At 38.3% G+C, this 143159-nt stretch overlaps 11 protein-coding genes, 2 long non-coding RNA genes and 4 pseudogenes across 22 annotated transcripts in view; 9 read left to right on the top strand and 8 right to left on the bottom strand.

Moving 5' to 3' along the window:
• The window catches only part of LOC118490274, an 11457-nt gene extending 2160 nt beyond the window's left edge, over positions 1-9297 (bottom strand). Inside the window, exon 1 of the long non-coding RNA XR_004888966.1 lies at positions 9106-9297. This is a non-coding gene — a long non-coding RNA (uncharacterized LOC118490274). The remainder of the gene's footprint in view (positions 1-9105) is intronic.
• A 17991-nt stretch (positions 9298-27288) lies between these two features.
• On the bottom strand, positions 27289-29128 carry LOC110930945 (annotated as a pseudogene).
• An 851-nt stretch (positions 29129-29979) lies between these two features.
• LOC110930948 lies at positions 29980-32215 on the top strand. Its single transcript, XR_002588129.2, has 4 exons — positions 29980-30255; positions 30442-30477; positions 30952-31003; positions 31855-32215. It is a non-coding gene; the product is annotated as an uncharacterized LOC110930948 (long non-coding RNA).
• A 4651-nt stretch (positions 32216-36866) lies between these two features.
• LOC110930946 (1-aminocyclopropane-1-carboxylate oxidase homolog 1) lies at positions 36867-39201 on the bottom strand. Its single transcript, XM_022174334.2, has 3 exons — positions 38229-39201; positions 37777-38098; positions 36867-37224 (listed from the first exon to the last, which is right to left on the bottom strand). Exons 1-3 carry the CDS (start codon positions 38753-38755, stop codon positions 36973-36975), a joined length of 1101 nt encoding a protein of 366 aa, XP_022030026.1. The 5' UTR covers positions 38756-39201; the 3' UTR covers positions 36867-36972.
• Positions 39202-41687: 2486 nt separating this feature from the next.
• Positions 41688-43438, bottom strand: LOC110930947 (1-aminocyclopropane-1-carboxylate oxidase homolog 1). Its single transcript, XM_022174335.2, has 2 exons — positions 42808-43438; positions 41688-42685 (listed from the first exon to the last, which is right to left on the bottom strand). The coding sequence occupies exons 1-2, from the start codon at positions 43332-43334 to the stop codon at positions 42364-42366; spliced, it is 849 nt and encodes a 282-aa protein (XP_022030027.1). The 5' UTR covers positions 43335-43438; the 3' UTR covers positions 41688-42363.
• A 1768-nt stretch (positions 43439-45206) lies between these two features.
• On the bottom strand, positions 45207-45810 carry LOC110932636 (1-aminocyclopropane-1-carboxylate oxidase homolog 1). The gene is made up of 2 exons (XM_022175958.1): positions 45764-45810; positions 45207-45702 (listed from the first exon to the last, which is right to left on the bottom strand). The coding sequence occupies exons 1-2, from the start codon at positions 45808-45810 to the stop codon at positions 45207-45209; spliced, it is 543 nt and encodes a 180-aa protein (XP_022031650.1).
• A 27601-nt stretch (positions 45811-73411) lies between these two features.
• Positions 73412-75948, top strand: LOC118490571 (1-aminocyclopropane-1-carboxylate oxidase homolog). Its single transcript, XM_035988281.1, has 3 exons — positions 73412-73733; positions 73893-73947; positions 75396-75948. The coding sequence occupies exons 1-3, from the start codon at positions 73412-73414 to the stop codon at positions 75946-75948; spliced, it is 930 nt and encodes a 309-aa protein (XP_035844174.1).
• LOC110930941 (1-aminocyclopropane-1-carboxylate oxidase homolog 1) lies at positions 75576-78955 on the top strand. 2 transcript variants are annotated; one of them, XM_035987783.1, is made up of 5 exons: positions 75576-75717; positions 76024-76192; positions 76757-77313; positions 77416-77737; positions 78556-78955. In XM_035987783.1, the coding sequence occupies exons 2-5, from the start codon at positions 76142-76144 to the stop codon at positions 78805-78807; spliced, it is 1182 nt and encodes a 393-aa protein (XP_035843676.1). In that variant the 5' UTR covers positions 75576-75717; positions 76024-76141; the 3' UTR covers positions 78808-78955. The 2 variants fall into 2 exon arrangements, with proteins under 2 accessions (XP_035843676.1, XP_022030023.1); XM_022174331.2 differs by lacking the exons at positions 75576-75717; positions 76024-76192 and having other exon boundaries at positions 76620-77313.
• Positions 78956-79846: 891 nt separating this feature from the next.
• LOC110932635 (1-aminocyclopropane-1-carboxylate oxidase homolog 1) lies at positions 79847-84551 on the top strand. Of its 3 annotated transcripts, none has more exons than XM_035987784.1 (3): positions 79847-80569; positions 80688-81009; positions 81470-81897. In XM_035987784.1, exons 1-3 carry the CDS (start codon positions 80043-80045, stop codon positions 81719-81721), a joined length of 1101 nt encoding a protein of 366 aa, XP_035843677.1. In that variant the 5' UTR covers positions 79847-80042; the 3' UTR covers positions 81722-81897. The 3 variants fall into 3 exon arrangements, with proteins under 3 accessions (XP_035843677.1, XP_035843678.1, XP_035843679.1); XM_035987785.1 differs by lacking the exon at positions 81470-81897 and adding an exon at positions 84029-84551 and having other exon boundaries at positions 79970-80569; XM_035987786.1 differs by lacking the exons at positions 79847-80569; positions 80688-81009; positions 81470-81897 and adding exons at positions 82621-83214; positions 83476-83797; positions 84029-84551.
• Positions 84552-90397: 5846 nt separating this feature from the next.
• Positions 90398-92455, top strand: LOC110930940 (1-aminocyclopropane-1-carboxylate oxidase homolog 1-like). 2 transcript variants are annotated; one of them, XM_022174330.2, is made up of 3 exons: positions 90398-91024; positions 91539-91860; positions 92060-92455. In XM_022174330.2, exons 1-3 carry the CDS (start codon positions 90516-90518, stop codon positions 92309-92311), a joined length of 1083 nt encoding a protein of 360 aa, XP_022030022.1. In that variant the 5' UTR covers positions 90398-90515; the 3' UTR covers positions 92312-92455. The 2 variants fall into 2 exon arrangements, with proteins under 2 accessions (XP_022030022.1, XP_035843680.1); XM_035987787.1 differs by lacking the exon at positions 92060-92455 and adding an exon at positions 91968-92029.
• Positions 92456-93879: 1424 nt separating this feature from the next.
• LOC118490273 lies at positions 93880-102557 on the top strand (annotated as a pseudogene).
• Positions 102558-104836: 2279 nt separating this feature from the next.
• On the top strand, positions 104837-116728 carry LOC110930938 (1-aminocyclopropane-1-carboxylate oxidase homolog 1-like). Its single transcript, XM_022174329.2, has 3 exons — positions 104837-105498; positions 115315-115636; positions 116272-116728. The coding sequence occupies exons 1-3, from the start codon at positions 104966-104968 to the stop codon at positions 116521-116523; spliced, it is 1107 nt and encodes a 368-aa protein (XP_022030021.1). The 5' UTR covers positions 104837-104965; the 3' UTR covers positions 116524-116728.
• Positions 116729-119642: 2914 nt separating this feature from the next.
• LOC110930939 lies at positions 119643-121395 on the top strand (annotated as a pseudogene).
• Positions 121396-121920: 525 nt separating this feature from the next.
• Positions 121921-124301, bottom strand: LOC110930937 (pre-mRNA-splicing factor ISY1 homolog). Its single transcript, XM_022174328.2, has 2 exons — positions 123287-124301; positions 121921-122264 (listed from the first exon to the last, which is right to left on the bottom strand). The coding sequence occupies exon 1, from the start codon at positions 124188-124190 to the stop codon at positions 123291-123293; it is 900 nt and encodes a 299-aa protein (XP_022030020.1). The 5' UTR covers positions 124191-124301; the 3' UTR covers positions 121921-122264; positions 123287-123290.
• Positions 124302-125938: 1637 nt separating this feature from the next.
• On the bottom strand, positions 125939-129486 carry LOC110930936 (transcription factor bHLH104). The gene is made up of 5 exons (XM_022174327.2): positions 129263-129486; positions 128450-128533; positions 127261-127338; positions 126951-127113; positions 125939-126431 (listed from the first exon to the last, which is right to left on the bottom strand). Exons 1-5 carry the CDS (start codon positions 129355-129357, stop codon positions 126177-126179), a joined length of 675 nt encoding a protein of 224 aa, XP_022030019.1. The 5' UTR covers positions 129358-129486; the 3' UTR covers positions 125939-126176.
• Positions 129487-132949: 3463 nt separating this feature from the next.
• On the bottom strand, positions 132950-136133 carry LOC110930935 (annotated as a pseudogene).
• Positions 136134-137447: 1314 nt separating this feature from the next.
• On the top strand, positions 137448-141860 carry LOC110930934 (folate synthesis bifunctional protein, mitochondrial). Of its 6 annotated transcripts, XR_002588124.2 has the most exons (5): positions 137448-137607; positions 137876-137962; positions 138133-139580; positions 139721-139906; positions 141283-141860. XR_002588124.2 is itself a non-coding variant. In XM_022174323.2 (4 exons), the coding sequence occupies exons 2-4, from the start codon at positions 137905-137907 to the stop codon at positions 139748-139750; spliced, it is 1536 nt and encodes a 511-aa protein (XP_022030015.1). In that variant the 5' UTR covers positions 137448-137607; positions 137903-137904; the 3' UTR covers positions 139751-140958. The 6 variants fall into 6 exon arrangements, 5 of the variants coding, with proteins under 5 accessions (XP_022030015.1, XP_022030014.1, XP_022030017.1 ...); XM_022174323.2 differs by lacking the exon at positions 141283-141860 and having other exon boundaries at positions 137903-137962; positions 139721-140958; XM_022174322.2 differs by lacking the exon at positions 141283-141860 and having other exon boundaries at positions 139721-140958.
• Positions 141861-143159: the final 1299 nt, after the last annotated feature.

The raw sequence follows: 143159 nt of genomic DNA, 5'->3' as shown, positions 1-143159 counted from the left end.
GTCCCCGGCGACAAGTATTCCAACCCCAACAACAACTTCATGGGAACAAGCCCTGTCGGTACTCCCCTTGGCACGAAGTGCCGTTATGAGCACCCCTTTGGGAGTTAACTGCTCTGTTGCACCCGGAAGCCTTCAAGGCTTCAACTTTATGCCCCAGATGATGACTCAGATGATGGCCAGTTTCCCGTGGCAGCACTTCATCAATCAAGTGCTGGCCACCCAAGGAAACAACAACAACGTGGGTGCAAGGGTTGAAGAAGATTTGGCCAAACCTTACAAGCCAAGTAACCTTTCATGCTTTTCGCAGCAAATAGCCGATTATGATTTTCAAACAAAGATCAAGATACCGTCCCACATCAAAACATATGATGGGACCGAAGATCCTGAGGACCATCTTCAGATCTTCACCGGTGCAACAAGGATTGAGAAATGGTCAAACGCTGAATGTTGTCTAATGTTCATGCAAACTCTTGTCGGATCAGCCAGGATTTGGTTCAATGATTTACCTGCTCGAAGCGTTCGAAGCTTCGACGACCTCAGAAAGGGTTTTCTTGCCAATTTCTCCCAACAAAGGCGATATGTCAAAGATGTAACGGTGATCTTTCAGATAAAACAACGTAATGATGAAAGTCATCGAGAGTTTATCGAACAATACAAGAAGGAAGGTCTCACATATGTAGGGGCAGATGAGAAAATGAGGGTAGCTGGTTTTATGAATGCTATCACCTCAAAATATCTCACAAGAGATTTCAACAAATCCCTGCCCAAGACCTTAGAAGAAGCTCTCGAAAGAGCAGAAGCCCATATTCGGGGAGAGGAGGCGGTAGATATTAAAGAGCAAAGGAAAAGAGGTTCCAGTTGGCGAAGCAACAGCCTGACTAGAAAAAGGGGAAACTTTAACTCCTATGACAGACGCCAAAAGGGTTCAGACCATCGAAGGTCTGAAGGTCGCAACCCTTCCGGCAGGGAGAAAGGCATAAGTTTCACACCCCTCACAAAGTCTCCTCAAGAAATCCTCGCAACGGAAGAAGTCAAGCAAAACTTTCGGCCTCCTAGGCCTCTCCCCAAAAGCAGAAAAAATGAGAACTTCACACAATATTGTGAGTTTCATGAAGAAAAGGGTCACCACACCAATGATTGCTTCCAGCTCAAGAAAAAAATTGAGGAAGCCGTTAAGTCCGGAGAACTTGCTCATTTGGTGAAAGGGGTAAGGGACAAAATGGCTGAAGGAAAGGGAAAGGAAGTCAATATGGTGGATTTTGTTGGGAGGGTTCCGCACAAGAGGCAACGGTTGGAGGCTTGGGAGCTTCAATGTGTTTGCTTTCCTCCAACAGAGAGAGACCCCCTATCAAGTCCTCTTGTGGTGGAAGCAACTGTAGGTACGTTACAAACAAACAAAGCCTACATAGACACTGGTGCTGCCACTGAAATCATGTTCGAAAAGTTCTTTAACCGTTTGAGCAATGAAGAACGCTCAAGGCTTCAACCCTATGGGACCTCCATAAAAGGTATTGCCGACATACCCCTTAAGCCTTTAGGGCAACTGCCTCTTAATGTTCGTTTCCGCGAAGGTCAGAAGGAAAGAATCCAACCACTCACCTTTGTGGTTATCAATATACCTTCAAACTATGATGTGATCATTGGGAGGCCGGGGCAGTGTGCATTTTATATGGCCGTGTCTGTTGGCCATGGCACTGTCAAATTTCCCACCGAGAGGGGAATAGCAACCCTTCAACCTTCTCAGGAGGCCTACCTGGCCGAAGAAGAAAGTTCCAAAAGTGAAGAAGATAAACAAAGGCTAATCATAAACCCCAAGTACCCTGAACAAAGAATAAGGGTAAACCCAAGCCTTTCACAAGAAACCCTCTCATATCTTGTAAAGTTGTTAACACACTACAACGATGTCTTCGCTTGGTGTCCAGAAGATATGACAGGAATCCCTCGAAACATTGCTGAACATGAGTTAAGGATACCACCAGACGTTAAGCCTGTGGTCCAAAAGAAAAGAAGTCTAGCACCTGAGAGAAGCCTGGCTGCTTGCCAAGAGGTTGAAAAGCTTGTGTCAGCCGACATTCTCCGAGAAGTCAAGTACCAATCATGGGTTGCAAACCCAGTTATGGTTAGGAAGCCAGACAACTCCTGGAGGATGTGCATAGACTTCAAGGATCTCAACTAGGCTTGTCCAAAAGATTGCTACCCATTACCAGAAATCGATCTCAAAGTTGACTCCCTCACCGGTTACCCTTTCAACTGTTTTCTTTATGCTTACAAAGGGTACCATCAAATACTCATGAAAGAAGAAGATGAGGAAAAGACAGCGTTCCACACTGAAAAAGGAATCTTTTGTTATCAGAAGATGCCTTTTGGCCTCAAAAACGCTAGAGCAACCTACCAACGACTAGTTGACAAAGCCTTTTCAAGTCAAATTGGTCGAAACATGGAGGCATATGTCGATGACCTGGTGATTAAAAGCAAGACGGAATATCAAATGCTCGATGACATCCAAGAAACCTTCAAGAACCTAAGAAAGGTCAACATGAAACTCAACCCCGAAAAGTGTTCCTTTGGGTTTGAGGAAGGTAAATTCCTCGGGCATATTGTGGGGAAACAAAGCATTAAAGCCAATCCGAGCAAGGTAAAAGCTGTTCTAGAAACCAAACCACCAAGAAGCAAGAAAGAGGTTGAAAGCTTAAATGGGAAGCTTACAGCCTTGAAGCGTTTTACCTCCAAGTTGGCTGAAAGGTCTTTACCCTTTTTCAAAACGCTCAAGGGCTGCTCTGATAAGAAGAACTTCAAATGGACTAAGGACGCTGAAGAAGCTTTCAACCAGATGAAACAACATCTAGCTTCCTTGCCAGACATTGCAGCCCCCGAAACGGGAGAGTTAATCTCGGTATACCTTTCAGTTGCTGAAGAGGCCATAAGCGCGGTCCTCACCATTGAGCGAGACAAGGTTCAGGTACCAGTTTATTTTTCAGCAAAACTCTAAAATTGGCTGAAACCAAATATCCTCCCCTTGAAAAACTTGCCCTAGCCCTAGTTCAAACAACTAGAAGGCTTCGGAGGTATTTCCAAGCACACCCTATACAAGTGGTCACCGACCAACCCATTAGGAGTGTGCTTGAAAAACCAGAAAACTTGGGACGACTAGCCAAATGGGCAGTGGAACTAGGTGAACATAACATCACCTATGTCCCAAGAAAAGCTATAAAAGCCCAAGTCTTGGCCGATTTAATTGTAGAAGTCCCAAAGCCAACAATCACTGAAGTGAACACCGCTGCCACTGAACCTTCAAACCTTGAAGCCTGGAAGCTTTTCACTGATGGGGCTTCAAGTGTTGAAGGGTCAGGGGCTGGGCTCATTTTGATCAACCCAGAAGGGATGGAATTCATGTATGCTCTCCGTTTTGATTTTCAGACCACCAACAATGAAGCTGAATACGAGGCACTGATCGCCGGCTTAAAACTAGCCAAAGAAATGAAAGTCCAAAAGCTTGAAGTGTTCACAAATTCATTGCTGGTCTCAAGCCAAGTAAACGATAGCTATGTTGCAAAAGAGCCCAACATGAAAAGATACAAAGAGAAATCCAAAGAGCTGATGAAAACCTTCCAAGAATGCAACATCAAGCAAATTCCCAGGTCCCAAAACAAAAAAGCGGATGCCTTGAGTAAGCTTGCATCTCTCACTTTTGCCCACCTTACCAAGAAGGTGTTGGTAGAAGTGCTAAAGGCCCCATCAATCGATGAATTGGAAGTTCAAGACGTAGTCACCGAGGAAGAACCAAATTGGATGACTCCAATCAAGAAATTCCTTAAAAATGGTGAATTGCCAAGAGATCAAATAGAAGCCGAAAGGGTCAAGATCAAAGCAAGGCAATATGTGCTACAAGGTGAAACCCTTTACAAAAAGGGTTATCTTGCACCCCTGCTAAGATGTCCTGAGTAAAGTCAGTATTTGATCAAAGAAATTCACGAAGGTATATGCGGAGCTCATTTTGGTGCCAGGTCGGTGGTTGCAAAACTCATGAACCTTGGGTATTTTTGGCACTCGATGCATCGGGATACCAGTGAGCAGTTGAGAAAATGTGATGCCTGCCAGATTCATGCACCAATCCCAAAAAGTCCCAAGCATGACCTTGTCCCAATAACCTCAGCATGGCCATTCTATAAATGGGGGATGGACATTGTCGATCCATTTCCCCCAAGCAAAGGCGGAGTAAAGTTCTTACTGGTGGCCATAGATTATTTCACCAAGTGGCCGGAGGTTAAACCACTTGCAAAGATCACGGGCAAGCAGGTCATCGACTTTGTTTGGGAGAACATTATTTGCCGTTATGGATTGCCGGGAGTACTTGTCACTGACAATGGAAAGCAATTTGCTGAGAAGCCTTTCAGCGTTTGGTGCAAAGAATACAAGATCAACCGGGTCTTCAGCTCAGTGGCTTACCCGCAATCAAACGGTCAGGTTGAAAGGACGAATCGAAGCATAGTAGAAGGTATCAAAACAAGATTGGGAAGGTATGAAAGCAACTGGCTCGAAGAATTGCCAAGTGTTTTATGGGCAATCCGGACAACCGAATAAACAAGCCATAAAAGAACACCTTATAGCCTAGTATTTGGGTCTGAGGCTGTAATTCCTGCTGAAATAGGAGTTGTAACACAACGAATCGTCAACATAGATCCCGAAACAAACCAAAAAGAGACTATGTTGAACTTACAACTCCTAGAGGAAGCACGAGACCAAGCTGCAATCCAAGAAGCCAAATACAAGCAACAAATGGAAGCCTACTACAACAAGAGAGTTAAGAACGAACACTTCAAGCCTGGAGATCTGGTCGTTAGAAACAACGAAGCTAGCAAAAGAGAGAATCTAGGAAAACTTGGCCCAAAATGGGAAGGCCCGTATACCGTCCTTGAAGCACATAAGGGTGGATCTTACAAGCTAGTAGACTCAGAAGACAAAAGGCTTCCAAGGCATTGGAATGGAAAGACCTTGAAAAGGTTCCATGTCTAAACAGGAAAGATTGGTTTGTATTTCACAAGTTGTATTTCGAGAATGACACTACGAAAACCTTTTATAAGAACAAGTACCTATTGAATGAATGAAGTTGTTTTATCAAACTTGTCTTTCTATCCTAAAATCAGGTTGAGAAGCTAGCAAAAAACTCCATGGCAAGGGCCATGTAAGGGGATGAGCTCCCAGGCCATATCGCTCAATAGGTTCAAGGGTTGAATGAACCTATATAAGGGGTGAGTTCCTAAATCAATACAACTCCATGAGACTTATTATAAAAAACAAAATTGTCTCATAGACGGGTTTGAACAACCTACACCAAATGTTCTTAAGCCTTAGAAGAATAATCAACGAACAGGCTTACGAAATCAAACAAAAACAAGAAAATAAATAGGATAGGTGCTATGTCTTCTTGTTAAAAATACCAAGGCTAAGTGACTGCAGCACTGAACCCTTTAAAGTATAAAAAGCATAAAGGCAACACAAACTCGACAAAGAAAAAGTTACAAGAAAAAGATAACTCGAAGAGTAGTAAAACAACTTGAGCAAAGAGTTATAAAAACTTAAAATACAAACCAAGTCAGGTTACAAAACTAAGAAGCCTTCAAGGCTTCAAGCCACATATATGACAACTCGAAACCTTAAAGGCTTCAACCTACCTACATATAGCCAAAAAGCTTAAAAGCTTAAAACCAACCAAGCTGCCTTAACAAAATAGGCACAAGTATAAAAACACAACACAAAGAAAATAGCTAAACATAATATGATAACAAAGAAAGCCCTGAAAGACTTTCAACCATTCAAACACAAGTTAAAACAAGTCCTAGTGACTTGCAAGCTTAGACATTGTTCAAACGGCCATACAGGCCTAAAAGCACAACCACATAACAGGAACCTTAAGGGTTCCTGCAAACCTAATATTGTTCGAAGTTAAGGTTACAAACCACAAATTGTTTTAAAGCGCTAAGAAAGCTACGAATATCATGCATCAGTAGAAGGCTTAGAAGCACCAGAACTGTTACCTTTGGCCTTCTTAGTCTTCTTAACCTTCTTAGCCTTTGAGCCTTCACCACCAACAGCCGAACCATCCAGGCTTGCATCCTTAGGAGCATCAAGTTCTCCAGAAAAGGTATCTTCACTATCCCCCAAATAAGAACGTTTCCTTGAAAGAGAGTTGAGTACTTCGACACACACCTTTTCATTGAGACCATCAGGCTTTAATCCCTTCAAGACAGAAAGGGGCTTACCATAGCAAGAAGCAACCTGGCTTACATATGGGTATGTTAGCCTTTCCATCTGCTCTACGGAACCCTTGAAGATATCGGAAGCCTCGGGACGGTACAAAGGAGATTTTTCCAAAGGATGGCCAGATTCATGAAGCTTATAACCTGTAATAAGACCCTGATGTTTACCCAAATTGAGCAGTTTAGTGTAAACCTCACCTGGAGCAGAATTGAACTCTTTGGAGTGAAGAAGATAGGTCACAACTTGGTGAAAGCCCTGCTCAATAAGCCACTGGTTGTCTCTAGTAGCTTGGGCAACCGAAGCCTTTAAGCTCTCTTTTTCCTCATCAAAGGCCTTTTGTTGAACAACTAAGGCCTCCCTGTCAGATTTTAGCTTCAATCTATCGGCTTCAAAACTCTTTTTGAGATCACTCATCTCAATTTCATGTCTTCTTATCAGCTCACCCTCCTTCTTAACCCAAGCAAGCTCTTTTTCAGAAAAGCTATCAATCTCCTTCTTCATGGCAGCTATCGAAGCTTTCATCCTTTCCTTCTTCTTGGAGGCTTCCTCATATTCCTGCATACCTTTGGCAAAACGAGTAACACCTTCAGCCAACAGGGCCGAAAGGTTGCAGGAACTCAACATCATCCTAGAAATAAGATGATCAGCCTCCATCTCAGATATGGCGCTTCAAACACCGGGAGGAGCAAAATGTGCTAAGGCCTCAGCACAAACAGCCGGGTCTTTGAAAGTATCACCAACCTTAACCCCCCAGTTAGGAACATAAACCTCCTGACCCTCCAAACCTTCGAAGCTCTCAACACTCTTGACTGATGAACCTTGAATAACAGGAGTATTACCTTTCTTAATTAACTTTCATTCTTCTTTGAAACAATTAGCTCTTTCTCCTTACCCTTGCTGACATCCATAGCTTGATCTGCTGATGCTTCAATATCATCACTAACATCAATAGGCTCTGAACCAGAGGGCTGATCAACACCCTTCAGATGGCGTTGTGAACGACGAGTGGAACCCTTGGAAGCAGTAGCCTTGGTAAAACCTTTAACATTCGGGACATTCACATACCTAGAACCCTCGAACCTATAATCAGAACCCCTAACAACTGCATCCTCACCAGGGGTAGCACCAACATCATCAAAAGCAACATCGGAAGTGTCATCGCTTTTTATAAAGTCAAGGGCAGACATAACTGCAAAATAAACAAAAAACATATAAGCAAGCAAAGAAATAAGAACACAAGCACATGAGAAAAATAAATGCATACCCTTCCCATCTCTCATGAGCACCGGGTCTCGATCACGTTTTTCCCACAATTTACTAAGACCCAATAATACCAACAAATGCTCAGGAAAGGGACGAAGCCTTGAAGAACACTCCCTAAGAATTTCTAAAAATCGAGTATTTATTTCAGACTCAGAAGGCTCAGGTTCGTTCAAAACGGCATCCGGGTGTCTCCAAACAAGTTTGAAGGGAACAATCTCCTCAGACACCCAGAAAAACCGATCTTTCCAGATCCCAAGTGTAGAAACCATGGACGAAATCAAACAGGTATCAATTTGAGTGGTCTCGAAAGTAAACCAGTCACCATTCTTGGCAAGCCGGAAGAAACGACGGAACGACAACAGAGTCGGATCATACCCGGAAGCCCGACACAAAATTTCAAAATGCAAAACCCTAGCCATTCCAAGGGGGTGAACTTGACCAAAAGATATGTGATAATATTCCAAAATATTTAAGACAAAGTTTGAAAACGGATGACGAAGATTCGAGAACTCAAAATGTCGACAATATAAAGCGATCGATCTAGGAGGACACTGATCGATAGACTTATCACAAGCCGGTGCAACCGGTTTAAACTTTGTCCCTATTCCCTACTCCGTACAAAACAAATCGACTTCCTCTTGAGTCATTCGGGAAAACGATTTTGCCAAATCCTTACGAGCACCCATGATATAAACAATTAAAAGCAAAATAAGCAAAGCGAAACTGACCTGATTAAATATCAGTTAATGAGATAAGAAGAAAATATAATTTGGAGGGGGAAATTAAAACCACCGCCTGACAGACTACCACAAGTCTTGTCAAACTGTCTTGTCAAAATTCAAAAATCACAAAACCGTTTCCAACCCTTCAAGTCTTGAAGCCTCTAGGCAGTAAAACACATGTATAAAAGTTAGAAGTCTTTGAGCTCATTCCCCAAAAACGTCTGACTTGGGGGGCTGATGACGGGGGTAGCCCAAAACCAAAATAAATGACTTCAATACATGAATGACCAAAAGGCAAAATGGTTCAAAGGTTAAAAACCTGGGGAACTGAAATAAAGTAACACGGAACAGTAAGCAGTCATGTCTCTGGATTACTTCACCAACTCACCAGCCGCAAAAGTAACGCAGGTCCTCAGAGCACACTCTTTTATCCGCGGGGCAAAAGGCTTCAGCCCCCGAAAGGGTAAGTCCCTCACTGCAAGCATGGTCACTAGTCAAATGCATTCCTCTTTGGGAGATATGTCTTCTCCTATAAATTAAGCACTTCATTTACTAAGCAGACATTCCTGACCAGCCCTGATTACTAAGATCTCTGGTCATTCACATCGAGTCCTTGCTTCATGCAAGTCACTCCCTTTCACGTCTAACACACACATTCCTTTTGCTAGTTCATCCGAATCTGAACACACTTCAGAGGATGATCTTTAGCAAACAACAAAAATAAACTAGTGAACCTCTCTCCACGTCTTGCAAACGTGGGGGGACCCCACGACCTGCGTTACGCAAAGTTGAACCCTTCAACCCTTTTGCCTAAGCAGCCTAGCTACTATCCTCAGTCTATTATTTGTTGCATCAACAGTACCCCAGAGCACACCGACAATAGTTTCATCACAATTCTTCTACAACATTATATTGGTGGCCTTAAGATCTTTTATAAGAATCAGTGGACTGATGTTCCTCCTATACCGGGAGCTCTTGTATTGAACGCTGGAGATTTTATACAGGTTTCTCTTCACTCTCTTATGATCAGTGGCAGATCTAGAAGAAACGTTAAGGGGTATCTCAAAAACATCAGTGTATACTGTGGTGGATTTAGGAAAAAAATCACGGAGAAATTTTTTTATTTGCACTTCGCCAAGAAACTTGAGGGGTATCCCGAGCACCCCGTCAACCCCCTAGATCCGTCCCTGCTTATAATTGTTGTAAAAATTTATCATGAGTAAAATATATTCGGATCTAAGGTTTACTATTAGAATTTATATGCATAGCGTATAAAATAAATTCGTTTGAATTTTGCAGCTAATTACAAACGATAAGTTTGTGAGTTCGCAACACAAGGTGGTGGCAAACAAGGTTGGGCCAAGAGTATCAGTGGCGTCATTCTTTACCACGGGTGTGATTGAGACATCGAAGGTGTATGGACCGATCAACGAGCTGCTTTCAGAAGAGAAGATGATCCAGCCAAGTATAGAGGTACAACGCTAAAAGAATATGTGGATTATTGGAGGGCAAAGGGAATTGATGGCAATTCTGCTCTTTTGCATTTTAAGATCTAAGTCAGATTGAAGATATTTGCTATAAGTTAAAGCTATTATTACATTTATGTTATCTTGACATGTTTTTATCCTTTTGGTGTAATATTTATAAGAATTTGTTAAATTGTTTGGTTGGTATCTTGATTTTCTTTTTTTCTTTTTTTTTTTGGTTTGGAAATTATTCAACATTTGTTGAGTTGGTTTGGAAATTATTTAAGTAACAACACCAAAGGAGATTCAATTTTAAACACACATGTTGTAACTCTTTTGGGTCACATCTTGGAGTTAGAAATGAAAGAAGATAATGGTATTTATGTAAATTCGTGGATTATTGATGTTGGTTCAGGCCCTGGTTAACACACACAAACACACACTAGAACCCAAACTGGTTCGACTCTCTTGTATTAAATGAAAACTGAATACAAGAGTTGGAGTTCTAAACTAAGCTACTTGACCCTATTTTAACTAGTTTAATACCCGTCCGGTGGACGGGTTACGTTTATATACTATATATGGCAAAAGATTAGCCTCTGGTGTAAAAACAATCATGTCGATGATCAAACAAAAAGAATGATTCAGTCGGCTATCATATTGTCTTGTTGGTGTATTTGGAAGGCCTCGTCTTTTCAAATAAGGACGTTTCTGTAACAATAATAAGACTTATTGAGGAGAACAAGTCTATCGGGTACTTACGGGTGAAAAACAGGTCTAAGTGGGCGCGTTTGGAGTGGTCCAGGTCCAACTGGAGCAATTTTATTTTTTCGAATGTATATTTCAGTTTATTTGGGTCGTTCTTTGATGCTAGCTCCTGGCTAGTGTTGTACATGTTCTAGTTTAAAAATAAAAAAATAAAAAAACTGGTCACCTTTCAGAGAAAAAAAGGTTGAGTCCAGATATATATGTAATGCAACCTGTCATATTGTTATGAACAACAAAGACACGTTACGGTTATGAATATCTTACACTCAAATTTGAAACTGATTATTATTATTATTTATCACTTCAAAGTTTTTGTTTTCTAGAAGACAAAGAAGATGGCACTCAATGGTACCTCTGCATCAATCCAACCGGACTATGACCGAAAAGCGGAGCTCAGGGCGTTCGACGAAGCCAAAACCGGGGTCAAAGGACTTGTCGAATCCGGAGTAACCGAGGTCCCTCCAATATTCCATCTATCTTCACCTGAAAACCTCAACTCCCAACAACCCGAGCTAACTCTTCCAACCATCGACCTCCAAGGAATCGATAACAATACGATATGACGAAAGGAGGTGATTGAGCAAGTGAAGGATGCGTTAGAGAGCTGGGGATTCTTTCAGTTGGTGAATCACGGAATCCCGAATAATATATTGGAGGAGATGATAAAAGGAGTAATGGATTTTTATGAGCAAGAGAGTGAGGTGAAGAAGCAGTGGTACACAAGGGATATGAGTGGTACACAAGGGATATGAGTGGGAAGACCAGGCTGATCTACAACAGCAACTTTGACTTGTATGCTGCACCGGTGACTAACTGGCGAGACACCTTTGTAGGTCCGGCTAGGGGAGGATCTAGTCGCCTAATCCTTGTGTACAAACCAACCCGGTTGTGCGGAATCCAACCGAGATAGCAAACCGAGATTGAACACGTAAATGATAGACACGAGATTCAACGATTAACACCAATGTATTAATGCTTGAAAACAGTTACAATACAATGTTTACAAACACGCTCTGTAAACTCTCTCTCTCGTGTGTGTGTTCTCTCACACTTGTGTTCTCTATCTATCTTCTCTTCTGTCTGATATGGTCTATTTATAGCACCAGCATTGACGAAACAGAAGATCAACGACGAAATGGAACATCTTCGACGAAACCACATGGCCAAAACGACGAAACAGGAAAGGATATGAAACATGGTCGACGAAACAGACTTGTTTCGTCGACATCACACATGTTTCGTCGATCTGGGCTTTGGCCCAAAACAGTTGAGGCCCATGCTGTGTTTCGTCTACTTGGTTTCAGCCCAAGGCTACTAATCTGGCCTGGTGCTCAAGGTTTGGCTCTCTAGCTTTGTGTATGGAACTTTGGAACGCACGAGGGAGGAATGTCGTGACGTTAGACTTGAGCCGAACCATAGCCGAACCGAACTGAGTCGCGTCCACATATCGTGTACTAACAAACTCCCCCTTGGACGCAACTCATGAGGTTCATCTTTCATGTCTTCTATGTCGGAGGATCTTCAAAGTCTTCACGTCTTATAAGCAGAAAGTGTATCAACAAACTCCCCTTTTTATGTAGGAAGTGTGTTAACAAACTCCCCCTTAACATAAGCTCTCCCTTGAGTTATGCTTGTGAATCTTTTGATCTTCAATACTTGAGATCCTTGTGGTGTTGATGATTGATCAGCGGCAACTCAATCATCTTTATCCTTTGAGGGCCTTCACGTAGTGTCTTCATTCCGAAGCTTGTCATCGAACATGTTCTCCTTGCCTTTAGCATCTGCACATGCAAGAAAGCTAAACGCGTAATGAGAACAAATGCTTGGAATATAGTTAACATAAACAAACGACACACATGTGACCATTATTCAATCAACTACCGTCTGACAGTTTGAAAGTTTAACAAATTTATCAATTTTAGTTTTAACTTTCAAAACTTGCAAATTTTGACCGTTTATGAAGATTTAGTCGATTTGGTTTTCAATCAGGTTTCAGGTAACGAAGACTCGAGCTCCAACATCGTACAATCGAAAATAAGATAGAAATAAAATCTTTTTGGTTTTTAGAAAGTTTATATTAAAACACACCTAAAATCTTTTTGGTATTTTTAAATATTTCAAATGTAAAGACTGAAAGCAGTAAATAAATATATACAGAGACGCAGAAACTGAAAGCATTAAATAAATATTTACAGACATTCTTTTTGCGAGTTTCGAGGGTAAGAGAATCATATCAGTGTACGGTCACACCAAAACGCTCTTGTTGTTCAATTAGTTCACATTAAGATAAGCATCCTATAACGATTATCGGTATTGTTGTCCACATAAGCTCAACTTATCAGATGTAATTATGGTGAGGGGATACGTTATGGTATGATTTATACTTACCGACAGGTGTTCATCCCACATGACGCATTCCTGTATCAAGGTATGCACGAGAGTTCATCTTACCGGTGAGTATACCATTTATCATCTGTTTTGACGTATATGAAAAATGTGAGAAACTCACTTATTTTGATTGAAAACAAGCCCTATGTGATAGAATCACTTATTGATGAGGAACTTGATTTTCATATGCATGAGGGCACAGGAGCAAGTCCGTGAACAGGTCAGTACTTTCGTACAGCAGAGAGACGAACTTGACTCCCGGATAAATGTGATATATTATCACTTATTTGGATGGACATGTGATTGTTGATCACTTATTGAGGTCGTATGCAGTATGTACACGTATGTATAGTATCATGGAAGATCTAGACTTGCGTCCCCGTTATTTTCCGGTAAAAGATACAACCATGATACCCAGATGATAAGCAACATAAAGACCGAATATCTCAGAACCTCGGCAATCTCTCAAACGAAATTTCTGTACTAAGACCATATGCCAATGAGTGGTTCCCACCCGATCTTCACTCGATTTAAGATTTATATCACCCTGCACACTTTAAAATGATTGTGAGCCTACCGATACATCTTATATAGAGCTGCTTATCGTTTTTCAGTTTAGGTTTAAAGAGGTTTAGACAGACCACTGATGTACTATCATTTTCTCTTTTTTTTGCCAGGAAACTCATTTTTGTTTTTCTATTGTTTTTGTGTTTTTAAATTTTTCGATGTTTTTGGATTTTCAAATTTGGATTTACTCCCCCTAAAATCAACAAACTAAGATAAATTTAAAACACAAAGGTATTTACAAAAATGATTTTCCGATGTTGGTTTTACTCTTGCTTGACCTTAATGCCGTTTACCAATAATAAAAAGTCAAATCTTGATTTGTCAAATGCTTTGGTAAAAAGGTCGGCACGTTGGTCATCGGTGTGGACCTTAACAACATCGATTAGCCTTTTATCAAAGCAATCACGTATGAAGTGATATTTGATTTCGATGTGTTTGGTCTTTGAATGCTGCACAGGATTTCTAGAGATCTGTAAGGCAGCAGAATTATCAACGTAAATAGGAGTAGTTAGGAATTCAAAACCGTAGTCACGCAATTGTTGTTGGATCCACAGGACTTGGGAGCAACAACTTGATGCAGCAATGTATTCAGCTTCGCATGTTGATGTAGCTACACACGTCTGCTTCTTGCACTGCCATGTGACTATGCGATTTCCCAAAAACTGACATCCAGCCGTTGTGGATTTGCCGTCGATTTTTGGTCTTTGAATGCTGCACAGGATTTCTAGAGATCTGTAAGGCAGCAGAATTATCAACGTAAATAGGAGTAGTTAGGAATTCAAAACCGTAGTCACGCAATTGTTGTTGGATCCACAGGACTTGGGAGCAACAACTTGAGGCAGCAATGTATTCAGCTTCGCATGTTGATGTAGCTACACACGTCTGCTTCTTGCACTGCCATGTGACTATGCGATTTCCCAAAAACTGACATCCAGCCGTTGTGGATTTGCCGTCGATTTTGCATCCACCAAAATCAGAATCACTGAAAGCGATCAAATCAAAGTTATTATCCCTAGGGTACCATAGACCGGTGTCAGGGCAACCCTTCAAATAACAAAAAATCCTTTTTACAGCTACAAGATGTGAGGCCTTCGGGTTGACTTGATATCTGGCAAGCAGGCACGTTGGGTACATTATATCTGGTCTTGATGCTGTGAGGTACATAAGAGATCCGATCATCGCGCGGTAGTATGCGGGGCTAACAGCTTCACCCTTCAAGTCTCGATTAATTCCGGGATTTTGCTGCAATGGAGGTACCGATGGGCGTTGCATCAGACATCTGGAACCAGCTCAAGATGTCACCAACATATTTAGTCTGATGGATGAATATCCCAGACTCAGTTTGTTGCACTTGTAGGCCCAAAAAGAAAGTCATTTCCCCCATAGCACTCATCTCGAATTTATCCTGCATAATACGCTCGAAATTCCTACACAAAACATCACTAGTAGAACCAAATATAATATCATCAACGTATACCTGTACCAGTAGAAGATCTCCATCTTGTTCTTTGATGAAAAGAGTACAATCGATAAGACCTCTGCGAAATCCATTCTCCAGCAGATAATTAGATAAGGTTGCATACCAAGCTCGTGGTGCTTGATGTAGACCATAGAGACCTTTGTTCTCGGAATGCCCCCCACTTGTAGGTCCGGCTAGGGGAGGATCTAGTCGCATAATCCTTGTGTACAAACCAACCCGGTTGTGCGGAATCCAACCGAGATAGCAAACCGAGATTGAACACGTAAATGATAGACACGAGATTCAACGATTAACACCAATGTATTAATGCTTGAAAACAGTTACAATACAATGCTTACAAATACACTCTGTAAACTCTCTCTCTCTCTCGTGTGTGTGTTCTCTCACACTTGTGTTCTCTATCTATCTTCTCTTCTGTCTGATATGGTCTATTTATAGCACCAACATTGACGAAACAGAAGATCGACGATGAAATGGAACATCTTCGACGAAACACATGGCCAAAATGACGAAACAGGAAAGGATATGAAATATGGTCGACGAAACAGACTTGTTTTGTCGACATCACACATGTTTCGTCGATCTGGGCTTTGGCCCAAAACAGTTGAGGCCCATGCTGTGTTTCGTCTACTTGGTTTCAGCCCAATGGTACTAATCTGGCCTGGTGCTCAAGGTTTGGCTCTCTAGCTTTGTGTATGGAACTTTGGAACCCACGACGGAGGAATGTCGTGACGTTAGACTTGAGCCGAACCTTAGCCGAACCGAACTGAGTCGCGTCCACATATCGTGTACTAACAAACTCCCCCTTGGACGCTACTCATGAGGTTCATCTTTCATGTCTTCTATGTCGGAGGATCTTCAAAGTCTTCACGTCTTATAAGCAGAAAGTGTATCGACAAACTCCCTCTTTTTATGTAGGATGTGTGTTAACAAACTCCCCCTTAACATAAGCTCTCCCTTGAGTTATGCTAGTGAATCTTTTGATCTTCAATACTTGAGATCCTTGTGGTGTTGATGATTGATCAGCGGCAACTCGATCATCTTTATCCTTTGAGGGCCTTCACGTAGTGTCTTCATTCCAAAGCTTGTCATCGAACATGTTCTCCTTGCCTTTAGCATCTGCACATGCAAGAAACCTAAACGCGTAATGAGAACAAATGCTTGGAATATAGTTAACATAAACAAACGACACACATGTGACCATTATTCAATCAACTACCGTCCGACAGTTTGAAAGTTTAACAAATTTATCAATTTTAGTTTTAACTTTCAAAACTTGCAAATTTTGACCGTTTATGAAGATTTAGTCGATTTGGTTTTCAATCAGGTTTCAGGTAACGAAGACTCGAGCTCCAACATCGTACAATCGAAAATAAGATAGAAATAAAATTTTTTGGTTTTTAGAAAGTTTATATTAAAACACACCTAAAATCTTTTTGGTATTTTTGAATATTTCAAATGTAAAGACTGAAAGCAGTAAATAAATATATACAGAGACGCAGAAACTGAAAGCATTAAATAAATATTTACAGACATTCTTTTTGCGAGTTTCGAGGGTAAGAGAATCATATCAGTGTACGGTCACGCCAAAACGCTCTTGTTGTTCAATTAGTTCACATTAAGATAAGCATCCTATAACGATTATCGGTATTGTTGTCCACATAAGCTCAACTTATCAGATGTAATCATGGCGAGGGGATACGTTAAGGTATGATTTATACTTACCGACCGGTGTTCATCCACACACGACACATTCCCGTATCAAGGTATGCACGAGAGTTCATCTTACCGGTGAGTATTCTGATTATCATCTGTTTGACCGTATAAAAGAATGTGACAAACTCACTTATTTTGATTGAAAACAAGCCCTATGTGATAGAATCACTTATTGATGAGGAACTTGATTTTCATATGCATGAGGGCACAGGAGCAAGTCCGTGAACAGGTCAGTACTTTCGTACAGCAGAGAGACGAACTTGACTCCCGGATAAATGTGATATATTATCACTTATTTGGATGGACATGTGACTGTTGATCACTTATTGAGATCGTATGCAGTATGTACACGTATGTATAGTATCATGGAAGATCTAGACTTGCGTCCCCGTTATTTTCCGGTAAAAGATACAACCATGATACCCAGATGATAAGCAGCATAAAGACCGATACCCAACGTGCTGCACATGATTTCTAGTGATCTGCACATGATTTCGATGTGTTTGGTCTTTGAACGCAATTGTTGTTGGATCCACAGGACTTGGGAGCAACAACTTGAGGCAGCAATATATTCAGCTTCGCATGTTGATGTAGCTACACACGTCTGCTTCTTGCACTGCCATGTGACTAGGCGATTTCCCAAAAACTGACATCTAGCCGTTGTGGATTTGCCGTCGATTTTGCATCCACCAAAATCAGAATCACTGAAAGCGATCAAATCAAAGTTATTATCCCTAGGGTACCATAGACCGGTGTCACGACAACCCTTCAAATAACAAAAAATCCTTTTTACAGCTACAAGATGTGAGGCCTTCGGGTTGACTTGATATCTGGCAAGCAGGCACGTTGGGTACATTATATCTGGTCTTGATGCTGTGAGGTACATAAGAGATCCGATCATCGCGCGGTAGTATGAGGGGCTAACAGCTTCACCCTTCAAGTCTGGATTAATTCCGTGATTTTGCTGCAATGGGGTACCGATGGGCGTTGCATCAGACATCTGGAACCGGCTCAAGATGTCACCAACATATTTAGTCTGATGGATGAATATCCCAGACTCAGTTTGTTGCACTTGTAGGCCCAAAAAGAAAGTCATTTTCCCCCATAGCACTCATCTCGAATTTATCCTGCATAATACGCTCGAAATTCCTACACAAAACATCATTAGTAGAACCAAATATAATATCATCAAAGTATACTTGTACCAGTAGAAGATCTCCATCTTGTTCTTTGATGAAAAGAGTACAATCGATAAGACCTCTGCGAAATCCATTCTCCAGCAGATAATTAGATAAGGTTGCATACCAAGCTCGTGGTGCTTGATGTAGACCATAGAGAGCTTTGTTCAGCAACCAAACCCGATCGGGATGGATAGGATCTTCAAAACCTGGAGGCTGTTCGACGTACACCTCTTCTTCAACCACACCATGTAAGAATGCACTTTTGACGTCCATCTGGTAAACCTTGAATCCTTTGAATGAGGCATAAGCCAGAAAGATCTGAATTGCTTCCAGACGTGCAACAGGTGCATAAACTTCGTTGTAGTCGATCCCTTCTATCTGACGAAAACCTTGAACGACTAATCTTGCTTTGTTTCGGATAACGACTCCACGGTCATCCTTTTTGCATTTATACACCCAACGGGTACCAATATTCTTGTAGTTCTCAGGTTTCTCAACTAGCTTCCAGACACCTAGCTTCTGGAATTGTTGCAGTTCTTCCTGCATTGCTTCAACCCAAGAATTATCTTTCAAAGCTTCTTTAATAGATTTTGGTTCTTCTTGTGAAACGTAACACGCAAAGGACCAATCGTTTTGTTGACCAGATTCTCGAATAGCTGCATACAAGCCTGCATTGTTGTTGTTTCGCAACATGTTTCTTGTTTGAATGCCACTCTGTACATTTCCGATGATGTTTTGTTGAGGATGGGTATTGTGAATCCTTGTTTCTGGATTATCTTGAACTGGAATATTTGTACCTAGATTGTTAAGATTGAGATCAACAACCAATTCAATACCCGGAATTGACGAAGAGGATGATGCAGTAGCTTCAGCTGTTCTAGGGGCGTCCACTGGAGGCGTACCCTCTGAAGTACCATGAACTGCTGTTGTTGGAGCCTCTTGATCTGCATCGAGAAATTCATCATCCTCTGAAGATTCGTTCAATTCGGTAGCATCGTGAAAATCCTCATTGTCGAGAGCATTATTGTTCACTGAAGATGGTTCTTGATTGACAATAATTGGGCGAACCAACGGTGAATCTGTTGCGTTGTCACTCTCGAAAAACATCCTTGCCGCAACATTTTCTTCAACTGCTTCAACATTGATCGAATTGAAAAAGTCATCGTACTCAAACATCCAAGGCTGACCAGGACATTTGACTGGCAATGTGTGCCTTTGTACTCTGACTTCAGACCATTCCTCGACCCTTTTAGTCTCTAGATTCCAGACTCTTAAGTTCAGGGTGTCATACCCAAGAAAGTATCCTTCAATTACTTTTGCCCCAAACTTTCCATTAGGATCGATTATTGTGCACGGAGCTCCAAACGGTTCAAGATATGACAAATCTGGTTTCCATTTGTTAAGAAGCTCAAAGCAGGTCTTGTTGTGCCTTTTGACTGTAAGGACTCGGTTCAACGTGTAACATGCAGAGGCCACAGCTTCAGTCCAGAAGGGAATCGACAACTGTGACTCTACTAACATTGTCCTAGCAGTCTCGATCAATGTACGGTTCTTACGTTCAGCGACGCCATTCTGTTGAGGAGTGTAAGCCGCACTAAATTCGTGAAGAATACCTTTTGAAGTGCAAAACTCCGCCATGGCATGATTTTTAAATTCTGTACCATTGTCGCTGCGTATCCGTCTAACTTTCAACTTATACAAATTCTCAATCTGAATGATCAAGTTTTTTATAATACCGAAAGTTTCACTCTTGTGTGCCATGAACGCCACCCAAGAAAATCTTGAATAATCATCAGTTATCACGAGGCAATATTGATCATTCCGGATGCTTTTATGCTTGACAGGACCGAACAAATCCATGTGCAAACGTTCGAGCGGAACGGCCACCGTGTTGATCTTCTTAGTCGGGTGTCGCTTCTTCGTTTGTTTTCCTTTCTGGCACGAAACACAGATGTCTTGAAGATGGAAGTTTTTAAGAGGAACACCATTCACCAATTCATTTGACACCAAATGATTCATTTTGCGTAAGTGAATGTGACCCATTCGTCTGTGCCAAGAGATTGAGTCTTTTTCTGTGGCTTTGGAAACGAAACAGGTTGCTTGTGCAGACGTTGTAATAGATTGGCTCATATCAAGGACATACAAATCATTTATCCTTGGAGCAGATAAGAGAATCCATTCTTTTGGAATTTTGAAGCTTGGTTTCAGCACATAACATCCATTTGCATCAAAGTGTACTGAAAACTGTTTATCACAAATTTGTGAAACGCTGAGAAGATTGTGATCAAGTTGTTGCACAAAGTTGATCTTATCAAAGCTTACAACCCCGTTGGATATCATTCCTTCACTAGTAATATATCCGCCTTTATCTCCAGCAAAAGCAACATAACCTCCTCTAATAGATTTAACGTCGTAGAGAAGCTTCATGTCGCCTGTCATGTGCCTGGATGCCCCACTATCAACAATCCAATGACTACTGATAGTTCCTCCTGGAACACCCTGCACATGAACTCACTTGATTAGTTGGAGATGGGGACCCAAGCCATTGCGGTCTTGGGTCTTCCATTTTCATCAAAAACAATTACTTCCACTTTTTGATGGTTAGGAAATTGTGATGGCCCCCCTGAATTTGTGGTCATTTTAGGTTTCCATGTCTGTTGAGTTTTACCAGTTTGACTGTTTGAAAATTTAACTTTGTGATTGTTTGAAGTTTTTGAAAACTTTGAACTTTTTGGTTTAACTGAAATAGATTGTTTTTGAACCACATCAGTTTTAAGTGCTTTCTCAATTACCTTGACTTGTTGGCGTTTCTGTTTCTTTTCCCTTTCTCTTACAAGGCGGGGATCTTGTTTTGCAGAAACAGATCGCTTTTGGTAATTTCGTTCACGGGGATCATCAACTTTGGCTTTTAACTTATGAAGATACGGAAAATTTCGAATTATATGCCCAATTTCACCACATTCAAAACATGATCTTCGTTCAATAAACCCCGAAGTAACATGTGATTGTCTTGTCGATGATGAACTTTGTGATCCGGAGGTACTTGGTTTAGAACTGTTTGGTTCATTTCTTTTCAACACTTTTGCTTGCTTAACAAAATCTAAGTTAGATTTGTTTTCAAAAGTTTCAATTTTGTCCGTTCCCTTTGATTTCACAAAGTTCACCTTCTTGTCCTTTTTCTGAGTATGTTTCCTTTGACCTTGAGTCGGTAATTTGCCTTTTGGTTTGGTATGATTTTGCTGCTTTTTCACTGTCGGTAATTTCTGATTGCCATATTGTTTTCGAACTTCGGCCTTTGGAATCGGAGGGCATTGTGTTACCACAACATGTGAACCCGACTTTCCCAAAAACTTACTTGTCGAATTTTCAAAAACTTTACTGATTAAAGATTGATTTACATTCTTAATCGGAAAATCTTTGTCAGAGTAAATTTTATCATCATCAACAAGAGTGTACAGCAAATTCACACTCTCAGACTCTTTTGCAGACGTGGACTCGATTGGAACAATCTTAGCGGGTTTTGCGGGAGGATCACATAGAATATGATTTTCAAGAGGTATGTCCTCTTCTTTGATTACCGCATCAGACTTTGCTGAGTCAGTATCATCGGGTTCATCATCAGAAGAATCAGCATCCTCAACAACAACTGGAGGATGCTGATTCTGTTCAGCAGAAGACACACATGTATCTGCTGACACATCCGAATCTGATGATACTTCCTTCTTGTATCCAAGTCCGGTTGCAAATTCCTCAATATCCAAAGGAACAGATGGTTCACAGTAAGTTCTATCCTCCTCATCAGGCATGGCATCATAATTGTGTCTCACAGGTGGTGGACATTTCTTATATCCAATGCATGTGACATCCTTTTTCTCTTTATGAACATCTATGATGTGATCCAACACATAGCTAGAGCTTAAATAACTGTCTAACTTGAGCTGGATCGCCTCACTTTCAGTTTTAACACAAGCCATCTCTTTTTGCATTATCTCAAGGCGATTGATATACAAATTTATGTCAGTTTGTTTTCTTGAAACCATTTTTGTCAGCTCAGTTTTATCTTTCTTTAATATTTCAATCACCGATTTAAATTCCTTTTCATGGTTTTCATAATACATGTTGGCTTCTGTGCATTTAGAAAGATCTACTGTAAACTTTTGGTTGTGGATGAATGTCACATCATACTTGTTTTGCAAAGCCTCATGTTTGCTTTGGAAATCACACCACTTAGCATTCAAAGAAACATGTTTGTTTTGCAAGTCAAACAAGTTAGCTTTTAAAGCATCATGTTTGCCTTGCAACTCAGACATATTTGCATCCAAATCAGCACATTTAACACTTAAGCTAACACAATTATCACAATCAACAACAGTAGGTTCATCGACACATACCTGACTTGATGAACTGCCAACATTAGCCATAAAGGCTGAATGTAGAGAAGAAGAAGAATAAGCAGTTGATCCACCAATATAGATCTCCTATGATTTCCTGCTGCAGCTTCTTCCAATAGCTCATCAACATCTGCATCGACTGACACACTTGATGTGTCATCCAAATGACCATCACCTGAGTTTGAGGATTCTTCATCCGAGCTTCTATTGTAACCGGAACTGTCTTCGTCTTCAGAAGATTCATCACAATTGGTGGAAGATTCTCCACCATTGGCGTGCTTAAGATCTTTGACAACCTCAGCAAAACAAGCTGTTCCATCCGGAGTATCATTTCCCAACTGAATTGACCAATCACAACCTTCATCTACTTGTACCACAAGAGCCTGGTTGGCATTTGATGGTCCTGCCTGACTTGGGTTGTTAACAGGTATCAACGTACACTCGTTATTCCTGTTCTGATTCTGTTGGTTGCCTTGATTGCCTTGATTCCTGAACGGATTCTGGTTCCCATGCTGAGCTGGCTTTGTACATTCTCTCTTGAAGTGACCTCACTCACCATAGTTGAAGCACTTAACAGACTGCTTATCGAACCCATACTTGGTCTCTTTCTTGCTTTCCAAGCTGGTTCTGCCAGTCCTTTCCATAAAATCCTTTGCTCGCCTTACAGCACTTGCGAAAGCCCATTTGATATCCATCAAATCCATTTCCTCCTTATCGATCTGCTGATAATCTTCTTGTGTCAGATTGATGTTTCCGACCTGACCTTCTACTAACCCACAATACGCGCTCACCAAGTTGTTCAGTAGCTCCATATGTTCTTTTGCTACTTCAATACTTACTTTCGAGAAGCTTGACGTGTCAAGCCGTACTGTATTTGGCTTAGATGGCTGACCAGCAGATGATGTGCTTCCATAACAAGCTTGTTGTTGAACAGGAAGTGGATTCCCATATAAATCAGTTGCTACGGTAGACCTTTGGGTTTGCTGCTGGGGAACTGGTTGTAGTGGATTTCCATACAAGTCTGTGGTTGGAGCTGGCTTAACAGGAACTTGTATCGAATTGCCATACAAATCTGTGCTTGTGACAAACGCCGTTTGAAGTGGAGCATGTGAAACTGGTCTTGCAGAAGTGCTAGAAGTTCCATAATACATATCAGGATTTTGTGGCACTGGAACCCTTTTCGCCTTTAGGGTTTCTTCCTGATCTTTGTTTTCCAAGAGCTGAACGAAGTCATTGATGTTTGTCGTAGCCAATACTCCGTTGTATTTCAGGATTTCCAAGAAACTATTCCATTGAGGTGGCAACGCATCGGCAAACTTTGTGACTACCTCTGCTGGAGTTGTTACTACCCCATAATTACCCAATTCAGTAAGCAAGTGATAAAACCGACTAGTCAAATCTCCCAAGGATTCCTTTTCCATACACGTGAAGCCATCAAACTCTTTCTTGAGTAAGTCATGTCGCAATTGGCGTGTCGCTTCATTTCCTACCCCTCTCGTCTCCAACGCACCCCATAATCGCTTTGTCGTTTTGAAGCTGACAAATTGATGATAGATCTCCTTGCTCAACGCCTGAGTTAGAATAGCATATGCCTTCTTTTCTAAATCATATGCCTTTTTCTGATCTTCCGAAAGATCGGCAAATGTCGCGGCGGTTGAAGCGGCAACCTCAAGAGTTTGATCAAAATCTGTGGTAAAACGTAACCACAATTCCGTGTTTTGCCCAAGGACGTATGTATGGAATCTATCTACCCATCCAGGATATTCGTTTATGTGCATCAATTTCGGTGGGCGATTTAGACTTTCGGTCTCGCTTTCGCTTAAGAGAATGCTTTGAATACTTGGAGTTTGATTTGAAACAAACGCCCACTGACCGGTTGAAATTGGATTTGCTTGCGAGGATATCGGTGCGGGAGACTCGGCCCATGATGGCGACAAACCCGTACTTCTATACTTGCTTTCTGCCGTAGACGGATTACCCCACCAATCCGGATTCATTTTGAATACTTAAAACTGATTATCTGATAAAATCACTTGAAACAGGCAGTTAAAACACTTTTACAACTCCTCTGTTAAAAATTTACAACAATCACGACGAAACACATTCCAGGAAACACACTCTTGTTTAAAATCGACGAAACTGGATTTGTTTTGATAATCGACAAAAACAAACTGTGAACTTAGCGACGAAACTGATTCCTTTGTGATGTCGACGAAACTGGATTTAAATTCTTGGCGACGAAACTGAATTTCTGATCGACGAAACACACTTGTGTTTTTTAACCCGACGAAACTAATAAATAGACGACGAAACAGGATTGTTTGTGACAAACGATGAAACCCAGCTTGTGTTTCGTCGAAGGCGTTTTTGGCGAAATGCTTTGTTTCGTCTGTTGTGCGTTTCGTCGAAAAAGTAACAGAGAGAGTTGGTGAAAAGTTGGTGAGACTTTTCGGCTCAACCTTATCCTAACTGACACTTGACACAACTTTTCAAACTTACACCATGCTCAATTTACCAACCAAAGCATGGCTATCAATATTTTAATCAAATTACAATTTTCAAAACACAAACAACTTGACAGTTACTTTCCAAAGGATCAAAAGGTTGAAAATATCAAGAACACTTTGAAGATGCTTATGAACATATGAAGAACAACCCAAAAATTTATGAATTTTCCGGTAAACTTATGAGTTTCCCGGTGAACGGAAATTTCCGAACACAAGTTTTTGCTTGAAGCTTCACTAAAAACCTTAATAAACAAGGTTTTCTTTGAACTAACAACAAAAACACCAGAAATTTCGAAGTTATAAGCTGATTTTTCAAGAAAAATACAAACTTCAAAAATCCGGAAAACACCCAAAACCACTCGGTTTTAACAAGGAGAAGAGCCAAGGCTCTGATACCACTTGTAGGTCCGGCTAGAGGAGGATCTAGTCGCCTAATCCTTGTGTACAAACCAACCCGGTTGTGCGGAATCCAACCGAGATAGCAAACCGAGATTGAACACGTAAATGATAGACACGAGATTCAACGATTAACACCAATGTATTAATGCTTGAAAACAGTTACAATACAATGTTTACAAATACGCTCTGTAAACTCTCTCTCTCGTGTGTGTGTTCTCTCACACTTGTGTTCTCTATCTATCTTCTCTTCTGTCTGATATGGTCTATTTATAGCACCAGCATTGACGAAACAGAAGATCAACGACGAAATGGAACATCTTCGACGAAACACATGGCCAAAACGACGAAACAGGAAAGGATATGAAACATGGTCGACGAAACAGACTTGTTTCATCGACATCACACATGTTTCGTCGATCTGGGCTTTGGCCCAAAACAGTTGAGGCCCATGCTGTGTTTCGTCTACTTGGTTTCAGCCCAAGGCTACTAATCTGGCCTGGTGCTCAAGGTTTGGCTCTCTAGCTTTGTGTATGGAACTTTGGAACGCACGACGGAGGAATGTCGTGACGTTAGACTTGAGCCGAACCTTAGCCGAACCGAACTGAGTCGCGTCCACATATCGTGTACTAACAAAAGACAAGGATAATAAGACTCACTAAAGACCCAATATACAAATAAGAAGGGGGGGGGGACTTTTTTGACATGAAATTTATATATCCATATATCTCTATCTCTGACTCAATGAGATGATACAAAGAAAAGCTATACCAAAAAAGGGTTCAAATAGACGTATTGGTTGGTTCACGTAACAGTATACGTAAAATACCAAAGGGGGTTATTCATATTCAAGCAAGTTTCAATAATACCATTGTGACTGTTATAGATGTATGAGGGCGAGTGGTTACTTGGTCCTCTGGCGGTACTTGTGGCTTTTGAGGTACAAGAAGAGGGACGCCATTTGCTGCTCAAAGCGCAGCGGCAAATGCTATTCATGCAGTAGTAGATCAAGGTATGCAACGCGCATAAGTCATGATTAAAGGTCCCGGTCTCGGAAGAGACGCATCATTACGTGCTATTCGCAGAAGTGGTATACTATTAACTTTCGTACGGGATGTAACCCATAGTGGTTGTAACCCTTTTTCTTTGTTTTGTTGCGTCTGGAATAAACCCTCATGGGTGTCGGATCTGTATCATTTTTCTTTTATCACCACACAATCTGAGTTTGTTCATGTGTTATAAACTTAATTATAATCATCTATTTGTTTAGAAAGTGGGTTGCAAATATTATGTGTAGTTTCTATTCCAATTGAATTCCAACAATTACATTAAGCTACTTACATTAGAGATAGAAGTTCCCAGTTAAAAAGAAAATAAAGTTGATCAATAAAATATCAGATTTAACATATTTAACCTAAGTATGAGACTCAATATAGCGGCATTAGATTGATTGAATCTTTAACTTTTAACTTAACCATAAAAAAATACACGGGTATGGCATTAATGGTTATGTCCTTTATCAATAGGTTTCATTTGTTTGCAAAATTGTGCATGTATCCAACCAATTGGTAGGATTATGCATAATCTTTAGAAACATATCAAATCAAACAATTTGAACAAAAATTTATGAAAATGGCACCAAAACAATAAAAAAGCGTGACTCAAGATTGTAGGTCCTTATAAAGATCTTATAATTAAATACCTATTCTTTGTTGTTTAATGCATAAACAAGTGCAGAATCCAAGTTATACAACCGAAGCAAGCACACAATCAATAACACAAAGATATCACTTCAAAAGCTGAATGTATTGATTTCAGCAGAGTAACAGTACATGAACACACAATAGTATGCACCCACTCTCTGAAAATGTGCTCTCTACTGAATGAAACAAAGACTGCAGTATATATACACATTTTGCAGGTCTAATCAACAAAGGTGTCTTTGTGATATGCGAAGGTGACCTGTCAAGGGAGAAGGTCCACCTTCGCAAACAACATCCAGCAAAGGTGACCAAAGGTCCACCTTCGCATCAAAACACACAAGAAAGACCACCTTCCTGATTACGAAGGTCACAACCACCTTCGGCTGTTTCATATTAACACAGAAACATAAACACTAACTATTGCCCAAGTCAAGACTGGAGGATGTCTTGACTTGGTCAACTTACATCAAAACACAAATTACTATTTAAGTAAAGACCATATCATTACAAAACATTAACATTACAAGCTACAGACATAAACGTATCAACAAAGATATATTACATTCACCATATGATGAACATGAAATTCATAGCTTTAACTCATAGTGATGATTCCCATATTGACTTCTAAACGAGTTAGATCTTGAAATATAAAAGGGCAGAAGTGCCATCAAGTCCCTTTGCCCTATAATAATCTACGTATTCTTTTATTGTTGTGCCTCTATACTTGGCTGGATTGTCTTCTGAAAGCAACTCAGTGATTGGTGCATACACCTTCGATGTCTGAATTGAACCCGTGGTAAAAAATGATGCCACCGATACTCTTGGCCCAACCTTGTTTGCCACCACTTTGTGTTGCGCACTCACAAACTTGTCGTTTGTAATCAACTGCAAAATTCCAATGGATTTATTTTAATACACTATGCTTTTAACGTCTAAGTCTAAATTTCAGTTTCAAATATATTTGACTCTTGTTAATAACTTTACGACAATCATATCAAGTTGGAAATATCAAGTATTAAATAATAGACCAATAAAACGACATTGAAGCTTGTTACTCCGTGTGTGAGACGAAGAGAGAAAGAGAGAGGGTAGAGGGTGAGAGAGATGCCTGCAACAAATCTCCAGCGTTCACTACAAGAGCTCCCGGCATAGGAGGAACATCAGTCCATTGATCCTCATAAAAAACCTTAAGGCCACCAATATGATCTTGTAGAAGAATCGTGATGAAATCACTGTCAGTGTGGTCTCGAGTCCCTATCGTTAATTCAGGTTGTGGGCAAGAAGGATAGTAATGTCCAAGAACAGCAAGTCCGTCAGCACATCCTATGTCCACAAAGTGATTGCGGTCGAGCCCAAGAGCCTCGGACATCAACTCAAACAAACAAACCCCAAGTTTCATCACTTGTTTCGAATACTCCAACAAAATATCCCTACAACAATATCCAGTCAAACAATAGTGATTAAAACTTACCGATGCAAATAATTCAAGGTTTAATGCAACTAACCTATTTCAGTGTAGTCAGTAAAAAAAAACTTAATGATTACTAATTCATTTTATCGAAAAAGATTTTTTATTTTTTTTTGTTAAGTGAAGTCAACTAAATATAAGCATATAACTCAATCTCAATCACATTCCGGAAACAAACAATAATCTCACCATCTTCTCCTATAGATTATATATAATATTTTGGACTTTCACCCACCTAACCAGCTAATCAATCACAAAGTAAATTATTGGATGCATTAAAAAAATAAAAAGCAAAACCTGCAAGGCGATGGCAACTCTTGTGGTTCGGGAGGGTTAGGAACCATGGTGCAGTAAAAGGAGTCTCGCCAGTTAGTCACTGGTGCAGCATACAAGTCAAAGTTGCTGTTATACACCACCCTACTCTTCCCACTAGGATCTCTTGTGTACCACTGCTTCTTCACCTCAGTGTCTTGCTCATGAAAATCCACCACTCCTTTTATCATCTGATCATCTCCTCCAATATATTAATCGGGATTCCATGATTCACCATCTGAAAGAATCCCCAGCTCTCCAATGCACCCTTCACTTGCTCGATTACCTCTTTTCGTTGTATCGGATTGTTATCGATTCCTTGAAGGTCGATGGTAGGAAGAGTTAGCTCGGGTTGTTGGGAGTTGAGGTTTTCGGGTGAAGGTAGATGAAATATTCTCGGGACTTTTGTTATACCGGCGTCAACAAGTCCTTTGACGCCGGTTTTGGTTTCGTCGAACGCCCTGAGCTCCGCTTTCCGGTCCGGTTGACATGTAGACGTGTCATTGAGGACCATTTTGTTTGTCATCTAGAAAACAAAAACCTTGAAGTGATATATAATAGATATGAATATAATGTATGATATTCGTATTTATAACATCACAATACGACAGATATTTCATTAAATATATCGGGACTAATTAACCTTTTAAAAGTGGAGTATATAGAAAGATAACGGACTTATCTCTAATTAGTGGTATGGTGACTTCTTTCTTCTTCTTCTTTTTTATTCATTTCTTGTTTGTTTTACTTTCCGTTTTTTGATCATAAATCATTTCAAATTTTATATATGTTAATAAGTTGGTTTTGTTTAAGTTATAAGCAATTAGTTAATAAACCGAACTACTTAGAAGCATGAAAAGTGTTCGTTTGTGGGGAGTCCACAAACGGCCACTAAGACTCACGGATTTAAAATTGTAGTCACATTGCACAACTACGTTTGTGGGCTATTAGGGCTTTCGCATTTATAGAGACGAAAGCCACAAACAAGGCATTGTGTGCCACCCTGATTTTTTTTGTTATAAATGATAATTATCTAAATATTTATATATTTTTATTTTTACAAAATTTATCTATAATTTTTAACCTTATTTATCTAAGAGTACTAAAATATTAAAAAATTTATAATATAAGTTATTGAAGTATAACTTTTATTAATATTTAGAAATTTATGTAAGTTATAAATTATTAAAGTTTTATAAAATAAACTTATTAAATTAACCAACTATATAAAATAAATATAAGGATGATGATCTATTATCTATATTAAAACAATACATTTTGGTGCCACTTGGCATTTTCTTAAACCACTTATTGCCACCTGGCATCTTATCGCTCCTTCTTGAATCAATATGAGCGGCAAAACCACACACCTCCGCTCTTTTTCCTTCTCCGTTCCAAACCCTAAATGCCACACATTCTTTCTTCCTCTCCTCTTTACACCGTTGCTGCTTCTTCTACATTCCTTTTTTTCGCCAATGTCTTTCATCGGTCTCACACTCAGAATGAAATTCCTTCTCCTTCGATCTCCTTTCCTATTTCACTATAAACTAACCCTATAAATCTTTCAAGCAACACAACATTCTCCGCCTTCGATCTCTAATCACATCGATGGAAATTTTTATCCTCAGGTAACCTTACATGGCGAGTTGAATCAAGTAAGCAACAGGTATTCAAGAACCCTTGATCTTTAGTACTCTAAATGTAACTTTCTTTGATTAAGGTTTTTTTTGTTTAAATCTCCAGGTATCAAAGAACCTTTGACCTCTCATCCAATTTCTCCTCTCACCCAATTTCTAAAGTCGATCTCTATATGTAACTTTCTTTGATTAGGGTTTTTTTCGTTTCCTTTCAGAAACCCTAAATTGGAACCAGGTGAACTCTCATCCAGGTATGCATCTTTGCTGATTTTAGGGGCTCTTTGTATGATAGGCTTTGTTCAAATGGTTATGTAATTCTTCGGAGATTTTGACTGATTCTTACTAATTATCCTTGAAAAAAAAATATTAGATATTTATTATGTTTGCACATGTAAAAGATGGCATTTTAGCATTGTTCGTTGTGGATTTAGGTTAATTCACATGATTTACGTTTATCTCCATTTCAAGTTGTAAAGTTATTTAGCAAATCAAATTGATCTTTCCCTTCAGGTAGTATTTTTCATTATAACATGGGACATATAATTTTCTCAACTTAGTTTATAACCATTCGGTTACCTCATATTACAGATTTTGGTTGTTAGGGTTTAAATATCTTTTCAACTTAGTATGATTTACAATCTATTTGCTAACAAATTAGGTGATATTTGGGATTCGCTGGAGTTTTCTACTTCTTCCAGTTTAATGTTTGTTGTTATAATTTTCAGTCAACCTTCATTGATGAACTGCCGAAGTAGAGAGACTGCATTTCGTCTTGGGGTATATTTCTTTCGATATGTGTTTTAAAGTGGCAAACAAACAGGTTCTGTCAGCTGGAATTGGGTCAAAAAACTGAGTTTTATAGATGTATAGTAATATATAATTTGATATTGATTAACTTATTGTTATTTCATGAGAAGTGAGGGTTTTAGAGCATGTTAAATATGTTGATAAGCAGTCGATTTTCGCTTGGGCCCAAGGCACATTCACATTTGTGATTAGCTTTATGTCTTCACGATTCATGAATCATGTCGTTTAGCTGTAGTTTTTATCTTATGACATCTGACTAAAGTTTGATTTAATACTTTTAAGTTTAATATAGGATTGCTCTAACTAACCAGAATACTATAATTGATTCACATTATTATTTTCTCAGGTTTACCAAGCATAATGTTAGGGGCATTCAAATTACCCTAGCAAGATCAGCTACATGCAATGTAGAAAATGTGTATTTTTTTTTTCTTATTTGGCTTAATAATACTTAATTAACATGTAGATTTTTTTTAAATCATGATTGTATACTACAATTTCTTTGAGATTTAAAATGTCATTTTTGAAAATATGTGATTCCGCCTTCATGATAGTGCGTTATTGGATGCTTATGATAAATATCATGCTAAATCTTTGAGTCATGTACAAATGCTCTTAGGCTAATATAGTTTAAGATCCTACGGAATTATCAAGTAAAATGACTGAGCTCGGTCCACGTAGCAATCTAGGATCAAGCTTATAAAGACCAGTCATTTTTGGGCCAGACTAGCCAAATCCAATTACTGTTTTTCGGTTTTACTATAATCGTATTGATAATTATATCACTAGCGGAATTTATATTTATTTTAATTTATTTTCAGGTGCACACAAATGGGGTAAATGTATAATTTTTATGCCAAGAAAGCACGATATCGATCGGTTGGCATAACGCGATATATGTCAAGACCAGCGGGAGAAAATGCTATTGGGCTTTAGAGACTGTCGTTTCAATGTTTTAGTAGCCACGGATATTTCTACTCACCGGACTTGATGTTCCAAATGTTGATATGGTCTGTCTTCTTCTTTTATTAGGTATAAATTATTTTCCAATTTGGATATTGTGTTTTATAATCAAGTAATTCATTTTGTACTTCCACGGCCTTCATAAGTTTTTGTTCACAGGTGTGGTCGTACAAGCCAGGCTAGGCTGGAAAGAAAGGAAGACCGTTTTAATTCATTCATCTCACCAATCTTCTGAAGTGAAGGGATCCAAGCGCAAAGTAGGATGCAAATTTTTGAAGGTAGCATGAGAAACTTATTAATGTCACATGTTCTGTGGTGTATATTCACTATTAAGCTCCCTAATATCATTGTTAATGCTGATTAAAGAATTAACCTTTGTGGTTACCTGAAGACGTATAAATGGTTATACCTGGAGACAATGTGACTGCTGATTTGTTACTTATTACCCCAGTTGTTCATGAACGAGGTGCATTTTCAGAAAAAAAAAACTAAATTCTCATTTTATAAATGCACAAGGAAGACCGATACAATTATAATTCATACTAGAGGTGTAAATATGGGTGGTCTAGGCGGTTAAGTTATTTACAGAAGCTATCAAATATATTTACATAAGTTGTGTTACGTCAAATAAGTTCACTCTCTGGTGTGGTTTATTGTAATAATGAGTGTCACTTGACTCACTTCATTTGGTGTGGTAATACTGACCCATGTCCCAAGGAATGGATTGAGTTATATTCATCTATTTTGCGAAAGCAACGGAAGATGGGCCACATAACTGTTGTCGAGCCTTCATTGGGAATTGTTGAAGTGCAGGTTAAATCATTTCTCGAAGAAGAAAGTTCAGAGGAGACTCCAGGTTTATTTTCTTAAAAATAGTTTGTATTGCCATCTTTTCTTTGGTAAGAATAGTGTCAGCACACCAGACACCTGAGCTGATGTTTTTTTATGCAACATCTGCTCGAGAACGAGGTGTTCAGGTTATTATTGTTGGTGCTGGGGTGCAGCCCATTTGCCAGGTTTATCCTCTCCTTCCATTATTCATATCTAAATCTATAGATATTTATAGATATTAACACTCAAGTATGCTATAAAGACGGTAATGTTAATATTTTAATGTGTGGTTAGGTATGGTAGCTGCCCTAACACCATTACCCGTGATTGGAGTTCCTGTACGCGCTTCAACATTGGATGGCCTTGACTCCCTTCTCTCCATTGTGCAGGTATGTATATAAATTATGTCAAATTTTCTTAAGCAGGCCATTTATCTAATAATGACCGTGTTGGGTATAGAGTCAAAACTGTTAATGTTATGGTACATGTAGTCACAGGTTGGGTAAATGCCAAACGGGTCGGGTTGGTGGGTCCAACTCGACCCGAACCCGTAATTTTAGACGAACCCGAAAATCGTATCATACATATGAACCCGAACACAACATGTTCAACCCGAGTTTTTTTTAACTTTTTTCGCAAATTAGTATATTAAAATTAAAATTTTACTAAAAAAACACAAATATATAATACAACTAGCCTAAGATCCCGCGAGTTTCGCGGGTGGCTTAACACGAACATATAATATCTACCGACATTGAAGCCCATGTAGATCATCATTTTTGTTCTATTTGTCCTATCAAATACATATATGATTACAATATAAATACCATGAAATTGGAGCATATTTTTTAAGTTTCTAAATTAATTTAGCAATATCATCATTACATACAATTTTACAGCATTCATTTGAGGTCACAAAAAAAACATGTATGTAATGATGATGTTGCTAAATTAATTTAGAAACTTAAAAAAATATGCTCCAATTTCATGGTATTTATATTGTAATCATATATGTATTTGATAGGACAAATAGAACAAAAATGATGATCTTACATGGGCTTCAATGTCGGTAGATATTATATGTTCGTGTTAAGCCACCCGCGAAACTCGCGGGATCTTAGGCTAGTTATATATAAAACGTAACAATGCCTATAGAATAGATAGATTTAAAACGTAACAATGTCTATAAATAGATAGATTTTTAAGAAAAGTTGGTGAATCTTGGGTATGAGTGAGCCTGAGTTTTTAAAACCATACGCTATATATGATTGTGAGTTAATTACACAAATAGGTCATGTGGTTTATACCTAATTTCGCCTTTGGGTACTAACTTTTTATTTTAACAGATTTAGGTTCTATTGTTTCAATTTTGTAACACCTTTGGGTACTAACACCAAAATTAGTTAATTAATGACTAAAATACCCTTGCATTTTTTTAAGTTTATCAATGTAACACATTTGGGTACTAACACCTAATTTTATTTAAGTTAAATCAATTTTACAAAATCTATTTATTTTTTTATTTTCATCTTTTTATTACATCTCTTAATTAACATAAAGTCCATTTATTTTTTTATTTTCATATTTTTATTAAATTTCTTATTTAACGTAATTTAAACTAATCTACTTGTTACACCAGTATTTTTTTAAATAGATTTTTTAAATAAAATCTACTAGCTATATAGTTTTATGTAAATTAAATTTCTTACTAGTTTTAAATAATGTAAACCTTACTCGTTTTGCATTTTGGATATATATATGATTAATAATAATAATAATAATAATAATAATAATAATAATAATAATAATAATAATAATAATAATAATAATAATAATAATAATAATAATAATAATAATAATAAATATCTTTCATGTAAAAAAAATTAAGCCATTTTTAACTCGTTTTTTGTTCATTTACATTTTACTATTTTAGAAAGATATTTAATTTACATAAAATCTACTAGTTGTACCAGTAAAATCTACTAGCTATATAGTGTTATATAAATTAAATATCTATTTTACAAAAAAAAAAACGAGTTAAAAGAAGGTTTAAATTTTTTTAGTTTTATCTAAAATACCTAGCTATATAGTTTTATCTAAATACATAGCTATATAGTTTTATGTAAATTAAATATCTTTTTAAAATAGTAAAATGTAAATGAACAAAAAAATGAGTTAAAAAAGGCTTAAATTTTTTTACATGAAAGATATTTATTATTATCAATCATTTCAATCCAAAATGGAAAACGAAAATTTAATTTACATAAAACTATATAGCTAGTAGATTTCATTTAAAAAATCTATTTAAAAAAATACTGGTGTAACAAGTAGATTTTATGTTAAATAAGAAATTTAATAAAAATATGAAAATAAAAAAAAATAGAGTTTATGTTAATTAAGTGATATAATAAAATAATGAAAATAAAAAAATAAATAGATTTTGTAAAATTGATTTAAACTTAAATAAAATTAGGTGTTAGTACCCAATTGTGTTATATTGATAAACTTAAAAAAATTCAAGGGTATTTTAGTCATTAATTAACTAATTTTGGTGTTAGTACCCAAAGGTGTTACAAAATTGAAACCATAGAACCTAAACCTGTTAAAAAAAGAAGTTAGTACCCAAAGGCGAAATTATGTATAAACCACAGGACTCATTTGTGTAATTAACTCTATGATTGTAGTTCAAAGGTGTATCAATTAACAAGCTGTTTGAAGAGATCAAGTCCCTTAGTTTCTTTTGGGTTAAGCATCGATCAAATTTGGGAAACTTGGGTTGGGTAGATTAGCGCAGTTCCGGGCTCTCGCCACATATGCCACTGGAGAGGCTCTTAAAAGTTTAAACTAGTTTAAACTTTAAACACATGAGAAACTTACAAATGCAATGCATTTAGTTTACACTTCAGATTAGATGTAAAGAGAGTTTGCTAACTAAAGAGAGTTTATGAAAGTCATGTTTATCCATAATAGTACAATGAGAGTAATAGTGTCTTTAAGTTTGCATTGACTGAAGAACAAGGTTGTGTTAGATCAGTAATAAAATGACCATACGTTTATTACTGTTATCTAACACCCTAGCTAATTAAGGATTTCCACAATATCGAACAGAGGTTATGATTTACAAGTGTCGAACCTATAATTATAATCTATGATTGTTAGCAATCGATTTTCATCGGCCTAAAAACTCATGTTACATAAGCTTCGAGCCTCCAACTAACCCAAGTTAGCTTAAAAGAAATGTCTATAGGTGACTGGTGCTTAAAGTTGATCAATCAAATGTCAGCTTTAGCTCAACTATGAGACTAAATACAACCACATAAAATTAAGGCAAATTGGAAAATAATAATCCCATCTGTCTGAAATTGGCCAATAATAATCTCAAGTCAGTTATTAACCAATAATAATCCGACCTTGTCCAATTTTTTTGTAAAATAGTCTGCCGCTAAAATAACTTAACGGAGTTAAGTGTTTTTCCGAATTACAAACCGATGTTTTAGGGCTTTTGATCAGAACGAGGATACGAGTCGATTGATGTAAAACTTACCTCGAAATACTGCTCCCAACCCACGAAAACGGTGCTTCAATTCTGGTGTTTAACTTCCAACTAACAAAATTCAAGCCATTTAGAACACACTTTCGAGGTAAGTTTTACATCAATCGACTCGTATCCTCGTTCTGATCAAAAGCCCTAAAACATCGGTTTGTAATTCAGAAAAACACTTAACTCCGTTAAGCTTATTTTAACGGCAGACTATTTTACAAAAAAATTGCACGAGGTCAGATTATTATTGGCTAATAACTGACTTGGGATTATTATCGGTCAATTTCAGAAAGATGGGATTATTATTTTCCAATTTACCTAAAATTAATTGAACCTTTAACTTTTAACTTAACCATAAAAAATATATGCATATGCCAATAGTTGTTATTTCCTTTATCAATAGATTTCATTTGTTTGTTATTGTTTAAGCATCCAACCAATTAATTAAACAATTTGAACAAACATTTATGAAAAATGGCACCAAAACGAAAAAAAAAAAAAAAGAAAAACCGTGAGTCAAGATATATTACATTTACCATATGATGAACATGAAATTAATAGCTTTAACTCGTAGTGATGATTCCCATATTGACTTCTAAATGAGTTAGATCTTGAAATGCAAAAGGGCAGAAGTGCCATCAAGTCCCTTTGCGTTAAAGTAATCTAAGTATTCTTTTATTGCTGTGCCTCTATACTTGGCTGGATTGTCTTCTGAAAGCAACTCAGTGATCGGTCTATACACCTTCGAATTCTGGATATGACCTGTAGTAAAGAATGACGCCACTGATACTCTTGGCCCAACCTTGTTTGCCACCACTTTGTGTTGCGAACTCACAAACTTGTCGTTTGTAATCAACTGGAACATTCCAATGATTTATGTTAATACACTATGATTTTAACGTCTAAGTCTAAATTTTAGTTTCAAATGTATTTGAATAATAATAACTTTACGACAATCATATCAAGTATAGGATTAGGATCAAATACAAATGCTCCTAATTGTAAGAAGGGTACAAAGGCTTCTAAAAAAACCATCTACAAAAAAAAAAAAAAACCCTTAAACATCCAGCACCACCCAAAAACCTAAACCCCCACCCCCACCCACCCCCCCCCCAATTTGTTTTTCTTTGTCGAGGGGGTGGGGGTTTAGGTTTTTGGGTGGTGGTGGGGTGGGGGTGGGTGTTTAGGTTTTTGGTGGTGATGTAGTGGGTTTAATTTTAGTTTATTGGACACTTGTCACTCTATAAATCCTTCTTACATTTCTTACAATTAGGAGTCTTTGTAGAATAACTTGACCCATCAAGTATATTATAATAGACCAATAAAACGATATTGAAGCATGTAACTCTATGTGTGTTTGAGACAGAGAGAAAGAGAGAGGGTGGAGGGTGGAGGGTGAGAGAGATGCCTGCAAAAGATCTCCAGCATTCACTACAAGAACTCCCGGTATAGGAGGAACATCAATCCATCGATCCTGATAAAAGACCCTGAGGCCACCAATATGATCTTGCAGAAGAATCGTGATAAAATCATTATCAGTGTGATCTCGGGTGCCTATTGTTAATTCAGGTTGTGGACAAGAAGGATAGTAATGTCCAAGAACAGCAAGCCCATCGGCACATCCTATGTCCAAAAGGTGGTTTCGGTCAAGCCCAAGACCCTCGGACATCAACTCAAACAAACAAACCCCAAGTTTCATCACTTGTTTCGAATACTCCAACAAAATATCCCTACAACAATATCCAATCAAACAATATATTCAGTGATTACGCTTTACGTTACATAACACCTAACCCAACCCAACTAATCAATCACAAAGAAAAGTATGGATGCATTAAAAAATAAAAATAATAATAAAACCTGCAAGGGGGTGGCAGCTCGTGTGGTTGAGGAGGGTTAGGAGCCATGGTGCAGTAGAAGGTGTCTCGCCAGTTGGTCACCGGTGCAGCATACAAGTCAAAGTTGCTGTTATACACCACCCTAGTCTTCCCACTCATATCCCTTGTGTACCACTGCTTCTTCACCTCACTCTCTTGCTCATAAAAATCCATCACTCCTTTCATCATCTCCTCCAATATATTATTCGGGATTCCGTGATTCACCAACTGAAAGAATCCCCAGCTCTCTAACGCATCCTTCATTTTCACGATAACATCCTTTCGTCGTATTGGATCTTCGTCGATTCCTTGAAGGTCGATGGTTGGAAGAGTTAGCTCGGGTTGTTGGGAGTTGAGGTTTTCGGGTGAAGGTAGATGGAATATTCTAGGGACTTCTGTTATTCCGGCATCAACAAGTCCTTTGACGCCGGTTTTGGTTTCGTCGAACGCCCTCAGCTCCGCTTTCCGGTCATAGTCCGGTTGACATGTAGACGTGTCATTGAGGACCATTTTGTTTGTGATCTAGAATACAAAAACGTTGAAGTAATAAATAATAATGTATGATATTCATAACCATAACGTGTCCATATTGTTCATCACAATATATTTCATTAAATATATGTGGACGCAACCTTTTAAAACTGACTTATCTCTAATTATCATATGGTGACTTCTTTCTTCTTATTTTTTCTTCATTTCTTGTTTGTTTTAGTTAGTATTCTTTTTATGTCAGTTGAGTTGGTTAGTTAAAGTTGAAAACGATTATGATAATAAATCATTGTAAATTTTAAATATGTCAATAAGTTGGTTTTGTTTTAAATAAACTGAACTAGTTAGAGCATGAACAATGTTGTCTTTGAAGATCTTCTTTAGATGGAATTCTTCGTCTAGATGAAGAACAATGATCTCCACACCCCCCCCCCCCCCAAAAAAAAAAAATAAATAAAAAAAAAAAAATAACACTGCTATTTGCAAATGATAAACAATATACCAACCAAATAATTTAACCAAACTCTTATAAACATTGCATCAAAACGTTAAAAACGTGTCTAAGATATATTACAGTACTATATATATGATGAACATAAACACAATAGCTTTTACACACAGTGATGAGTCACAAATTGACTTCTAAACGAATTAGATCTTGAAATGCAAAAGAGCAGAAGTGCCATCAAGTCCCTTTGCCCTATAATAATCTACATATTCTTTCACTGTTATATTTCTATATTTGGCTGGATTATCTTCTGATAGCAACTCAGTGATCGGTCCATACACCTTCGAAGTCTGGATATGACCCGTAGTAAAGAATGACGCAACTGACACTCTTGCCCCAACCTTGTTTGTCACCACTTTGTGTTGCGAACTCACAAACTTGTCATTTGTAATCAACCGCAAATTCCAATGGATTTGTTTTAGTACACTATGTTAGAATTATATATATTTTTTATTAGATATTAAACTTTAGTTATGTTATTTAGTTATGATTCGGACATGTATGTATGTATAACTTATAATTAGGATGATCTCTTATTTAGATTAGATAATAAGCGGTTTAGGATGATAAGCGGGTTAGGTAATCAAGTTAAACTGCAATGGCAGTTACCCGCCCAAATTAACCGCCATTTATGTACATTTAAATATTGCCGGGAACCATCATTCCGGTTATCAAGACATTTTCGATTACTGAATTTGTCCATTCATTTCGTTTTGGTTTCCCTGCATACTGTTGCATTTGATTCCTTGTATCACTAGTAAACATCACAATGCCTGCATATCATTCTTCCGCTGCAAATGTTATGGGTGATGTTTCGGATTTCCAACATAGTGGTATCAGAGCCACTACAAGGAATCAATCTGAAATCGAACCAAATTCTACCACTCTTCCCTGTCAACATTGCACTGATGAACAAGACGAGAGGAACAGGAGAAACACTCGCATAAGGTTATGCTATTATTGTCACTTACCGGGTCATCAAATCTACAATTGTAAAGCCAAAGAAAACGATGAAGTAACACAACTGTTAAGGCAAGCGATCAACGCCGGAATTAAACAACAAGAAGAAGACGTACACTGCCGGAATGAAATGATTGTCACTGGTACCGACGGTGGACAATGGGCAGAAATATGGTACGTTAATCCATCGTTTAATCATCATTTTTCAGGCAATATCAATGTTTTCAAAAGGGTAAAGCATATGATGGGAGTAGAAACAAAGTCCGGTATGAACAATTTTCTGTTCATAAGAGGGGTTGGGTCGGTAGAAATGAAAACTGGAAATGAAACTTTAAATATCCAAAGCGTTTTTTATTCACCAGAGATTGATCGGAATGTTCTTAGTCTCGATCAATTAACGTTACAAGGATATACGGTCAAGAAATCTGGTGATAAATGCAAGATATATCCCATGTTTTCAACACCGACTGTAAATTCAAGAAATGAAACCAATGGATTAACAAAAGAAGAGGAATTGGGTTTACACGAAAAACAGAGACTACTAGATCTGAAAGGTGTGGATGATGAATTTAAAGAATCATATCTGAATTCTTATTTCGAAACTTTAAATGTTTCGAATGAAGATGATTATGACTGGAATAGATTGATTCTAAAATCATTAAAATTCCGAGAATTTGCTGATTGCAAGGCTTTGATTGACATGCTCGATGACCGAGAGTATGTTTTCAAATACAAAGTTGAACTTCAAAACAAATTTGAAGAAATGGTTCAGTGGTTTCTGAATGGTTATATGGGAATCAACTCAAGACCAGTTCCACCCTATTCTACCGATCAAAAGAAAATAGACTTGTTAGGTCTATACATTTTGGTAGCAAGTGAAGGAGGATACCGGGAAGTCACAACCGAGAATACATGGCCGATCGTTGCAAAGGATCTGGGATTTGGATATGAAGATGGTGATTATATAAGACTGATATATGCAATGTATCTTGATGTTTTAGAATATTATTATAAATTCAAAACAGTTCAAGGCGGGGTGCATGAGAAGGAAATGATCAATGAGAATGCTGGATCAAAGCAAGGCTGTCATCGGAGGACTGGAAGCGCAGAGAACGTTCAAGAAAACACTACAAGAAGTGATCAGAATGACATCGGACCCTCTCAAAGCTGTTTCAGAAGGACCGGAAGTGCAGGAGACGTACGGGAAGGCAACACAAGAAATGATCAAGCCAACACTAGTTCAATGCATTATGCATTGTTTAGTGAAAATGGATGGACAGACAGTTGGAACATGCACAAGAGGAGGAGGAAATTCAATTTCAGTCACATAAAGAAGGTAATGGATGATGCCAACAAGAGCGTGATGCAGCAGAGTTCAAGTTCAAACATAACCAAAGTTTAAGGGGGTTATGTTAGAATTATATATATTTTTTATTAGATATTAAACTTTAGTTATGTTATTTAGTTATGATTCGGACATGTATGTATGTATAACTTATAATTAGGATGATCTCTTATTTAGATTAGATAATAAGCGGTTTAGGATGATAAGCGGGTTAGGTAATCAAGTTAAACTGCAATGGCAGTTACCCGCCCAAATTAACCGCCATTTATGTACATTTAAATATTGCCGGGAACCATCATTCCGGTTATCAAGACATTTTCGATTACTGAATTTGTCCATTCATTTCGTTTTGGTTTCCCTGCATACTGTTGCATTTGATTCCTTGTATCACTAGTAAACATCACAATGCCTGCATATCATTCTTCCGCTGCAAATGTTATGGGTGATGTTTCGGATTTCCAACACACTATGCTTTTAACTTTTAAGAAGAAATCCCGGTTTCAAATATAAACATACTTGACCTGTGTTAAAAACTTTATGACAGTCATAGCAAATTTGAGATACCAAGTTTATACATTAATCTATTATATATTGTATTAATCCTCAAACACTTCAATACTTTTAAAATGTTAGTTTTAGCCACCTTTTTATAATATATTAGTTTTAGGTGCCATTGCACCAACATTTCCATTTAAATTTTTGGTAAAAACGGCCCACACTCGCCGCAGAGGGCGGGTGTACTCGCTATTTAGACCAATAAAATGATTTTGAAGGTTGACATGCTAAAAGAGAGAGAGGGTGGGGTGAGAGAGATGCCTATAGAAGATCTCCAGCGTTCACTACAAGAGCTCCTGGTATAGGAGGAACATCAGTCCACTGATACTGATAAAAGATCTTGAGGCCACCAATATGATCTTGCAGAAGAATAGTGATGAAATCGCTGTCAGCATGCTCCGGGGTTCCTATTGTTAGTTCAGGTTGTGGACAAGAAGGATAGTAATGGCCAAGAACACCAAGCCCATCAGCACATCCTATCTCCACAAGATGATTCGGATCAAGACCAAGTGCCTCAGATATTAACCCGAATAAACAAACCCCAAGTTTCATCACATGTCTTGAGTACTCCAACAAAATTTGTCTACAACAGTATCCCAATCAAACAAATTAATATCCAATGATTAAACCTTTGCAACCATTCAAGTTTTGATGGTTCAGTTTTTAGTTTAAAATAAACTTGTTCAGTCCCTTGACCAAGAATACCTGCAAGGCGGTGGCAACTCGTGTGGTTCGGGTGGGTTAGGAGCCATGGTGCAGTAGAAGGTGTCTCGCCAGTTAGTCACCGGTGCAGCATACAAGTCAAAGTTGCTGTTGTAGATCACCCTGGTCTTCCCACTCATATCCCTTGTGTACCACTGCTTCTTCACCTCAGTGTCTTGCTCATGAAAATCCATCACTCCTTTTTTCATGTCCTCCAATATATTAATCGGGATTCCATGATTCACCAACTGAAAGAATCCCCAGCTCTCCAATGCATCCTTCACTTTCTCGACCACCTCTTTTCGTTGTATCGGATTGTTATTGATTCCTTGGAGGTCAATGGTTGGAAGAGTCAGCTCGTGTTGTTCGGAGTTGAGGTTTTCGGGTGAAGGTAGATGAAATATTCTAGGGACTTCTGTTATTCCGGCATCAACAAGTCCTTTGACGCCGGTTTTGGCTTCGTCGAACGCCCTTAGCTCCGCTTTCCTGTCATAGTCCGGTTGTGCTAATGCTAATGCAGACGTGACCATTTTCTTTAGTTGTCTTCTGAAAGACAAAGGTACCTCTTGGAGTGATAAATAGTCAGTTTAAGTTTCGATGTATGATGTTTATAACCATATCGTGTCCGTGTTATCCATCATGGATAATCATCGGAATTTTCTTTAAAAGGAAAAAAATATATATATGTGTGGACTCAACCTTTTAAGACTGAATTATATGTAAAGATAACGGGCTTATCTCTACTTATCAGTCGAGATGGTGACTTCTTTCTTCTTTTGTCTTCATTTCTTGTTTGATTTTTTTTTTTTTTTTTTTTTTTTTTTTTTTTTTTTTTTTTTTTTAGAACATGTGTAGTGGGGCTTGAAGATTAAGCCCCTCTCTTAAGCATTATGTGACACATGACACTAAGCTTCTCCTTCAAGATTAAGCCCCTCTACGAATGTTTTCACAATCACGTCAATACCAATTTTGATCAAATCACCACGGGGGAGGGGGGTGTATAGGGCATGCATGATATGATCTTTGCCACTTCACACCCAATCAGATTACCACTCCGGGTGGTCATAGTTAAAGTTAAAACAGTTATGAAGATAGTCTAAATTTTAGGCTGTCTCCGTTGCTAGGGTGTCCTTAGGCATTCTTAGTTGTCACGTCATCTGTCACATCATATCCTTATAAGACTATGAGATATGGGTCGGGGGTTGGGGCGTGGGTTGGGTGAAAACGCCCAAGTCACCACCCCGGGTGGGCTTGGGTTTGGGCGTGGCCCCTTGGGCGGGAGTTTAAGGCCGGGCGTGGGGCATAGCGATCCTATGTGGCCGGCTCTTATTAGCTTGTTGGCTAGGGCTTGTTAGACTTTTTTATTTTTTATTTTAATACACATGGCCAAGCCACGCCCGCCATACCCCATGGACACGTCACTCACCAGCCGGGGGGGGGGGGGTTCGAACTCCACATGTCAACCCATGCCCCAAACCCCCGCCCCACTATACCCCACGGTCTAAGGGGGAGGGGGTGGTGATCACTCATCACTCACAACATCCAATCAAGTTCTGCCATGTCATCAACCATTATTCCATCACTCACAACCTTTTTTAGTGGCAATGGTCATCACTCACCACCACACCCAACAATTTCCCCCAACCAACAATTACCCTCACAACATAAAAACTATCACGCGTTAAAAAAAATCACGGGTTAAAAAATTATCACGCGTTTGATGATGGTGGCGATGGTCTTGTATAGTTCTCCACGCCTTGAAAATGGTTTATCACGGAACAAAAGGGCATTGCCCCGGGTCCCCTAAATCCTTAAAACCTTCATTTTATCTCCAATCCTACAAATATATTTACTTTTCAAAATTTTTACCTCATTACCTACTCACTCCTCACAATACTCAAATAAAAGCTTTTTTTTTAGTTTGGTCCACCTTATCACCAAAACCAATACAAACATGCATCAACACATCCCAATTCCCATGTCCAAAAGGTGATTCGGATCAAGCCCAAGAGCCTCAGAAATTAATTCAAATAAACAAACCCCAAGTTCCATTACTTGTTTTGAGTACTCCAACAAAATATCTCTTCAATAATATACCAACTCGCTTTTAAACTAACTGTTGATCTGTGGATTAGGCTTGAAGCCCCAAATGGTGTACTGTTTAGCAGGTGAACAAAGAACCTTTAACTTTCAACTTAACCTTAAAAAATACAGGCATATGGCATTAGTGGTTATGTCCTTTATCAATAGGTTTCATTTGTTTGTTAATTTGTATAAGTTTCCAACCATTTGGTAGGATTATGCATAACCTTGTTTGCCACCACTTTGTGTTGCGAACTCACAAACTTGTCGTTCGTTATCAACTGAAATATCCAAATGGATTTATTTTAATTCATTATGCTTTAATGACCGTAAGGTGTAGCTTTATTGGGGCCTGATTTTTCGCTCGTAGTGTTAATTTTACCGAAATTTCCACAAAAACAATTATGGAGCAAGTTTGAGATACAAGTTAATATACTATTAAGAGACCAAATAAACGACACTGAAACTTGATACTCTAAGAGAGAGATAGATTCCTGTAATATATCTCCAGCGTTCACTACAAGAGCTCCCAGTATAGGAGGAACATCAGTCCATTGATCCTGATAAAAGACCTTGAGGCCACCAATATGATCTTGCAAAAGAATCGTGATGAAATCGTTATCGGTGTGATCTTGAATTTCTATTGTTAGTTCAGGTTGCGGGCAAGAAGGATAGTAATGTCCAAGAACAGCAAGCCCATCGGCACATCCTATGTCCACAAGGTGATTTCGGTCAAGCCTAATAGCCTCAGACATCAACCCGAATACACAAACCTCGAGTTTCATCACTTGTTTCGAATACTCCAACAATATATCCCTACAACAATATCCAATCAAACAATATACATCCAGTGATTAAACAATATAAAAAGTAAAACCTGCATGGTGGTGGCAACTCGTGTGGTTCGGGTGGGATTGGAGCCATGGTGCAGTAGAAGGTTGTTAGTACACGATATGTGGACGCGACTCAGTTCGGTTCGGCTAAGGTTCGGCTCAAGTCTAACGTCACGACATTCCTCCATCGTGCATTCCAAAGTTCCATACACAAAGCTAGAGAGCCAAACCTTGAGCACCAGGCCAGATTAGTAGCCTTGGGCTGAAACCAAGTAGACGAAACACAGCATGGGCCTCAACTGTTTTGGGCCAAAGCCCAGATCGACGAAACATGTGTGATGTCGACGAAACAAGTCTGTTTCGTCGACCATGTTTCATATCCTTTCCTGTTTCGTCGTTTTGGCCATGTGTTTCGTCGAAGATGTTCCATTTCGTCGTTGATCTTCTGTTTCGTCAATGTTGGTGCAATAAATAGACCATGTCAGACAGAAGAGAAGATAGATAGAGAACACAAGTGTGAGAGAACACACACACACACGAGAGAGATATGTGAGTGATTCATACACAGCATCTCTTTCCTTTATCAGGGGTTCTACCAATTGATATCTTTCCAAAAAGAATTCAAAGTCAATTTCTTGATTTGTATCTTCAATTTTTGGAAACTTAGAAAGCTCTTCTGCCAAACCCTGATCAATGAACCTACAAAATCCTTCAAACTGTATCTGATTAAATCCAGGTATTATGGACATTGCGTCTATCCCGGATTATTTTGAAATTGTATTTATATTCATCCATATCGAATTCTAAAAAAAAAAAGGAAATACCATTTTGGCTGGCTCATTATCCATCAAAGAAAATCCTATAGGTCTAGCAATGATGGAATTTCGATTCTATGAATCTTTGACTGGAATCTATGAGATAGGTGAAATAAAAATGAGAGAGTTTACAGAGCGTATTTGTAAACATTGTATTGTAACTGTTTTCAAGCATTAATACATTGGTGTTAATCGTTGAATCTCGTGTCTATCATTTACGTGTTCAATCTCGGTTTGCTATCTCGGTTGGATTCCGCACAACCGGGTTGGTTTGTACACAAGGATTAGGCGACTAGATCCTCCCCTAGCCGGACCTACATCTTTGTTTATATTTTGGGTCGGAACAAAATACTATAATTCATCCCCGACGACGGGTTAGTCAACATTTTTCACAAATTTTAAGAACGCAAGCTCTTATTTTAAGTTCTTACTTTAATTTTGAATCCATTTCTTTGAAGAAAATAAGTTTATTTAAATTTTTTATTTTGAATTGTACTCCTGCGAAAGAAATAGTGAAATTGAAAAAACACCTAATCTTTCGAACAGTGGCGGAACTAGCCCACAAAGTTAGGGGTATCCTAATTTTTTTTTGTTTTAGGATCGGAGATATCCTTTATATAATGGAAACGGAGTTGAGAGGTATTTTTACACTACGAAAATGGAGTTAAAGGGTATTTTTACACTACGGAGACGGGGTTGAGGGGTAGCCCGTGCTACCCCTACTAACCTTCTAAGTCTGCCCCTGCTTTCGAATCTTTGTTACGGAGTCGATAAATTATATCATAAATTATTTGACCTCTAGAGTAAAGAATCATAATGTCCTTGGTTTTGACTCTATCTCCTAGCAATATTCGTATAAACTACACCGGATCTTTCCTGAAACATAACCAAGAATCATATATTCATTTATCAAAACGAACCCGAAACATGTCATTGGTTAGAAGCGATTTAGTAATTAAACCTTCGTGAATCCATTTTTATTCTTTCATTCCAGGTAAAGCCTCCTTGAAGTATCAACTACTCGAGGAAAAACCCTATTAGACAACCCACCTCTTCTCTTTTCTCTTTCACAAAAAAGAAGTTTCCTACTCAATTTGGATATTAGAAATATTACTGTATATAACACAAAATTTCGCCGCCTATTTTTTCTAATCGAGTCTCTCGGTCTACCATTATACCTTGAGAGATAGAAAGAATTGCAACTCCCATTTCTCCTAAAATTCTACGAATTATTTGATAGTTAGAATAGATTCGTACACCATATTTGTGTTGCCGTTAAAAAGAGCTACTCATAAGTCTTTATCAATGTCTTCACATTTTCACACATCTTTTAATTTTACATTTATGTAAAAATAAAATTTGGTTTAATAAATTGTGAGTTATGAATGCATCCATAATTAGTGACTATCCACATTTCTAACCCCCATGTCATATTTATGTTTGTATTAATGTTATAGCCTATATATATAGTGGCTCATGTATTTTGTATGCGATATAAATAAGAAATTCATCTCTTGTACTCTCATTCTCTTCTATACATTGCTAATAGGTTCTAGTTATTACACAACACGTTATCAGCACGAATTGCTTTTGAAGTTGGATTGTATCAACACAAGACACCATGTCGTATCAACGTTGGCGAAAGAGATAAAAGACAAAATTGTTGATCTGGGACCATTGTTGGACACAATGTGAAATATAATGAGAGGCATACGTAGTCGAGACGGAATTCGTCGATTGATTATATCAATTCAAAACCAACTGCTTATCACAAATACTCCCCATTACAACTGGTCTCCTGAAGAGAACCAAGTTTCCATTTTTTTTATATTTTGTTGTGCAACCTATGTACCAATAGCACCACCATAACATATAAATGGGATATGTACATCGTATTCCCAGTCTTAGGGGGAGACAAGAAAATGAAAGACTGGTAACATAAAAAAAGCATCATATTATATATCGACCCCTGAAGTGGTCAATACAAATCTGAAGTCCAAAAGAAAGAGCGTGTATTTGCAAATAATAACAAATGAAATACAAGATGCATTCACTAACACAAATAAGGTGACAAAGTCACATATACCAGCTTAAACTTATCTGCTCGAATGGAAGTACTCACAAAATGATTATCATATTAATAAATTGTGAGAGATAAATCGGTTCCAAAAAGATAAAACCCACAAACACAAAAAGAGCAGAGTAACGCAGTTGGTGTAACCCCAAAAGAGGTGGCACACAAAACACCATAAGTGGTTGCATACAAAACCCCAGAAGTGGTTGCATACTAAACCTTAAAGAAGGTTGTTGTCAAAACCCCAAAAGAGGCTAATGGAGTTCTAAAAGAAACTCTAGTACCAAACAAATATGAGATCGCGATGAATTATGTACAAAATAAGTACACTATGGAACCGTAACGAAACACGTGTAAAATGATATATTTGATTATGCTATAGCAATAGATGTAATCAATGAAGAAAAGGATTACATATATAGAAAGTGTGCAAGAGTGTACGCACACAAATAGTCAAAATGGCTACATGACTTAAGGTTGAACTAAATTTGCTCGACAAACTAAACGTTTTCGAACCAGCAGTTCGAACACCCATAGACGTCAAACCAGTAGGTTATAAATGGGTGTCTTTAAATAAAAGGAAACGTAAATAATGAGTTTTTGCGATGTAAGGCACGCATTTTAACATAAAGATTTTTTCCCAAATCCCAGCAGTTGATTATGAGGAAACGTATACCCCTGTAGTGGATGCGATAATCTTTAGATGTTTAAGCAGCCTCACAATCTCAGAATGACTTCAGATAAAACAACTTATGGATGTCATCACCGTATACATGTTCGAGACAATTGCAAATGGCATCTGTATGAAAACCCTTCAAGGATTAAAAATGCTCAAAGCATTATGAAACAATAACCCCATATGTGTTATATATATGAATCTTAAAGGAAAATACTCGTATGTGGTACATTCGACTAAACTCTGAAAAGAGAGGTATAATTTTGATAAAATGAGCTAGCTCTATTTAACAAGATTTCACTCTTACAGTGATAATGTAAACATTATCGAGAAGGAACTCTCAAACTAAAGAGGAAAATTTTGAATGACCTTTACACAGTGTAGTTATCCTCGACCTGTAGTTTCGAGTATATATGTACTATTTTTGCTCATCAATCTGACTACATCTAGAAGATATTATATAGAAAAAGCTCATTCGTTGAGAACATGAACGATTGTCTGATCGATTGACATAGAAAAATTATTCTTATCAACCCCAAGAAAAGGATGTTGAACTACTTAGTCAAGAAGTACCATACTTAATTCCGATCAGAGCATTGACGTATCTTGCAAACAAGACGACATCTGATATTACGTTGTATTGGTAAGATTACAGTTCTAATCTCAAATGTTGCACTCTTTTTCCCTTCACTAAGTTTTTCCCATTGGGTTTTTCTTGGTAAGGTTTTTAACGAGACAACATAACCGATCCAGTAGTATCAGTTTATCTTATAGGTCCCGAAGTACTAATTTAACATCATCATAAATCATGTTGTTAATTATGTATAATGCGTAGTGCACTCTTTTCCCTTAGCTACGGTTTTGTCCCATTGGGTTTTCCTGGCATGGTTTTTAACGAGGCAGAATTATAAAGCGCATTAAATAATTATTTGACATATTTACAATCTCGAGACACGGGATAGTTCCACAAGAACAATATGGCGTCCTGGGTTATGATTGATATATATTAGACTTGCATAGAGTTCGATCTCAATCCAGATACAAGTTATGAAGGTCGAAGATTTCAGCATATTTAAGAAGTTTGTAGATTAGAGTTGATCAAGAGAAGCTCAAGCCATACTGTATGAAGACAATGTAGACAACAACACTTAAATCAAAGAACACTACGCCAAATATCAAGTCAAGCAATTGTCACAGAAGATTGCATTCAACATCATCAAGATATACAAGTAAAATTGAGGGGGAGTAATGTACCCATAATATACACAGTGTATGTACTCTTTTTCCTTAATGAGGCAACATACCTGATCCAGAAGTATCAGGGGGAGACAATACACGCTGCACTCTTTTTCTCTTAGCTAAGGTTTTGTCCCACTGGGTTTTCCTAGCAAGGTTTTTAACGAGGCAGCATCACCAAGCGTATTAAAAAATAGTATATCATCATGTCGATAGTCAAGGGGGAGTGTTATGAATGCATCCATTATTAGTGACTATCCACATTTCTAACCCCCATGTCATATTTATGTTTGTATTAATGTTATAGCCTATATATATATATAGTGGCTCATGTATTTTGTATGCGATATAAATAAGAAATTCATCTCTTGTACTCCCATTCTCTTCTATACATTGCTAATAGGTTCTAGTTATTACACAACAGTGAGAGCAATATTAGAAATGTATTTATACAGAAATAAAGCAGCCGTTAGATGATCTCTGACACCTATAGGGCTTGCACATACACATCTACAAGTCTTATACGTGAGCGTTTTATGAATATATGGGCGGCAATCATGACACGATCTGTCAACCCGACACAAAAAAATAGGTTTGTGTCGACTAAAACGACCCGAATAAAAAAAAACAAGTCGGGTTCGGGTTGACCCGTATAAAAAACGGGTTGACACATGGTTAGTTATAATAATGTTAATTTTGATACATTATATTATTTAGAGTTAATTGCCCGGATGGTCCCTATGGTTTCTCATTTTTTCACCTTTAGTCCCCAACTTTTTAAAATTACACGTATGCTCCCTGTGGTTTGATCTTTTGTTACTCGGATAGTCCCCAAAGTGGATGTCTGTTAGTTAGTTGGTGTAAAATGACTTAACTACCCTTATATTTAAAATACTAATTAAATTAAAACATTAAAAATATCAAGTGGGACCTACCCACCACTCACCCCAACTTCAACATATTAAGTAAAATATAAACTGTGGGACCCATACATATATAAAAGACATAACCATCACCCCACCCCCCATACGCTCATCTTCAAGTTTCAACCTCTTCCGCCTTCCACCCTCCGCGAAGAATCCCGGTCACCACCACCAGCCACCGCTTCCGACCACCAACCCATGGGCTCTAATACGTAACTACTGATCTAGGACCTGCAAATTTGGTAAGTCACAAATTTCCATTTATAGTGAATGCAATCCTCACTGGTTATAGGAGTTGTAGTTTCTCCCAGATTATAGGTGAAGAGCCAAAGAATCGAGTTTAGGCCGGGGCCTGTGATCGAGGGTTTGGTTCTCGTTAAAACGAGCTGGAGAATTGTCCTGCAAAACAAAAAACCGTTAGGCTCGCCGCATAGATGGGAGGGCCCCTCTGCGACCACCCTCCGGCGTGAGGATAAGTATTGGTAGAGAGAGAAAATAAGGACTAAGGTTCAGAAAATTGTACTTGGCTTTGTACTTGATGAGGTATTTATAATGGTCAACTGAGATAACGTCATTCGGCCAGACGCATTTGGAGGGAGGTTCGTCCTCGGAGGTCGGGGGAATGGACATATCTGAGACGTCCGTTCAAGTGGAGTCCGGTTCGTCCCAAGGGATCATGTCCGGCCTCGGATATGTATCTTCAAGTCCCCCAGTTTGTTAAGTTCCGTAAGGGACTTAGCAAAATGTTTGTGCAAGTTGATTTGTTCAAATGACGTGTCACTGTAGGAGTGGTTCTGGTCGTATGACGTGGCACAATTTGAATCGTGCCAACATGGCGTGGGTGACATAGGTGGTTTGACCGTCAGTCACCTACGTGTGACGATTACGAAACCCGGTGTTGGGAATCGTGGGTGTCAACTGAAGCGACGGCTTGATTTGACTGCCCCTAAACCGACTTACTTTTCTATAAAAACCAGTTTTACTTTTTCATTTTCACCTTTCTTCTTTCTTTTTCTTCTCTCAATCTGTTATCCCCTTTTGCTTCCTTATCTTCTTCTACTTTTTTTTTAAAAAAGATGCGTTCCTCTTCTATTATGGCTCCGGGTAAAGATAATATGTCAGCGAATGTGAGCATTCTTACCCAACGTCAGTTGGATAAGTTTGTTCGAGAATACAGGATCCCTCTGGATCTTCACCCGGTTCTTCCTTCAAAGGATGAAACCATTTACCCCTTTCGTCAAGGGAAGTTTCCCTTTTACACTCGCGTCTGTAAGTTTGCGAACTACAGGGTTCCATTTTCGCGTTTTTTGATTAGGGTTCTTCAATTTTTTAGGGTCCATATTAGTCAAGTTAACCCGTTCGGTCTGAGTCGTATTAGTCACTTTGAAATTTCCTATCGGGCCCAAGATCGGAGACCGGACCTAGACGTCTTCCGGTACTTTTATGAGTTCATTACTGCCGGGGACTGGTATACTTTCGCGCATCGAAAGGGTATACCTCCCCCTTCCTCCGATGAACGATCTAGCTTAAAAAACTAGAAGGATAATTTCTTCTGGTTAGACGATCGTTGTCTTCCTGTGGATATGAGGTAATGCTTTAAGGACCAGGCAATGTCCTTCGATCTGGGCGAAGACTTTGTTTTTGACCAAGAACTGGCCCGTGCCTTGATTGAGCACAAGTCCCCAATTCGTCCCCTTCATGAGCACTTTCTTTTATTGAGTCGACTATGTTTCTCTTGGAGCCAAGGGGATAGGGACTGGCTGGTTATTCGCAGAAAGCGATGTAACACCTTGAAAATTCATGTCCAATAATGTACGACACGTGTCATAAGTTCTGAACGTGTGAAAGAATACTTTAGAGGGACTAAAGTTGACAAACAGGGAAACTATGTGAATATAAGGATCCAAAGTGTCAACAATGGATAATTATATTTAAAAATAGCCCTACAAGATGTTTATACCTTCAAACGAATAAATCATGGATCATATGAAGCCAAATATGAAAGAAAGTGAGAAATTACAAACCATAAGGGCTAAATGTGTCAACATGTGTAAAGTATACCTCTGAGTGACCTTTTAGCAGATCCGAAGTTTGTAACGATAAATTATGCTCACTAGAATATGTGATAAAAATTCCATAAAGTTTTGTTATCGTATGAGAAAGTTATGATCAAATTCGTGTACGAGGGGTTAAAAGCGTCAACGTTGGAATTCATGGCCTTATGGGTAACCAAAAAGTTAACAAAGGACTTAACTAAGTTGGTAAAGGTCCTTAAGCCCTTAAAAATAAGGTTAGAGGGCTGAAATAGCAAAAATAGGACACGTGTTCGTACAAAGGACTAGGGGCTGAAATGCAATTCTTTAAACTTGTTTGGCTGGTTCTGACAAGCCAGGCGGCCCGCGTAAGAGTCCCTTATGGACTTACGCGGCCCGCGAGAACAGACCAGTGACAGAAAACGTGGACAGGTGCCTGTTAAGGCTGTTAACCGACTTAAAAAGCTTGTTTCTTATACCAGGACTGCCCCAATGGTATTTCATGCATAGGGGGCACCTGTAATGATCTCATATCTTCATTAGGATGGCTTGGCATGATCTTGTTGAATCAAGTTTACTATATAAGAGCTTCTAGTTGTGACAATGTTAGACATTCACTTGCAAAAGTTCACAACTTCATCTCTGGAGCTCTCTGGACATCAAGCCAACTTCCTAGTGATCCCTAATTATAATTAGGACTCTTATAAGTACCCTTAACCCTTCTAAATTCGTTTTAGCTTAGTTAATTAGCTAAAAGTCAAACCGTCATAATTAAGGTTTGACTTCGTGATTAATTAAAATTATCCAGTCAAATCACGAATTAAAAAATACCTTTGAGTAGGTAATTATGTGGGTAATAAACCCTTAAAAGGGTATTCTCAGATTCCCACCCTAACTATGTTAATTGTCGAGTCAAAGCTTACCTTAAAAAGTCAACAGAATGTTTATTTTCAAATTAATGCATAATTAGCAATGTAGGATACATGCAACCTGTTTGATCATTAATATAACTTGGTAATTAATGTAAGAACATGTCTAAACATGTTCAACTCGACAATTTTCAGTATAGGCTCGGTTTGGAGCCGAAAGTCGCATAGTTTGACTTATGCTTTGACTTTCAGTTCTGACCCGTTTAAGCCAGGTTTAGGATTGCCTTAGAGCTTCTTTTGGACCTGTTTACATGTTAGTATAACCCCCTGTGATTATACAACTTGGTCCATTAGATATCCTATTCACATGCATGTTTCCGTTAAATGCTTATATGTTGACCATTATGCCCAAATAACCTTAAAATATGATTTTTGAAAATGTAAAAGGGTAGACACCTTAGCTACTGATTTATAAGCTTACACCTAAAATTTGAGATCAGTTGGAGGTATAGATTAAGAGTTATGCTCATTAGCGTAATTAGAAGCTTCTTTAGTAACTAAATGGCATAAATTGCATATAGCCTATCTAAACCCAAATTTTTATACAAAACTTTGTACCTACTGATATAAAATAATATTTTGGGATTTTTAAAGATTTTTATTCAATTTTAGGCTGAGCATAACTTAGTGTTCTAAGCTTAATTCGGCTAATGCCGGTTTTGCCCTTTTGGGCTATGAAATGAGTTTTATAAATCCTATTGACCCCAAACTTTTTTCTACTGATCTAAAATGTTAAATAAAGTATTTTGAGCCTTCTAGAATTTTAAAAATATCAGCTTTCCATACCAAACCCGGAAATGGCTCCAAATCGCCTTTTTAAGCGTTTTTATGTATAGTTTGTAATAAAACCTTTTTAAACATATGGGAATGATACCTACTGATGTATTCAGTAAAATTTTATATTTTAACAGTAGGTGAATATTTTAAACTCAGAATTCCAGTTTTGACCTTTTAGGCCTATGTGAAATTATCAAAATGCCCCTACGGAGCATAGTATGGTTATAAGTAATAAATTTCACATATATATGATACCTTACTGTTATAACTTATTAAATTAAGTATATTTACTGATTTAATCAGACCTGTAACCCAGGTTATTATTTAAACTCTTTTACACCCTTTAAAATGACCAAAATGCCCTTATGAGGCATAGTTTGGGTTTAAAACCATTTGGGGCATAATGGAAGGTATCTTACTGATATCACAACATGTTTAAGGTATATTAACTTAGGAAACTTGTATATGACTCTTATGGTTACCCGTTACGCACTTTACGCGTTCGGATCGGCTTATGTAACTAGTTTACCCATTCTAGCCGAAACGGGTCAAACCATATAATTTTTGTCTCAAAATCCAGAATGTGATTAAGTTACCCATATTAAACAAGTATGCAAAACCACATTCTAAAACGGTCTTCGCCTTATCGTGCGTTTAAACCGTAATCTTCATTTAAAACTAACCGGTCTAAGCTTAGGCTGAATTAAAAGACCCGTTAGGATTCTAATAGGTTATTAAAAACCTTCATTCCAGATATAGGAGCCCAGTAAAAGCTATCTGTACTTGCTGATTTGATACGGCTGGGATTAAATTTATATTTAGCTCAGCTAAATACATTTAACTTATTTTCCCTTATACAGGTTTGGGGTACGGTATATAAAATACCGCTTGGTCGGGTAATTGACCTTAACCGGTCGGTGGTTAAGTGTGGTCAAAATGACCCGTTTAAAAATGTTGTTTTGTTTGTTTAACGCCTTTAAGGGTTTAATGACCATGTCCCGGATATCCTTGGCATCATTCAAAGAATGGCCACGACTTTAGCACACGGGTGTAGGCGTACACCCGTAGTGCATTCAAATCAATAAAGTATAATCGTCGGTATGAGAGAAGTCTCGTGGCAGAACTATACTAAGTGGTGTGTCTGTTAATCTTTGTCCTGGCACGACCCGGACAACTGAACGCATAACAAACATGTAATTCTTTTACAAGATTATAAGCAAATAATTATCCCAAGTTATAAAAAGTTTTGTGCCACGGGCATTCAAATCAATTTTAAACCTTTTCAAAATGAGTCAGTTAAATTGTATTTACCAGTGTAAACTGACGTATTTTCCAAAAAGACTAAGTGCAGGTACTACGCGTAATAGGCTGGCCACTCCTTAGCATCAATAAAAGTCTCGCAAGCTTAGGATGCATGGAGTCTGTTGAATAAAAGTTTCCTCTTTGTTTTGATCCGCCTGTGGATCTATTTCAACTGTTGTGATACTTGATATTACAATTCCATTTGGTTGAAATAAATCTATCTTTTGCTTGCACTGTGCATTTATATTTTGTATTGTTTGACTATGACGATATCAACTACGTCACGGAACCCCCACCGGGCCCACCGGTGACGTGTGGAAAATAGGGGTGTGACAGGTTGGTATCAGAGCCAACGCTGAGTGAATTAAACACTAGCCTTTTGTGTTTAATCTCAGTTAAATAAATGCACATTCCTCGAGTTCCGAGTCTAGACAAAGAACATAGGACAAACTCTGTTTTGTTTGTTTTAGTTGGTCTTTATTTTATTATATATTTGTTGTTGTTATCTCAATCATGTTTGCAGGTTAAGAATGCCGCCAAGGTTTTTGAGAGGAAGAGGCAAGGGCCCAGTTACGGGCCATGACCATGAAGTCGGGCCTTTACACCGGCGTACCCCATCTATCACAATGAGCGCTAGCCCACAGGAGCCGTGGAGGGTCTATGTTGAACCCGGGAGGCGATCAGTCTCCTTAAGTTCCTCACCGTCTTATTTGCATTCTTTCGGGCCGCAATCCGAAAACGAGCCCGACAACTGTCACACCCCCATTTCCACGTGTCACCGGTGGGCCCGGTGTGGGGTACAGTGACGTAGTTGGCATCGTCATAGACAATCAACACAATATAATAATGCACAGCGGAAGCAGAATAGAAACATTTCAACTTTTAAATAAAGTGTAATAATAAATATCACAGTAGTTGAAATGGATCCACAGGCGGATCAAATAAAAATAGAAATAAATAGTTCAACAGATAAATGTCGTCCGAGTTTGCGAGACTATTGTGGACGCTCTCTAGGAAACAGCCAGCCTATTTCCGTATAGTACCTGCACTTAATCTTTTGGGAAAAATACGTCAGTTTACACTGGTAAATACAAATCAACCGACTCATTTTGAAAATGATTTAAAATTTATTTAAATGCACAAGGCATAAATATTTTATTAACTTGGGATAATTATATAATATAAACTTGTGAACGAATTACATGCACTTATATCTCTGGTGGCCCGGGATCTACTGTCCGGGCTAGAGATTTAATTGACACACCACATTAAAGAGTTATACACGACGAGTGTACGCCTACACCCCGTGCTCTGGTCGTGGCCATCTCGTAAGAAAATGCCAAGGATATCCGGGACACGGTCAACAACCCCCCAAAGCCTTTTAAGTAAGACAAAACTGTTTAAACGAAGTCGCACAAGCTATTCAAGACTGAACACCTATAAGGAGCAGGACTTGTGCGCCCGATCAAGCGGTATTTTAAATACCGTACCCCAAGCCCGTATAGGGAAAATAAGTCAAAATGTATTTACCTGAGCAAGTATAAGTCACAAACGATAAGTGGTGGTAGCTTTTACCGGGCTTCCTAATCTGGAACAAAGGTTTATAATTAACCTATTAGATTCCTAACGGCCTTTTATTTAAGCTTAAGCTTTGACCGGTTAGTTTTAGGAATGATACGGTTTACGCACGATTAAGCGAAAGACCGGATAGAATGTGATTTAGACCCGACAAGTTTGAATACTTGTTTAATATGGGTATACTAAATACATTCTGGATTTTGAGATAAAAATGATGACGTTTGACCCGGCTCGGTCAATTTACGCAAACTAGTTACGTAACCCGAACCGAACGCGAAAAGGGCGATACGGGTAGCCAAAAGATTCAAATGCAAGTTCCCTGAGATAATATGCTTAAAATATGATATTATATCAGTAAGTTATGTTCTATATTGCCCGGGATAATTTTTAAACCCAATTCATGCCTTAGAAGGGCATTTTGGTCATTTAAAGACAATAAAAGGGTAAAATTAGAAATCTGAGTTTCGGGTCTGGTTCATACAGTAAATATACTTAATATATCATATTATATCAGTAGGGTATGACCCATATATCAAATATATCATTTAAAACCAAACTATGCACCGTAGGGGTAATTTAGTAATTTCACAAGGGCTAAAAATGCCAAAACTGGAAATCTGAGTTCATATACTTATACTTACTGTTTTTATATGAAAATATGCTAAACACATCAGTAGGTATAAGTCTTGTAGGTTTAAAACAAGTATAACGCTTTACTATGCGTTAAAACGCAAAAATACGATTTAAGGGCGTTTTCGGGTTTTCACAGTAAATCTGAGATTTTTATATTTCCAGAATACTTAAAATAATTTATTCATCATATAAAATCAGTAGAAAAAGGTTTCGGGTCAAAAGGATGTGTAAAACTCATTTTATGACTAAAACGGTCAAAACCGACATAAGCCGACATGACTAGGCGACCTAGGATCCGTTCAGCCAAAAATTAATTAAAAATCATCAAAATTCCCAGAATATTATATATAATCAGTTGGTAAAAAGTTTTGTACCAAAACGTGGCCAGAAACGGGTTCTACGCAAAAAGGGCCGTTTATGTAAATTTTTAACATAGTTTACGCTAATGGCCATAACTCACAATCTGGACCACCAACTGATCCGAAACTTTCGGTGCAAGTTTATATAATAAAAATAAAGATTTCTATCCTTTCACTTTTCCAAAAATCCCGTTTTAAATCAAAAAGGGCAAAATAGTCAACTTTATGCATAAACCGGAAACATGCATTCGAATAGGCTAAGCATAGACTCAATCAAAGAAAATTCCAGAAAGTTTAACTAAAATAAAAATAGTCAAAAATACTTTCCAATACAGATCTCGAACATGCATGTATGAATCCGAATCGATAGTCTACGAAATAATCGTTTTACAAGACTTTCGGTTCCGATTCGTGGCTATACTATAGATTGTCGAGTTGATGATGATTAAAACACATTTATATATATATTACAAGTTATTTTCAATGATCAATCAGGTTGCATGTCATCTATATCATTAATCATGTCATTTTTCACAAAAATCACTTCTGTTGACTTTTTAGAAATAGGTTTGACTCGACATTAAGCATGCATGTAGTGGGAATCAGTTAGTAACCTTTAGAGGGTTTGTTTCCCACATAAATACCAATCTATAACAAGTTTCAATTCGAGAAATTACTGAAAGAAATCCGTTTAATCAGAAAGTCAAAGGTTATGAACACCCAGTTTGACTTTTAGCAATAATCACTATAAAAACGGATTAAAGAACGAATTGAAGGCTTACAATAGTCCTAAAGATGTTTAGTGAACACTAGGATCGGCCTTGTTGCTCAGATTAGCTCCAGAAGTCTTGCCTTGAAGGTTCTTGATAGAGAGCTCCTTGTTTACTATGAAAATGCTCAAGAAATGGATGCAAATTCGGATTTAAAGCAGGTAATTGAGGTTTACTGTTGTAGTAGGCTTGCATGAAATGTTATTGGTGCAAGAGGAGGTGCAAACAACTGTATCCAACTCGAATTCGGACTCAAATCAGCCCCAAATACGTTTTCTGTCGCTGGGCAACCCACGCGGCCCGCTTGGGCTTTCCCAGGCGGGTCGCCTGACCCCTGTTTCAGCCAAACAACTTTCGTGTATTGACAGCTTTGACCCCTGAACTTGTACGCGATGTTTCGGCTATTTTTCTCGACCCGTAAACCCCCAAACTTGGTTTTTAAGAACCTTAGGACTTTTACCAACATGGTAATGCCCTCGGATAACTTTGCGCTCAACCGAAAAGCCCTGAATTCGACGTTGACGCTTTTAGTCCCTTAAGTACGGTTTTGGCCATAACTTTCTCATACGTTGACGAAACTTCATGAAATTTTTACCACATATTCTAGTGAGTATATTTTAGCTATACAAAGCTTCGGGTCTGCCAAAAGTTCACTCAGAGGTATAAATTAAACATGTTGACACTTTTGGCCCCTATAGTTTACTATACTTCACTTTTGTGCAATTTCCGCGTCGTATGATCCATGAACCATCCGTTAAAGGTTATAAACATTATGTGGGGTTATCATAGAGCCTATTTATCCATTGTTGACACTTTGGACCCTTACGTTCCATAGTTTTCACTGTTTGTCACTTTTAGTCCCTCTAAAGTATGTTTTCACATAGCGGAACCTTATGACACGTGTCAAGACATTATTGGACGAAATTTTTCGAGGTGTTACATCCTCACCCCCTTAAAAGAAATCTCGACCCCGAGATTTATTCAAACAAATGGGGATATTTCTCTTGCATCGTGGATTCCACTTCCCACGTGTATTCGGGACCTCTACGGGCATCCCACTTGACCTTTACAATAGGCACATGCTTCCTTCGAAGTTTCTTTACCTGTCGATCCTCAATCGACAAAGGTTTTTCAACAAACTTTAGACTTTCGTCTATGTGTATATCTGTATGCGGTATAACCAGTGAATCGTCAGCGAAACACTTCTTCAAATTACAGATATGGAACACATTATGAATAGCACTAAGCTCTTCAGGCAAGTTTAACTTGTAAGCGACTGCCCCGACACGTTCGATTATCTCGAAAGGTCCTATATATCTCGGGCTTAGCTTGCCTTTCTTTCCAAATCGCATTACACCTTTCCAAGGTGATACTTTAAGCAACACTTTTTCACCCACTTCGAAGTGAAAATCTTTGCGCTTAGGATCCGCATAACTTTTCTGCCTATCCCTGGCAGCTTTCAAACGATCACGGATCTGAACGATCTTGTCTGTCGTCTCAAAGACGATATCTGGTCCAGACAACTGGACATCTCCAACTTCTGCCCAACAAATGGGCGATCTACACTTTCTACCGTATAGGGCCTCAAAAGGCGCAGCTTTTATGCTGGAATGGTAGCTATTGTTGTAGGAGAATTCAATTAGTGGTAGGTTCTTATCCCAACTACCACCTAAGTCGATCGCACATGCACGAAGCATGTCTTCCAAAGTTTGAATAGTACGCTCACTCTGACCATCAGTCTGAGGATGATAAGCCGTACTAAAATTCAAACGAGTGCCCAACGATTGTTGGAAACTCTTCCAAAAATGTGACGTATATCTAGTATCTCTATCAGAGATAATAGATATAGGTATACCATGTAGCGCTACTATCTTATCGACGTATAATTGAGCTAACATGTCTGAGCTATACGTCTCTTTGATGGGTAGAAAATGAGCTGACTTAGTCAGTCTGTCAACTATGACCCATATGGTATCATTTCCCTTTTTCGTCTTTGGCAACTTGGTGATAAAATCCATTGTCACCATTTCCCATTTCCACTTGGGAATCTCAGGTTGTTGAAGCAAACCTGACGGCTTCTGATGCTCGGCCTTGACTTGCGCACAAGTCAAGCATTTGGCCACATACTCGGCCACGGACTTTTTCAAACCAATCCACCAGTAGTTTGATTTCAAATCCTGGTACATCTTATCAGCTCCAGGATGAACTGAGTATTTAGAGCTGTGGGCTTCCTGGAGGATAACATCCCGAAGTCCTCCATATACTGGAACCCATATTCGTCCGTTTAGGCGTAGCATTCCATCTTTGTCGTGGGATAACTGCTCCTCAGTTACTCCCAACTTTTCTGCAGGATAGTTAGCTTCCAGCACAGCTTCCTTCTGTGCAGCTAACACCCTTTCATTCAAGTTATTTCTTATCTCAATGCGCTTGGCATTGATTCTGATCGGTTTAACCCTTTCCTTTCTACTTAAGGCGTCGGCAACCACATTTGCCTTGCCTGGATGGTATCGTATCTCGCAATCATAATCATTTAGAGTTTCCATCCATCGCCTTTGACGCATGTTCAATTCCTTCTGATTGAACAGATGCTGAAGACTCTTGTGATCCGAATAAATTATGCACTTGGTTCCATACAAGTAATGTCTCCATAGCTTCAATGCAAATACAACCGCACCCAATTCCAAATCGTGGGTGGTGTAGTTCTTCTCGTGCACCTTTAGCTGGCGAGAAGCGTAGGCAATGACTTTGCCTTTCTGCATGAGTACGCAACCCATGCCCGTATGTGATGCGTCACAATACACCACAAATTCATCTATACCATCGGGCAATGTCAATACTGGCGCATTGCTCAGCTTCTGCTTCAGAATGTCAAAGGATTCCTGCTGCTTAGGGCCCCAATCAAACTTAATCTTCTTACGGGTTAATGAAGTTAGGGGCGCAGCAATCCTTGAAAAGTTCTCGATAAATCTCCTATAATATCCTGCCAATCCGAGGAAACTGCGAATCTCAGTAGGAGTCTTCGGCTCCTGCCAGTTCATGACTGCTTCGACTTTAGCGGGATCTACTTGGATACCACGCTCGCTTACTACATGTCCAAGGAATTGGACTTCTCGAAGCCAAAATTCACACTTCGAAAATTTGGCATAAAGCTTCTCTTGATGCAAGAGTTTGAGAATACAACGAAGGTGTTTCTCATGGTCAGCTTGGCTCTTCGAGTAGATAAGGATGTCGTCAATAAAGACAATGACGAATTTATCTAGATAAGGCTTGCAGACACGATTCATGAGATCCATGAACGCGGCTGGTGCGTTAGTGAGCCCAAACGGCATCACTAGGAACTCGTAATGTCCATAACGAGTCCTAAACGCGGTCTTGTGTACGTCTTCCTCCTTGACCTTCAACTGATGATAACCTGACCTCAGGTCAATCTTGGAGAAATAACTTGCTCCTTGCAACTGATCGAACAGATCGTCGATCCTGGGTAACGGATACCTATTCTTGATAGTGACCTTGTTAAGCTCACGGTAATCGATGCACAGACGCATCGAACCATCCTTCTTCTTGACGAACAAGATTGGCGCTCCCCAAGGAGACGAGCTAGGTCTAATAAAACCTTTGGCTAAAAGCTCATCCAACTGCGTCCTTAACTCCTTCATCTCCGTTGGTGCCAATCTGTATGGTGCTCTTGCTACAGGTGCTGCACCTGGTATGATATCTATCCGAAACTCTACTTGCCTATCCGGTGGCAAACCAGGTAGCTCTTCAGGAAATACTTCAGGATATTCCGAGATAACAGGAATATCTTCAATCTTCGGCTTCGGCTCATCAATGGTAACTTGTGCCATATAAATGACACATCCCTTCTGCATGCATCTGGATGCCTTGAGCATGGACACTTGCTCAGGCAATCCATGCTGGGTATCTCCTTGAATAGTAAGTGACTCACCAGACGGAGTCTTAACTATTACTTGCTTTCTATTGCACAGAATCTGGGCTTGGTTACTCGACAACCAATCCATGCCTATCACTATGTCGAATCCAGCTAGCTTAAAGGGAAGCAAGGATAACGGGAAGGAATGATTCCTAATGGATATAACACATCCATCTAGAACAGTCGAGGCGGTTTCTATGGTTCCATCGGCTAACTCCACCTCATATTTCACGCTTAACGTTTTAACAGGAAGGTTCAACAGTTTACAAAACTTATTATCTACAAATGACTTATCAGCCCCCGAATCAAACAAAACTCTAGCAAATATATCGTTTACAAGAAACGTACCGGTAATGACGTTATCGTCAAGGACTGCTTCCTTTGCGTCCATTTTGAAGACTCTCGCATTAGTCTTCTTCCCTTCCTCGGCCTTCTTCGCAAACTTTGGACAGTTGGGCCGAATATGACCTTTTTCGTTGCAACCAAAACAGGTTGCATCCTTCATCTTCTTGCAATCCACAGCTTTATGATCTGTGGACTTGCAGATCCCACAACGTTTCTCGAAAGACTGGGATTTTGTTTCCAACCGACACCTCCCAAAGTGGTGCCTCCTGCAGATCTTGCATCTGGGTTTCTCACCCGACTGATGATCATTTTTCCTAGACCCCGACCCTTTCCGGTGGTCGTTGTTCCCTCTATGTCGCTTTTCAGATCTTCGTGAGGTGTCATCCTCACGTTTCCGCTTGTTCTCCTCAGAGCTCCTTATGGCTCTCAATCTCACCACGTCTTGAGTGAGGGAGAGGGATAGATCCGCTACGGATCTAAATGTAGTAGGTCTTGAAGCTTTGACGCTGGCTTTAATCTCCGGTGCCAGACCCCCAATGAATCGAGCAATCCTACGCGGCTCCGGGGTCACCAAGTAAGGCACTAAACGAGACAGCGTGTTGAACGTAGTAAGATACGCTTGACAATCGAGGTTCTTCATGACTAAGGATACAAAATCCGATTCAATTCGCTCGACCTCGTGCTGCGGACAGAAGTTCTCTTTAATCAGGGCCACAAACTGTTCCCATGACAAACCGTACAGTGTGGCCTTACCGGCAGCTTGTAGGAGTGACTTCCACCATGCTAACGCATCTCCTTTGAATGACTGGGACACGTACTTCACGACGTCCCTATCAGCACATCCGCTGATATCAACTACAGTGTCCATCTCGTCAATCCACGTCATGCAGTCGACGGCTCCTTTTTCCCCAGTGAAATCCCTGGGCTTGCAAGACACAAAATACTTGTACGTACAGGACCTGCCGTACGTGTCACGTTTCAGCTCAATCTCCTGCTTTGGGATGCTGCTGTGGTTGGAGGAGTGATTATCATCCTCAACTTTCTTGGGCTCACTCTTTTTAGACGGCGGCTTACTATGAGCCCCAGAATGAGTCTTAGCCTTGACATGCGTCAGTGAGCGGGTTCTACTCTGAGTACCACTAGATTCTTTGAACTGCCTATCCATAGCCTTGGCGACAGCATTATCTATCAGTGCTTGCAATTCTGCACCGGTAACGTGAATCTTTGCATTATCTGAGCGTTCCCCAGAATGACTGTTGGTTTCTTCCGATTTGGCCATTGTAGCTTTAAACTACAATAAAGGACAAGGTCTTATTTAGAACCTAACAGTATTATCGTCCTAGACGATTTATTAACCATGGTATCAAAAACCTTAGCAGTTAATTTAATAAATTTCATTCAGGCTCTTATTAGCAATCAAGGAATGAAAATATATATATTGGCACCATAGGCCTAGTCACAAGGACAATCACTAAATTATAAATTTAGATTTTTATAGGACTATAAATTGTATAATTAAACAAATAATCCTTTACTAGACAGAGAGTCATAAACCACAACTGTCTTTATATAACATAGTTATAACCCGTAGGTATCAAGCCATTAATAGACTTGTGTACAGATATAATCTGTAGATAATTCTTTACTAGGCAGGGAGTCATAGACCACAACTGCCACTGTATGACATAGTCATAACCCGTAGGTATCAAGTCATTAATAGACTTGTATACAGATAAAATCTGTAGATAATTTATTTAAAAGGGTGGCTCGTGTGATTCTACAGATCACGCTTAGCCAGGATGTTAACATGTTCTCAGATGTTAACAGGGAGTTGAATCTTTTCAACCAGGTTTTACCATCAGAGCCAGGCCTGTTAACAAGGCATTCAGGCTAGGTTATACCTTACTAAGATTCTTATAAAATGGCAAATCAAATAAAAATTGATATTTTCCATTATTCTAATATTATATTCATGCATATAAATAAAATGATAGATTCAAATTAACCATTTAAATTTCCAATAAAATACCAGTACATAATTGCCCTAAACGGGACTTTGAGATAACATAGCTAGCATGAATAACATGCCCGCGCAGGGGCTAAACAAGTACATCAATAACAAAATAAAATAAAACAAACCCACGCAGGGGTTAACAGAATAACATACCCACACAGGGGTAGAGAAAGATAGATATACCCACGCAGGGGTAGAGTACTGGAATAAATGTCCGCGCAGGGACATGAGTACATGAAATAATAATCGAAGGATTCAACGATCCTTCTTGCTCTTACCCTTGAGCAAATCAAATACCTTCTTAAACATGCCACTGGTGCGTCGGCGATCCTCTCGCATATTGTGCTGAAACTCGCGTCGCATGCTATCAATCCCCTGCAGGATCTCCTGAACCTGCGGCGGCGACATCATAGGCGCCGGTGGTGGTGGCTGGTAGTGCTGCGGCTGCGGCGGCTGGTAAGGCTGCGGCTGCGGTGGCTGTTGGTAACCCGGAGGGTAACCAAAAGTAGATGGGCCAGCAGCCCAAGGGTCTCCAAGTGGACCACTATGTGGGAGTGAGCTGTAGTTCACAGCTTGCCAATAAGGGTCTCCCGTGTAATCATAACCCTGAGGGAATACCTGCTCGAACGGGTTGAACTGAGCGGCACTAGCATAAGCCGGAATCGGCTCTCCAAAATTCTGCGGCGGCAGAGGCGGAATCGGAACAGAAGTAACCTCCGATACGGGATGCTGAGACTCCCCTGTCTCAGACTCCCCGGGTAGAGACGTGTAGCGGCTGCTACTAACACGTGGAGGGGTGCCTATGCGAATCCCTCCGCGCGTAGACATGCGCGCATTCCTCCTAGGCCTCTGGGGCGGAGGAGGTAAGACTGGTGGCGGCGGTGGCGACGGAGTGATCACGTCGCGCCACAGGGCCTCAGATAGGTCCTGCGGTAGAGGCGGCTGCTGCTGGAGCTGCTGCTGCTGCGAGTGGTGCTGCGAGTGCACCGGCGAAACCTGGTGAGACTGAAGCATCGGAGAGTTGTGGCTGGGGGTGAAGTACCAATCATGCTGCTTAAATCTCTCCTGAAAGCTGTCCCCACCATTGTAGGGTGATCCCCTAAATGGCGACCCATCCGATATCTCAATCGGATGGTTAGGCGTACCAGATGGCGGTAGCGAGGGGTCCGTATCCTCGTCGACGTCCATCTCGTGACCACCAGAAAAGTGGTCCTCCGGTCCAAGTGGGTTATGACCCACTGGCTCATCCACAAAAGCATCAGGGTTATACAAACCCTGGTAGACTGGCGCTGGATACTGGTGCGGTGACTGCTGCAATGGTATGTAGGATCCATGCGAACCATGGGGCCCATTCTCCGAGTGGGGCCCAAACGAGTGGGGTAATGATGGTGAAGTACTCGCGGATACCGAGTGTCTAGCAGGCTCGGCGAAAGACCTCCAAAGGTCGTTGGCGGCTGTGTTGTGCGTGGCGGATGGTGCTCGCCTATGCGAGGGCCCTGCCTCATGGTCGTGGGTAGTAGCAAATCCTCCTCGACCTCTCATTCGTGGCGGCATAGTGATCCTGTCAAAAGTCAAACAAGTTGCGCAACAAAATATATAAGACAATGCATTAATAAATAAAAATAAATTAAACGAAATGTCGAACATTTCCTAAGTTCTTTGTCTAGACTCGAAAATCGAGGAATGTGCAATTGTGTAACTGAGATTAAACACATTAGGATAGTGTTTAATTCACTCAGCGTTGGCTCTGATACCAACCTGTCACACCCCCATTTCCACGTGTCACCGGTGGGCCCGGTGTGGGGTACAGTGACGTAGTTGGCATCGTCATAGACAATCAACACAATATAATAATGCACAGCGGAAGCAGAATAGAAACATTTCAACTTTTAAATAAAGTGTAATAATAAATATCACAGTAGTTGAAATGGATCCACAGGCGGATCAAATAAAAATAGAAATAAATAGTTCAACAGATAAATGTCGTCCGAGTTTGCGAGACTATTGTGGACGCTCTCTAGGAAACAGCCAGCCTATTTCCGTATAGTACCTGCACTTAATCTTTTGGGAAAAATACGTCAGTTTACACTGGTAAATACAAATCAACCGACTCATTTTGAAAATGATTTAAAATTTATTTAAATGCACAAGGCATAAATATTTTATTAACTTGGGATAATTATATAATATAAACTTGTGAACGAATTACATGCACTTATATCTCTGGTGGCCCGGGATCTACTGTCCGGGCTAGAGATTTAATTGACACACCACATTAAAGAGTTATACACGACGAGTGTACGCCTACACCCCGTGCTCTGGTCGTGGCCATCTCGTAAGAAAATGCCAAGGATATCCGGGACACGGTCAACAACCCCCCAAAGCCTTTTAAGTAAGACAAAACTGTTTAAACGAAGTCGCACAAGCTATTCAAGACTGAACACCTATAAGGAGCAGGACTTGTGCGCCCGATCAAGCGGTATTTTAAATACCGTACCCCAAGCCCGTATAGGGAAAATAAGTCAAAATGTATTTACCTGAGCAAGTATAAGTCACAAACGATAAGTGGTGGTAGCTTTTACCGGGCTTCCTAATCTGGAACAAAGGTTTATAATTAACCTATTAGATTCCTAACGGCCTTTTATTTAAGCTTAAGCTTTGACCGGTTAGTTTTAGGAATGATACGGTTTACGCACGATTAAGCGAAAGACCGGATAGAATGTGATTTAGACCCGACAAGTTTGAATACTTGTTTAATATGGGTATACTAAATACATTCTGGATTTTGAGATAAAAATGATGACGTTTGACCCGGCTCGGTCAATTTACGCAAACTAGTTACGTAACCCGAACCGAACGCGAAAAGGGCGATACGGGTAGCCAAAAGATTCAAATGCAAGTTCCCTGAGATAATATGCTTAAAATATGATATTATATCAGTAAGTTATGTTCTATATTGCCCGGGATAATTTTTAAACCCAATTCATGCCTTAGAAGGGCATTTTGGTCATTTAAAGACAATAAAAGGGTAAAATTAGAAATCTGAGTTTCGGGTCTGGTTCATACAGTAAATATACTTAATATATCATATTATATCAGTAGGGTATGACCCATATATCAAATATATCATTTAAAACCAAACTATGCACCGTAGGGGTAATTTAGTAATTTCACAAGGGCTAAAAATGCCAAAACTGGAAATCTGAGTTCATATACTTATACTTACTGTTTTTATATGAAAATATGCTAAACACATCAGTAGGTATAAGTCTTGTAGGTTTAAAACAAGTATAACGCTTTACTATGCGTTAAAACGCAAAAATACGATTTAAGGGCGTTTTCGGGTTTTCACAGTAAATCTGAGATTTTTATATTTCCAGAATACTTAAAATAATTTATTCATCATATAAAATCAGTAGAAAAAGGTTTCGGGTCAAAAGGATGTGTAAAACTCATTTTATGACTAAAACGGTCAAAACCGACATAAGCCGACATGACTAGGCGACCTAGGATCCGTTCAGCCAAAAATTAATTAAAAATCATCAAAATTCCCAGAATATTATATATAATCAGTTGGTAAAAAGTTTTGTACCAAAACGTGGCCAGAAACGGGTTCTACGCAAAAAGGGCCGTTTATGTAAATTTTTAACATAGTTTACGCTAATGGCCATAACTCACAATCTGGACCACCAACTGATCCGAAACTTTCGGTGCAAGTTTATATAATAAAAATAAAGATTTCTATCCTTTCACTTTTCCAAAAATCCCGTTTTAAATCAAAAAGGGCAAAATAGTCAACTTTATGCATAAACCGGAAACATGCATTCGAATAGGCTAAGCATAGACTCAATCAAAGAAAATTCCAGAAAGTTTAACTAAAATAAAAATAGTCAAAAATACTTTCCAATACAGATCTCGAACATGCATGTATGAATCCGAATCGATAGTCTACGAAATAATCGTTTTACAAGACTTTCGGTTCCGATTCGTGGCTATACTATAGATTGTCGAGTTGATGATGATTAAAACACATTTATATATATATTACAAGTTATTTTCAATGATCAATCAGGTTGCATGTCATCTATATCATTAATCATGTCATTTTTCACAAAAATCACTTCTGTTGACTTTTTAGAAATAGGTTTGACTCGACATTAAGCATGCATGTAGTGGGAATCAGTTAGTAACCTTTAGAGGGTTTGTTTCCCACATAAATACCAATCTATAACAAGTTTCAATTCGAGAAATTACTGAAAGAAATCCGTTTAATCAGAAAGTCAAAGGTTATGAACACCCAGTTTGACTTTTAGCAATAATCACTATAAAAACGGATTAAAGAACGAATTGAAGGCTTACAATAGTCCTAAAGATGTTTAGTGAACACTAGGATCGGCCTTGTTGCTCAGATTAGCTCCAGAAGTCTTGCCTTGAAGGTTCTTGATAGAGAGCTCCTTGTTTACTATGAAAATGCTCAAGAAATGGATGCAAATTCGGATTTAAAGCAGGTAATTGAGGTTTACTGTTGTAGTAGGCTTGCATGAAATGTTATTGGTGCAAGAGGAGGTGCAAACAACTGTATCCAACTCGAATTCGGACTCAAATCAGCCCCAAATACGTTTTCTGTCGCTGGGCAACCCACGCGGCCCGCTTGGGCTTTCCCAGGCGGGTCGCCTGACCCCTGTTTCAGCCAAACAACTTTCGTGTATTGACAGCTTTGACCCCTGAACTTGTACGCGATGTTTCGGCTATTTTTCTCGACCCGTAAACCCCCAAACTTGGTTTTTAAGAACCTTAGGACTTTTACCAACATGGTAATGCCCTCGGATAACTTTGCGCTCAACCGAAAAGCCCTGAATTCGACGTTGACGCTTTTAGTCCCTTAAGTACGGTTTTGGCCATAACTTTCTCATACGTTGACGAAACTTCATGAAATTTTTACCACATATTCTAGTGAGTATATTTTAGCTATACAAAGCTTCGGGTCTGCCAAAAGTTCACTCAGAGGTATAAATTAAACATGTTGACACTTTTGGCCCCTATAGTTTACTATACTTCACTTTTGTGCAATTTCCGCGTCGTATGATCCATGAACCATCCGTTAAAGGTTATAAACATTATGTGGGGTTATCATAGAGCCTATTTATCCATTGTTGACACTTTGGACCCTTACGTTCCATAGTTTTCACTGTTTGTCACTTTTAGTCCCTCTAAAGTATGTTTTCACATAGCGGAACCTTATGACACGTGTCAAGACATTATTGGACGAAATTTTTCGAGGTGTTACAACAACCCTCCGTCTTCCTTCATACCGTTGCAGCGGTCAAACTCGCACCATTCTTTTGGTGACCCTACCCCTGCTTTCCAGAGCCGGTTCAACCCGGCTAATTTCATTCAAGAACTCGTGGGTTTTAACCCACTAGGACCCGAGGATCACTTCTCGGGTGAAAATGACATGGAAGAAGATACAGACCACATGGAGCCTGCCACTGGACCCCGAACCACCCCATCAAAATCTCCGATGGGTCATCCTTTCATGGATCACCTTACCGTGGTCCTAACAGCTACCAGGCGAGGTTCAACCAGTGGGACTGGTATTTTACCCCATCTGAACACTCGTCTCCTTAACAGCAGCAGCAGCAGTAGCAACAGCAGCAGGATCCTTCCGAGGATTCTCGATTTGTGACAGTCACTCCGCCACCACCACCACCAGTGGTACAGCAACCGCCTCCGGAGCCACCGAGGCGGAGAAGGTCAAACGCACGGATGTCCGTGCGAGGAGGAGTCCGCATCAGCACTCCTCAGCCCTCGAGTGGCAGTCATTATCCGCCACTCCAAGAAGAAGAAGACCCACAGATGGGGGGTCCATCAAACCCCATCCCAGAGATCAACTCTGCGCTATGGCGCCACCATTGGGTTTTGATAACCCAATTCCTGCCTACGCCGGTTCAGCGGCCTATAACCCTTTTGAGCAGCCGGCTCATACCCAGTACGACTATGCCAATGTGGACCCATACCAGGAGGCATGGGACTACAATGCTCGTCACCCAGAGGGACCCTATGGTGGTCTTTGGACCACTGGTTACCCAACTTATAGGTACCAGCGTCCGCCACCTCCTCAACCTTTGTACCAGCCGCCACAGCCGCAGGTAATCCCGCCGGAGCGTCAATAAGAGGTCCTTGATAGATTGGACCGATGTGAATGGGAGATTCAAACCGAGCGCAGTAACACTCGAGGCTTCTTCAAGGGGTTGTCAGACCTGATCAAAGGGAAGTCCAAGAGAAGGGGTCATTGAAGACCTTTGTTGTTTATTTTATTTAGTTGTAATCAAGTCCCTGCGCGGACTTTTTGTTTCTGTACTCAGCCCCTGCGTGGGCTTGTCTTTTAGTATTCTGCCCCTGCGTGGGCATGTCTTTTAGTTAACCCCTGCGTGGGTTTGTTTGTTTGTTTGTATTTCGCCCCTGCGCGGGCATGTTGTTCTTAGAAAGTCCCGTTTAGGGCAAATGTTGTACTTGTTACATTTTAATAATGGAATGGTTGAATTTAAATTTTCATGTTGGTTTATTATTAAGTATATGCATAAGCTTAAAACACAAAGTAAAATGAAAATAACCTCTCTATAAAAGATCTACCATTATATTAAAATGGCGAAATCTAAAAAGGACAAGACCTAGCCATGTGTCATTTTAAGACAAGGCCAAGATGGTATCTCCATAATTAGATTTAGATCTATAATTAACATCTCAACTTAGGATTGTTCTGTGTTTAATATCAAAAGAGAATCTTGGGGGTAAAACCTAGCCATGTGTCGTTGTAGACATGGCCAAGATGGTAGAACCTGTCCAAAGGATTCCAAATTTTTGTTAACATCTGTAAGTATGTTAACATGCTGGGAAAATTGTGATGCAGTAAAAATCACACAGGCCATCTTTAAAATGGGTTAATTTATTTTCCATGTAATTATATGACCATCCCTTAAGGATGAAGTGCCTGCGGGTAATAGTTAACGTCCTCTGGGACTCACTGTCTAGAAGGGGCTTTGAACTGCGATTCAGACCCAAATACCTCGATTCTGTGAAAATCCTGGTTATAAATTAAAAATCGTCCTTGGGACTAGACTTTTATGCTAATATTAAAATGTAATATAGGATTATAATAAAAGTCCTGAATAAATAAATGATTAACAAATTAACCAGAAATGGCTATTAAAACCATGGTTAATAAATTATAAAATTCTGTAAAAGCTTCTAAATAAAACCTTGCCCATTATTTTCAATATGTAGCAATTGAAGCTACATGGCGGGGTCGGACGAGGTGAACAGTCATCCGGTGGAAAACCACGAGAACGCTAAGATACAGCTGACTGGTGCAGAGCTGCAAGCACTAGTTGATAATGCTGTTATAAGGGCTTTGGATCGACAAAACAGTGAGTATAGTGAGACTCACAGTAGGACCCTGTCTACACCGCACACCAAGTCAAAGACTCATTCGGAGGGTCACAGCAAGCCACCATCTAAGAATAGTGAGTCTAAGAAAGAGGATGATAGGCACTCCTCAAACCATAACAGTGTTCCACCCAAGAAGATAGTATTTGATAATGCCCCACGTACCAAGTCCTGTACGTATAAATATTTTGTATCTTGTAAGCCCTGGGATTTTACTGGGGAGAAGGGGGCAGTGGATTGCATGACTTGGCTGGATGAAATGGACACTGTAGTAGACATTAGTGGTTGTGCGGAGAGGGATATTGTGAAGTTTGTATCTCAATCTTTTAAAGGTGAAGCCCTGGCCTGGTGGAGGTCGTTAATTCAGGCTACTGGGAAGATTCCGCTGTATAACATATCATGGAATCAATTTCTTGCTCTCATCAAGGAGAACTACTGCCCTCAGCATGAGGTTGAAAAGATAGAGTCTGATTTTCTATCTCTGGTTATGAAGAACCTGGATTGCCAGGCTTATCTCACAAGCTTTAATACCCTGTCAATGTTAGTTCCTTACCTTGTGACACCTGAACCGAAGAGGATAGCTCGTTTTATTGGGGGTCTGGCCCCAGAAATAAAAGCAAGTGTCAAGGCCTCTCGGCCCGCTACATTCAGATCAGCAGTTGACATATCTCTGTCCCTCACGCTGGACGCGGTTAGACAGAGATCGCTGAGAAATGCGGATGCCGAGAAAAGGAAACGCGAAGATGACGGTTCACGACGCTCAGATAAGAAGCACAAGGGAAACAACGACCACAATAAAGGGTCGGGATCCAAGAAAGGTGATCAACAGACGGGTGATAAATCCAAATGTAAGGTTTGCAAGAAGCACCATTTTGGGAGGTGCAGGTATGAGTCAAAGTCCCAGTCCCAGCCGAAAGCGTGTGGGATTTGCAAGTCATTGGACCACAAGGCACTGGATTGTAAGAAAATCAAGGATGCCACGTGCTATAACTGTAATGAAAAGGGGCATCTTAGGACTAACTGCCCAAAGCTTGCAAAGAAGGCTGAGGAAGGAAAGAAGACCAATGCAAGGGTCTTTCGCATGGATGCGAAGGAAGCTGTTCAGGATGACAATGTCATAACAGGTACTTTTCTTATTAATGATGTCTACATAAGAGTATTATTTGATTCAGGAGCAGATAAATCATTCGTAGATGATAAGTTTTGTGAATTGTTGAAAATGCCTGTTGAGTGTGAAGTATGAAGTGGAATTAGCTGATGGAACCATAGAAACCGCATCAACTGTATTAGACAGATGTGTCATATCCATTAGGAACCACTCTTTTCCCTTATCCCTCCTTCCATTTAAGTTAGCTGGTTTCGATATAGTAATAGGCATGGATTGGTTATCGCATAACCAAGCTCAGATAGTTTGCAATAAGAAGCAAGTGGTGATCAAGACTCCGTCTGGTGAGTCGCTTACCATTCAAGGAGACACCCGGTACGGGTTACCTGAGCAGGTGTCTATGCTCAAAGCATCTAAATGCTTAAAGAAGGGTTGTGTCATTTATATGGCACAAGTGACTGTTGATGAACATAAACCCAAGATTGAAGATATTCCAGTCCTTTCTGAATACCCCGAAGTTTTCCCGGAAGAACTACCTGGTTTGCCACCAGATAGACAAGTAGAGTTCAGAATCGACATCATTCCAGGAGCTGCACCTGTTGCAAGAGCGCCTTATAGATTAGCACCAACAGAGATGAAGGAATTAAGGACGCAGCTAGATGATTTGCTAGCCAAAGGTTTTATTAGACCTAGTTCGTCTCCATGGGGAGCGCCAATCTTGTTGTTGTAGAGATATATTGTTGGAGTACTCGAAACAAGTGATGAAACTCGGGGTTTGTTTATTCGAGTTAATGTCTGAAGCTCTTAGGCTTGATGCGAATCACCTTCTGGACATGGGATGCGCGGACGGGCTTGCTGTTCTTGGTCATTACTATCCTTCTTGTCCACAACCTGAATTAACTATCGGAACCGTAGCACACACCGACAACAGTTTCATCACGATTCTTCTGCAGGATCATATCGGTGGCCTCAAGATCTTTTATAAGAATCAGTGGACTGATGTTCCTCCTATACCGGGAGCTCTTGTAGTGAACGCTGGAGATTTTCTACAGGTTTCTCTTCACTCTCTTATGATCAGTGGCAAATCTAGAAGAAACATTAAAGGGTATCTCAAAAACATCAGTGTATATTGTGGCGGATTTAGAAAAAAAAAATCAGCGTATACAACGGAGAAAATTTTTTATTTGCACTTCACCAAGAAAGTTGAGGGGTATCCCGAGCACCCCGTCAACCCCCTAGATCCGTCCCTGCTTATGATTGTTGTAAAAAATTATCATGAGTAAAATATATTCGGATCTAAGATTTGGTATTAGAATTTATATGCATAGCGTATAAAAAAAATCGTTTGAATTTTGCAGCTAATTACAAATGACAAGTTTGTGAGTTCGCAACACAAAGTGGTGGCAAACAAGGTTGGGCCAAGAGTATCAGTGGCGTCATTCTTTACCATGGGTGTGATTGAGACATCGAAGGTGTATGGACCGATCAATGAGCTGCTTTCAGAAGATGATCCAGCCATGTATAGAGGTACAACGCTAAAAGAATATGTGGATTATTATAGGGCAAAGGGACTTGATGGCACTTCTGCTCTTTTGCATTTTAAGATCTAAGTCAGAGTGAAGATATTTGCTATAAGTTAAAGCTATTATACATTTATGTTACCTTGACATGTTTTTATCCTTTTGGTGTAATATTTATAAGAATTTGTTAAATTGTTTGGTTGGTATCTTGATTTTTAGTTTAGTTAAGGATTCACCTTTTATTTAACTAACTGCACTTTCAAAAGTGTGGAGTGGTCCAGGTCCAATGGAGCAATTTTATTTTTTCGAATGTATATTTCATTTATTTGGGTCGTTCTTTGATGCTAGCTCCTGGCTAGTCTTGTACATGTTCTAGTTTTCTAAAAAAAAAAAAAAAAAAAAAAAAAAAAAAAAAAAAAAAAAAATTGGTCAGCTTTCAGAGAAAAAAAGGTTGAGTCCAGATATGTATGTAATGCAACATCTGTCATATTGTTATGAACAACACAGACACGTTACGCTTATGAATATCTTACACCCAAATTTGAAACTGATTATTATTTATCACTTCAAGGTTTTTGTTTTCTACATGACAAAGAAGATGGCACTCAATGGTACCTCTGCATCAATCCAACCGGACTATGACCGGAAAGCAGAGCTCAGGGCGTTCGACGAAGCCAAAACCGGGGTCAAAGGACTTGTTGCCGCCGGAATAACAGAAGTCCCTAGAATATTTCATCTACCTTCACCCGAAAACCTCAACTCCCAACAACACGAGCTGACTCTTCCAACCATCGACCTCCAAGAAATCGATAACAATCCGATACAACGAAAAGAGGTGGTCGAGAAAGTGAAGGATGCATTGGAGAGCTGGGGATTCTTTCAGTTGGTGAATCACGGAATCCCGAACAATATATTGGAGGACATGAAAAAAGGAGTGATGGATTTTCATGAGCAAGACAGTGAGGTAAAGAAGCAGTGGTACACAAGGGATATGAGTGGGAAGACCAGGGTGATCTACAATAGCAACTTTGACTTGTATGCTGCACCGGTGACTAACTGGCGAGACACCTTCTACTGCACCATGGCTCCTAACCCACCCGAACCACACGAGCTGCCACCACCATGCAGGTATTCTTGGTCAAGGGATTGAAAAAGTTTATTTTAAACTAAAAACTGAACCTTCAAAACTTTCATTGGATATTAATTTGTTTGTTTGGGATACTGTTGTAGAGAAATTTTGTTGGAGTACTCAAGACATGTGATGAAACTCGGGGTTTGTTTATTTGGGTTAATATCTGAGGCACTTGGTCTTGATCCGAATCATCTTGTGGACATAGGATGTGCTGATGGGCTTGCTGTTCTTGGCCATTACTATCCTTCTTGTCCACAACCTGAACTAACAATAGGAACCCCGGAGCATGCTGACAGCGATTTCATCACTATTCTTCTGCAAGATCATATTGGTGGACTCAAGATCTTTTATCAGAATCAGTGGACTGATGTTCCTCCTATACCAGGAGCTCTTGTAGTGAACGCTGGAGATCTTCTACAGGCATCTCTCTCACCCCCACCCTCTCTCTCTCTCTGAGTGTCAAGCTTCAAAATCATTTTATTGGTCTAAGTAGCGAGTACACCCGCGCTCCGAGGCGAGGGTGGGCCGTTTTTACCAAAAATTTAAATGGAAATGTTGGTGCAATGGCACCTAAAACTAATATATTATAAAGGCAAATTGGAAAATAATAATCTCATCTTTCTGAAATTGGCCGATAATAATCCCAAGTCAGTTATTAACCAATAATAATCCGACCTTGTCCATTTTTTTTGTAAAATAGACTGCCGTTAAAATAAGCTTAACGGAGTTAAGTTTTTTTCCGAATTACAAACCGATGTTTTAGGGCTTTTGATCAGAACGAGGATACAAATTGAAGCACCGTTTTACATCAATCGACTCGGGATCCTCGTTCTGATCAAAAGCCCTAAAACACTGGTTTGTAATTCGGAAAAAAACTTAACTCCGTTAAGCTATTTTAACGGCGTACTATTTTACAAAAAAAAAATGGACGAGGTCGGATTATTATTGGCTAATAACTGACTTGAGATTATTATCGGCCAATTTCAGAAAGATGGGATTATTATTTTCCAATTTGCCTATTATAAAAAGGTGGCTAAAACTAACATTTTAAAAGTATTGAAATGTTTGAGGATTAATACAATATATATAATAGATAATGTATAAACTTGGTATCTCAAATTTGTTATGACTGTCATAAAGTTTTTAACACATGTCAAGTATACTTATATTTGAAACCGGGATTTCATCTTAAAAGTTAAAAGCATAGTGTACTAAAACAAATCCATTGGAATTTGCAGTTGATTACAAATGACAAGTTTGTGAGTTCGCAACACAAAGTGGTGACAAACAAGGTTGGGGCAAGAGTATCAGTTGCGTCATTCTTTACTACGGGTCATATCCAGACTTCGAAGGTGTATGGACCGATCACTGAGTTGCTATCAGAAGATAATCCAGCCAAATATAGAAACATAACGGTGAAAGAATATGTAGATTATTACAGGGCAAAGGGACTTGATGGCACTTCTGCTCTTTTGCATTTCAAGATCTAATTCGTTTAGAAGTCAATGTATGACTCATCGCTATGTGTAAAAGCTATTGTGTTTATGTTCGTCATATAGTACTGTAATATATGTTAGACGCGTTTTTAACGTTTTACTACAATGTTTATAAGAATCTGGTTAAATTATTTTGTTGGTATATTGTTTATCACTTGCAAATAGCAGTGTTATTGTTGTTTGTGTGTGTGTGTGTGTGTGGGGGGGGGGGGCGGGGGGCCGAAAACATATATACCCAAAAATTTCTATACGAAAACTACATATATAACACTACTGGCCGAAAAGTTCGGGGGTCAGGCGCCCCTCCCGGCCCCTTCAAAGCATCGCCCCTGATCTAGACGAAGAATTCCATCTCAAGAAGATCTTCAAAGACAAAGAAGGCTACCAACTTAAGAGAGATGGTGTACTAAGGTTGCATCTTGGGTTGTTTATTTTCACATTTTGAGGCAATCTTTTGTATGATTAATGTCAAGGTTTTGTTGTTTTGGAATTATACAACATTTGTTGAGTTGGATTTCTAGTTTAAGGATTCACCTTTTATTTAACTAACAAGACCAAAGGAGATTGATGTCTAAAACACACATGTCGTAACTCTATTGGGTCACATCTTGATCTTGCCATCTTGGAGTTAGTATGATAGAAAGTATAACTTTTGTTTTAGGAGATAATGGCATTTGTCTAAATTCGTGGATTAGTGATTTATATTTTATAATGAATATCAATCATAGTAGTGGGCTTTTATTATGCTAATGGGCTACTGATGGCTTCAAGGAGGGATTTGGATTGCACTATCAGTTATCACACATGTCATCAGGTCCACACTTCGTTACCAGTATCCTACTATGAACAAGTTACAACTAACAAGTTCTCGTTCTTCAACCGGTTAGACACCCCGAATGAAGGCTGCAATGAAGTCTTCAAATTTTTAATCTGGATAGAACTCCCAACAAAAATTTAGAATGATTTATTATCATAATCGTTTTCAACTTTAACTAACCAACTCAACTGACATAAAAAGAATACTAATTAAAACAAAAAAGAAATGAAGAAAAAGTAAGAAGAAAGAAGTCACCATACTGATAACTAGAGATAATTCAGTTTTAAAAGGTTGCGTCCACATATATTTAATGAAATATATTGTGATGAACAATATGGACACGTTATGGTTATGAATATCATACATTATTATTTATTACTTCAACGTTTTTGTATTCTAGATAACAAACAAAATGGTCCTCAATGACACGTCTACATGTCAACCGGACTATGACCGGAAAGCGGAGCTGAGGGCCTTCGACGAAACCAAAACCGGCGTCAAAGGACTTGTTGATGCCGGAATAACAGAAGTCCCTAGAATATTTCATCTACCTTCACCCGAAAACCTCAACTCCCAACAACCCGAGCTAACTCTTCCTACCATCGACCTCCAAGGAATCAACGAAGATCCAATACGACGAAAAGAGGTGATCGAGCAAGTGAAGGATGCGTTGGAGAGCTGGGGATTCTTTCAGTTGGTGAATCACGGAATCCCGATTAATATATTGGAGGAGATGATGAAAGGAGTGATGGATTTTTATGAGCAAGAGAGTGAGGTGAAGAAGCAGTGGTACACAAGGGATATGAGTGGGAAGACTAGGGTGGTGTATAACAGCAACTTTGACTTGTATGCTGCACCGGTGACTAACTGGCGAGACACCTTCTACTGCACCATGGCTCCTAACCCTCCTCAACCACACGAGCTGCCACCCCCTTGCAGGTTTTATTATTATTTTTATTTTTTAATGCATCCATACTTTTCTTTGTGATTGATTAGTTGGGTTGGGTTAGGTGTTATGTAATCACTGAATATATTGTTTGATTGGATATTGTTGTAGGGATATTTTGTTGGAGTATTCGAAACAAGTGATGAAACTTGGGGTTTGTTTGTTAGAGTTGATGTCCGAGGGTCTTGGGCTTGACCGAAACCACCTTTTGGACATAGGATGTGCCGATGGGCTTGGTGTTCTTGGACATTACTATCCTTCTTGTCCACAACCTGAATTAACAATAGGCACCCGAGAACACAATGATAATGATTTTATCACGATTCTTCTACAAGATCATATTGGTGGCCTCAGGGTCTTTTATCAGGATCGATGGATTGATGTTCCTCCTATACCGGGAGCTCTTGTAGTGAATGCTGGAGATCTTTTGCAGGCATCTCTCTCACCCTCCACCCTCTCTCTTTCTCTCTCTATCTCAAACACACATAGAGTTACATGCTTCAATATCGTTTTATTGGTCTATTATAATATACTTGATGGATTAGGATCAAATAATTTATGGTTTTTTTTTAGGTTTTTGGGAGGTGGGGGTTAGGTTTTTTGGGTTTTTTTGGTAACGTAGAGATTTTTTTTTTTTTTGGGGGGGGGGGGGGGGTGTGTTTAGGTTTTGGGTGGTGATGTAGTGGGTTTAATTTTAGGTTATTGGACACTTGTCACTCTATAAATCCTTCTTACACTTCTTACAATTAGCAGCCTTTGTAGAATAACTTGACCCTATACTTGATATGATTGTCGTGAAGTTATTAACGAGATTCAAACACATTTGAAACTAAAATTTAGACTTAGACGTTAAAATCATAGTGTATTAACATAAATCTATTGGAATTTTTCAGTTGATTACAAACGACAAGTTTGTGAGTTCGCAACACAAAGTGTTGGCAAACAAGGTTGGGCCAAGAGTATCAGTGGCGTCATTCTTTACTACAGGTCATATCCAGAATTCGAAGGTGTATGCACCGATCACTGAGTTGCTTTCAGAAGACAATCCAGCCAAGTATAGAGGCACAACAATAAAAGAATACTTAGATTACTTTAATGCAAAGGGACTTGATGGCACTTCTGCCCTTTTGCATTTCAAGATCTAACTCGTTTAGAATTCAATATGGGAATCATCACTATATAAAATTATATACTGCATCACTCTAGGGCTTTAGATAGTTGTGCTATATGGAGCATCTATGTTTTTTTTGTAGTTATTGGTTGTACCCTGTGTTTTGTTGTGTGTAAAAGCCTTTTATAAAGCCGCGTGTCCACTGACTCATACCTTCTCTTCTTTTCAAGACATAAGAAAATTCTATGTAGAAAGCAACCGAGTGAAAGGGGTATCTGCCCAAAAAATTCCGGCGAATCACCAACGACCCGAGCTTAACTAAATGCTCTCCCTATTCAACTTCTTTCTCCAATCGAACGAATCATTGTGTCTCTCTACTCCTCGTTTGAAATGATTTATGATCATAACTTTGACTAACCAACTCAACTTACATAAAAAGAAAAGTAAAACAAACAAGAAATGAATAAAAAAGAAGAAAGAAGTCACCATACCACTAATTAGAGATAAGTCCGTTATCTTTATATATACTCCACTTTTAAAAGGTTAATTAGTGCCAATGATCTCTAGATCAAGTGGTGGAGGACTTGCATTTCTCTTGAGAGATGCAGGTTCGACTCTCATTTGGTGCAAGAGTGAGGCATTGGTGGACAATGATAGGAGACCCAGGGAAACCTGGGTTGGATCCTTGAGCCAAACAAGTTTTACCGGTATTTTCGCCGTCGTGCCTACGGGCGGGTGGGTTACCGGGTTTTCCCCGTAATTGGTGGTGGACTCGGGTTACTCTCGGAGTACTCCGTTTGTCCAGTGGGTGCCCCGAGAGTGCTCGGGATTAAGTTTGTTGGCCGTTTAAGAAAAAAAGGTTAATTAGTCCCGATATATTTAATGAAATATCTGTCGTATTGTGACGAACAATAGGACACGTTATATATAAGAATTATCATACATTATATTCATATCTATTATTTATCACTTCAAAGTTTTTGTTTTCTAGACAAACAAAATGGTCCTCAATGACACGTCTACATGTCAACCGGACTATGACCGGAAAGCGGAGCTGAGGGCGTTCGACGAAACCAAAACCGGCGTCAAAGGACTTGTTGATGCCGGAATAACAGAAGTCCCTAGAATATTCCATCTACCTTCACCCGAAAACCTCAACTCCCAACAACCCGAGCTAACTCTTCCTACCATCGACCTCCAAGGAATCGATAACAATCCGACACGACGAAAAGAGGTGATCAAGCAAGTGAAGGGTGCGTTGGAGAGCTGGGGATTCTTTCAGATGGTGAATCATGGAATCCCGATTAATATATTGGAGGAGATGATAAAAGGAGTGGTGGATTTTCATGAGCAAGACACTGAGGTGAAGAAGCAGTGGTATACAAGAGATTCTAGTGGGAAGACCAGGGTGATCTACAATAGCAACTTTGACTTGTATTCTGCACCAGTGACTAACTGGCGAGACTCCTTTTACTGCACCATGGTTCCTAACCCTCCCGAACCACAAGAGTTGCCATCACCTTGCAGGTTTTGCCTTTTATTTTTTTAATGCATCCAATAATTTACATTGTGAGCTGGTTGGGTAAGGTTGGGTGGGTGAAAGTCCAAAATGGTTATGAGTCAGCGAACAAATATTATATGTGAAGATGGTGAGATTATTGTTTGTTTCCGGAATGTGATTGAGATTGAATTATATATTTAGTTGACTTAACAAAAAATAAAAAATAAAAATCTTTTATTCGATAAAATGAATTAGTAATCATTAACTTTTTTGTGATATTGTCTTAGGGATATTTTGTTGGAGTATTCGAAACAAGTGATGAAACTCGGGGTTTGTTTGTTTGAGTTGATGTCCGAGGCTCTTGGGCTCGACCGCAATCACCTTGTGGACATAGGATGTGCTGACGGACTTGCTGTTCTTGGACATTACTATCCTTCTTGCCCACAACCGGAATTAACGATAGGGACTCGAGACCACACTGACAATGATTTCATCACAATTCTTCTACAAGATCATATGGGTGGCCTTAAGGTCTTTTATGAGGATCAATGGACTGATGTTCCTCCTATACCAGGAGCTCTTGTAGTGAACGCTGGAGATTTTTTACAGGCATCTCTCATTCTCTCTCACCTTCCACCCTCTCTCTTTCTCAGTTCGTCTCACACACGGAGTTACAAGCTTCAATGTCGTTCTATTGGTCTATTATTTAATACTTGATATCTCCAACTTGATATGATTGTCGTAAAGTTATTAACGAGAGTGAAATATATTTGAAACTGAAATTTAGACTTAGACGTTAAAAGCATAATGTATTAAAATAAATCCATTGGAATTTTGCAGTTGATTACAAACGACAAGTTTGTGAGTTCGCAACACAAAGTGGTGGCAAACAAGGTTGGGCCAAGAGTATCAGTGGCATCATTTTTTACCACGGGTCCAATTCAGACATCGAAGGTGTATGCACCAATCACTGAGTTGCTTTCAGAAGACAATCCAGCCAAGTATAGAGGCACAACAATAAAAGAATACGTAGATTATTATAGGGCAAAGGGACTTGATGGCACTTCTGCCCTTTTATATTTCAAGATATAACTCGCTTAGAAGTCAATATGGGAATCATCACTATGAGTTAAAGCTATGAATTTCATGTTCATCATATGGTGAATGTAATATATCTTTATTGATACATTTATGCATGTAGCTTGCAATGTTAATGTTTTGTAATGATATGGTCTTTACTTAGTAATTTGGGTTTTGATGTAAGTTGACCAAGTCAAGACATCCTCCTGTCTTGACTTGGCCAATATATAGTGTTTATGTTTAATATGAAACAGCCGAAGGTGGTTGTGACCTTCGTAGTCAAGGAGGTGGTCTTTTGTGTGTGTTTTGAAGAATGTGGACCTTCGGTGACCTTCGTAGTCAAGGAGGTGGTCTTTTGTGTGTGTTTTGAAGAATGTGGACCTTCGGTGACCTTCGCTGGATGTTGTTTGCGAAGGTGGGCCTTGTCCCTTAACAGGTGACCTTCGCATATCACAAAGACATCTTTGTTGATCAGACCTGCAAAATGTGTATGTATACTCTGCTGAAATAAATACATTGAACTTTTGAAGTGACATCTTTGTGTTATTGATCATGTGCTTACTTCGGTTGTGTAACTTGGATTATGCACTTGTTTATGCATTAAACAACAAGGAATAGGTATTTATAAGATCTTTATAAGGACCTACAATCTTGAGTCACGCTTTTTTATCGTTTTGGTGCCATTTTCATAAATGTTTGTTCAAATTGTTTGATTTGATATGTTTCTAAAGGTTATGCATAATCCTACCAATTGGTTGGATACTTGAACAATTTTGCAAACAAATGAAACCTATTGATAAAGGACATAACCACTAATGTCATACCCGTGTATTTTTTTAAGGTTAAGTCAAAAGTTAAAGAATCAATCAATCTAATGCCGATATATTGAGTCTCATACTTTGGTTAAATCTTTGGCATTCTATTGATCAACTTTATTTTTGGTCAGCTTAGGGCACTAGTCACCTATAGACTATGTTGCTTCCTTTTTCCTTGATCTGAGCTTTTTTTAACTGGGAACTTCTATCTCTAATGTAAGTAGCTTAATGTAATTGTTGGAATTCAATTGGAACAGAAACTACACATAATATTCCAGATGCAACAAAACAAAGAAAAAGGGTTACAACCATTATCTGGCATAGGGGTTACATCCCATACGAAAGTTAATAGTATACCACTTCTGCGAATAGCGCGTAATGAACCTTGCTTAATATGAATAACCCAGTACCGCCAGCACTACTAGAAAAGTGGTCATTTTGCTACAGAAATTTCCTACGCAAAAAAATGCGTCGCAAATTCTAACACATTTACTACGCTTTTCCTACGGAAAAAAGACCTTGATTTTTTTGGGCAATTTGTGACACAATAGTGACAAATATACTAATTCTAAGTATTGTGTCGGAAATGCGTAGCAACTTGCTACGCATTTCCGAGGAACCATTACTTATTTGTTGGAATTAGATTTATATGTTAAATTCATTTAAATATTAATTGTTGCGTCAGAAATGCGTAGCAACTTGCTACGCATTTATGACGAATTATATATTATTATACTTAGATTATATTTTAATGTTTAATCAGCAAAATTATTAATTATTGCGTAGGAAATGTGTAGCAACTTGTTACGCATTTGTGATGGAAAATTTATTGTGTAGGAAATGTGTAGCAACTTGCTACGCATTTGTGATGGAAAATTTATTACCATATTGCGTAGGAAATGTGTAGCAACTTGTTACGCATTTGTGATGGAAAATTTATTGCGTAGGAAATGTGTAGCAACTTGCTACGCATTTGTGATGGAAAATTTCTTGCGTAGTAAATGTGTAGCAACTTGCTACGCATTTGTGATAGAAAATTTATTACCATATTTAAATATTTAACTAGTTTTATTATTACCATATTTTATTATTACCATACATCTCTTAATGCCCTTTTACTCATTACTATCCACCATATTAATAATAATTTATGTGCTACCATATTAATAATAAGTTTAAAATTTTTCAAATTTCATCCTTATAAAAATCCTTAATCTTTTTATGAATGGTTTTATTTTGAAAGAAAAAGGATTCAAATTATTTTATGTATGGTCGAGTCCGGAACATCATAAAGTACAAAATCAAATCAAAAATAAATATATATAAACATTAGTAAACACTCAAAAGTTAATGGCTTTCTTTTCGATAATAGTTTCATTAACTTTAAACTTCAAGTTTTAACAATACTAAGAGCATTCACATCCTAACCATCAAATTATGTGAGGAGGGGTTTTTATATTATAAAGGGTATAAAAGTGGTTGTGAGTAGAGGACAGAGAAAATGTTACTGTTCATCTGTATATTTGGGGGGACACTGTTCACCCGTTATAATTTTTTAATATATTTTGAAAGTGGTTGTGAGTGGAAGTGATAGAAAAATGTAATGATAATATTATTTAATTGAAAGGAGAGAGAAAAAATATTTGTTTTTAGTGGAAATATATTGATATAGGAGTTGTTTTTTAGCGGAATGTATGTATAATTTGATGGATTGGATGTGAATGCTCTAAATCCCTAAATTTATATTCAAGCACAAAATTCAAACGCCTCATCTAACTCACTGCTAAAAGGGAAAACCGTAAATTTGTATAATTTGTATAAAATGCATAACCATGATTTGGTAATTGTAAGCTACCCGAGTATCTGTTGTGCATTGCATAAAATAAATGGCAAACACCATGACAAGGCTGGGTTTAACAAGAAATGAAAATAAGTTATCGAAATTGGAAATCATAAAAATGAATACATGTACCTCGAGTACGATATTGTTTGGCCGGTATCGGTTAGGTTTGGTACGGTATCGATTCATTGGAATCGAAACTGAAACCATATAATTTAATATTGTTACTGGTACCGATATTGTTCGGGTGGTATCGGTCAGTTCCTTAGGATAGCAATACTTGTGTTGGAATTTCTACCAAAAAAACACTTTCCTAAAAAAAAATAAAACAAGTTTTAGAAAAAAAAAAAATTTATAGTAAAGTGAATACAAAACATTTTAGAAAAACTACAATAAAAGATTACAAAATGAAAAAAAGAAAAAAAAGGTTTATACATAAATGAGCCAATTAAAAGCTTTCCTTCAACTTCACATGGATCACCATCCTATGGTCCATTGTTCACCTAATAATCAATCTAACGGTTAGAATGTAGGGATCACCACTTAAGTTACTTCAACTTCACATTTTTTTGCCAGCCAAAATACTTCATTCTAACAAAACAAACAGCTCCATGGATCACCTTCAACTTCACAAACCTACCCTCTCCCTCTCGATCTCCTTGCCGGCAACCACATCGGCCGACTGTCGGCCGACATGTCGGCCCCGTTCACCGGTAAACACCCCTTTCTCTCTTGTGTACTGCAACACTCGCACACCCCCGCTCCCCTAGTGACTTCCTACAACTCCGACAACGGAAACAGCCGGCCACCACCATCTGTTGGTGGCGTACGGCGGCGAAAACACATATTAGACAGAGGAGAGAGACGAAGAAGAGAGAGAGACGAGACATAGATGGCGAGAGACAGCGGCGCCGCCATCAGCGAGTCTTTAGCGAGTCTTATTATCCTTATATATGGATATATTAATTTCATGTCAAAAAGATCCCCCTCCCCCCTTTTTATTTGTATATTGGGTCTTTAGCGAGTCTTATTATCCTTATCTTTGTTTATATTTTGGGTCGGAACAAATTACTATAATTCGTCCCCGACGACGGGTTAGTCGACATTTTTTACAAATTTTAAGAACACAAGCTCTTATATTTTCATATTTTTCACTTCTTACTTTAATTGTATATCCATTTCTTGGAAGAAAATAAGTTTATTTAATTCTTTTTTTTTTGTTTTGAATCGTATTCTTGCGAACCCGGAACATGTCATTGGTTAAGAAGCGATTTAATAATTAAACCTTCATGAATCCATTTTTGTTCTTTCATTCTAGGTAAAACCTCCTTAAAGTATCAACTACTCGAGGAAAAACCCTATTAGACAACCCACCTCTTCTCTTTTCTCTTTCACAAAAAAAGTTTCCTACTTAATTCAGATATTAGAAATATTTTCTACTTATACAAAAACCAAATGGGGGAATAGTGCCAGGCAGCTGCCTGGCACTCCCCCATTGGACCAACACGTTTATTGTTTTATATTCATTTTAAAACTACGTTTTTGCCTTCAGCTCAAAATAAAATTACACTTTTTGTCCCCATATCAAAATTACGATCTTGCCCTCAATTCAAAATTACGACTTTGCCTGGCACTCTCACATTGGACCAACCAGTTTATTATTTTATATCCATTCTAAAATCACGTTTTTTGTCCCTCTTCAAAATTACGGTTTTGCCCCCAGCTCAAAATAAAATTACGCTTTTGTTCCCAGCTCAAAATTACGATTTTTCCCTCCATTCAAAATGAGATTGTGGTTTTGCCCTCAGCTCAGAATTAACTTTTCGCCCCCAGTTCAAAATAAAATTTTGTTTTTGCCCCCACCTAAGATTTTGCCCTCTGTTAAAAAATGTGATTTTTCCCAGTTTAAAAATTGTGATTTCGCCCTCAATTCAAAATCACGTTTTTTCCTCAGTTCAAAATAAAATTATGTTTTTGCCCCCAATTCAAAATTATGATTTTGCCCTCGGTTCAAAATAAAATTGTGCTTTTGCCTCAAGCTTAAAATTATGATTGTGCCCTAGTTCAAATTTATTAGGTTGTTACCCCAAGTTAAAAATTATGAATTTGCCCCTGTGAAAATTTACAATTTTGCCCCAGGTTCAAATTTACAGTACTGCAATTACTTTAGCTTTTGTCAAATTACGATTTTACCCCGGTCAAAAAATACAACTTTCCCTCAGTTAAAAATTACAATATTGTTTGGTTTTTTAATCAAAACTATAAAAGTGTTTTGTTTTAATTGGTTGACTCAATTTAATTGTTTTTCGTGTCAATAAGCTGACTAACACTCGCTCATTATTCGGCCATCGCCCCACAACACGGGCGGGGCATCAACTAGTTACTATATATAACACAAAATTTCTCTGCCTATTCTTTCTAGTCAAGTCTCTTGGTATGTCATTATACCTTGAGGTAGAAAAACTTGCAACTCCCATTCCTCCTAATATTCTAGAAATTATTTGATAGTTAGAATAGATTAGTAGACACTAAAAATTGAGCTACTCACAAGTCTTTATTAGTGTCTTCACATTTTCACACCTCACTTAATTTTACATTTATGTAAACATAAAATTTGGTTTAATAAATTGTGAGAGCAATATTAGAAATATATTTATACAGAAATAAAGCAGCCGTCAGATAATTTGTGACACCTATACTGCTTTCACATACACTTCTACAAGTCGTATACGACTATACGTGAGCCTTTTATGAATATATCCTATCAAAGTTAAGTGTTTGAGTAAATTACTTTTTTTAGTTACTATATTTAGTGGTTTTAACCACTTAAGGTCAAAATTAAAAAAGTTTAACGCTCTGAATCGCTAGCCACTCATTTTATAACGTTTTGAGTCCCTGTATTTTAGTGGTTTTAACTACTTGAGCCCAAAATCAAAAGTACAAGTGTTAAAAATTGGAAACGTTATACAATGAACGGTTAGCGACTCGGAGCACTAAGCTTTTTGATATTTAATTCAAGTGGTTAAAACCACTAAAATACAAGTACTCAAAAGGTAATTTACTCTAAGTGTTTTTAACGGAAAAAACAAAAAGCATAATAATTAATAATGCTTTTAATTCTGTCCATGCCCTCTCTCGCACTACAATAACGGGGCACCTTTAGCGGCAACAGTTGTCACCGGTATTGACTACTTTTGTCACCGCTATTGACTATTAGCGGCGACATGTCGTCGATCGGCCCACTATTAAATTTTAATTTCCATCGTGCACATCTCAAAAAAAATCCACAAAACCCTCCCATTTGAGGAAAAATCCAAAACAAAGAGGATCAACTCATGAAAGGAACGATTAATGGGTCTACAACCACGCGTTAGTAAAAAATATCTACACAGACCCGTGCAACCAAAACGCCTAGTTGCAGATGGTCTAAGGCGTAATTATTGACCATAATTTGTTTACATATGCTTTAGGGACATTATATCAACGGATATTAATCCATCAATAATAATATGGCTGGCATTTTGTCCCTTACTTCTTTTCTACAAGTGCATGCATAAGGTGCATATCATTTCTCTTCAAAAGATAAAAGAAAATGGCCCTCCAACATGACTATGAACGGAAGGCAGAGCTCAAGGCGTTCGACGAAACCAAAACCGGCGTCAAAGGCCTTGTCGACTCTGGAGTAACCGAGGTCCCTCCAATATTCCTTCTACCCACACCCGAAAATCTCAACTCCGAGCATCCAGACCTGACTCTTCCCACCATCGACCTCCAAGGAATCAACGACTCTTCGATAAGGCGAAAGGAGGTGGTCGAGCAAGTGAAGGATGCGTCGGAGAAGTGGGGATTCTTTCAGATAGTGAATCATGGAATCCCCATAAGTGTTTTGGAGGAGATAATAAAAGGGATGAAGGATTTTCATGAGCAAGAAACTGAGATGAAGAAGAAGTGGTACACAAGAGAGGTGAGTGGGAAGACTAGAGTGGTGTACAATAGCAACTTTGATTTGTACACTGGACCCGTGACTAACTGGCGAGACACTGTCTACGTCAACATGGTTCCTAACCCACCCAAACCACATGAGTTGCCACCACCATGCAGGTTTGGTTTGGTTTTACTTTTCTAAATCCATTCAATAATCTTCTTTAGTGAATGAATGTACATAAGAATGCTAATAAAAGTGATGAAACTCAAAGTTTAATATTGAGTTTAATAATCTTCATATTAGAGTTAAACGTCATTTTAGTCCATGTGGTTTGGGTCACTTTTTCAGTTTAGTTTAAAGGTTTCATTTTCCGCATGTGGGTCCAAAAAGGTTTAATCGTTGCCATTTTAGTCCACTAGGTTAACTTCATCCATTTTTCTGTTAACGAGAAGAGCAATTCGGTAATTTTATATGTAATTCTGTTAACTAAAAGGGCAATTCGGCCGTGTAAAATGACCAAATTGCCCTTCTAGTTAACAGAAAAAATGGATGAAGTTAACTCAGTAGACTAAAATGGCAATGGTGAAACCTTTTTGGACCCACAGACAAAAAATGAAACCTTTGGACTAAACTCGCAAAATGGCCAAAATGACATTTAACTCTTGAGTGTTTATTGGGATATTGTTGTAGGGATATTTTGTTGGATTATTCGGAACTAATGATGAAACTCGGGGTTTGTTTATTCGAGTTAATGTCTGAAGCTCTTGGGCTCGAATGTAATCACCTTTTGGATATGGGATGTGCTGATGGGCTTGCTGTTCAAGGCCATTACTATCCTTGTTGCCCACAACCTGAATTAACAATAGGCTCCCCGTGCCACACCGACAATGATTTCATCACGATTCTTCTACAAGATCATATTGGTGGTCTCAAGGTCTTATATCAGAATCAGTGGACTAATGTTCCTCCTACACCCGGGGCTCTTATAGTGAACGTCGGAGACTTTCTACAGGTCTCTCTCTCTCTAATGTCGTTTTGTGGTTTGTTATGATTGTCATAAACTTTTAATGGGAGTCACTACTAGAAAATCTGAAACTTCTTACACCAGTTTTCTCGTAGGAAATGTGTCATAAAACTGGCTTTGAAATTGCGATTTCATCTTAGAAGTTGTATATTGTATTGAAAAGGGCACACATGCATGTATTTTTCAGCTGATTACAAATGACAAGTTTGTGAGTTCGCAACACAAAGTGGTAGCAAACAAGGCTGGGCCAAGAGTATCGGTGGCATCGTTCTTTACCACGGGTGCGATTGAGACATTGAAGGTGTATGAACCCATTGTTGAGTTGCTTTCAGAAGATAATCCGGCTAAGTATAGAAGCACAACACTGAAAGAATATGTAAATTATTATAGGGCAAAGGGACTTGATGGCATTTCTTCCCTTTTGCATTTCAAGATCTAACTCGTGCAAAAGTCAATTTATTATGAGTCTTCATTGTTAGTTAAAGCTATTTTTATGTTCGTCGTATGGTGATGTAATCTCTATCAGTATATTTTATCAGTTTGGTGTGATCTTTAAGAAGAATAGGTACTATTGTTTGGTTTATATATGTTGGAAAATTAGTTTAAAAATGATTTTCCAATTAACTCTATAGATAAAAGGGAAGACAGAAGTTTTCACAAGAATATACATATAATTTTCAAATGTTTAGTTAAGTTCTTAGACAGACTACAATCTCGTTTAAATCTTGACCCAATAATGATTTATACCGTTAAAATTCTCTCGGTTCAGGTGATCTTTTTGACATCATTTGTAATCGATTGCTAACAAAAGAAGATTACGATTATAGGTTGGACCCTTGTAAATCATAAACTCGTTCACCAATCAACGCAAACCTAGAGACGTTATTACCGTAATTCTACTATTATAGATATACATGACTTTCATAAAAATGGGTGGAGCAAGAAGGGGGTCAAGAGGGTCCACTGACCCCCGGACCATGGACATTTTTCGGATTCAAAGTAAAATTTCTCAATTCAGGTGCGAGTTATTTAACTCGACGTAATATTCCTCGAAATGTTTGCCCATTAATTGACTAGACATAATATTTCTCGCTATGTGTGCCAATTACTTGACAAGACGTAATATTCTATGAAAACTTGCTATTTAAACAGATATAATTTCTTCATATGTCATTCAATTCGCTACATATCTATTCAGTTTTCTTTATATTCAAGTTGTCTTAGTTAGTAATGTCTTTTTGGGACGACAACTTTTTTTTCGTGGTGAATCTACTAGCGAGTCGTATTAGAGGATTGGGACATTTGATTTAAATCGGGGACCATTTGATACCAATCAAGGGACTAGGATGACTGGTTTAGATTAGAGTTCTTAGGCCGTGAATATCATGAGTTTGGCTTTATTGAACCCAAGATAGACATGGTGTATGTCGGTAAAAACCCTGGCGTGGGGCCTAGTGTGTTTGAAACCGGCCAGGTACAACATTTTCACACGTATATGTCATAAGCTTAATAGAAGTGTAGTCCATCCACAACGTTGTTTTCAAAGATTCATCACCTTAGAAAATTTTATGAACTGGTAGTTTCAGTAGGATGTGACAACGGATACATCATGGTCACCCAACGATTGAAGTCAGATATCGGCGACACGACGAACAGGATATTGCTTAGATGTGATCGTGGCGACGAACACAAGACGAACCAGTACAAATTACCACTCATTCAGATTATTGGTGTGACGTCAACATACTTCTGGTTTTGTATTGCCCATACATTATTGAACAGAAAGTTTATAACCAATAAACGGAAGGACACCTTTCAGGAATCATATAACTTCACCTATTTTTAAAGCAAGATTAAAAAAAAAGGAAAAGAAGAAAAAAAAAACATTTGACTTTGGCTATTGGATATATTTTCTATGGAGCCTCTAATACATCACTAATAGTTGCGATTATATATATTGTCCGTTGTCATACTTATTTTAATTTTTAACTAACTTTGTTTTAATAGTTTCCACTTCAAGCTATTTGTCTTCCACAAGACAAAGAAAATGGCCCTCAGTGGTACCTCTACATCAATCCAACCGGCCTATGACCGGAAAGCGGAGCTCCAGGCGTTCGACGAAACCAAAACCGGCGTTAAAGGACTTGTTGATTCTGGAGTAACCGAGGTCCCACGAATATTCCATCTACCTTCACCTGAAGACCTCAACTCCCAACAACCAAAGCTAACACTTCCAACCATCGACCTCCAAGGAATCAACGAAGATCCCATACGTCGAAAGGAGGTGATCGAGCAAGTGAAGGATGCATTGGAGAGCTGGGGATTCTTCCAGCTGGTGAATCACGGAATCCCGAATAATGTTTTGGAGGAGATGATAAAGGGAGTGATGGATTTTTATGAGCAAGAGAGTAAGGTGAAGAAGCAGTGGTACACAAGGGATATGAGTGGGAAGACCAGGGTGATCTACAATAGCAACTTTGACTTGTATGCTGCACCGGTGACTAACTGGCGAGACACCTTCTACTGCACCATGGTTCCTAACCCTCCCGAACCACACGAGTTGCCTCCACCATGCAGGTTATATTTTTAACATTTTAATCCACTCAATTAGTATCATTTGTGATTATTTAGCAATTAGTTTTTTAATAACATTGAAAATGTTTTTGGACTAGAAATTATCATAAAAGAAAATGTTTTACAAATTCTTCACTTATAGAAAATTAGAAACCCGAGTATTAACATTTTCAAAGATTAAACCCGAGTACTGCTTTGTTGTTAAAATCTTTATCATTTCTTGTCTTCCATATGCACCTTGTAGTTAGAAATATCGTCGAATGGATTTTTTATTGACACTTGGTGGAAGTAGTTTTTCCACGAGCTCACTAACAATTGTTTTATTGACACTTGGGATTAATTAGTACTAATTAGTGGGTTGGGTTGGTGAGATAGTCCAAAATGGTGGGTCAAGGGATAATGTCTAGTTCACTTGATAAATTTAAGTGTAAGAATTCTTTTATTGGATAAGATCAATTAGATCAAGATCTTGAATTTTATTAATGATTAGCTGTTTGGCAACTTTTGAATAGTTAAGTGTTGAACGACTAAAAGGTCTGAACCATTAACTATTAAGAGCCAGTATAATATTTAACTGTTTAGAGGCAAATGTCTGACCAATTCAGATTAGAGGTCTTAAGTTAAACTCTTAACCATTCAGACTTAGTATAATGCTTAACCATTTAGAGGCAAATGTCTGAACCATCCAGACATTTGCTCGCGAAACAAACAGTCTGAACCATTAAGTGTTGAACCAGTAAAAGATCTGAGAGTCTCATTAAGAGTTAAACAAACAGCCCCTGAATTGAATAAGTTTATTGTCCGTAAACTAACAATTTCACCATCGTATTATTTTATTGGAAAATGGAAAAGATTTTATTCGACATTTAAATTAGGATAAAATTTAATATTAATTTATTATTTCTTTTAACTAATGTAAAATGAGTAGGAGAGAAAGATGAAAAAATTAAAAAAAAAAAATACCTTCAATGAATGACATGTGACCCAGACTTATTTCTTATATTATATAATAATATAGATATAGATATAAATAGATATAGATTAATATGATAATAAAAAACAAAATAATACATAGTTTTGAAAAAAAAAAAAAAAAAAAAAAAAAAAAAAAAAAAAAAAAGATGCAACAAGGTGCACTTAAGATCACCCTTCACTAAATAAAAGTCATAAAAATCCGAAATCTTTTTACCATTTTTTTTGTGTGTTATCTAAAGGTGTAAAGTTAAATAGAAAGTATAATTATTGTATATATTGTGTTTGATTGGGATATTTCACAGTGATATTTTGCTAAAGTACTCAAAACAAGTGATGAAACTCGGTGTTTCTTTGTTCGAGTTAATAGCCGAGGCGTTTGGGCTCAAACCCATTCACCTTTTGGACATGGGATGCGCGGATGGGCTTGCGGTTCTTGGTCATTACTATCCTTCTTGCCCACAACGATAGGCACCCCAGACCACACCGACAACAGTTTCATCACGATTATTCTGCAAGATCATATTGGTGGCCTCAAGATCTTTTACCAAAATCAATGGACTCAAGTTCCTCCTATACCAGGAGCTGTTGTAGTGAACGCTGGAGATTTTTTACAGGTACCCCGTCCTTCCTCTCGCCCTCTCTATCATTTCAATGTTGTTTGCTACATTATACTATAGTCCTTACATTTTCTAGGTTGTCAACCTTGCTACCGTCTCCATAAAGGTTTTTAGCGGTGTGCATCAAACCGAAATAACGAACACGAAACCAAAATAACCAACATAAGCGAACTTGTAACCATCAATTTCCATCCTATAAATAAGCAACGACAATCTCAATGATGGCAACTTCAAGGATTGGTTCCAAGAGATGTCAAACTTCTTATTCGCAAAAAACAAAATCGGTTTTGTTGATGGAACCATTGGCAAACCTGATAAGGAGAATCCAAAATACATGCAGTGGATGCGGTGCGACGCGATGATAAAAGGATGGCTTACCACGGCCATGGAGAAGGAAATCAGAGGGAGTGTTAAGTATGCTAACACCGCCAAAGAAATCTGGGATGACCTTCAAGAAAGGTTTGGAAAGGAAAGCGCCCCAAGGACCTACGAGATAAAACAAGCAATCACGGCCACACGACAAGATGGTGCGTCTGTCTCAGCATATTACACGAGGTTACGGGGTCTGTGGGACGAAATCGACTCAGTCCTCCCGAGCCCTCGCTGTGAATGTGCTGGATGTAAATGCGACATCGGAAAAAAATTGGTGGTTTTAAAGGATAAGGAACGACTCTACGAGTTTCTTATGGGGTTGGATTCGGATTTCTCGGTGATGAGAACGCAGATCTTAGCCATGAGTCCCACCCCGTCGCTGGGAACAGCCTATCACCTTGTCGCAGATGATGAACAGCAGAGAACCATAGCAGCCGGCAAGAAGAATACGGTGGGTGGCGAGGCAGCCGCGTTCCAGACGGCCCAATCCACAAACAGAAGTGGGCCGGCCCAGAAGAAAAGCACATGGCAGAGAGTTGATAAACCAGGATCGAATGAAAAACCCGCCCACTGTACTTTTTGCGGCAAAGACGGACATGTTCAAGATGGATGTTTCAAGAAAATTGGCTACCCTGACTGGTGGCCGGGCAAAAGGAAAGAAGTTACAAAGCCAAAGGCTGCAGTGGCGGAGGTGTCCAGTCAGATTCCGGGCCTTACTAACGAACAGTATGAGATGGTGTTAAAGTTATTTGGAAGGCAAAAGGAGCAGAAACAGGGAAACACTCAACCAATAGCAAATATGGCAGATAATTTCAATGAGGAAGGTGACTGGATCGTAGATACCGGGGCTACCGAGTACATGACCCACATACGGGAGGCACTCGAGAATCTCTCAATCCACGAGAACGAGGTCCCGGTCACCATCCCCAACGGGGACTATGTACCCGTAAAGGGCAGAGGAGAACTCTCCTTAAAGGGAGGGATTCGAATCAAAAATGTCCTTTTCATACCAAATTTCAAATGCAATTTATTATCTGTGAGTCGTTTAACTAAAGACCTGCATTGTGCCATCACCTTTTTCCCCGATTTCTTTGTCATACAGGACTTGAGCACGAGGAACTGGATTGGAACGGGTAAGTGCAGAGATGGTCTATACAGGATGGGAAGCGTTCAAAGTCCGAAGGCGATGGTAGCGGTTTCAGCTAATCAGTGGCACAGAAGACTTGGGCACCCATCAAGTGTTAAGATGTCCCATATCGGTTCTCTTGTGAATTTTTCGGGTTCAAAGAATGATTTTTGTGATTCTTGTGTTAGGGCCAAAATGACTAGACTTCCTTTTCAATTAAGTTCAATAAAAACGTCTGAATGTTTTGACATGATTCACTGTGATATTTGGGGTGGTTACCTCACTTTTTCGCTTACACATGGAAATTATTTTCTTACTATCGTTGACGATTTTAGTCGAGCAGTGTGGGTATACTTAATCAAACGAAAAAGCCAAGCAAGTGATTGTTTGATAAACTTTTGCAACCTTGTCAAAACACAGTTCAAGAGGGAAGTTCGAAGGGTCCGTTGTGACAACGGTGGGGAGTTTGTTTCTAACCGAATGAAAACGTTTTATAATGAAAATGGAATTGTGCTAGAGACCACGTGCCCTCACACACCGCAGCAAAACGGTGTCGTAGAACGAAAGCACAGACACTTGTTAGAGATAGCCCGTGCTTTACGGTTTGAGGCGAGCTTACCAATCAAGTTTTGGGGGGAATGTGTGATGACGGCGGCTTACATCATAAACCGGTTACCTTCCAAGGTAATCAAGTATAAAACACCATATGAAGTCCTGTTTAAAAAGAAACCATCCTACGAGCACATGCGAACTCTAGGGTGTTTGGCCTATTACTGGAACACAGACACAAAGGGAGATAAGTTCGCTCCAAGAGGTAAACCGGGAATATTTTTGGGATATCCTTATGGCACAAAAGGGTATAAGGTTTATGATTTGGAGGAAAAGAAAATGGTTGTTAGCAGGGATGTGCGATTTGTGGAAGGTATTTTCCCTCTCTCGGATCGGGAAGGAAATCGATATCAAGGGGATGAAGAAGTCCTTGAGGAGTACCGAACTAGTCTTTGGTTCGATAATGAGGGTGGATTACGAAACAATATGTCACCCAGTGATCTTCCATTGGCTGATCATGAAGAAGAAAATCAGGTTGAAGTTGATGTAACTAATGTCGATGCTAGTGGAGAGGGGGAATCGTCAGATTTGCCATTTAATCTTGAAGGGCCGGATGAAGTGCAGTGGGCTGAAGATGAGAATAACGTGGGCCTACCTCAACAACAAGAGCAGCCCAATGTCGAGAATAGTGTTCCAAGGCCCCAAAGGGCTAGATCTCAACCGGCTCGCTTAAAGGAATTTGAGGTCAAGCTTCCGCCTTCCGTAGACCATGCACACCCGTCTTCCAACCAGGCTTCCTCTACGGTACATCCTCTTGCTCATTATCTTTCTTATGATAAATTTACTGATAATCATAAAGCTTTTCTCTCGGCCATCACGAGACACGATGAGCCGAAAAATTTTCAGCAAGCAGTGCAAGATGAAAATTGGAGAGAAGCTATGAGGAAAGAAATACAAGCCCTTGAAAAAAACGATACGTGGTCTCTTGAAACTTTACCGGAAGGTAAAAGGGCTATTGATTCAAAGTGGGTGTATAAAATAAAGTACAAGCCAAATGGGGAAGTAGAACGCTACAAGGCGAGGCTTGTGGCAAAGGGTTTCACGCAAATGGAGGGCATCGACTACCATGATACCTTTGCCCCTGTCGCAAAACTAGTAACGATAAGAACATTGCTTGCGTTAGCCGTGAAGAAGGATTGGGCAATTCACCAGCTGGACGTGAATAATGCTTTTCTCCATGGTGATTTGGAAGAAGAAGTATACATGAAGGTGCCATCGGGTTTCTCCAGACCAAATGAAACGAGAGTTTGTAAGCTTAAAAAATCTTTGTACGGTCTCAAGCAGGCTTCACGTAATTGGTACCACAAATTTACCAATGCGTTGATAGGCTTGGGATTCGTCCAATCCAAGGCCGATTACTCTCTGTTCACTTACAAGAAAGGAGTTGACTTCGTTGCGGCTTTGATCTATGTCGATGACGTTGTTATTGTTGGAAATAGCCCAAGCTTCATCAAGAGAACAAAGCAGGAACTGCACGATAAGTTTACTATCAAGGATCTTGGTTCCTTAAAATATTTCTTGGGCATCGAGGTAGCCAGGACCAAGGAGGGGCTCGTTCTTAGTCAACGAAAGTATACACTTGACATCTTGAAAGACAGTGGTCAACAGGGATGTCGTCCAAGCTCAATCCCTATGGAACAAAACTTGAAGTTAGGGTCCGGGGAAGACGAACAAAAGGTAGATGCCAACGCCTACAGAAGGCTAGTGGGTCGGCTATTGTACTTACAGGCAACTAGGCCGGATATTACCTATTCGGTGAACGTTCTCAGTCAGTTCGTTGCAGACCCAAGGCAAAATCATTTGGATGCTGCAACAAGGGTTTTAAGGTACTTGAAAAGTACTCCAGGTCAAGGCATAATTCTGCCGAAAGAAGGAGGGGATCGGTTAGTGTGCTTTTGCGATGCAGATTGGCTAGGATGCCAAGTGACGAGAAGATCAAGGACCGGGTACATGTTACTCTTGGGTGGAGCTCCCATTTCATGGAAGTCGAAAAAACAGTCAGTGGTGTCTCGATCTTCAGCGGAAGCAGAGTATAGAGCCATGGCTAATGCGGTCAGTGAGATTTTATGGGTTCGCTTCTTACTCACAGAGCTGGGAGAACCACCTCAAGGCAGTACCACTTTGTTTTGTGATAATTTAGCAGCCAAACATATTGCCAACAATCCCGTTTTCCATGAAAGGACCAAGCATGTGGAGATGGATTGCTATTTTGTTCGTGAGAGAGTTGAGTCGAAAGAGATAGAGCCAATGCACATTGATTCGAGACAACAAATCGCAGACCTGTTGACCAAGCCGTTGGGAGCACAACATTTGAAGGAATTACTTATCAAGTTGGGCATGAAAGATTTGCACGCTCCAACTTGAGGGGGAATATTGGAGATAATGAAGAACCGAAACAAAGAAGGCTTATCCATATTTTTAAATTTTAAGTTATCGGATGTTTAGCTTAGCTTATCCTTTTATGATTTGTTTTCCTTTAAATATGGATCTCCTGTAATCGTTCATTATCATGAAATAAAACACATCAGAATCAAACTAAAACCCTCTGATTATCAATTTCTATAATTCATGCTTTCTCTTGTTGTAATCTATGCATAGTGAGTTTTTCAAAAAAAGTTTTGGCATTTTTCATTTTTAGCTTGAAGGTTTTTTTGTTTTACATTTTAATCCCTTTAACTTTTTTACCTTTAACCCAAAACTTTTCATCTTTTACAATTTAACCCTAACATATTTTTTTTTCAACTTCCTAACCCCATAATTTTCAACTATCGCAAGTTTTTCGTTTAGAATTTTGTGAGTTAACACACCGCAACGTGCATGTGGGGTTCAACGTTTTTTTCGTCTGTGCTTTCCCGTTTGACAGGCCCGTCGCAACGCGTCAATTTTTCCTGTTTGATAGATTCGTAGCAACATGTGGGTCGTAAATCGATTTAGTTATTTTTTTCTACGTTTCTATGTTTCGGTCTAATTTCTTCGCATTAACACGCCACAACGAGCGTGTGTGGTTTAACGTTTTTACGACCTTTTCTGATGTTAGTGGTCGTTGGTAGTGGTGTGGTATTGGTGCTATTTGGAACGGTTTTACGAAGCTTTTTAATATATTAAGTTTTTTTTACTAATAATTTGTTTCGAGTTTACCCTATACTTTCTTTACTTAAAAAACAAATTATTTACGTGCATATTTTTATGTACGTGTCGGTATAAATTTGATTTTCTCTACGTTTTGACGTAAACTTTTTTCGAAAACGAGTTAGCTCAAATATAATACATTTTATTTAAAAAAGCCATTTACGTGCATATTTTAATGTACGTTTTGGTATAAATTAGAGTTAGTCTACGATTCAACGTAAGTTTTTTTGGGAAACGAGTCATGTCAAATATAATATGTTTTAGTACTTATATTATGGATGTTTCGGAATTTTGTTTCGAACCGAGTGGAGTCAAATTGTGGTTTCATCTTTTTCTTTTTTCAAAAGCTCTAATTAATCCCTTTTGATTTTACGTGTCAATTTTTTCTTTTATACCCGTTACATTTCCAATGTACGATTTGGATCACATACATGTGTTAGTTTTTTCTTTTATATTCGTTACGTTTTCTATGTACGAGTCGGGTCACATATAATATGTTATGATTGTACATTATAAACTCGATTTACTTTACGCTTTAATCCAATCGCAATGCTTATATAAGTTACATAGAGTTCACTTGGATACGTTGGAACGCGTGTTTTCATATGGTTAACGTATCGCATAACGTTTGGACTAATTGATTCAATGTTTATAATGTCCCGCGCCGCAACGCGCGCGGGTGTTATTCCTAGTTTATAATTAATTAACAAATAGTCTTAGGCTGAAAGTTTCAGGCCCATATTCGTAATTTTGGGCCATTTTAAGCCCAAAAATTCTAAACCGAACCCAAACAACTTTCAAATATATCCAAACACCGAATTTTCCATTTTTGGTTTGGTTTGAAACCAAAACCGTGCACACCCCTAAATTTGTCCGACAAAAGTTAAATATATTAGAAAACGAGATTTGTTCTTAATTATTAAAATTTAAAAATATGTTGTACCTAAATGAGAGCAATCAATGGAACTTTTCAGTTGATTACAAACGACAAGTTTGTGAGTTCACGACACAAAGTGGTGGCTAACAAGGTTGAGCCAAGAGTATCCGTTGCATCTTTCTTTACCACGGGTCCAGTTCAAACATCAAAAGTGTACGAACCAATCGCCGAGTTGCTTTCAAAAGATAATCCCGCCAAATACAGAGGCACAACAGTGAAAGAATATGTAGATTACTATAATGCAAAGGGACTTGATAACACTTCTGCCCTTTTGCATTTCAAGATCTAATTCGTTTGGAAGTCGATAAGGGACTCATCACTATGAATGAAAGCTATATATTATTTTCATGTTAATCATATGGTATCTGAAACACGTTTTTACTGTTTTGCGGTGATTTTCATAAGAGTTTCGATGGTAGTTATGTACAAAAAAAAAAAAAAAAAAAAAAACCAAGATTCTAATGTTATTGTATCCGGAGTATAGTTATGCACCAAAAAAAGGTCCACATAATGACAATTTGAGATGCTAAATTCACATGCAGATCATCAATGCGGATTCTAAGACTAAAGGGAGTGGGGCATCCTTTTGAGAGGGCGTCTTGCAACACGTGGCGCCACGTCAGATTAGAGGATTTTGAGCAAAAAAGGGGGAGTGGGGCAACTTTGCTGGGTAGGGCGTCTTGGGACACGTGGCACCCATTTAAAAATATAAAGTGTTATATATATAGGTGATTTGGTTAAAAAAAACAATAATTGGTCAAAGTAGGGGGGAATTCTTGATTTGTGTGAGGAGTTGGCGACGAGAAGAGGACGCCCAAAGGGGGGACGCCCCATGAGACGCCGATGGGGGGCGGTGTGCGAGGCGGCTTGGGGCGGCTTGGGTAGGGGAGACGCCCCACTCCCTTCAGTCTAAGGACCTCAAAATAAAAGAACCTGGGAACACATGTACTTCAATCCATGTCCTTAGTTTCAAGAAGGATATGATGGGCGGTACAAAAAGAGTTTTACGACGATACAAAAAGTTACATCCGACATTAAACAACCCGCGACTGGTAATACTCCCGGCGAGAACGACAAGTATTTACAAATGGCCGAAAGAACTTCGCGAGAGTGCCTACAATTTATTTGCAGCAACGTTAACCAATTGTCCGGTGATGAGTACATGTGTAGGCCGACAAGCACCGACGTAGCGAATTTATAAAAAAACCACGAGGAAAAACACCACATTCTAGGGATGCTAGGTAGCACTGATTGTACGTATCTTGTGTGGAGAGTGTGTCCCACAGCGTTACGAGGCCAAAGTATATGAGAGGTGATCACAAATACCCAACGGTCATGGTCGAAGCGGTCGTGTCACAAGATTTATGATTTTTGCATGCGTATTGTGGACTGACCAGTTCACTAAACGACATCAATGTTCTCCAACAGTCTCTAATATACCTTGCTAAACGGAATGGAACCGCACCTAAGTGTCCATTTCAAGTGAATGTACATTCATACAAACGTGAATACTATTTAACCGATGGGGTCTACCCTACTTGGTCAATGTTTGTGATAACGCTTTCATATCACGTCGATCCAAATGAAAAAAAGTTGAAGAAATTGTCACTACACTATAACTTCATTGGCCAATACTTAGTGGCTAATGGCTACTTTACAAATCTCAAATCTCTTGACTTTTTGCTACAACTTTAGCTAGATTCTAGATGTTGAAGTTGTATAAATTCTGACCCGCAACAAAGAAATCATTTTAATCAACGAAGTTTCATAGTGTCACAAAATCGTCCCATCTATAATATAATACTTTGAGTTAAATGCCATTTTAGTCCCTGTAGTTTGGGCTATTTTGACAGTTTAGTCCAAGTGTTTCATTTTTCGTCTGTAGATCCAAAAAGGTTTTACTATTGTCATTTTAGTCCCCTGGGTTAACTTCATCCATATTTCTGTTAACTAGAAGGGCAATTCGGTCATTTTATATGTAACTCTGTTAACTAGAAGGGCAATTCGGCCATATAAATGATCTAATTGCCTTTCTCGTTAACGGAAATAATGGATGAAGTTAACCTGGTGGACTAAAATAGCACGGTAAAATCTTTTTAGACTCACAAGCGAAAAATGAAACATTTGGACTAAACTGCCAAAATGGCCCAAACCACAGGGACTAAAATGGCATTTAACTCTAATACTTTTTATAACACAAAAAAAAAAATTATGTTTCCAGCCGGGCCGGTTTACACCCTGTGCAGGGTGGGCTAGCTCACAAGGCCCAGCTATTTAAAAAAAAAAAATACTATGTAGTCTATTAGTCCAATCTAATTTAATTAGTTTTTGGAGGTCCATTAATATAACCTGAACATGGCTTTGAGAACCCAAGAGTTCTTGGAGATGGGCCTGTTTCCAGCCGATAATCATAAATTAAAACTGTCAAAAAATTATGTTTCCACCCGATTATTAAATAATAATATTAGTTATTTTCTTAAATCCATCAGGAATCATATACTCATATTACAGTTTTCAGCTATCTTTAAAATAAGAAGAAAAAAAAAGAAGAAAAAACCATCACGGAAATGAAGAGAGCCTCTAATCTCTCACAAAATATTTGACATTGACTTTGGCTATCCATCCATAATCAATAGTTGCGATTATACATTCTATAAATATCTGAGATCACTCAATAACTATTTAATTACCTAACTAACTTTGTTTATTTACTTACCACTTCAACCTATTTGTCTACCACAAGACAAAAAAAAAATGGCCCTGATCAGTGGTACCTCTACATCAATACAACCGGACTATGACCGGAAAGCGGAGCTCAGGGCGTTCGATGAAACCAAAACCGGCGTCAAAGGACTTGTTGATGCCGGAATAACCGAAGTCCCTAGAATATTCCATCTACCTTCACCCGAAAACCTCAACTCCCAACAACCCGAGCTAACTCTTCCAACCATCGACCTCCAAGGAATCGATAACAATCCAATACGACGAAAGGAGGTGATCGAGCAAATGAAGGATGCGTTAGAGAGCTGGGGATTCTTTCAGTTGGTGAATCACGGAATCCCGAATAATATATTGGAGGAGATGATAAAAGGAGTGATGGATTTTTATGAGCAGGACACTGAGGTGAAGAAGCAGTGGTACACAAGAGATATGAGTGGGAAGACCAGGGTGATCTATAACAGCAACTTTGACCTGTATGCTGCACCGGTGACTAACTGGCGAGACACCTTCTACTGCACCATGGCTCCTAACCCACCCGAACCACACGAGTTGCCACCACCATGCAGGTTTTACTTTTTATATTGTTTAATCACTGGATTGGATATATAAGTAACTAGGTTAAGAACCCCGTGTATTACACGGGTTGAATAAATATAATTTATACACTAAGTAATAAAATAGTTACATCTTTTAAAAACTCGTGTATTGCACGATTTGAATAAACACATGTCTTACACGAATAATGTAATCCGTTAACACATTTAGCCATCAAGATGTGTTTTCTAACAAAATGAACTTTAAGGTACTATTTACTTATTGTAACATCTCACTTTATTTTTTATTAGGTTTGAGAGTTGTGTATTACATAGTTTATAACATTTTTTTTTATTTATTATTAGGTTAGAAACTTACGTATTACCTGATGTTGGATAATCAGCAGGAAAAAAAAAAGAAAAGAAATATATTAGTAAAAAATATTAAATATACAAGAGATAAGCTGGATATTATGATTTAATATTATTATTTCATTGGAGTGTAAAATGGGATAATATGATCCTTTATTAGAAGTAGGATTCTAAATATACCACATGTATAAAATATATATATATATATATATATATATTCTACATGTATTGAATACATCCTTTTAACGAAACAATTGATTAAAATAAATATTTTTATTTTAATATGTGATTATCAATATCCTTGTCCGTATCATCAAAATATAAAAACAATTAAGACTACCAATTAAATAAAATCTTTATCTTTATAAATATTTAAAACGTAATATATTTTTTTAGATTTTATAATTAATATATGATTATAACAATTAATATGTTATTATCAATTATCTTTGTCTTTATCATTAAAATCTCTTCTATAAATTTTAAATATAATATTATTAATAATTGACTTTCCATAATAAATATTTAGAAAAATAATTAAGACCGCCTCATAGAGCGACATGTGTTCCTAACATGGTTTCTTTTATTATATAGTACTAGCGGTAAGACCCGTGTGCAAACACAGGTCGTTTCTTAGAAAACCATACATAACACATATTGACAGAACATATAGATATGTGTGTAGATATTGTACCAAAACGTGTTATTTATTATAGCTAAAAGACAACTATAAGTAAATATAAAAGATATTTAACAAAGTTAATAAAAGATGTCTAAAAGATGTCTAACAAACTTAAAGTTTAGATTATGTAAACACGGGTGGTTTCTTAGAAAACCATGCATAACAAATATAAACGATGATTATAGTTATATTTATATAGACTTATAAATAAAATAAATAAATAAGTCAGTCAGTAAATACTTAAAGTTTAGAGTATAAAAACTTAAAGTTTACATTGTGCTGAGTCTTGTTTTTCTTCCGTAAATGTCTGAAAAACCATTTTGATAATGTAATCTTCTTGAGTATTGTCTTCTTTTGTTAATTCATCCATCTGCTTTTCTTTCCTTCTTTGATAAAGGATGCTAGCATGTGGAGCAGTGGGTCTCCTGATTGACAATTTTTGTTGTTTGACTGGAACCATTGCTTCCGGATAATCAGGCCTTTTAGGAGCAGTGGGATCTCTCTTCCTTAACTCTTCCAACTTTTTGTAGGTAGCAAACACCTTTTCTTCTCTCCACCTTGTAACCTGGTTCCTTGACCCATAATCAGCAGTTATCAGCTCTTCTTTCATTCTTTTTAGTTTCAAGGTCCTTTCTGGTACATTTTTCTTGTAATTGGCCTAAACCGGAGGAGTTTGCTTTACTTTGTCTTGAATCATCTTTTGAATTCCGGTTGTCTCCTCTTGATTGAAGAGTTGAACTGAAGATAATGGAACAGGGTTTGGAATGGTGACAAGGGACAGTGGTTGTGTAGATGTTAGAGTTGGGGAAGTGTCATATTCCAGTACAATGTTTGTTATCTTTCTCCTTTTGTGCTTTGGAGAAGTTGGTGGTGTATTTATGGATTCAGTGGCAGAGATTGAAGTAGTTGGTATCTGATTAACAGCTTTTGAAACAACTAGTGTTTCAATCACTGTGGTCACTACAACAGTTGATGTGGCAACTGTTGTTTTCTGCTTTTTGGCAGCTGGTTTTTATGATGGTGATATTGTTTTTGGTATGACAGTGGATTGAGTGTGGGTTGATGTAGTAGTGATGGCAGCTGTTGAGATAACATCTGTTGAAACAACTGAAGTACCAACAACTGTTGATACAACATGAGTTTTAACATCTGTTGGTTTGGAGGTTTGATGAGAGGAACTTTTGGGAATTTGAGGAGTTTGTTTGGTGGTTTTGGAAGGTGTGGTTTTGCGTTGACTTACTTTTCTGGTAGGTTGTCTTCTTTTAGGTTTAGAAGTACCCTGCTTTTCTTTTTCCATCAAAACTTTCTTCTCCTCCTCAAACCTTTTAGACCCTTTCATGTTTGCCTTTAATGCAGCAAATGCATTTTGAGTCTCATCAACCTTTTTGGAACCATCTGGCCTTAGGATTTCTACCACAAGTTTGGACATTCGATCTGGAGGCATGTATAAACCATCTTTTTTTCCCTTCTTCCCTTTAGTTTTCTCCCACTTTTTACATCATCAGGATTTTCAACATAGATGATTGAAGGAGGAGCAGTGCCAGTAGTTTGAAGCAGATGAGCTTTAATGGCTTTGATATCTGCTTGAGTATATCTTTGTACCTAGCTTCCTTGACATTTCTGACCATTTGAAGTTGAACTTCATGCTGTTGATCTGCATATTGTCTGTGTTTGTGAAACAGAGGTTGAAACAGATGCCATAGCTCAGCAGCGGATAGATCAGATGTTGCGGATGGTGCAGCAGTGGGTGTAGCCTTTTGAGCTTGTAACAACTGTTGCAGCATAGTTTTGATTTCTGCAACAGATGTGTCAAGTTTATCAACCCTCTCCGTCAATTCTTTGTACTTTAAACCATCACCCAAGTTAATGGGATCATCTGATTTCCCACCAGTGGTGGTTGTATCAGTAGTTGACTTAAGAAAAGTTTCCTAAAAATCATCCACTGATGCCCCTTGTTCTCGGTACTGGGGACTTCTTTCTTGAGCAGAGCTTACCATTTTAAGGTCACCAGCATATAACGGAAACACACCAGTGGACACTATGGTTCCCAAAGAAGAAATTGCCTTCAAGGGAGTCTCACTAATGAAACTACTGTCCAGGTGTAAACCAGTGGGTTCAACACCTGTAATAGATGCTCCACTTGAACTACTGACAGGAATTACTTGTGATTCCTACAGTGTAGTTCCCTCAACTGTTGGTGGGTTAACAGAGATAGAGACACCAGACTCAGTCACTTGTTGTGATATATTCTCATTGACAGGTGATTGAGAAGAACTGATTTTTATCTGAGCTATATCAAGTGCATCCAACAGAGGTATCATTGATTGTGGTGTCCCTGTTGATACAACCTGATCCTTTTGAGAGGATGCAGGAGGAGTTTTAGGCTCAGGTTGAGATCTTTCTTCCATCTGCTGTGAGGAAGTAGCAACAGTGGTTTCAGGTGACTTTTGTTTTGTCACAGGTGTTACCTCTGGGATCTTGTCTTCCAGAGTCACCTTTTTGGTGGGGTTTGGAGGGCTTTTGGATAGTTTTCTTTTTGGTCTTTTTGGTGATTTTTGGTGTGGGTTTCACAGATGGGGTTGTGCTTCTGTGATCACCAAGAGCAGTGGGCTCAACGACAGGGGCCTGAGGAGCAGTTGTTGCTACTAAATTCTGCTCAGGTACCTCTGCTTGTGTTTTTGAAAGTTTTGACAAACTTGTGAATGTTTCAGAAGTTAGACGGCTTATTTGAATAGGATTTCCTTGGATAAGCACATCTGCATTATCCTTTGAAAATTTCTTTTGAAGATAAAAACTTAAAAACCTTGGAAACAATAAAAATGATTTTTTATTAACATTCTTAACCATATCATTGAAAATTTCCTGAGAGTAATTAAAATTTTGTTCAGCCATGATAGCATAGCCCAGGTAGTGAATTTTCAATGGTATTTCATTAAAAGTTGTTGTTTTCTTTGAGACACACATCAGCAGGGTATGGAATAAAAACCTCGGAGCAGGAGGAAAACTGTCCTTTTCTAAAGTATCCTTTTTCATTTCTTCTTCATATCCTCTCTCAGTGAAATCATTTTGGTACTCTGTTTTTTTGGGAAAGAGTTTTTACCTGTAAGATCATTGATTTCAAAAACGTCTGAAATGGTTTGAGGTGTGATGAGCACTGGAATTCCCCTTATTGATGAAGTAATAGCTAAGGTCTTTTTGTCCTTAGTTTCAAGCTTTGCATTTTTCCAGAACTCTCGTTGGGTATCCACGTAGATGGTTTCATTGCAGGTCAACAAAGTTTTGTACTTTGAAGATGAAAGTGCATCAATCATGGAATGAAAACCTGTGTTTTTACTTGTTTTTACAAGTGTACACACGTAGTTATGACGGATTTTCCATGGCAGATCCATGATAAATCAAAGGTAGTTAACAACGAAGGAAGAAGATGAGTGATTTGAGAGAATTTGATGAAAACTGCTTTTGAAAGAAATTTTGAATTCGACTCGACAGTCAAAACCCTGTTTAGGGTTTTGATCAGGGTTTTATAGGTGGAAAAAGTGAATGCTGACGTGGCAGCGGTTACAAAAGATCTGATGGCTAAGTATTGTCCACGTGAGAACCTCTGATGAATAATGGATGACAGTTGTTAGGAAACCACTGATGAATCAATATCAGTAGTTTACAGTGCTGAAAATGAAAACAGTAACTGACTATAACTATCAGTGGATAGACTATTAGTGAATTAAAACACTGACCCTTAACAACAGTCATTATATAAACAGTGGTTCAAGCATGTTCCTTCTAAAAAAAACAATATTTTAACCCATCAGTCGTTGCAACACTGGTTTTCAACCACCATTTTAAGCAAACAGCGGTTTCAACCACAGTTTTCTCAACAGTAGTTCCAAACATCTATTTTCATCCATCTATTGACCAAAAGTCAACAGATGTACCAACCACTGTTTTATTTTCAAACATCTGTTCCTAATAACAGAGCTTTGATCATTTAAACATACCTTTGCCAATATTACAATGCTGAAAATGAAAACAGTAGCTGACTATAACTATCAGTGGATAGCTTATCAGTGGATTAAAACACTGAGCTTTAACAACAGTCATTATATAAACAGTAATTCAAGAATCTTCCTTCTCTAAAAAAACAATATTTTAACCCATCAGTCATTTCAATCCCCTTCAACCTCCACAAAACACTATTTTAACCCAACAGTGGTTTTAAACCACCATTTTAACCAAACAGCGGTTTCAACCACAGTTTTTTCAACAGTAGTTCCAAACATCTGTTTTCATCCATCTGTTGACCAAAGTCAACAGATGTATCAACCACTATTTTATTTTCAAACATCTGTTCCCAATAAAGAGCTTTGATCATTTAAACATACCTTTGCCAATATTACAAGCTTTTACACTCTCAAACCTAAATATTTATTTACTTAATTTAAATAACAAACATGGTTAATAGTTTAAACACAACTAATTATATAAAAACTACAAGTGTCCAACAGCATACAAAGTTCATCCATCTGTTGATCCAAGTCAACAGATGTATCAACCACTTTTTATTTTGAAACATCTGTTCGCAATAACAGATTTTTGATCATTTAAACAGACCTTTGCCAATATTACAAGCTTTTACACTCTTAAACATCAATATTCATTCAATAAAATTTTAACACAACAAATAACAGAGCTTTGATTAATAATTTTAACACAACTAATTATATAAAAAATACAATTGTCAAAACAGCAAATAGCTTTAAATAAAATACAGGATCCTAATCCTAATCAATTGGTGAAACAGTAGTCTTGATAAGTAAAGCTCCTTTCGGACCATTGTAGTTGTCAACATGTTGGAGGTATTTCAGAAGTTCGTTGCTCAGATCAACTTCAATCATATCCCCCCAGATGCTTGTTATCAGCCACTTGTTGTCTTCAATTATATTAGTCCTTCAGCGCCTATCTACATAATCAACTACACGAGGATTATTGAAAACAAACACCTTCATCCAGCCTTCTTCTTCATATCTGAGCAAATCAGCAGTTAGCTCAGCAGACTTTCCAATAACAATCAAATGCAGCCTCTTTGCGATGGTCAAAAAATGCCCTTGGCAAGGATTGACTACAATACTCTCGGGAAAATGAAGCATTCTTAAAGTCTCACTCAGAACATCAAAAACAACGATGTTCCTCTCACCTAGTGGATACCAATAATTTGAAACCATAAAATATATGGTTTTATCAGCATAAACTCCTGTAGACCATGAATAACCACTTGAACCATAATTGTTTATGCTACCAAAATTTAATGTTCTCCATGACTCACGACGTCGTGAGTAAACACGAGCAACAGTTACATTACGATAACATCTGGCGTTCAGCACTTTCAGATCATTGAACTGATCAAAATAAATTCCACCAGTATCAGAGTTTCGATGATGATTGTAATTGAAGTAGTCATCACACAAAACCTTATAGCGCCTGGTAGTTGGATTCCAAAGAATCAACTGATAGCAAATCCCTTCATTGCAAACTAACAACAAACCATGAAATGACGATAGAATACGTAAGTTGCTAGGGTGGACATTGTTAGGAAAACTTAAGGTTTTGCTTCTAACAACATCCAAAGTACCAGCAAGTACGTCGTCAATGACAATTGACGTGTCTTTAAAGGATAGTAGTTTCTTTTGTACTGAATCTCCACATCGGAGAGCATGCATCATCTGAAATGCGTGACTTGACAATTCGCTATAAAAATTCTTTGAAAGACATTTGAAACAGCCAATATCTTCTGCAAAAAGCCTTGTGAAAATCTCGTCAACAATCACTTGAAACCCAAATTTTTCCATTTTGCAGAGAGCCTTGTGAAAATCTCGTCAACAAACTTTTGAAGATAATTGAGTAGATGGATGAAAACGGTAATGATCAAAACCACTGCCCAATGTATTTATACACCCAATGAAGGCGGTTATGACTAAAGAATATGATGCGACACTCGTTAGACTTTTAATGCATTTACATGGGAAAAATATAAAATTAAACACATTATTATAATTACAATGAACCTATTCATTTACCTATAAGACGCCTTTACCATAAGACAGAAGTGATTGAGTGACGTGCATTAATTGCAAATTACATATCCCGAGGCATTTTGAATTTGAAATTACCAACCACTGCTATGGTATATGTTTGCCAAAGGAAACATCTGCTAAATTATACTTTCTTGGCTATGGGCAGTAGTTTACACTCTTGAATGTGGGCCAGACCTTTGACATTTAAATATAGAGCAGTAGTTTGAAATTAAATGTATTTTAACTCAGATAAAAAATTGACACATCAGCAATCATCATTAGTCATAACTCAGATAAAAAAATCTATTCATTTGGAATACAAAGATATTGCGAACATCTGTTAAAGCCTCTCCTATTTCCAATAGTAGCAAGTCAAACAGACGTTGGCAATTGACAACAGTAGCAAGTCAAACAGCCGTTAGATCAGCAGATGATGATGTAGAGAAATGTTCTCTATACACTAATAGAAATTGATACAATATCAACATAATCTAACTAAAATCAGAAACAATTTCACTTTTACATCAAAATTACCAATCTGCAATAATCAGATGATATTAAAAATTACATAATAATACTTATTCAGCCTAAAATTACAACGAAACTTTAAAATCTAACAACACCACCAAGAAATTTACGAACCTAACAGAAAAAATTTAGTGCTTTTAGCTTTAAACTCTATCAATGTATATCTTCGACAATCGCCATGAACTCCACGGAAGTACTCAATGCATCAACATCAGGTTTCTAGAAACATGATCTCTCGTGAACAGATCAAGATGCAGTACTTGAAAACACTTCTTCAGCTGCTGAAGAGTAGCCCTGTCCTCATATACGTAATCCTTAACTTTGTTCATAAAGAGCTGCTTTAAACCAAACTTTATGCTTCTTTTAATACAAAAAAGGCAGGAAAGACCATTACTCTAGTAAGATAAAATCTTATCTTACAGCAGTAGCAGATCATTTCTTGCGTTTAGTAGGAACTACTACGGGTTCTACATCATCATCATCTGCCCAAAATCATATATATAATCATCATTTAAATGTACATTATTAATAATCTTTCTTTGTGTTTAATTTAACTTTATGCTTCTTTTAATACAAACCTATAATAACCCGCAGCAGATTGTATAAATTTCAAACAACTGTGATTAGACTGAAATATAAAGCGAGAAATAGAGTATATAACTTCAAAATTAAGAATTCAAAATTTCAAAAGTGGAGTAGCAAAAAACACATACTTTAAACGATGTTGAAACAATGACACTGGAAACAACCGTAGAACAATCATCATCATCATCATCATCATCATCTGCAGCAGATCATTCACAATCATCATTTAGTCATAACTCAGATAACAAAACTTCAGTAAAAATCAAAAAGAAAAACAAACATGATCATATATATCACATTACCATGATCAAGGCAAACCACATATCCCCAAAAAAATTTCTGAAACTGGGACAAAGAGAGCTTCAATTTTTTCTGAGAAGAAGGGATTTGAGGGAGAGATACATTAGAAATGTGATTTGAAAATACAAAAGTAGAGAACACGTTTATATAAGAAGATAATTGACAGAAGTGAGTGAGTGACATGCATTAATTGAAAATTACATATCCACATGCATTTTGAAGAAGATAGTATCTTATATATCTGGAGCCATAATTTTGAATTTTGAATCTGGAGCCATAATTTTAAATCATCAGTGGTAATTTTGAATCATCAGAGGTTTGAAAAGGTTTGGAGATGGGCAGTGGTTTGATGGGCAGACCTTTGAAAGGGTGAAAGTGGGCCAACTTTGAATTTTAAAGTCTTTATATATTAGTCTTTATGATATAATAATGACATAAGAAAAGCCTTGTTGGACATGCTCTCAAGCTGACACATCAGCTTTTCTTATGTCACTTGGATTTCTCCTTTTATAGAAAGTATAGATAGATTTGACATTACATGTGAAACAATAATCTTCTATCTTATAATAAAAGACTCCAAATAATGTCACATGGCACTCTCTCCTTCAACCTTATAAATTTAATTTACATTTGTTTAATAAATTTCTTTTAATATTAATATTAATTAATAACCAATATATAATATATAGATATCACTTATTTTATCCTTATTTTTATCTAAAATCAATAAATAACTTCAATTTGGCAATTTAGACCTTTTGTTTTTTTTTTACTTTTAACCTAAAGTTTTTCATCTTTTGCAATATAATCCCAGCTCTTTTTTATTTTTAATTTTGGTCCACCATACTTTTCATTTTTCCCAAATTTTTTGTTTCGTTCTAAATTTTGTGAGTTAACACACCGCAACGTGCGTGTGGGGTTCAACACTTTTTCATGTATTTTTTTCCTGTTTGACTAGCCCGTCGCGTCACATCTATTTATTAGCGTTTGACAAGTTCGTCCAATACGAGTGTCCTGGATGGACTTAGTTATTTTTTCTATGTTTTACGTTTCGGTTTAATTTCTTAGCAACGAGCGTGCGTGATTCAAAGATTTTCCGTCAGCTTTTCGCTCGGCGTTATTTTTTTTTATTTATTTTGTTTTTACAAGCTTTTCCGGTGTTGATGGTCGCTGACAATGGTATAGTATTGCTACTACTTAACACAGTTTATAACAATCGCTGCAACGCAGGGGTTTAATACTAGTTATAAGTGTGAAGTTGAACAAAAAGTTTACTTATCGGATGTATTTTGTTTGATTGGGATGTTATCACAGAGATATTTTGTTAAAGTACTCGGAACAAGTGATGAAACTCGGGGTTTCTTTATTGGAGCTAATGGCTGAGGCGCTTGGGCTCAACCCCAATCACCTTTTGGACATGGGATGTGCTGACGGGCTTGCTGTTCTTGGTCATTACTATCCTACTTGCCCACAACCTGAATTAACAATAGGCGCATCAAACCACACTGACAACAGTTTTATCACGATTCTTCTGCAAGATCATATGGGAGGCCTCAAGGTCTTTTACCAAAATCAATGGACTCATGTTCCTCCTATACCAGGAGTTGTTGTGGTCAATGCTGGAGATTTTTTGCAGGCATCCCCTCCTTCCCTATCTCTCCCAGTGTCGTTTTTTATATTATACTACAGTCTTGATATCTTCTAGGTTGTCAAACTTGATACTATTGCCATAAAAGTTTCTACGAGTGTTCGTGAAACCGGAATAACCAACCCAAAACCAAAATAGTCGACATAACTGAACCAAACAAACTGAACCCACATCAAAGGAACGGTTTGGTTGTGTTTTTTTCAAAATCCATACTTACAATTCGATTTTGGTTTAGTTATAGAATTTATGAACTATAAATTTTGTTTTCAATGATAACTTATAACAAATTTATAAATGAATAACAATAATTTACTCACTATTAATTAGCAAAAATATTTTACGAGTCAAATTTATATTTTGGCCTTTTTTGGGCCTAAGAATTTCAAATCCAAATGGCAAAACAAAAAAAAAATTGAAAGCAAACAAAATACATTGTGAAAGCCGAAACCAAACGGGGTCATCGTAAATCCAAAAGCCCGTTTTTTGGTTTATGGTATGAAATCAAAACCGACCCATGCACACCCCAAAAATTGTCTAACGAAAGTCAAATGTAATAGGAAATGAGATGACTTTATACTTAAATTATGTTGTAACTAATAAGGGCAATCTATGGAATTTTTCAGTTGATTACAAACGACAAGTTTGTGAGTTCGCAACACAAAGTGGTGGCTAACAAGGTTGGGCCAAGAGTATCTATAGCATCATTCTTTACCACAGGTAATATTCAAACAGAAAAAGTGTACGGACCGATCACCGAGTTGCTTTCAAATGATAATCCAGCCAAATACAGAGGCACAACACTGAAAGAATATGTAGATTACTATAATGCAAAGGGGCTTGATAACACTTCTGCCCTTTTGCATTTCAAAATCTAATTCGTTTGGAAGGCGATATGGGAATCATCTCCATGAATAAAAAGCTATTATTTTCATGTTGATTGTATGGTACCTTGAACCATGTTTTTACTATTTTGTATGTCGTGTGTATTATCATCGCACCCTCCACTGCTCCACAAATGTAATGTCGAATACTGAATAAAGTATCAATACGTGGGTTATTTAAACTTCATAATCCTGCTAATTCGTGGGTTATTTAACAAATATAATAAAGCCGACTTATAACATGTAATGAAATAATATATGTTGCTATTATACTGCCACCAAATGATAACTTGTTGCTATAAACTGCATTTAGCAGTTTCTATGTTACTATTAGTGATCAGCTTCTTCTATCGGTAATACACACTAAAAGGATCAAGCTGCTTAAACTTGAAGATCAAGACATAATGCTTCTAAATTTATAAATCATTCAAAGCATACAATTCAAGAAAAGATTATATGACTGACATACCGTCGACTGCCATTTAAGTAAACTAAAGCTGGATGGACAACAAAATAAGCAAACGGTTGCAGCATCCCAATGGAAAAGATTAAACTCGATGACAAAAACCGAACAAAGTTGTACAGTTTCTTTTTCCCTTCATAACCTTGTAGAAGTCTTTTACTTGTACCCAAATATCCGATTTAAGTACATGTGCAGGCCGACAAGCACCGACGTAGCGAATTTATACAAAAACCACGAGGAAAAACACCACATTCTAGAGATGCTAGGTAGCACTGATTGTATGTATCTTGTGTGGAGGGTGTGTCCCATAGTGTTACGAGGTCAAAGTATATGAGAGGTGATCACGAATACCCAACGGTCATAGTTGGAGCGGTCGTGTCACAAGATTTATGGTTTTTGCATGCGTATTGTGGACTGACCAGTTCACTAAACGACATCAATGTTCTCCAACAGTCTCTAATATACCTCGCTAAACGGAATGGAACCGCACCTAAGTGTCCATTTTAAGTGAATGGACATACATACAAACGTGTGGATACTATTTAACTGACGGGATCTACCCAACTTGGTCAACGTTTGTGATAACGTTTTCATATCCCGTTGATCCAAATGAAAAAAAAGTTCAAGAAATTGTCACTAGACTATAATGTCATTAGCCAATACTTACCGGCTAATGGGTACTTTACAAGGGCGGACTTAAGGCTTGTCTAAGGTGGGCGGGCGCACCCCTGGGAAAAAAAATAGTGTTAAGTTCCGTCAAAAATCTTGTCCGCACCCCTTGAAATTTTCCGTCCGCACCACTTGGAATTTTCCGTCCGCACCCCTTCGAATTTTCCGTCCGCACCCCTTGTAATTTTTTGTCCGCATCCCTTAGGTAAAAAGTGTTATCAATTTATATTTTAAAATTTTTTTTAGTAAACTCTTATTTTTTTTTAAAAACACTACCTAAATTATATAACTTTTAATACCTAAATAACTAAACTCAAATACCCAATACATTTAACTAGCCCACTACTAAGTCTTTGCCCAATAAACAAACCCAACAAATCAACAATATTTCAAACTAAAATAAAATAACCAAGCCCAAGACCCTTACATATTCTCTCACGCTCTCTATCATCCCTGCACGCACGCCAGCGATCAGAACATCAGCGACAACAGCAGCCGCATACCACCGTAATCAGCCATCATACCATCGTTGATCAAACACGGGTAATTTTCTTTGAATACTTGATACATTATGTAATATGTTATGGAGCCATGAACTTATAGATCAATTTATGTGTGATAGCCGATAGGAACCATGAGTAGGGACGTTATGGCGCGATTTCTCAAGAGGAAAGTTGATACATCTTCCGAATTCGTTGATGTGGATACTCTTCCTTCGGATCCTTATAATCGCAAGCCGATTGAATCATATAACGTGAATCAACGAGATGAGATTAGAAGGGCATATCTACTAAGAGGATTATATCAACCATTTAATTTGATGTTCTTTTGTTTTATATGACCCGACCCGACCCGACCCGACTCGAACCGACCAGATACGAACCAATATTTTTATTTATATACCTTGCGGCCTAAAATTTTTAAAAATGTTACGCACCCCTATAAAAAAATTCCTAGTTCCGCGAATGAAACTTTACAAATCTCAAATCTCTTGACTTTTTGCTGCAACTTTAGCTAGATTCTAGATGTCAAGTTGTATAAATTCTGACCCGCAACAAAGAAATCATTTTAATCAACGAAGTTTCATAATGTCACAAAGCCGTCCCATCTATAATATAATACTTTGAGTTAAATGCCATTTTAGTCCCTGTAGTTTGGGCTATTTTGGCAGTTTAGTCTAAGTGTTTCATTTTTCGTCTGTAGATCCAAAAAAGTTTCACCGTTGTCATTTTAGCCCCCTGAGTTAACTTCATCCGTATTTTCCATTAACTATAAGGGCAATTCAGTCATTTTATATGTAACTCTGTTAACTAGAAGGGCAATTCGGCCATATAAAATTATCTAATTGCCTTTCTCGTTAACGGAAAAAATTGATGAAGTTAACCCGGTGGACTAAAATAGCAACGGTAAAATCTTTTTGGACCCACAAGCGAAAAATGAAACATTTGGACTAAACTGGCAAAATGGCCCAAACCACAGGGATCTAAAATGGCATTTAACTCTAATACTTTTTATAACACAGAAAAAAAATATGTTTCCAGCCAGGGCCGGTTTACACCCTGTGCAGGGTGGGCTAGCTCACAAGACCCAGTTATTTAAAAAAAAAAATGTTTATACTATGTAGTCTATTAGTCCAATCCAATTTGATTAATTTTTGGGGGTCCATTATTAGAACTTGAACACGGCCTTGAGAACCCAAGAGTTCTCGGAGACAGGCATGTTTCCATCCGATAATCATAATTTAAAACTGTCAAAAAATTGTGTTTCCACCCGATTATTAAATTATAATATTAGTTATTTTCTTAAATCCATCGGGAATCATATACCTATATTACAGTTTTCACCTATCTTTAAAATAAGAAGAAAAAAAAAGAAGAAAACCATCACGGAAATGAAGAGAGCCTCTAATCTCTCACAAAATATTTGACATTGACTTTGACTATCCATAATCAATAGTTGCAATTATACATTCTATAACTAACTTTGTTTATTTACTTACCACTTCAACCTATTTGTCTACCACAAGACAAAAAAAATGGCCCTCAATGGTACCTCTACATCAACACAACCGGACTATGACCGGAAAGCGGAGCTGAGGGCGTTCGACGAAACCAAAACCGGCGTCAAAGGACTCGTTGATGCCGGAATAACCGAAGTCCCTAGAATATTCCATCTACCTTCACCCGAAAACCTCAACTCCGAACATCCCGAGCTAACTCTTCCTACCATCGACCTCCAAGGAATCAACGAAGATCCAATACGTCGAAATGAGGTGATCGAGCAAGTGAAGGATGCATTGGAGAGCTGGGGATTCTCAGTTGGTGAATCACGGAATCCCGAATAATATATTGGAGGAGATGATAAAAGGAGTGATGGATTTTTATGAGCAAGAGAGTGAGTTGAAGAAGCAGTGGTACACAAGGGATATGAGTGGGAAGACCAGGGTGATCTACAATAGCAACTTTGACTTGTATGTTGCACCGGTGACTAACTGGCGAGACACCTTCTACTGCACCATGGCTCCTAACCCACCCCAACCACACGAGTTGCCACCACCATGCAGGTTTTACTTTTTATATTGTTTAATCACTGGATATATATTGTTTGATTGGATATAAAAGTGTGAAGTTGAACAAAAAAGTTTACTTATTGGATGTATTTTGTTTGATTGGGATGTTATCACAGAGATATTTTGTTAAAGTACTCGGAACAAGTGATGAAACTCGGGGTTTCTTTATTGGAGCTAATGGCCGAGGCGCTTGGGCTCAACCGCAATCACCTTTTGGACATTGGATGCGCGGATGGGCTTGCTGTTCTTGGTCATTACTATCCTACTTGCCCGCAACCTGAATTAACAATAGGCACACCAACCCACACTGACAACAGTTTTATCACGATTCTTCTGCAAGATCATATGGGAGGCCTCAAGGTCTTTTACCAAAATCAATGGACTCATGTTCCTCCTATACCAGGAGCTGTTGTGGTCAATGCCGGAGATTTTTTGCAGGCATCCCCTCCTTCCCTCTCTCTCTCCCAGTGTCGTTTTTTATATTATACATTGTGAAAGCTGAAACCAAACGGTCATCACAAATCCAAAAACCGGTTTTTTGGTTTATGGTATGAAATCAAAACCGACCCATGCACACCCCTAAAATTGTCTAACGAAAGTCAAATATAGTAGGAAATGAGATGACTTTATACTTAAATTATGTTGCAACTAATAAGGGCAATCTATGGAATTTTTCAGTTGATTACAAACAACAAGTTTGTGAGTTCGCAACACAAAGTGGTGGCTAACAAGGTTGGGCCAAGAGTATCTATAGCATCATTCTTTACCACAGGTAATATTCAAACAGAAAAAGTATACGAACCGATCACCGAGTTGCTTTCAAATGATAATCCAGCCAAATACAGAGGCACAACACTGAAAGATTATGTAGATTACTATAATGCAAAGGGGCTTGATAACACTTCTGCCCTTTTGCATTTCAAGATCTAATTCGTTTGGAAGGCGATATGGGAATCATCTCCATGAATAAAAAGCTATTATTTTCATGTTGATTGTATGGTATCTTGAACCATGTTTTTACTGTTTTGTTGTGCTTTTCATAAGAATTTGGTTGAGTTGTGCGGTTGGTATATTGTATGTCGTGTGTATTATCATCGCACCCTCCACTGCTCCACAAATGTAATGTCGAATACTGAATAAAGTATCAATATGTGGGTTATTTAAACTTCATAATCCTGCTAATTCGTGGGTTATTTAACAAATAAAATAAAGCCGACTTATAACACGTAATGAAATAATATATGTTGCTATTATGCTACCACCAAATGATAACTTGTTGCTATAAACTGCATTTAGCAGTTTCTATGTTACCATTAGTGATCAGCTTCTTCTATTGGTAATACACACTAAGGGGTTGTTTGTTTACCTCTTAATGAGGCTCTTAATGGTTCAGACCTCCCCTCTTACTTGTTCAGCACTTAATGGTTCAGACCGTTTGTTTCACGAACAAATGTCTGAATGGTTCAGACATTTTCCTCTGAATGGTTAAGATTTATACAGAGTCTGAATGGTTAAGACCTCTAATCTGAATTGGTCAGACATTTGGCTCTGAACGGTTAAGCATTATACAAGCTCTTAATCTTACTGGTTCAGCACTTAATGGTTCAGACATCTTATTGGTTCAGCACTTAGTCATTCAGATGTTGCCAAACAGCCCCTAAAAGGATCAAACTGCTTAAACTTGAAGACCAAGACCCAATGCTTCTAAATTTAATAAATCACTCAAACAAACAACTTAAAAAAAGATTATACGACTAACATACCGTTGACTGCCATTTAAGTAAACCGAAGTTGAATGGGTAACAATATAAGCAAAAGGCTGCAGTATTCCAATGGAAAACATTAAACTCGATGACAAAAACCGAACAAAGTTGTACAGTTTCTTTTTCCCTTCTAACCTTGTAGAAGAGTCTTTAACTTGTTTTTACCCAAATATCCAATTAAAGCTGTGTCTGGGACTCGAAAGCAACAGGTGTTACTAAAATTATGAAACCAAGATTCTAATGTCACCGCATCCGGAGTATAGTTATCCACCTGAAAAGGTCCACATAATGACAATTTGAGATGCTAAATGCAAATGCAGATCGTCAATGCAGATTCTAAGAACCTCGAAACACAGGAACTAGAAAACAAAGGTACTCGTATCCGTTGCTGGATACGATAATAAGGTACTCTAGGTATGCAAATACATGAATTGAAGTTACCATATCAAAAAGTTCTTGAGCACAACCATAAGAGTTACTAAACTCATAGTTGTCAATAGCGAGCGTAGCGATCGCGCTCGCTATTAGGGTTGTAGCGATAATAGCGACGTTTTTTTAACATAAATAGCAATTAAGCTATAAAATAGTTGGATTTTAGGTTTCGTCAAATATACATGTAAAATAGCATATATGCCAGGGTATTTTGATATATACATATATTTTTTTTTCTAGTATATCGCTATTTATAACATAGCCGCCCGATATTTATCGCTATTCGCTATGCAACATATAGGTACCTTATCGCTATTTGTCGCTATTCGCCATTAACAACTATGACTAAACTAGTAAACTGCCAATGAAAGAGGGAAACATTGGTCTCAACTCTCAAGTTTTATTTATAAACAAAACTTATGAAAGAAAAAAAAAGTGTTTTTTAACATATACAACACACATCCGGTACCCTTAATCAAGAAATAATGTTGCATCACATAGGCATGTTTGTTTAAAACATACATAACATAAAGAATTTAAAAAACTTAGTTCCTATGCAGGGGAGTGTAATAGTGTATACGAGTTCATAGGATGTGTTAATCTAGACTATAGCAGTTAACCAAATTAAAGGTCTCAATAACCAATTTAGAGTCGAAATAAACAAAATATCATGATGATTTCCTCTATATACAAAATAGTTGCAGTAAAAACCAACGATCACGATAATTGAACAATTACCTAACAATCCCCAAACAGAAAATGGACTAAAATACTTAATGATCATAAACTAAAGCATAAGAACATCATTAAATCAATACGAATCCAAATTAACGACAATAAAAACTCAAAACAAAATCATACCAATCTAGCGATGAATATTAAGCATCGCTTTCGCTTCAGTCTGCTCCTCCAAAAGATCCTCACTAGCATACTTACTCAACAACTCCATCTTCTTCTTCTCCAAAACCATCCGCTCAATCTCCTTCTCATCCGGCAACGGAACATGCACCACAAACTCCTTCTCTTTCTCCTTCTCCTCCAACTCCTTCACCCTCCTCTCCTCCTCCACCACATCCTCCTCCTCCTCAAACAATATCGCCTTCGCCACACCCACCTCCGCCACCTCCCCGCTCTTCACCGCCCGCCTCGCCTCCTTCTTAATCTCCTCCATCCTCATCCACTCCGCTACCGCCTCCGCCCTCATCCGTTCCTCCGCCGGCCCTTCCACCTTCTCCAACACCCCATCCTCATCATCTCTATATCCATAATAACTCGCATCAATCCGTTTATATATATCGTACCGACTCCTTCGCTTCCTCAACTCCGGCGGCTTCTCGAACAATTCCTTCACTCCAGGAAGCTTTTTCGCCGCACCGAAATACCTATATCCCGGTCCACGTCCGCTAGGGTTTGGTACATCAACAATATTACCATCCAAATCAGTCATTTTCGCTGAATATCTCGAATAATTATGTCCACCTAACTCTACAATTCTACGCTCCCAATGCACTTTCTCTCGAATTAGTTTGTTGATCTCGTCGTTTAGGTCACGGAGCCGGTGCTCGCCTAAACCTTCGTTTTGGATTTCGGCGACTTTCCGGCCGATTTCGCGCATGATTTGCTGACGCCACTTGTCGGCGTCGGAGAGATCTCGGCACTCGGAGGCGAGGAACGGCCGGCGTTCTTTAGGTTTCTTTTTCTCTTCGGCTTTCATGGTGATGAACCTGTTGAGCATCGATTGAGCTTTCTCTTCGTTACGAGCCATGGTGAGATTGGACTGAGTGTAAACCCTAACCCTAGGTTGATTGCTGTGGTTTTGAAGATGAAGATGAACACTTTGTTGTTTGTTTCGGATTTCTGTTTTATGAAGATGAGATTTGGGGAAAAAGGGTTTGAATGTTTACGTATGCATCCCTGTATTAATATTGTTCTTCACTTTTGGTCCTTTCAATTTTAATTTGCGTTACTATTCATAGTCCTCGTTTTATTGCTTTTGCATTTACAACCCTAAATTTAAATTTTGTAACTCACAGTAAGGGCGGTTCATAAAGCTCGCGACTCGTAGCTTGCTCGAAAAAAACTAGTTAAAAAAACTCAATTTGAGATGACATGAACCAAGCTGGCTCATTTTGTAACCAAGCCAAGCTCGAGCTAAGCTCGGCTCGGCCCATGGCTCGGCTCGTTTAACTCTGACGTAAAACTCAAGCCAAGTTTAACCGCCTGAATTAATTTCGAGCTTGAGCTCCCTGGCTCGACTCGTTGCTTCAGGTTATCACTGGATTTGTATCGGCGGGTGGTTGTTGGTTGAGAAGGGTATGATCGAGAGAGTTAGTGATATGAAAGATTTGAGAGTAAGAGAAACGGGTTTCTCGCAATTAGGTTGGAACAGAAGGGCATGACTAAGAAGAACAATGAATATGTAAGAGAAGAAAGAGTGAATGAGTTTAAATGTTGGGCATTGCTTGTTTGTGGATAGTGTTTTGAACAAGGTAAAAACCAAAAAGTAGTACAATAAGACCACCCGTAGTGGGCCATGATCCGGCGTTTTCTCCCCCCAAACACGCCCTAAAACGCCCTCCCTCCACCCCCTTCGGCGTGCTTTCGCAAAAAAACCCCCCACTGGCGTGTTTTGAATAACACTAAAATGGTATTATATGACGGTTTTTGGCCAATAGCATTTTTGAAGGTTTTTTTATTTAATTATATTTATACCCCCTTTTAACATAATGCCCAATAACCCACATCCTCACTACACCCCTTTTAACATAATGCCAAATTGAGGCCCATTTGCTGACTGGACCGCCACATGGCGCAAAACGCCCTAGGATGGGGGCATTATCTTCCCCTTCCACTACACATGCTCTAACTCCTTTTAATCCTTAAAATAAGAAAATAGTTTTTCTGGATTTTTCTTGTTTGTGTATTTCATATTATGATACTTGTGTATTTCATATTATGATACTTAAAAAGAAAGGTGTCCTTGTATGTCATTGCTTATTTGTGTCTATATGATGTCTCATATGTCCATGTTATATGTTTCCATCAATTACCTGTTATTGGTAGCTTACTAGCACTATTTTTATTACTATATGTCCCTAAATCATGTATGTTTTATTTGACTTTTATGATAGGGCTATACTTAAAAATATGAAAATAATTGTTATCCTTTTCCCCTTGTTTTATATTTTGTTTTTCTAAGGTTGTATATTGACCTTGTTCACTTTTTTTACATTAATAGACTTGTATTTTTTTTCGTTATCTTTTTGATACTTCTTCTCAATATCTTGTAAACTGAGGTTGTTCGTCTTGCCAGGACCCTAAGCGCGTCGATTTCTCCCCCCTTTTGAATGAAGGGTAAGTTCTTACAAGAAGAATCAACAAACAAGAGTAATACAAATGAAATGTAACAAAGATTTTACCATTAGCTTAATTATCATACTAGATGTTTACAAGTCAACATTTCAGGTTGACTACTGCTAAGTTTTCCATGATGGGCATTTCAGGAATCTAAAGTTTTGAAAGCAAAGAGAGCCAACAAATTATAAAGGAAGATACAAAAGTCACAAGTAACAATGCTAAAAGAGGTGTATTATTTCTATCCAACAAATTCGCCCTACGAATAACTCTTATCAGTCTCTAGAAATCAATAACAGCAGACGAAAACAGCAACATGCAATTACGCACGTTTCTATGTACAAACTACAATGAGCTAACAATATTCTCATTGGCTGTCGTCCCTTAGCCACTTTTATTAAGCAGCAGGCGGCCTGAGCTCATGATCATGAGAAGTATCACAACTAGATTGCGGTAAATACTGCCACATTGGAATGTAACCATAGCCTGGAAAAACGGGCATCTTGTTCGCTCCAGCCTGAAATGCAGCTGGATGCGGTGCCATAAATCCAGGTGGCGGAATATTATTGGTCATCGCTTTCACCTGCTGCTCCAATTTTGCTTTTTCCTCCTTTAAAACGAGTTTCTCTTCACGAAGCTCATTCTTCTCTGCCTGCCAGTTTTGGCAAAGTTATTTTAATCCACACACCACATATACATTTATATTTACACAAAAATACAAAAATCGTCCTTTATGTATGTCACTTATTGTAAACTGTGTCCTTTGTCTTCAATAATTACAGAAAACGTACTCGATGTTTGCAAACCCTTGTAAGTTATGTCCTTTAGCCCTAACTCAGTTAATTTTTGTGGTTAAATCTGACCAAATGGACCCCACATGAGGGTATTTTTGTGGTTAAATCTGTACAAATGAACCTCACATGAGAGTAAAATGACCAAAATACCCTCATGCGGGGTCCATTTGGTCAGATTTAACCACAAAAAATTAACTGAGTTAGGGCTAAAGGACATAACTTACAAGGGTTTGCAAACATCGAGTACGTTTTCTGTAATTATTGAAGACAAAGGACACAATTTGCAATAAGTGACATACATAAAGGACGATTTTTGTAATTTACTTTGTTATTTATTATAATATATACATATGACATATGCTGATATATAGACTAACCTTCAATGTTTTAATTTCTTCCAACAGTTTCTCATTCGTTTCTTTGTAATCCTGAGATTCAGATTTGAGTCGATTCAAAACTCGGATAGCGTCTCCAAGTATAGCTAATTTATCAGTAGTGGCGGGCCGGTCAGGTTCTAAAGTAGAGCTTAATTCGAAGAACCTGCAAAATAAAACTAACAATACGTCATCCGAAAACCATGAACAAGAATCATTTTATTAATGCTAAAGGGTATATCAAGTTTGACTAAATCACGATAATGTTACAAAGGGGAAGCTTTTGCGGAAACTTAATAAAGAAAAAAGTCACCTGTTATTCAACATTTCCCTTCTTTGCCTCTCACGACAGGCTTTATTCTCGGCCTTGCTGCACGAATTACTGCGTCCCCTGTTATGTTATAAAACAATATGAAGCAAATATAACATTTATGGGTGTCAAGAACAGAGAATGAGAAAAAAAAATAGAATTATATACACGATAGGAATAAAACCCCAAAATACGCAGTTTATTAAATGGGACGCAGATTTAGAGGAAGCAATTTAGGGACTGTTTGGGTGTAAAAAAAAGCGTTTCGAACAAACAACAAAGGTTTTAGTTCAAAAGAGCATGTGTCATATTGGATTCAGAGTTGCCCAAATCAAACCAAAAGGGTCTGCAATGTGCAAACTGCAAATTTTAAGTGTGAGAGTGGATATGATGGGTTCTAAAAGAGCCACAAGGGTTAGCAGGTACAGTAGTTAGTTTCATAGTTATTAAAGGCGCTAAGCGCACTCAAGGCGCATAGGCCTCGCCTGGGGCCTAGGCGCAAAGCGCAAAAAAGGCAAGGGCCTGAGAAAACTTAAGCGCATAATGAAAAAAAGTTAAAAATATATTATGTATTAGAAAAAGAATACTATTCTTCAAATAAAATAAACAAATTCTATTATATAAAACTATATATCAACTATTTAGAACCAAAAGTTCTAAAAACATTAGTGTATTAGTGTAGAAAAGTAGTTTTCCTAATATAAAATTAGAAATCTTGTCGGAATTTAGAGAATTTCGCCAGAAACTATCCGGAATCTAGGAATCTCGCCGGAATGTGCGCCTGAACCATCACCTGGAGAATTAAAGCGCAATTTCCTCGACTTAAAGCGCAACTGCCTCGCCTCGCCTGAAAAATGGGCCTAGGCGCTAGAGGCGATGGCTTTTAATAACTATGGTTAGTTTGCATTGCAACAAAGGTACGATTACAATAGTTAAAAAAACAATTCAGGCATCATTCTGTGTCTCTTAATTCGTTTTAACACGAGATCAGCTCGCAACCAAGTAAAATGAAGCCTAATTCAGATATTAATATGAAGATAATAATTGCAGAAAAGTCACACTTAATATGAGATTACTTCTAGGCCAATAATCTTTAATTCATCACAGACAAGACAATTCATTCATGTTAGTAATCATGTCATTTCGACCAAAATCGCATCAAACTTCAATTAACAAAACTCTTCTGCAATACCTTTTTCTCGAGCATTCTTTCTCCGTACACTCCTTCTCCAGCGGTGCAAAGCCAGCAACCGAAGCATCTACCTGGACCGCAGCACTGCAAAATGCCAAACCAACATTCAATCAAACAACATTGCTTGCAACTCCACAAAACCATTAACACATCTCAACTCATTTCACCAACACTATAAACACATCTATTCCCCTAAACCTAACTAACATGGTTGCAAAAGTCGCTAGGCGCTCCCTAGTCGATCGACTGGGGAGTTGAGAGTACTCGGCATAGGCAGAGAGTACTCGGGGAGTACCCGGACATGTTAAATTATGAAGAAATTAGTTTTCGGAAATTAAATATATGTCCAATAACATAAATTTACTAATATTTATAACAAAATACGTGAAAACGATATTCATTATTTAATATGATAGTCACATAAATTATGTTTTATTATTTTTTTAAGTCAAACTCAGCTTGAATTAACCTCCTAGATCCGATTTTGGCCGAGTTTGACCGCGTTTGATCGATTCCAAGTAATTAGGCAGAGTTAGAGAAAGTCGTCTCCGCAGCCTACCTTGTAGCGACTAATCAGGAAGTACTAGGCATTGGAAACCTTGTTTTACAACCATGCTAACTAATAATAACAACAACAACCAGACATACAAAAATTAATCCCAAATTCAAAACCTAACTAACAATATCAACATTTCATTTCATTTCATTTTATTCCAATAATCTGAATCATTCACAAATCCTGAATATAACTTTCACAATAATAATATAATTAAAAACTAGTAAAATACGAAGCGAAACAACAAAATCAGTTACCTCTGATCGGCCCAATAGAGATGAGCCGGTGCAACATCGTTAATTAGACTGTCGTAATCAATCAGATCCCAATTAGCATCCTCAAACGGATCCATTTGATGTTGATTTCGGTACAATCGCAAACAATATTGAATACGAAACCCTAGATATGATGTTCTAATGCAGTCTTCAATCTCATATGGTCAACAATAAAAGAAAGTAATTGATTGATTATTACACTGTTATCCGGGAGGTCACGTTCTACAAAAAGGATTAGGATCTCATCCAATCGTGTTGGGCCACGTGGAAAATGTTATTTTTGGGGAGTGTTATTCTATCGTTGTCGTCTAAATTGGGGGACGGACAAAATTATTCAAAAGTTCTTGTTACGCTACACGGTATGGTGATGGTCCTTCGTTGGAGGATGGTTCGCTATGTAAGCGTCACGTAGGATAGGCGTGAGGATGGGGCAAAGAAAAAAGAGGAGATAGACCTAAAATGTGTATGTATATATTGTATGTATAGGGGTGTGTGAGAGGGAGGGGAATAATTTTTGTCATCTAGTGAGCGTCCCCGACGTCCCGAACTAGACGCCAAGGACGAAGCCGGAGGGGGGTGGGATGGTGTTGGACCGGCGCCGGACCGAGTACGGAGGGGGGACGTCCCCCATACCGCATAGCCTTAGAAGCTTGAAATTATACACTTTTGTATGTATTATATAGATTTTTTGGAAATTGACCTGTGTCTTATTTTTTAATGTTTCTCATGTCAGTCTCACCTTTCACTTATTTTTTCTCCACCAGTCCTCAGTTAACAAGCTGACGTTTTAGGGTTTTTGATTAGAATGAGGATACGAGTCGAATGATGCAAAACTTACCTTAAAATTGTGCTCCAAGCGATGAAAACGGTGCTTCAATTCGAGTGTTTAAACTTCCAATTAACAAAAATCAAGTCGTTTGGAACACCGTTTCGAGGTAACTTTTACATCAATAGACTAGTATTCTCGTTCTGATCAAAAGCCTTAATACGTCAGTTTGTAATTCTAAAAAAAAAGAAAAAAACCTTAACTCAATTCCGTTAAGTTTTTTTAACTGTGAACGGTTTTAATCAAAAGCCCTAAAACGTCAGCTTGTTAACTGAGGACTGGTGGAGAAAAAATAAGTGAAAGGTGAGACTGACATGGGAAACATTAAAAAATAAGACTAGTTGAGATTATTACAGGTCAATTTCCAAAAAATTCTATATATAATACATACAAAAGTGTATAATTTCAAGCTTCTAAGGCTATGCGGTATGGGGGACGCCCCCCTCGGTCCTCGGTCCGGCGCCGGTCCAACACCATCCCGCCCCCCTCCGGCTTCGTCCTTGGCGTCGAGTTCTGGACGTTGGGGACGCTCACTAGATGACAAAAATTATTCCCCTCCCTTTCACACACCCCTATACATACAATATATACATACACATTTTAGGTCCATTCCCCCTTTTCTTTGCCCCATCCTCTTTGTCCCATCCTCACGCTCATCCTACGTGACGCTTACATGACGAACCATCCTCTAATGAAGGACCATCACCACTAGCAATGGCCAATGATGTGTAGTTGAAATTATCACAAGCAATTCCCCTAGATTTTTGGTCATTGTATGTATTATATAGATTTTTTTACCACGAGTTGTATAATAAATAATGATGGCATGTGCTTGAAGCTTATTTTTATGAACGGCACATCACAATTCACATGTGATGAGCGTGAGTCTATTCGATAGTAGAAAGTTCATTTTACTCCATTAGGATGTTGTTGTGTTAGCTAAATGATGGTAGCGTTTCAAAGTCGACCAAAATAGTTTGTGGAGGAAGGTGATTTACGATGTTTATTACATTAGAATTAAAGTTGTTTACGGTTCGACTTTTCATAGTTTTTAGGTCAAACCGTGAACCAATTCGTGGTAACGGTTTTTTTTTTTTTTTTTTTTTTTTTTTTTTTTTTTTTGTAAATCAAAACCAAATCGTAAAACTCTAAAAAACCAACGGTTTGGACTCATCGAGATTTAGGGATTTATACCATATGTCCAAAATAAAGTATGACAAGTACACGCAAAGCTAACAAGATTTTGCAGAATTATTTAACATAAGTTGTCTAGAAACAAGCAATACAAACTCTACAAGTCGTCCGAATCTTAATAAAAAAGGTTGTTTACATTATAAAATATGATACATTGATGGTACAAAATAATGATTTTTTTATGTCTAATTAAGTTTCTTTAGGATTGTAATGTTTAGAACACAAAAATGTGAAGAACCGTTCAAAAAAATAAAGTGTGAAGAACCTAATAAGATTTGAAAATGTGACATGTGAGATAGGGATTTAATCAAATGTTATGGTATGGATTGTTTTTTTACAATTTGTTTTTGGTATAACTTGTAAACCAATTTGTTCTCGATGGTTTGAAGTTTTCTGAAACTGACCAACCGAAAGCTAAACAAAAACGATCGTGAAACCAAAATGATGATCGGTTTGGGCGGTTTCACGTTCTAAACAGAACCGTGAATACCCCTAATTAGAAATAGACTTCCGGCCAGTTCAATCCATTTTCATATATACATCCGAGGTGATTGATACACAAATGGAAATGAGTGTCGTAATGCAAAGTGACGCCCCCGCCGCATCGCGCGGGCACCCTACTAGTAGTAATATATGTAGTTAAAATAAAAAATAGAAATAAAATCAAAATCAATCTGTATTTTTATTATTTATTTTATTTTTAAGTTTAAAAAGATATATAAATAAAATCCAGAAAACTTGTTAAGTTACATCAAAATCAATCCGTAATTTTAATCGAAATCAAAATTTCCATCCTATAAATAAGCAACCAATTGTTGCTTTATGTTGTTGTAATCTATGCATAGTGAGTTTTTTCAAAAAAGTTTTGGCATTTTTCATTTTTAGCTTGAAGGTTTTTATGTTTTACTAGTGGGAAACCCGCGCGTTGCGGCGGAGTCAACAATTTACAGTGTTGTACTCATTTTCCTTTTGTTTATTAATAGTTGCGGTTTTTTGTGAGGCTCCGAAATACTTAAAAGAATTGGTAATAACATCCCGTAAGTTGTCGTAGATCAAGCCATTTTGACCCGTTCCATAAATATTACCCAGTTGAACCGTTCAATAAAATTTACTCATTTAACCCATTAAAAATGGAAACATGAATTTGAGCCTATCATACTATATAAAGGAAGACGAGGTCCCTTTCATTTTAGAATCAAGATTGGCTTACGCCAAGCCCACTTACTCCCCCTTAGGGGTGGTGTTTCACACCCAACTTAGTGATGTGGTATGAGAGGCGTCAAATCATTACACACAAGCCTTATAGGGTGTCATTAAACAATTTTTTTTACTTGGATTTTCTTATTTTTAAATAAATTAAAATAGGTAAAGTTTGATTATTAGAAAAGGAAGAAGTTCAAGGGGATATATTAAATGCTCACATAAATTCATATATGATTTTGTAATGTTTTACATCTTATAGTATTGTTATATACAAATAATAAAAGGTCATTAATCCTCTATTAAGATTAAAAATGTAATTTAGTTAATGTTTTCAGATTTTTAATGATTCTGTTATAAACATGCATATAGACAGTACAAACCACAACTTCGTAACCAAAATCAAGAGCGTTACATATTTACATGTGGCCATATGTAAGAAAAAAGGGTCAACACAAAACACACCTCCGACTTAAGTCAAAACTGACTGGGTCAAAATTAAGTCAACATGAAAATGAGACTTGTTTCATAAAAAAAGTGTAATTGATCAGTCTAAACATTTTCAAAAAATGTAGTGCGTAACAATCCATGAAACGCTGTTAAGAGTCAAAGCTTTAAAAGTACCACGATGTTCTCTTTCGACATGCTCCACAAGCGAGACCGGGTCACAAAACCCTTTGCTACATTTTGGGCACACATCTAACGTCGCTTTCATCACACCGTTCTTCTCATGAACTTTCTCTACGTGATCAAATCTCCAATCTTAGAAAACTTCACATTACAAGATGGACACACCTCCACTTGACCACCATTGCTCGTGCCTGTGCTCGTGCTCGTCCTGGTGGTCCCACCCTGACCACGGCTCGGACCACTCAATCTGAGCATAGAGGTGTCAGTTTCAACCCCTTTACCTACAAATGCGTCAATCTGAGACTTAAGGGTGTTCATGCTCCGGTTTTGACTACACATTACATATATAAAAAATAAAAATAAATAAAAATTTAAACAACCCGCTTGATTTACATTACCAGTTCCAAGTTTTAAACTGTCAGGCGAACGTTAAAGAGCCAAAGCCAAACCATATATATCTCAAACAGCCGAATTGTTTCAGTTGGTTACAACATGAAAACCCCTAATTTGAGGTATATGTTTATCTCTAACAAGTCAAACTTGTTAAAAAAAACACAAAAGTTCAGCAAAACTGCTCTTTTCAAGTGATATGGCTTCTTATCCCAACAAAAGTTGGTAAAAAGATGTTGTATTTAGCCCTTTCTAAACTCTAAAATAGAGTGTTGGCTTAGACATGAATGAAATCCTAAAGGAAAAACATACATAAACCCTAATTTCAACTGTGTGTTTTATAAACCTTACAACTAAAGTTAATTGAAAAAAAAACATATATGAAGCTAGCAATTATTAATTTGAACAACAGAATCAAATGACTTATAAATAATCAAGCACCACATGAACTGAAATTCCCAGATATTAATTAAGAAAGAGTTGAGAAAAGAACCTTATTGCAACAATCGCAGGTGAAGGGAAGAAAATCGATGAGCTTACAATCCCCGACGGAGCATTGTTGCCCCAAATTTAGGATTGCCGGCGTACCCATTAATTTAGTTACTCCCTACAACAGAAGTTTGATTCGTTGGATGGGTTTGAAGAAGGCTTAGTATCCTCGTTGAAACTTGGAAGTCGGATCAACGACTGTCTGGTGACATTTTAGAATCAAGTTTGGAGCGTTTTAGAATCAACGACTGTTTTGTGCGACTTGTAAGCATTGCACTGATAATAACACTAAGCCCAGGCAGGTTGGGTAAGCACAATGTCAGAAACACTCCTTGCAGCATCTGTAGCGTCAGCAACAACAATTCCAATGCCGACCTTCTTCAAAGCAGAGGCGTCGTTCACACCATCTCCAGTAATCCCACAAATGTGTTTTGTTTCTCGTAACTTATTCACAATCTCATACTTATGTTCTGTATATTTAGACCAAAAGATTCAGTTTATCAAGAAATAAATCACATATAACATCTATCAAAGGAGCACCAACCTGAAAAAAAAATCCATCAGCTTTCTCTATCAACTCTTCAATAAGGAGTGTTGCAATGCAATTGATGCATCGTTCGTTGTGGCCACCAAGCAAAGAAGAGAAAGGGTACATGTTTGTTCCAATACCGAGTCGTTTATCATTCTCCTTAGCAATGGCAAGTTGATCGCATACAGTCGTATTTAGATGAAAACAGAAATTAAAAATAAAAGTAGTTATTCAATATAATCAGAAGATAATTGATTACCAGTAATCAAGTAATCACGTTGACATTTACACCAAAATGGAGAGCTAGTCGAAACGGGTCCGGGTCAGAACAGCTCCGAGTCGGAGCGGGTCTGGGTCAGAACGGGTCCGGGTAAGAACGGGTTTCGGGTCGAGTAAGCACAATTCTTGGTCTAATGAAAGTTCTCTCTTAAGGCACAAACTAAAACTAAAACGCCTGCTATGTAGCATGTACATGTATTTGCTTACTCATTTTGTGCTAGTGGATCACCTTAGTCAATGATATGAGAAACGACACAACCTATTTTTAGTTTTTTCATTCAAAATCATGAATTTGAACTGAAACTTTTAAAATGATACACAGGGTTCCTGAATATAGTTCATATACATATAACGTAATTGCATATTTCAAAAGTGAGTAATAATGTTAATTGCATATTCATCGTCCCAGTCGTTCTCGCTAGTGGGTACCTGGTATAACAAAATAAATAATGGTCTATAAGACATGTCAAACACATATGGTGAGATGTATGACGCCTATAGTTAAATACTTCGATCAGTTTGTCAAATTGTCTACACTAACCTGCAGTGCAATACGATTTAGTCATAGCCTGGTTCAAGGTTATGTGAATATCTATGCACAACACGCACCACATTCGTGATAACATCAACATAATTATCTTCAGATGCAAGCTTAGGGTCCGTGTTTAGATCTTGCACAAAATTTATCTTCGGTGAGTACCTACAAAGGTTACAAATGTTCACCAAAATTTATGCAACAGTGATAACATAATTAAGTATAAAAAACGTGTCAGCCTCATATAGGCGTTTTATCGAGCAAGTGGTAGGCAGACATTCAAACATTATACGGTTTGTGTCTTCTTGTTCCATTCCTTCCCAAAATCACAAGTTAAAACAACCATTATCAAAAAATCAACATGCATATGATGAATAAGATCTTACTCTCATAAATAAAGGAACACAAAGACAGTTGTACCATAACATATAAAAAGCATTAACAACGGATTCGAGACTCACAATGAGGGAAGAAGCAGCCAACAGATTCGAGATGGGAGGAAGAGAAAAACAATCGACTGTGGTGACGCAGATATCGGCGGCGACGGGAATCGTTTCAGCCTTGAGGTATTTGATTTATACAACGGTTTCGCAACTGAAGAAGTCATGAAATTCGACATTCAATATAACTATAAATGGAGATGGCAAACGATTCAATAACATTCAATTCTTATTGCTCCCACCGTTTCATTTGCTTCTTCGATTTACAAGGAGGTTTTGGTTGAAGGAAACATTGAGATTGCACTTAATGGGGGCAGATTTGGGAGAGAGGGTGTAAAATTAGGGAAACACAAGATGACGTTTGGAATGACGTCTTAAAAACTGTGGGTGAAATTACATTTCTAGACATAGGAAATGCTTATATATAGATATATAGATATTTTAATCCTTTTGACTTTTTTACCTTGGCTTTAACCCAAAACTTTTCATCTTTAACAATTTAACCCTAACATTTTTTTTCAACTTCCTAACCCCATAATTTTCATCTTTCGCAAGTTTTTCGTTTTACGTTTTACGTTTCGTTTTAAATTTTGTGAGTTAACACGCCGCAACGTGCATGTGGGGTTCAACGTTTTTTGGCTGTGCTTTCCCGTTTGACAGGCCCGTCGCAACGCGTCAATTTTTCCTGTTTGATAAATTCGTAGCAATATGCGGGTCGTAAATCGATTTAGTTGTTTTTTCTACGTTTCTACGTTTCGGTCTAATTTCTTCGCATTAACACGCCACAACGAGCGTGTGTGGTTCAACGTTTTTACGACCTTTTCTGATGTTGGTGGTCGTTGGCAGCGGTGTGGTATTGGTGCTATTTGGAACGGTTTTACGAAGGTCTTTAATATATTAAGTTTTTTTTTTTACTAATAATTTGTTTCGAGTTTACCCTATACTTTCTTTACTTAAAAAACAAATTATTTACGTGCATATTTTTATGTACGTGTCGGTATAAATTTGATTTGCTCTACGTTTTGACGTAAACTTTTTTCGAAAGCGAGTTAGCTCAAATATAATACATTTTCTTTAAAAAAACATTTACGTGCATATTTTAATGTACGTTTTGGTATAAATTAGAGTTAGTCTACGATTCAACGTAAGTTTTTTGGGAAACGAGTCATGTCAAATATAATATGTTTTCGTGCTTATATTATGAATGTTTCGGAATTTTGTTTCGAACCGAAGGGAGTCAAATTGTGGTTTCATCCTTTTCTTTTTTCAAAAGCTCTAACAATCTCTTTTGATTTTACGTGTCAATTTTTTCTTTTATACCCGTTACATTTCCAATGTACGATTTGGGTCACATACACGTGTTAGTTTTTTCTTTTATATTCGTTACGTTTTCTATGTACGAGTCGGGTCACACATAATACGTTATGATTGTACATTATAAACTCGATTTACTTTACTCTTTTATCCAATCGCAATGTTTATATAAGTTACATAGAGTTCACTTGGATACGTTGAAACGTGTGTTTTCATATGGTTAACTTATTGCATAACGTTTGGACTAATTGATTCGATGTTTATAATATACCTGCGCCGCAACGCGCGCGGGTGTTATTCCTAGTTAAAATTAAAATTAGAACAAGCTAAAGCAGTCGTCCTCCTCCTCTTGTCTATCTCCCTGTTGGCTCCTCCATCTTCTAAACCTAAAAAACAAACAGCCGACTGACTGACTGAGAGATCTTCTTTCTTTCTTTCTACGATTCAGCAGGGAGGGAGGGGGGAAGGTAAGGTTCAGTCAGCCAGCAAGCAAGCAAGCAGGTAAGCTTCGATTAGCCACCATTTCTTCTCTATTACACTTGAATTGTTGCCATTATGGTCGTCGGAAACGCCGGATCCTGTTCGTACCTCGAATTGGATCGGACGAACCAAAACGAAAATCGTTCCATGACCAGCGAATTATGTGACTATGGTCACTATACACATGATTAATTACAAATTTTGGTAAATTCATGCTTATCATCTTGCTGTTAAAGTTTGAGATAATACTCCTCGCTTATAATCGTTTTGTGCTTTGTCGGTTTCTCAGATTTCCCTTTCACTACTTAATTTACAGCCATGAATATTTTCAAGCATCTACTCTCATCACAATCAGCTGTCTGCACATCTTATAGAGGTAGAGTTCCACTGTATGTATGTATAAAACTAATGAAAGACTTTGTCATCTACTTTCATATAGGACTTTGTTAATTATGTTGATTCTGATCCCAAAAATTACCAATAGTCTGTGCTAAATTATATATATATATCACATTTATTGATATTTTATACATCATTATTATGCAGCATCGATTTCGTTCTTTCATTTCTCCTCGGAAGCTTCAATACAAGTCCATTCTCCAGAACAGGAAGTGGTAATAGCTTTAGGTAGCAATGAGAGTGATAGGCTTAATAACTTTAACGAAGCCTTAACTCAAATGAAGAAATCGGGCATAGAAATAACAAGACATGCGTGTTTATACGAAACCGAGCCGGCTTACGTGACCGATCAGCCTCTTTTTCTCAATTCAGCCATCAGAGGCGTTACAAAGCTGGGCCCGCATGAGCTACTATCAACCCTCAAGAAAATAGAAAAAGAAATGGGCCGAATCAAAGGTATTATTAGGTACGGCCCGCGACCCATTGACTTAGATATACTGTTTTATGGTAAATACAGAATTAACTCGGAGATTCTCACGGTTCCACATGAAAGAATCTTCGAGAGGCCGTTTGTTATGGCTCCGTTAGTTGACTTATTGGGGTCGGATATTGACGATGATGATACTGTTCTACGCTGGCATTCTTTCTCGAAAAACACACTTTTTGAATCTTGGGAAAAATTAGGTGGAGAAGCTTTGATAGGCAAAGACGGGTTAAGAAGAGTTTTACCGGTCAACAATCAGTTATGGGATTGGTCAAAGAGAACTTCTGTCATGGGAATCTTGAACTTGACTCCCGATAGTTTTAGTGACGGAGGAAAGTTTGACTCTGTGGGGTCCGCTATATCGCGTGTTAAGACCATGATATCCCAAGGGGCTGACATTATCGATCTCGGAGCTCAATCCACACGTCCAATGGCAACGAAGATCTCTGTCGAAGAAGAACTCGAAAGGTTAATCCCCGTTCTCGAAAAGATTCTCGAATTACCCGAAATTGAAGGAAAACTGCTATCGATCGACACGTTTTACTCAGAAGTTGCTTTAGAAGCAATTAAGAAAGGGGCTCATATAATCAACGATGTATCGGGCGGAACGCTAGATTCCGATATGTTTCGGGTAGTTGCTAATCTCAGTGTTCCGTATATCGCTATGCACATGAGAGGGGACCCGTCCACTATGCAAAACAGTGAGAATTTGAAGTATGACGATGTTTGTAAAGAAGTTGCTGATGAGTTGTATGAGTGTGTAAGAACTGTAGAGTTATGCGGCGTGCCCGCATGGAGGATGATTCTTGACCCGGGGATCGGGTTTTCAAAGAAAACCGAAGATAATTTGGATATTTTGATGGGATTGAAGAGGATTAGGAGCGAGATTGGGCGCAAGAGCTTAGGGGTGTCACGTGCACCTTTGTTAATCGGTCCTTCAAGAAAGAGATTTTTGGGGGAGATTTGTGGTCGCGCTTCTGCTGTTGAGAGAGATCCGGGGACTGTCGCGGCTGTTACATGTGCAGTTTTGGGTGGTGCTAACGTTGTGCGTGTTCATAATGTTGGAGATAATGCGGACGCTGTAAAGCTTTGTGGTGCAATGTTGGATCGGGTAGGAAGATCTTAACAGCTTTTTGAAATTTGATGTGGGTTTTGCAACAAAGGATTATTTTCATGTGAACTTGAGTAGACTTTGAGTTTGAATTTTATATTTCAGTAGTAATACAATGGGAGTGGAACATTTTGTTGTAAGAAACAAGCGTATCGAGGAGAAGATCGTGAAGGTCAACAAAAGCGAAGCACAGCAGTCAACGCCATTAGTACGTTCATTTTAACTTTAAAAGTGTTGCAACGTGCTGAAATTTGATAAATTACAAAAAAGAAGAACGTGTCTGGTGGAGCAACTGGTTCGATTTCCGATCTGCTTTTGAGACGAATGTGAGTTTTGATGTGTAAATTTTCTTTGCCTTTTCATTCCTCATAAGACTAAAGGGTATGGTTCGGCTCATCCCCACGGGGATGAGCCTCCACGTAGGCGCCACGTAGGCGGCTCGTGGGGGATGAGCCTCCATGATATTTGAGGGGGATGGAGCATGGGGCCCCACCTCATTATTTTATAATTTCCTAAGTTTTAATTTAATAAGTTAATAAAAACTTTATAAAAATTAAAAAATACAACATAAAACAACATAAATAATTTCATTTCATAACATAAAAAAAAATTACATTTCCTAAAAAAAAAAATTACCGAAAAATAAAAATAAAAAATTACATTTCATAAAAATAAAAAAAAAAACCTACGACGTCCATTTTTTCATCACTTCTTCCTTCATCCTCCGATAAACCACTCGTTCCTCCTCCGGAACCGAGTCGAGATCCAACCTCATAATCCTAAAATCCTCCGCTCGAGCTTGGTCGGCCGACACGGTTTTCTTGTGAGTGTATTTTTCGGCCGCGAACTCTTTGAACGAACGGAATTCGTTTATCAACTCGTCCATTCGTTTATCAACTCGTCCATACTCGGAGTGTAAGCGGGGGTCGAAAAAAAGTTAGGTTGGTTCGGGTTGTAATTATTCGGGTTGGGGTTGTTTGGGTTGGGGTTGTTTGGGTTGAAAGGATGCATGATTTAGAGAAAAAGGTATAAAAAAATATGGAGTGTTTTTTATAAAAAAGGAAGAGAATTGGAGAAGAATGGGAGTAGAATAGGATAGAATTGTATAAAAATGGATGAGAAAGAGGGTATTTAAATTGAAAAATGAATTTTTTTTTTTTAAAGAAAAGTGCCGTTGCAAACGGCTAGATTTTTGAAGTGGGGCCACGTCTCATTCAGCTGTGGGGAGCCGTTTGGGCCGAGCCGACCCTCAGGGGGGCGGTGTGGGGGACCGGCGCCGGTCCTAGCCGGCCCCCATACCCTTTAGTCTAAGGTCTGAACCTACATTGATCTGAATGTCTGTTACAACATTAATACCAAATTTTCAATTTCCAAACAAGTCAAAGACCAGTGTTTTGGTGGGTTAGTTAACCAGTTATAGGGCTGTAAACGAGCCAAGGTAGGGTGGGCTCGGGCTCGGCTCGTTTAATAACCTAGTCGAGCCGAGCCGGTTCGTTCTTCTTATAGAGCTGAATTGTTGGCCTCGGGTTCGGCTCGCCAAAAGCTCGAGCCAGCCGAGGTGGCTCGTTTAAAAACCGAGTTGATTTCAAGCGAGCTTTTTCGAGCGAGCCATGAGATGCGGGCTTTTTGAACAGCCCTAACATGCTAATGTGAGTAATTTCTTCAGTGCCAAGAACATGTTGCTATATATTTTTTGATGAAGGGAGACAGATATATTAAAAGGGGTTTAAAAAGAGTAGTTTACAAGTTTGATCAAGCAGCTGTTAGCCAAAGGCAAGAATCACAGCAGTAATTTCCTTTTGGAAAGGTATAAATGGTTACCCACAAAGTGCAACGTTTTCGCCTGGCGGGCGGAGATGGGTCGGAGTCCTACGGCCATGGCTTTGCGGAATATGAACATCTATGTCGAAGATGTGAATTGTCCCTTCTGTAGCGACGGCGAGAACATGGCGACGATCATTTTGAATTTTGTCAGCAGCAACCGGTGTGCCAATTTTTTTGTGATCTCATTCAGAGACCTGATGGAGATTCACAACCACTCGGGTCTTAACGAGCTGGAAAAATTCATCCTTCACGGTATTATTATCATTTGTTGTTGGTGCATTTGGAGATCTAGGAACGAGTTTAGGTTCGCAAACATACCGGCTCAGGTCGAGAACATCATTAGTGAGATAAAGATGGTCGGGTTTCTATGGGTTAGAAGTAGAACGAAGTTAAAAACTTTGACTTGGGAAAACTGGTGTAGTTTTGTAATTATGTAATTGTCTCTTGTTTGTTTTGGCTGCCCGGTCTTTTTGGATTGGTGCGTTTCTAACGAAGTCAGCTTTTCAAAAAAAAAAAAAAAAAATCACAGACACTTCCTCTCTCTAAAAATCCAAACACCAAAAACGTTCTCTATCTTAAAAATAAGAGTTAATTACTGTTTTCGTCCCTAAGGTTTGTCAAAAATAACGGTTTCAGTCCATTAGTTTAAAAATTGCGATTTCAGTCCATTAGTTTCATTTTCGTAACCATTTCAGTCCACTTTTCAAACGACGTTTGTTTTATGCAGTTAATGGAAGCACGTGCTTGTCACGTGATGGGCAATTTAGAGATGAATTGGGGGTCAGGGTTTGGATGAATAAGGGGTAGGTGGTGTTTAATACAACTGGGTCTGTGAGAATTGGAATGGAAATGACCAAATTGCCCATCACGTGCTTCCATTAACTGCATAAAACAAACGTCGTTTGAAAAGTGGACTGAAATGGTTACGAAAATGAAACTAATGGACTGAAATCGCAATTTTTAAACTAATAGACTGAAACCGTTATTTTTGACAAACCCCAGGGACGAAAACAGTAATTAACTCTAAAAATAATTAAAGGGGGGACAATACAGCGTATGTTAATTCTAGCAAGATCGAGTTTCTATGTTTCAAGTTCTACACATGGCGGAATCGACATCTTCCTCGTACGTTATTATTTTCCAATACTTGAATACCTTCATCATCATAAACGAACGAACAAGTGATCATGTAGACGTTATGGTCATCCACCAGCCTTATGCAACTGCAAACGAGCCAAATCTGACAATTCAAGACTATGAAGACATCGATATTGAATCTTTGTTGTTCGATGACGGGCATCCTTACACAACATTCCGGATGGAGTTTACAACCAGTCACGGGTCGTTAGCCGCTGCTAGATACGTGGATGTGGATGAACCTGTTCTAGTTGTTTTCATAATTGATTTCTAAAGCTTTGAAATATGTTAAATCGTAAAAAATAGATGGTATTAAAACTATCAAAACTAGTTGTTTACCATGCGTGCGCGTTGCGGCGCGCTAAACCAAATCGTTCTATAAGAATGACAAAACATGTCAAATAACAAAAAGTAACTCAAACTAAAACATCACGTATTTTCGGTACCGGTTCGGCACCGGTATTCACCGATTTTTACCCTCAAATACAACCCCCGCCCAAGGGGCCACGCCGAAACCCAAGCCCACCCGGGGTGGTGACTTGGGCGTTTGTACCCAACCCACGACACAACCCCAGCCCCATACCCCATATTCTAATATTTCCTAGATTTTTTTAAACA

The sequence above is a fragment of the Helianthus annuus genome, chromosome 3 (assembly GCF_002127325.2).
Source record: "Helianthus annuus cultivar XRQ/B chromosome 3, HanXRQr2.0-SUNRISE, whole genome shotgun sequence".
NCBI lineage: Eukaryota > Viridiplantae > Streptophyta > Magnoliopsida > Asterales > Asteraceae > Helianthus > Helianthus annuus.
The sequence above is the reverse complement of the archived record's forward strand: the minus strand, read 5'-3'. Positions and strand labels throughout refer to the sequence as shown.

Coding starts and splice junctions, on each gene's coding strand:
- LOC110930946 (XM_022174334.2), bottom strand. CDS start 38,755: ATGGTCCTCAATGACACGTCTACATGTCAACCGGACTATGACCGGAAA. Junction 38,099..38,228: donor GAGCTGCCACCCCCTTGCAG/GTTTTATTATTA, acceptor ATATTGTTGTAG/GGATATTTTGTTGGAGTATT. Junction 37,225..37,776: donor ATGCTGGAGATCTTTTGCAG/GCATCTCTCTCA, acceptor GGAATGTTCCAG/TTGATTACAAACGACAAGTT.
- LOC110930947 (XM_022174335.2), bottom strand. CDS start 43,334: ATGGTCACGTCTGCATTAGCATTAGCACAACCGGACTATGACAGGAAA. Junction 42,686..42,807: donor GAGTTGCCACCGCCTTGCAG/GTATTCTTGGTC, acceptor ATACTGTTGTAG/ACAAATTTTGTTGGAGTACT.
- LOC110932636 (XM_022175958.1), bottom strand. CDS start 45,810: ATGGCTCCAATCCCACCCGAACCACACGAGTTGCCACCACCATGCAG. Junction 45,703..45,763: donor GAGTTGCCACCACCATGCAG/GTTTTACTTTTT, acceptor ATATTGTTGTAG/GGATATATTGTTGGAGTATT.
- LOC118490571 (XM_035988281.1), top strand. CDS start 73,412: ATGGCGGGGTCGGACGAGGTGAACAGTCATCCGGTGGAAAACCACGAG. Junction 73,734..73,892: donor TGCCCCACGTACCAAGTCCT/GTACGTATAAAT, acceptor AATCTTTTAAAG/GTGAAGCCCTGGCCTGGTGG. Junction 73,948..75,395: donor GCTACTGGGAAGATTCCGCT/GTATAACATATC, acceptor TTGTTGTTGTAG/AGATATATTGTTGGAGTACT.
- LOC110930941 (XM_022174331.2), top strand. CDS start 76,649: ATGTATGTAATGCAACATCTGTCATATTGTTATGAACAACACAGACAC. Junction 77,314..77,415: donor GAGCTGCCACCACCATGCAG/GTATTCTTGGTC, acceptor ATACTGTTGTAG/AGAAATTTTGTTGGAGTACT. Junction 77,738..78,555: donor ACGCTGGAGATCTTCTACAG/GCATCTCTCTCA, acceptor TGGAATTTGCAG/TTGATTACAAATGACAAGTT.
- LOC110932635 (XM_035987785.1), top strand. CDS start 80,043: ATGGTCCTCAATGACACGTCTACATGTCAACCGGACTATGACCGGAAA. Junction 80,570..80,687: donor GAGCTGCCACCCCCTTGCAG/GTTTTATTATTA, acceptor ATATTGTTGTAG/GGATATTTTGTTGGAGTATT. Junction 81,010..84,028: donor ATGCTGGAGATCTTTTGCAG/GCATCTCTCTCA, acceptor GGAATTTTGCAG/TTGATTACAAACGACAAGTT.
- LOC110930940 (XM_022174330.2), top strand. CDS start 90,516: ATGGCCCTCCAACATGACTATGAACGGAAGGCAGAGCTCAAGGCGTTC. Junction 91,025..91,538: donor GAGTTGCCACCACCATGCAG/GTTTGGTTTGGT, acceptor ATATTGTTGTAG/GGATATTTTGTTGGATTATT. Junction 91,861..92,059: donor ACGTCGGAGACTTTCTACAG/GTCTCTCTCTCT, acceptor TGTATTTTTCAG/CTGATTACAAATGACAAGTT.
- LOC110930938 (XM_022174329.2), top strand. CDS start 104,966: ATGGCCCTGATCAGTGGTACCTCTACATCAATACAACCGGACTATGAC. Junction 105,499..115,314: donor GAGTTGCCACCACCATGCAG/GTTTTACTTTTT, acceptor ATGTTATCACAG/AGATATTTTGTTAAAGTACT. Junction 115,637..116,271: donor ATGCTGGAGATTTTTTGCAG/GCATCCCCTCCT, acceptor GGAATTTTTCAG/TTGATTACAAACGACAAGTT.
- LOC110930937 (XM_022174328.2), bottom strand. CDS start 124,190: ATGGCTCGTAACGAAGAGAAAGCTCAATCGATGCTCAACAGGTTCATC.
- LOC110930936 (XM_022174327.2), bottom strand. CDS start 129,357: ATGGATCCGTTTGAGGATGCTAATTGGGATCTGATTGATTACGACAGT. Junction 127,339..128,449: donor AAAGAATGCTCGAGAAAAAG/GTATTGCAGAAG, acceptor ATAACATAACAG/GGGACGCAGTAATTCGTGCA. Junction 127,114..127,260: donor AGGGAAATGTTGAATAACAG/GTGACTTTTTTC, acceptor TTTATTTTGCAG/GTTCTTCGAATTAAGCTCTA.
- LOC110930934 (XM_022174323.2), top strand. CDS start 137,905: ATGAATATTTTCAAGCATCTACTCTCATCACAATCAGCTGTCTGCACA. Junction 137,963..138,132: donor TGTCTGCACATCTTATAGAG/GTAGAGTTCCAC, acceptor ATTATTATGCAG/CATCGATTTCGTTCTTTCAT. Junction 139,581..139,720: donor GTGGTGCAATGTTGGATCGG/GTAGGAAGATCT, acceptor ATTTTGTTGTAA/GAAACAAGCGTATCGAGGAG.